Consider the following 117,771-nt stretch of genomic DNA (forward strand, 5'->3'; position numbering starts at 1 on the left):
ATATATCATTAACAAGATCTATCATAAATGAATAAAACTCACTCTGAAAGCAAACTGTTTCTGACATGCTTTTCCAGGCATCATTTTATTATATCATTGAAAATGAATGGGATTGTGTCGCTTTCTCATGCAATGTCACTGGTGGTGAAAACAGAGCTTTAAGAATTAAGATTTGTCTTCACTGGAATTAAGAGGCCTAGCTAAACCATTAAATTACAAGGGAGTGTCTTCATACTTTTCTCCTTGTACTTTATTGTTGCGCTCAATAAAATCACTACAGTATGGAACTCTTAAAGGAATACTTCAAACAAAAATTTAAATAATTTCATTATTTACTCACCCTCATGTCATTCCAAACCCATGTGACTTTCTTTCTTCTATAGAACACAAAAATCGATTGCTGATTTCCATACAATAGCAGTTGATAGTCACCTTAAAGAAAGTCTTCTGAAGGCATATGATCACTTTGTATTATGAGACTGAATCAATCTCAAATCAAATTAAATAATTGGTATACAGAGCCCAGATCAAATATAGCCACACTATACTTTAACATCAATAACATCAAACCTCATCAGTAGAAGAAAGTCATATGGGTTTTCAATGACATGAGGGTGAGTGAATAGTGACATATTTTTCATTTTTGGGTATTAAACTATTAAACGTGAACAATTGTAAACATAACAGTTTATTGATTCCAATATTTTTTTATTAAGATTTAATTTGATATAATACTTGCAGACTTCTATTTGACACTCCTTAGTAGATAAAACCTATGTGATGAACTATCCCAAATGTGCTTATCATATGGGCCAACCTTCTTGCACCCACTCTCATCATTGAAGCTATTCTGGACTTGTTAACACTTAGAAAGGAACACAACACTCTAATTGGTCATTCTGAACTGTTAAAACACTTATTCTTAGCATTGCCACACATTCGCCGGGGCAGTGTGTGTAAGCGTGTGGTGAGTTTGCTATTTCTGAAAGGTGCCCATAAGGTGGTGTCATCACACATCCTACTGCCTGCCACGCCTCCTCTCTCTATAGAGGACACATGGAGAGACTCTGGGAATGAGTAAGACATGCTTCATCATTGCCGCACATTCTCACGTGTTTTTAATTCATTCGTTTCAGAGAAAACTTCTCAGGCATAAATGTTCTCAGACAATTTTCAGGTATCCTATGGTCATGGAAAACCTAGAAATATCAAGAAATTAAAAAATTTGATTTCCAGGCTTGGAAAAGTATGGAAATTAATTTTTAAAAAGTCTATATGAAAGGAACGATGAAAGATTTAAAAAAAGATTTTATTCGAATAAGGTTCTATTTAAGCAATATCACATGAGCAAGAGTTCTGCATTGCAGGTAATCACAGCCGTGCTGATAGATGGACAATACAGCACGATTGTGAGTGTGATGTTGCTTTTTTACAACTGTCCAATGAACAAATAAATAAATAAGTAGGGAAAAACTAAGGACTGTCCCAAAAAAGTGTGTGGAACTACTTTCTTACTAGGGATGGGAATAGTAAGGAATTTAACGATTCCAGTTCCGATTCAGATTCCTCTTAACGATTCCAGTTCCTTATCGGTTCCAGTAATGATTCCAGTTATTCTTTTACTACTTTTGAGGAAGAATTATTTTAAAATGAGAAATGCCATTGATATTGGATTTACTGTCCTCTGCTGTCTGTTGCCAAATGATAAGATCCTTTAGGATTTCTAGAGCAGATATAACAAATCAGAAATACATTTCATACAATTCTTGTAAAAGGTGTGTTTGCTGACTTTTTAGAGACATAAATCCAATCCAATAATTGATCCTAAGCTGTATGTAAAATAAAATAAAAAATAAACAAACAAGAAATGTGATGGCATATTGAATTAATTCATTTTTAATTCATTACAAAACTTGTGTATCTTTAATTAAACATTGTCATATGAACAACTAGTCAGTAACTGCACCGCACAGGTCTAAAGTAACATGACATAATAGTAACAGTTCCAGAAACAGTTTAGACAAGTGTTCTGCTGTCTAACATTGTACTTCAAGCTTGTAAGACTTCTTCAGTTCTTATTTAAGTTCGAGTTGGACATTTATAACTTGCACATCAGTGTACAATACTGGACTAGACCGTAAGTGCCTTATGTTTCACGCTGTAGATTCAACAGGACCGGCTCATAAGAGTCATTCATTCGTGTGTTTTACATTGTAAAGTCAGTAGAGGGCAGCACTGCTGCTGAAATGCGCTGCTAGAAACACCATCAGAGTATTTTAGTACAGTGTTTCATCTGCATTGGCGGAAAATTCACGCAGGGGAATCATCATGCAGATCATACGATTTTGCTATTTTGTAAAGCGTGGAACCGGTTCTGTACAAGAGCCAGTTCTCGGTTCCCAACCCTATTTCTTACGTCACAAGATCTGCCGTTGCTAGTTCGAAAGATGCACACAAGCCTCCGTTACTAATATGAAAACCACACTTTAGAGCTAGTAATGACAGCTTGGGCTGTTTCTAACAAGTTACTGGAAAAGCAAGTATGTGTGTGTGTGTGCGCGTGCGTGTGTGTGTGTGTGTGTGTGTGTGTGTGTTTGTGTGAGAGAGAGAGAGAGACTCTGAGTGTGTGATTACCTTGCAGTGATGAACATGCTGGAGCTGATAGTTTAACTCTATTCCTCAGCTATAGTGTGATAGTAATCCGCTCCAATCATGGAGTGATGCTGCCATATGTGCTACCGGAATTAACCTACGAGTATTTCACTCACGTTCAAATGTTTTGTTGTTTGAGAGAAAACATGGAGGACACCAGTTTCATTCTTGTTTATTTCTTGTGGAACTCTTATTTTGACACCAAAAACACAGAAAGCATTCTCTCCTCTGCCATGCTGAAGGTTTACATCATCTCCCAATTTGGAAACTTTTATCGGGCAGGTGCCCTGAGCATGTTTGATAAATTCATCTGTCGAGACTCTCAGCTGTGATTAGCAGTAATACTGAAGCTGTTAATTAAACTCTATTCCTCATTTGTGGTTAATGTTAATTTATAAATTTACAGTTGTTCATTGTTAGTTCATGTCTAACAATCAACAATAACTGTCATAATGCATTAACTAATTTCATTGTTAACATGTATTAATATATTGAATAAACATTAACCAAGATTAATAAGAGCTGTAAAAGTATTACACATTGTTAGTTCATATTAACTAATGTAGTTAACTAATTTTAACAAATACAACCTTTACAATCTCTTAAATATAAATGATTCTTTCATTTTATCTCATTCTCTCTGGTATACATGGCTCCCGATCCTTTTAATTAAACCCAAATGCCATTTTTGTTTTTCCTCTGAGCTCAAATTCCACATCTGCAATGAAGAACAAAATGTATGGGAAGTATTCTCTGGAATTTGCTAAAAATGGCTTGGTTTCAAGTCTCTGTGCAAGATCTACATTCTTTTAGTATTGTGATAGTATTTATTTTTTGCTCATGTTATGGTACAGTGTCATAGCTGTGAGTGTGATGATGTAAGAGGTTGTAAGGAGTTGTTGTGAGTTTTGGCAGGATAGTCCTCACCCACTACTAGAGTACACTTCTCTATGAATCAGGCCCTTCGGAGTGACACTATGGTAGGTAGGCGGGATCCCTCGCTATTTCTCTTCATCACTCTACCTGCTCCACCAGACACAGATCATCGCCAATGAATCATCTGAAGTCATGCTTGCAACTTTTACTGCCAACTGCCTCTGCATGTCTTCAAGCAATCAAGTTCTAACATGTGCCCCGAGATCTTCTATGCCAAGTACAAAATGAGTAACAGTAAATTTTCCTCAAACTTCCTTAAGTCCTTGGAAACTTATTACAAAAAACAAACTGCCTTTGATATCATTAACTGTACAGGGTAGTTAGCACATACAGCTAAGCACCAATGACCTTGGACAAAAACACCCACAACAATGCATCCCAGTAAGCTTAAATTTGAAGTATTTAATTTCCGTGCCACTAGCAAAACCAAACAGAATCTAAGAAAATAATTATTGCTTTCAAAAAGGTTTTCTGAACACTCCCCCTGTCTTCCATTGGTCGTGCAAAAAGGGCTGTCCCACCCCAAACTCACGCCATTTGTTGAAACAATGTTGCGATGTTGGACTGGTCAGGATGCCCAAACAAACAGATAGTGCCACTGAGCTACCGAATTACACTTTTGGGGGGAATCAGTCTACAAATGGCTTACTTATGGTCTCTCTGAAGGTATGTTAACATCAAAAAAATTAAACACCTTTAAGGAAGCTGATCCTACTTGAACAGGAAATGGCACAAGTGGGGTCTATTTATTCCATTGCAAATAGTGGAAATATTCTGGTATCATCCAGCTAGCCCCTCACCTACGGACAAAGAACATTGTCTAAAACAATAATGCTTCTTTGACTTTTATAGGCTGAACTTTTCAAGCTATCACTTTCACCAACAATATCCACTTTCCCAAAGTGAGCTAGTAATCTATGCATGTGATGTCACAGTGTGGGAATCACTTGTATTTAGTGCTGAATCAGAGGAGACAGTGAGGGAAGCCTCTTCATGTTTGCCTAGTCTAAATGTGGACATCCTCCCCATCAGGCGAGCGGCTGATTCATACTGCTGTTTAATCAGAGCGCCACAGCAAACATTACGCCATTAAAGTGGGTTGCAGTGTATTTGTCAGCGATCATCACAAATCCATCACGAACACTCGCGTGAATACAATTTTAGGTCTGTGATTTTCTTTTAGCAAGTTATGAAATTCCCACGAGGACACTGCTACAGAAAAACATCCATATTTGTTGCCAGCAACAGATGAAAACAAAGATAATTATATATTTTTAAAGGGATAGTTCTTTCAAAAAATAAAAACTCTATAATACTTTACTCACCCTCTTGTTGTTCCAGGTCTGTATTTTTTCTTCTGTGGAACACACAAGGAGATGTAAGGTCAAATGTTAGTGTCAGTCACCAATTCATTTTCATTTAATCCCATACAATGAAAATGAATGGTGACATTCTGACTTTTGTGTTATATGGGTTTGGAACGACATGAGGGTGAGTAAATAACCAAAAGTTCATTTTTGGGTGCACTTTTTTGTGTATCTCCAATACAAGTATCAATAACTATAGAGAATTAATTCAAAGTTTCTGTACATTTATTTAGGTTTTATCATGCATTCAAAACCTTCACAGAACAAAATACATATTTACATGTGATATCAAGCAAAATCTGCTTAAGTCACAAAAGGACAAGCATTTTATATCGATGTGCTCTGTTTTTAACCCCAAAGCTTGCAGTATGACACAATAAAAGCATTTGTATTGTAGAGTAAATATTGAATTCACATACCTTCAAAATCACACATCTCCATTAGCATTATCATCATGAACTACTGCCTGCTGCTGGATTTGTGAACATCTCATTTCATTACCAAGTGATTTGTGTAGTCTGCAAATTACTATTTTTAATCAAGCTATAGTTTAATCAGTCAGGTTAAGAGCTGGTCAGTGGACAGTGGCCAGCAGTTGCCTGGGCCATAAATGATCCACATTGAGAGAAATGCATCAAAAACTGCTTGGCCCTTCACTCGGAGGGCATGTGATCAAAAACCAAAGCAGTGCAAATGTGTGAGAGAAGAGAATATGTCAGTTAACATGGGAGACTTTGTGCACAATCCATAACATTCATGATGGTACATTTCAGTCTTTCAGATAGCCAGTGAGCAAGCAGCACTGCAAACAGGCGCCTTGCAAAAGGTCACACAACTGTCTTTGTGAAATTTCAATCTTTTGAAATAGGAATCAAATTTACAGGATTTGTACGTCTTCTTGGTCATTGATAGGTTAAATTGAAATGACTAGAAAGCTCAGTGCTTTTGCCTTGATTTATAACTGATTTAAAGCAAAGCACTGATGTGTAACATAAAAACACTTCACCTTCAACTGAAGATTTTTGGATCCTTTTCAAAAACTAGATTTTATACTTTCAGCTTTGCTGAAAAACAATACACTTTTGCAAATACAAGATTTTAGACTGTTTATATTTGATAAACACCCTACTATACAATCAATGGAGAACCTTGTAATTTCACAATATAAGTCCAATGCTTACTGCTGAGTAAGAGCCCTCCAATCAGACCTCTCCTGAAAAACTATGTACTTGTCTCAGTGTGCGGCTGACTGGGGCAGCATCATTAACAATATTTCCCATCTCATAAATAAGTGCTCTGACCCTCCAGGGCCCTAAGGGGTCATGGTGAAAAGGGTGTCCTTAGAAGGGCATACCACCAGTGATTTGTCGAGCCACCTGTTCCTCTGTGCTCTCCTCCTTCTCGTTGCTGCGCTCCTTGTTCCAGTCCTTCAGGCCCTCCGGCAGTGAGGTGTCCTCTTCCATGCTCCCCGTTCCCTCCACAAACTCTTCATAAGTAGACTTCTCAGCAAATGGCCTTCGGCCCAGGAGCTCAACCATATCGTTCTTATCCAGCACCTCCTTCTCCAGTAGACGTAGTGCCACCTAGTGGAGAACAGAGAGCAGTTACTGAAAAGACATATTTCAGCCTTGTTTACTTTACATAATTAATTAAAATGATTGAGAAAAAAATGGAAGCTTAAAAAATACTGGAACCGAGTGTTTTTCATGATGTTTGGTTCCTTTAACGGTTCTAAAATACTCTGACCGTGTCTCACAGCTAAGCAAGTATTGTGAACCTGCTGCCTTAAAGGGATAGTTTACCCAAAAATTAAAATTGTCTCATCATTTACTCACCCTCATACCATCCCAGATGTGCTTGACTTTCTTTCTTCAGCTGAACACAATTGAAGATTTTTAGAAGAATATTTCAGCTCTATAGGTCCATACAATTCAAGTGAATGGGTGCCAAATTTCTGAAGCTCCAAAACTCACATAGGTAGCATAAAAGTAATTGTTTGTGTTCAACAGAAGAAAGAACCATCCCTTCAATTGAATGCAATGATAACGAAAGATCGGGCGATGTGAAGTAATACAAAATAAGGCAATAATTTGATAGCACATCTTGCAATTGCATTGTCCTTGCTGGTCGCATGCCACAAGAAACGCACAGTGCAACAGTGTAGTCTGATTTATAATAGAATGATTAGTGGTGCTTTTTATTTTTCGGATTAAAAAATTAGCCTTGTATCTCAGCCTTATCGGTCTGAATCGGTCAAAAACACACTCACTCTCCTGATTGACTGAATCGGTCAGAGGGTTTCTTGACTTACACTGAAGTCATACCATTCGTCATCTCCAACTCAAAATGAACCGAGAACTGTTTCTGTGTTGTGTGTACTGGAGGCTCGTGAGACTTAAAGGGATAGTTCACCCAAAAATAAAAATTCTTTCATCATTTACTCACCCCCATGCCATCCCAGATGTGTGTGACTTTCATTTTTCTGCAGAACACAAAGATTTTTTAGAAGAATATCTCGGCTCTGTTGGTCCATACAATGCAAGTGAATGGTGACCAGACCTTTGAAGCTCCAAAGATCCCATAAAGGCAGCAGAAAAGTAATCCATAAGAATCTATGTCTTCAGAATCGATATGACAGGTGTGGTTGAGAAACAGAACAATATTTAAGTCCTTTTTTACCATAAATCTCCACTTTCACTTTGAAGTGAAATTGGGGTTTTATAGTACAAGTGAAAGTGGAGATTTATGGTAATAAAAGGACTTAAATATTGATCTGTTTCTAACCCAAACCTATCATATTGCTTCTGACTATATGGATTGAACCACTGGAGTTTTATGGATTAATTTTATTTGACCTATATGCGAGTTTTGGGGCTTCAAAGGTCTGGTCACCATTCACTTGCATTGTAAGGATCAACAGAGCTGAGATATTCTTCTAAAAAACTTTGTGTTTAGCCATACACATCTGGGATGGCATGAGGGTGAGTAAATGATGAGAGAATTTTTATTTTTGGGTGAACCATCCCTTTAAATCAGTAACAATGTGTAGTTAAAGATCTGCACATTCGGAGCAGAGTTTTTTTTAAAATATTATTTGTAAATGATACTTGAACTGAAACATAAAAACATCAAAATATATTGCCAATAAAAATTTTTATATAACACATAGTTAGGAATCTATTCCTTATGAGGAATCAGAAACAGAAGCGTTGAACTCCTTACAATTCCCTTCCCTGGTGTTGAACAAATCAATGTATAATGTGTGTAAAACTGCTCTTGTGGGCATGCTGGCTCAAGTTAGTGCAGTCTTCAGCCATTGATCCTGCTTGGTAAATAATTCACTGCCCTGCCATACCTTCTCCACATCAGCCTTCTTCTCAGACAGGAGTTGCTTTGTACGTTCATAAGCTGTGGTGATGAGATTCCGGACCTCTGAGTCAATGAGGCATGCTGTGGCCTCACTGTAAGGCTTCTCTAGAACCATCTCTCCTTGCCGCGGCAGGTCAAATGACACCTGCCCCACCTTTTCATTCATGCCAAACTGCACAATCTGTATACAGAATAGTAACAAATTATTACCATGAGGCAAGAGTTTTCAACAGGGGGTCCATGGCCTTCTTAGCTTCCTAGAAGGTACTGTCGGGATTCCCTGGGTTGGCTGAGAGTCTGGGTGTGGGATCCATAGTTCAAAAAAGGTTGGCAACCCCTGCCTTAAAGTGATCTTACACTAACAAATCATCACAATCGGCAATCAAAGAGTCAGAAATCTATGTTTCTACGCATGTGCAACCAATAATACTTTCCAAACTGGCAACAAATCAGGTCAGAATAATGTGTGACCCACCTGTGCATAGGCACTCTGTGTCACCTTCTTCAAGTCATCCTGAGCCCCAGTGGTAATGCGGCCAAAAAAGATCTCCTCTGAGACACGCCCACCCAGCATCATACACATCCTGTCCAACAGCTGCTCCTTGGTGTATAGATACTGCTCTTTAGGCAAATACTGGGCATAGCCTAATCCCTTCCCACGCGGGATGATGGACACCTGAAATGACCAATGAATGGCTGAGTACACTGAGAGGCAGAAAAAACAGCAATTTACACTGAGCACTAGTGCAGAAAGGTAATAGAATGTATTAAAAGTCAAGATGAGTGAGAGTTTTACTTTAAGCAGGGGGTCAGCATGCTCAAGGAACCAGCCAGCTACAGCGTGACCAGCCTCATGGTAAGCCACCGTCTTTTTCTCCTCTGGCTGCAGCACCTGAGTCTTCTTCTCAAGACCTAGACATGCAGGGAACTTGTAAATATCTATGCTTTCACACTAATATTTTGCATGTGCTAAAATATACTGTATAAATGACACAATTTACTTTGAAAATGTTTAAAACAAAAACCTCAAAGGGATAGTTCACCCAAAAATGAACGAATCAAAAGTGATTGCTTCCATGGAAAACAAAAGGAGATGTTAAGGCGCAGTCACATTTACCTTCACACAGAGAAATTCCGCGGGCGAAATACATTGCTCTCAATGGGAATCCTCACGAAAGTGAATTTGCCGTGATGGACTTCCAGTGGCGGAGAATTTCCCCTCGCAGATTTCGCATGGAGTTCAAGTTTGGTGAACTTCGACAGGCGAATTCGACGCACTGACCAATAGGAAGTTGCTTGGTTTGGCAGTGACCTCTGTGTGGGCTATGCTTCATACACAGCTACACTGAATATTCACAATGGACAAGGATAACATTTTGCAGTGAGTTTCTTTTTAACTTCAATCTCCCAGAGTATAAAGTGCAGCATTAAAAAGAGGCTGTTTGACAATTAGTTTTTTGCTGGTTTCACAAGCGCTTAACATCCGTCCACGCCTTCTTCATCCACGCAATTTCACCGTGCAAAGGTAATTGTGACCGCACCTTTATGCAGAATGTTAGACTAAGTCGCCATTCACTTTCATTGCATTTTTTTCCATACAATGGCAGTGAATGGTGACTTACATCTCCTTTTGTGTTCCATGGAACCAGCCCTTTAAGTGAGATTTTGAAATGACATATTCTTCAATTACCTCCAATTACTCTTTCGATAGCTTGCTCAAAATGTTTTTGGTTGATGGCATCAGAAAGGTGGCGGGCTGCAATTAGCGCAGCCTCGTTGCACACGTTAGCAATGTCCGCACCTGTTAGTGAAAAATCAGTAAGTAGTGACATTCAGTTTACATCTCGTTTACCACTTTTTAAGCCTTAGTTCATAAAAAAAGGCTTTGCTTGCCTGTAAAACCAGGTGTTAAGGCAGCCATTTTCCTTGCCAGAGCTTCTTTGTCCAAATCTTCATCCAGCTTCAGTGGTCTCAAATGTACTTTAAATATAGAGGCTCTACCTTTGATATCTGGTGGCCCTGAAATTGTTGAGCATTGTACAACAAAATACTTAATAAAAGGGATTCTTTTTGTTTGAGGGTAATGTTTTCCTCCTAATGAGGAAAAATGGCTTTTAATACATTTTTAGAGTAATTAAAGGACAAACATGTGAAATCTATAATAAACTACTGAAACATTTTCAAATCCAAAATGATAAAATGTATGATATAGAACACTTACCAATGTATATCTGTCTATCAAACCGACCGGGCCTCATCAAAGCTGGATCTAGAATGTCTGGTCTGTTGGTGCCTGCTAGCACCACAACATTAGTAGCAGTGTTAAATCCTACAAGGGAGGAAAAAAATGACACTATAAGTTGCATATCTAATTACACCACATCAGTTTCAATGATCTGTTATTAACTAACATAACAAACATTGCTATGATTCTAACACAAAGGTCTAGACTGTTTGGTTTGGAACCAATAAAAATGCTCACAGAAAACATTCCAGTATTATAACCCTAAGAAAATACAACATACAAGAACTTTTTAAATTAAAGTGTCACTTTATCATGTATACTTTGTAAGATACAAACCATCCATCTCGACTAGTAACTGGTTGAGTGTGTTCTCTTGTTCACTCTGCCCACCAAAGTTGCCCCTGCCTCTCTTTCGCCCTACTGCATCAATCTCATCTATGAAGAGAATGCATGGGGCATTCTTCCGGGCTAAAACAAAGAGATCCCGAACCTACCAAAAAAGGGAGCATTTTAGTCAGACTGTGATGTAAAGATTATTTAGCTACCATTATGCTGCCGACAGTGTACCTACCCTGGCTGGCCCGACCCCGACAAACATCTCTAAGAATTCTGAACCATTGACAGTGATGAAGGGGACATTGGCCTCCCCTGCAGTGGCCTTGGCTAGTAAAGTCTTTCCTGTGCCTGGGGGTCCTGTCAGAATAGCCCCCTAAAAAACCAAAAATATTTTGTTTAAGTTCGAGTTAACATTCACTACTGCTATTTTCACACATTACCAGCCAGCTTATGCAATTTTATGCAAGAGCAGTAAAGCCATGTAATACCTTTGGAATCTTGGCACCCAAATCCTGGTACTGCTTTGGGTTCTTAAGAAAGTTAACAAACTCCATGATCTCCAACTTCGCCTCCTCACAGCCTGCCACATCCTTGAACTTGACGTCAATCTCATCTCGTAGCACTTTGGCGGTGGTTTCACTGACACTGAAGAGTCCACCCATGCCCCTCCCTGGTCTCCCTGCCCCAGCTGGCCCTCTTCTCAGCATGAACAGCAAGAACCCAATGATCAGTACGGTGGGAAACATGCTAAGGAGGAACGACCTGATAATGAAAGGAGAAATTGGACAGCATTTAAAACTCTGGTTCAAATTTAATCTATGATACCTAAACCAAAATTAAAGGTGAAGTGGGTAATTTCTGCACCACATTTGGAGAAAATAGCCGTGTTACGATTGTGCGCTCTGCTTTTCCTATGTCATTCATTCTACACTAGGTTACCGGGAAGCCCTTTAGCATGAACAGAAAGAAATACACTCACCTTGAGTTGTTTCTGAAGAAAAGAAAAGCCATACTGTTCCCTACTCTTCAACCAAATCCTTCGCCAAAACCGGCTTTTTTTATTTCTTCATCGCAAGCTATTTGTTTTCAAATGTGATTGTCACTGCGTCTGCACGATTATTAGGTAAACTGATTTGTAACGTGTGCAGGAGCTCAAGACCTCCCAGAACTCGCATCGTGTATGCCCGGCCTAAGTCGGGCTGCTCAGGATATTCAAAAACGGAGCAATGTTTTGAAAGTGCAACAGAGCCAGCAAGTGTTTACAATCAACCTACGAATATATTACTTATACTTGTCTCTGCATATTAAAATGGGAGAAGAGTAAGTATTTTAACATAGGAAAAAATAACACACTTCACTTTTAAACTAGATGTATAATTGCAATTTTAACTCCATATCTCACCCATCACTCTCTGTGGCATAGACAACTGGCAGTCTATTCTCTCCTTCAATACCAAGTTCTAACTGGGCAGTCTCCAGGTTCCGCTCAAATGTGTCCACGCTGCCAATGTTGAACCACACATATTGCTGTTTGAAGAGAAGATTTTACATTACATTCATGAATCTATGCAAGATCTAAGTTTCCAGTTCACCGTGTGTCTTTATTGTGTGCAGCCTTTAGAAAGAAGATAAATATATCCATGATCCCGTTTATACCTGGTATTAAGATGCATTTTGGGTGATGCTAAATACAGGTGTAAACGGAATCCAAACGTTTTGTGATCAGATCACACATATGGAGATAGTCAAAAATGCATGTGACCACATCGCATTTCAGGTGTAAACACTAATCCGTCCTAATGTGTCCCATCCTAATTGCAGCGAAGCTCCACCTCTCACCTGTAAATCAACCACTATGCTAATTTAAGAGTTTAAACTTTGCCATTTACATGCTGCCTTAAAAGGAAGTAACTGTCCGATCTGAAAATCTGAAAAAGCGAATACATATAATAGCACAAGAACTGCACTGATCTTCTTCAGAGTGTCTGATATCAACATGCAGAGACACAGATGACTAGCATACACACCTGAAGCTCATGTTAATACAGGTACTCCATTAAAACAACAGATAATTCTGCTCGAAATGTTGCATTTGTGCTTAATTTAATTTTAATTTTATGAGAGAAACATCACCAGTTTTATTCATGCTTTCTTTTATGTGGTTTATTATCATGCAGTAACACACTGACATAGTGATTGATGTATGCCATCATGAAATCAGAGAACCTCTCCTCGAAATCCAAACACAATGGTCACAGATGCAGCATTTGAGATTTACGGTAATACCAGGTGGAAACAGCGATGCGTCTCGCCTGACCACATGTGATCGGAAATGTATCTAAATACCAGGTGTAAACGGGGTCCATATGTCAGGATGACTGTTTGTGCTGGTTAATGTTATATAATTATATGGTTTACAGAAACTCACTTAGCACTTTACTAGGAACACCTGTACACCTAATTATTCATGCGATTATCTAATCAGCCAATTGTTTGGCAGCAGTACAATGCATAAAATTATGCACATACGGGTCAGGAGCTTCAGTTAATGTTCACATCAACCATCAGAGTGGGGGAAAATGTGATCTCAGTGATTTTGACTGTGGCATGATTGTTGGTGCCAGATGGGCTGGTATGAGTATTTCTGTAACTGCTGATCTTCTGGTATTTTCACGCACAACAGTCTCTACTGTTTACTCAGAATGGTGCCAAAAACAAATAACATCCAGTGAGCGGCAGTTCTACGGATGGAAATGCCTTGTTGATGAGAAAGATCAACGGAGAATGGCCATACTGGTTGGAGCTGACAGAAAGGATACGGTAACTCAGATAACCGCTCTGTACAATTGTAGTGAGCAGAATAGCATCTCAGAATGCATAACATGTCGAACCTTGAGGCTGATGAGCTACAACAGCAGAAGACCATGTTGGGCACTTTATTAGGACCATAGTGTTCCTAATAAAATGCTCAGTGCGTGTATATTACCAATATCTGGATTATATGATCATTGCTGTCTAATGACTGCATAATGAGAATAAACACGACACAAGAACTCACCCCGCCAACTGGAGTTTTACCAGGAGTAAAGATGACTTTTACATATCGCTTGTTTACAACCTCCAATCTATCAACCTACAAAAGATATAAAATATGACTTAATGGGTCAAAGTTTAAGTGCTGCTGATAAAAAAAATAAATCAAACAACATTGATTAATTGCTGATCTGAAAACTGATTAAATATTGATTTTTTTTCCCCAACTAAATACATACCACTCCTTTAGTTAGGTAACCATTTACAAAGTCTTTCCAGGTCACCTCTCTTCCTCCATCTCGGAAGAAGAAATAATATGTGACAGCTGTCCAGAAGGCCGCTCCAAACAGGAAATACATACGAAACTCTTTATCATCCCATGGAACATCACCCTGCATGAGATTGACAGAGAAACAGTGATTCAGAAGCACATAAAATAATTTGGATAAGTGTTCAAATGAGGCACATTTTTATGATGTTAATATCTAGACCTCACACTCTTTGAATTGTTGTTATTAAAGGCGTCTTTACACAGCCGAGTTGAGGCTGCTCTGTGCCTGCTCAAAATTCTGTGTAAAGACGCAAAGCCATATAAAAGCCAGACTAAATTATGCCTGCTCTGACCCACCTCAGCCCCGATTATCAAAGGCAGTTCTGATGCTGCTTTGGTTCTGTGTAAATGAAATGCAGCATCAGAGCAGCCTTAAACTTCTTTGTTGTCATGATGGAGCATATATTTCATAATTTTGTTTTATATTTAAAAGTGTAACTTCATATTTCTATATTCTTACTTTTATATTTAAAATATTAAAGCTGAAGTATGTAACATTTTCAGTGTTAAAATACTTTCTTCTATCCCAGCTTAATATGCAAAGACAACTTTAAAGCTTAAGTATGTAATTTCTGCGAAACTAGCACCACCAAATGGAATTGCAAAAATAAACTGTTTTCAAAACCGCTTTTTACCCCCAACTCACACCACTGTTTGAGTAACATTGTTGGGGTGGGTCTAAGCGGGTCTCTCAAAACAAGCAGAGCAATTTTCATAGCGCAACCGAAACAGTGTTTACAGTTTTCGAGAAAATGAACCTATGAATGGCTTACTTATGGCTGTCTCTGCATATTACGCTCCATATTTAACATTATGTGCAATACACAGCTTAGTCTATTTATATTTATCCAACATATACTACCTCTTCAGCCATTACATTCCCTTGCACTATCTGTATATAACAGATTTGTATTTGTACATACGTGTGTATATATATATATATATATATATATATATATATATATATATAATTTATTTTTTTTGTCTTATTGTGTATTTCTATATGTACTTATATTTTCTATTAGCTTTTTATTTTTATTCTATTTTTTTATTATCTCTGTCTTGTTTTTGTATTGTTGTGCACTGGATGCTTCTGTCACCAAGACAAATTCTTTGTATGTGTAAGCATACTTGGCAGTAAAGCTCATTCTGATTCTGAAAAAATTACATGCAATTAAGAAGGAAAGGTAATCAGATAAGCCAAATTGGTTTTTAAGCTCTCTTTTTGAAACTATTTAAAGGGATAGTTCACCCAAAAATGAAATTTCTCCCATTATTTACTTTTATTTACCCTCATGTCATTCCAGATTCGTATGACCTTTTTCTTTTGTGGAACACTATAGGACATGTTAGGTAGAATGTTCAATTGCAGTTACATTTTCACTTTCAATGTATGGAAAAAATGCAATCAAAGCGAACGGTGACTGAGGCTAGCATTCAAAGCGTCTAAGCGTGTCACTCTAAACAAACAGAGGAATTTTCAAAGCACCACAGAGATACAGTGCTTACAGTTTTTGAAAAAATTAACCTGTGAATGGCTTACTTTTAGTTGTAGCTGTTTATTAAGCTGGGATTGGAGAAGATTAACAGAAAAAGTTATACAGTATTTTGAAGTAGTAATTAAAGTAAATATCATACACATGTTCAGTAAAAACAGTAGTAACCACCCTGAGAGCACATGTACATCAGCCAAACTTCTATTTGATCTGTGTGTTTACATCTGGAAGATGTATTTTTAAGATTGTTTGCCCATCTGCAATACCTCTATAAGACGTTTGCTCTCAGATGTCAATAAAACATTCAGCAGATGTCTTTGAGATGTTTATGATTTAGAAAGTTTATAAATATGATCTTTTTAAGATGCTTAGAATGTGATGTTTTCCTGATGAAAAGATCTAAAACAAGACATCTCGGAGACGTATGTGTGCTTACTGGGCAACCTCAATAATAATTAAGAATCAATAATAATCTATAGTACTTAGAATAATTAGAGTTTAACCTTTTGGAGACGGCTGTACCAGGTGGATTCATCCTTCCTCCCCCCTCTTTTTCCTCCTCCACCACCACCACCAGTGGACTTCTGAGCATTGGTTGGTTTGGCCTCTGAGATAAAACAGATACAGAAAACAGCCTGATTTGCATCCCATGTAAAATGGAACCATGTATAAGGCCAATGCTGAATAAAACATGGCTCAGCTAAGTGATTAATGAACTTATGAGAGACATTACCTTTGACTTCTGCGTTGGATGGCTTAGGCTCACTGTTTTTTGGAACACCATTCTTGCTATTTGGGAAGTATTTTTCAAATCCTTCAATACAAGCATTTATGGAATTAGCAGAAGAGCCAAGGAATGACTAGAACAACAAACTAAAAAGGATATTTGAATTTCTGTGATTTTCACACCTTTGGGAGGTTTGGAGCTTAATCTTCTGTAGGCGCCCAAGACCTGGGAGAGCAAAGATCTTCTGTCTAGGACAATTTGTCCAACTCCCTGAACCTTCAAAAGCAAATAAATAAAGCTGATCAAAAGAGCTAATCAGTACAGCTGAAAAAACAGACATGATAAAGTGTCTGAGCTGTTCAGATGGCTGTTACATCATTGGTCGATTTTAGACAAGAAGGAATTATGCAACTCCTGATTTCAAGAGATTCTAAGTAAACAAAGTAGTGAAGTGCCAGTAAGGACCCAAATGGTCTTTATCCCAAGAATAACAATTATAACTGTATTTGTATATAGGGTATGCGTCAACAAGGCAGAGTAAGCAGCCTTAAGACACATTAACTTAGTTTCTTATCGTTAGCAAACATAATTATTCAACAAAAGTGAAACATTAGACAAGCCATTTCGATCCAGCAACAGCACATTATCTTTTAAACGCTGTCTTTGTTTGTATTTGACTGTGTAACAGGTTTAATGTGAAGCACTGTATCATAACAAGAGCTAACCGCGTTACCCAATGCAATGTCACACAAGCCGAACCTTGTTTACTACCAAACTCCCCTGTTTATCACAATGTAATATACACCAGAGAAAGTCAAACAGAAGACACACGTGATCAGACGTATTTTTGATTAATTTTGGTTTGATGACGAGGGTAACGCGTTCATGACCGATGCAGGATCCAGAGAACTGCGACTAAAAAGCTGCACATTTACCGCTTGCACACGGTTTGTTGATCTGACATTTGGCAGCAGAGCGCGGAGAAGGTTCCTGCAGCTTCTTGACAGATGCAGATATCGGTGTGCCATTATGGCACTGTGCGCATGTGATGTGGATCAATACAGAAAACAAAGCATCGGATGAAAACTTTTGACAACATGAACTTGAAATGTACTGCGTTTCATTCTAGACAATCCGCTTCCGGTGCACGCTGGTGACGCGCGCGCTGTTAAAGGAATAGTTCACCCGAAAATGAAAATTCTCTCATAATTTACTCACCCTCATGCCATCTCAGATGTGTATGACTTTATTTATTCGGCTGAACACAAATAAAGATTTTTAGAAAAATATCTTAGCTCTGTAGGTCCTTCCAATGCAAGTGAATTGTGACCAGAACTTTGAATCTCCAAAAAGCACATAAAGTCTGCATAAAAGTAATCCACATGACTCCAGTGGTTTAATCCATGTCTTCTAAAGTGATAAGATATGTGTGGCTGAGAAACAGAACAATATTTAAGTCCTTTTTAGTATGAATCTCCACCTATGACCAGCCCTGACCAGTAGGTGGCGATTTGCAAGAAGAATGTGAATCACCAAAAAACAAAAGAAGAAGAATGTGGAAGTGGCTGAAATATTGATCTGTTTCTCACCCACACTTATCATATTGCTTCAGATGATATGGATTTAATGACTGGAGTTTTATGGATTATACTTCTATGCTGGCTTAATGTGATTTTGGATATTTAGATTTCTGGCCACCATTTATTTCTAAAAATCTTATTTTGTGTTCTGCAGAAGAAAGTAAAACACATCTGCAATGGCATGAGGGTACATAAATGATGAGACCATTTTCATTTTTGGGTATAACTATCCCTCTAACCCTCTGTGGTGTGGTGTTGCCCTCTGTTGTTTCTCTGTGACAGGCTGGCAGCATATTATTTTTTGTCATTTCGTCGCTATTCAGTGAGAACTACAACATTTGCATTATTGAAATTAAAAGGGCAGTTTTTGAAATAACTAATAATGTGCTGTTTTCCAGCCACATAACCTTTGAACTCTCTCTTTTCCTCGTTGTCTACTGTACATGTGAGACACATGTACACATTTTTTTTTAAATATTGCACTACCAAAAAGGGTTTCTGTACATTTCTTCAACATATTTTTGCTCCATCTCATTATTGATAAATAGTTGTTTACAAATCAACTTCACCTAACATAGATTTACAGCAAACTGGGGGGAAAACAATAATATTAATGCACTTACTCATTAGTTATTTTAAGAGATAGTTGCAATTATTAGTCAGTAAGTTGCCAATGATATGATTGCAGTGACTTATTAAATGTTTAAAGGAATATAACTGTATTTATGCGTATAGCACAATTTTGATTCATGCCTTTAGGTGTTGCTGAGCTCATGTAGTGTGTTCATTCTTTTTAAAAATGTACCAAATTGTTGATTTGGCCACTCCTAATGTTTCTGCTATCTCTATGATGGATATGTTTTTTCAGCCTAATGATGGCCATCTTTACTTGCATTGACAGCTCTTTGGACCTCATATTGAGTGTTTACAGCAGCAGCTTCCAAATGCAAATTCCATCTTTTAACTGCTTTATTTTTAATGAAATAACCTGAGAACAGTCCACACCTGGCCATGAACCTTCTTAGTCGATTGTCTAATTATTTTTGAGCCCCTGAAAATGTGGGGTCTATGTATAAATCAAAAAAAATGCTGTAATTCCTTAACCATTTTCACAATTTAGATGTATATCCCTTCAGATTAAAGCTGACGGACATATTGATTGCTTCATTTCAAATCCATTGAGGTGGCGTGCAGAGCCAAAATTATGAAAAGTGTCTCACTGTCCAAAAACTAATGGATGGCACTGTATATTTCTTCTCTTCAGAAATAAATAAACATAGTTAGGCTATGTTTAGTAGAAAGGGTTCAGAATAAGTTCTTCCATATAATAACAGTGAGTATATGCTAGGCTTTTATTTCAATATCTCAAATGGGAACAATACTTTAATCAGAAAATAAATGGATGTTTCTTTAATTGTTTAATAAAAAATGTTTAAACAATCACATAAATAAACAAATAACTTGACAAATAATATTTATTCTAACCATTATGGAACACAGTGTATTTCAAATGAAATTTGTTTACATAAAAAAAAAAAAAAGTTGCCAGCTTTGTACCACTGTAAATGGTCAACATACTTGTTTTTCTTAAATAACAAGAACATATAGGGCTGCTGTAATGGCTTTGTATTTATTTTTTATTTTATTTTATTTTATTTTTTTTAATATTAGTGATATAACTTACCAGTTAAAAAGTGATGAAAATGTGAAGAAAGAAAGAAGTACAGGCAGTATGAATGCTACAAAGTAAAGTAAATAAATGATGAAAATAAGACAAAAAGGCTTGATATAGTCATGAAATCAAGCTTATTAGACTCCAAATGGGCAAAAAATGTCTAAAAATGTGACCAAAACATTTGTACCAAAAGTGAATAATGTAGGGAATGGTTTGCAGCATTAGCATATCCCTAAGGTACTATTACCGAAAGATGGATACTTTTTCCTTAAAATAATAATTTTTTTGTTTTTGTTTTGTTTTTTTTTTTGTTTTTTTGTTTCTAATCCATTTATGATCTGTAAAGATTGTGTGGTCAATCTTAAACATTGCCCTAGTATTTTGTCAGAAAGGCCTTTGCAGGGTCATAGCAAAGGAAAGAGCGAGACACAGACAATAATATATACTGTAGCATGAAGCAACATGTTTCCCTGTGACCCTGATTTGCCACTGCATCTTGTCCAACTGGAATGATCACATTCTTCCTACAATGTTAGGTTGTCCCCTTTTCAGGGGCTCTATGATGATCATTAAAAAATATGTTTTCTTAATTTGCCTCCTAGCATACAGTATAGGCTGATGATAATTTGTTTATAATTAACAATGAATATGTACAAGAATACAAATTAACTTAAAACAGTCAGTTACTTTTCTCTCTAACATAAACATGCAACTGGTTGGGTAGATTGAAATATGAACAAGAAAGTTGCTGCTGACTTATAAAATATTCTACTATTCTACTATTATGAAATCTTCTACTATTAAAATATTAATAGTAGAATAGTAGAGATTGTCAGGTGGGTAATGAACAAGGAGCTCTAAAAGACGGGTACTGACAAGAAAGATGAATATTTTGCAAGCATTTCATGCATGCCCTAATCCCACCAGCCCATATGTATCTCTGTTTTTTACAGTGTCAGTAACACACATTAAAAGTTCCAGCTCCTATAAATTCACAAACAGCACCTAAATACATAGATGTACATAGATATTATTTAAATCAAACAAATCAGGCTATTGTAAATGAGGCACAAAATTCTGTCTGCATTCTTATCCTGGGCCTCTTCAACATAGAGATGGATTTGGAGAATATGGTCTCTTCCTGAGGCTGCAGATTGAGCTAATGTTAAAATGCACTCATCCCAAAGCTGACGCTGCTACGAGGGTAAGCCAGTCATGAATGGGACTGCTGATTGGCACAACTGCACACAGCTACTCACTACTTCATGCTTATTGTTGTATCAGGGCCAAGCAAAATGATACACAGAGATGACAAGACTTCCACTTCCCAAAAACACTGAAGAGTTTCTACAGAGATTCTTCAGGATTTGTCTAGGCAGGTATACTGTCTTTGATATCTCTGTGTATACATTTACTTACATGACATGAATTGCATAGAGTTTCACAACAACTGGAGATAATGTCTTGACCCATCATCTGTGAAATACAAGCAACAAGTAATATTCACCTAAATATAAATTCATGCTTTACAGAGAACGGTGGCCTCTGGGATTACATGATCCCAGACGAGTAGTCACTATGTCCCAATGACACTTCTTGCTCCCCTTAGGAAATATTAGCAAGACTAAACAATTTTCTCTTCTGCCAATCCCCATTTTGAATCCTGCTTTGAATCGACACTATTAAATCGTAAACTGTCGTAAAATTCATGGTCTACATAGTTGTAGTATTACTCCCAAAGAGATAACTATCAAGGTGAATGATCATGTTTTTTGCCATCAATAGGTGATCTCGCAGAAGCAGACTTTTGACTATCAGTATGTCTGGTCCATATTCAAGCTTGTTTTGACTAAGGACTGCCCAGTTAAGGAGCTGTCTGACCAATATATAAAGCATTTGTACAGATAACAATTATGAATTTAGATTTAGTCAAACAATTGTGCAGGCTTTGTGATCATAATTTCTTCCCAGCCAAAAGTAACACATAGCCTACCAATTATTTCAGAATAACTCTGAAAACAAGTGAAACACAATATAAAGGTATTTCATTTATTTGCTACTATGTGGCTAAATCTAAACTCTGAATATCTTTTAAAAATGTGATGCCACAAACCTTAGCAAAACTTTGGAAAATCCAGCAACTAGTTCTTTCTCTGAAGTGCTTATTGTAACAACTGGGTACCTTGTAAACACGACTTTGTTTTTTTCCACTGAAAAAAAAACAAAAACAAAAAACAGCCAATCAGACTGGAACGTGCAAAGCTCTTTCCATTTTTGTGTTCAATATGCATGAGATGGTCTGTGGGTATCAGGCACAGACTAATCAGCAGGTGGATGGACTATGAGAGAAGTCAGTTGGCAAGCACCTGAAAGGACAACCAAAGATATCATTTTGTTTGACAACAGTAATAAAAGGGCTAAGTCTTATAGTGAAACATTTAAAGGCTAATAATACCTCAATTAAGAGTTATGTTGGGATAAACTTGTAAACTCTGTCTGTTCAGGAAGCTTCTGATATATATTGGACAAACTTGTGGCATTTTTGCATCATACTCATAGTCACATGAAGTTTTGACAGCTGCATTAAAGGAATGTTCCGGGTTCAGTACAAGTTAAGCTCATTCGAAAGCATTTATGGCATAATGTTGATTATCACAAAAATTTATTTTGACTTGTTCCTCCTTTTCTTTAAAAAAAAGTAAAAATCGAGGTTACAGTGAGCCACTTACAATGGAAGTGAATGGGGGCCAGTTTTTGTTTTTATGTTAAAATACCTACTTTTTCAAAAGTATAACCACAAGACATAAAGGACATATGTTTAAAAATAATTTTTAATAGTGATAGTGTGATAAAATCTCTTACTAACCTCATTACTAATGATGATGTAATGTCAACAAACCCTAAAACCCTAAAAAGGCTGTAAAAATGACCATTTAAACAACTTTACGGCTCAAATAATACACAAGTTTTAAAAGAAGAGCATTTATAGGCCACATTCACTTCCATTGTAAGTGCCCCCCTGACAGAAGCCTGGCCCCCCATGTGCAAATTGTTTTCCTACTTAGAAATATAAATTAAAATTATTTGATATCATGAGAAAAAGGCACCACCGACAGCAGTAAAAGGCAAAAAAAAAAAAAAAAAAGAATAGAATAGAAAAAGATATTTGATGTAATAATTACGGGACATGTCCGGCATCTGTGAGAATTTTCAAAAAGTTTAATGACATAAGTTAAATTTAAATGTATATATATATATATATATATATTTATGTTTAGCAGGGAAATAAATTTACAGTGCAAATTATGGTTACTCCAGGGATGCTTGTGCATCAGCATTAGATGCTGGAAATGTCCCACCCCTTACTGAAACGGAAAATATGATTGGTTAACAAATATTCAATCGCATCTAAAATGAAGGTTCTGATTGGTGGATCAGCTTAGTCAGACTTTCTGTCTTGCCAGTGGCATCAGTTGTGCTCCCTCCTCCCGCAGCTCCATACGCATTTAGAGAGAAACTCTGTACACTTAAAAAAAAAACAACAACACACAATTCACTCAATGGTGCTGCAGCATCGTGTTAGTAGATTGAAAATATTCCATGTCAAAAGCCTACTCATTGTTCTGGCGGCCATACCTATCATCACTTATATTAGGTAGGCACAGGGGTGGACTGGGACTAAAAAGTAGCCCTGGACTTTCTGGCCCAGAGCGGTCCACCAAACCCGGCCCGCAACGCACCACACCATAACAAACCGGCTCATTAATTTCATTTTCTGGCTCAATTTCAAATTTTTGTGTTGAAAAAAAGAAAAAGAAAAGACAATTAAATTGACTGTTAGTGCAAAAATTGTCATAACTTTAAAACATATAAAACCACTAATGTGATGAGTGGATTTTTTAGAGAAAGCACTAAAATAAGCACTTTATAGCTCAGAAAAATAACATGTCTGAAATTGTTTCCCAACATACGGATGTTATTTTAAAAATGTACATGAAAGTACAAGGGAAAGTTTGTATTTTAGGTGCTGTGACAAGTCAGCATTTCTTCAGAGTTTTTAAAGATTTTAATCAACTTTCAACTTTTTTCTAGAAGTGCAAATAAACTATTGTCTTAGTTAATATGAGGAAAAAATGAAGTATAATAATAATATATTATGTATGTATATATAGCTATACAAGATCATAAAATGTTGTTTCAAATAGTTAGATGAAGAAAGTCTCACACAGCAGGACACTGATGACAATGCTTAAAATTTCATGCCAATTACACACTATGTGCACCAATTACACATTTACTATGTGTAAACGATTATATATATGTATATATATATATATATATATATATATATATATATATATATATATATATATATATATATAAATCAATGAAAATACAGTTGGCCAGAATATGTACATATATCAATATTAACAAATATAAATATATGTAAAACAAAACATACCTCTTAAAGTGTAGATCTTTGCAGATAATTGCAGATTAATTGCTCATATTTTCACTCTGTGACAATTTGTTGCATCTTTATATCTGCAGTGTTTTAATTCCTTCCCCAGATTATTCTTGAGAAAAAGTGAAAAGCCCTTTGCTTTGACAGGCACTGTTTCTGCTATCCTTTAAACAAAGTCAGCCTCAAAGACTCAAATAGCCACAAAGTAATATTTTTCATGACTTATTTTCTGCATTTGTATCAGGCGTGAACATCATTCAGCAAGCCACACTTCAGTTCCCTGCGGTATGAATAAATTATGCAAATGACTATGTACTGGTTACAGCTTTACTGTTTGCAGATTTGATATATGCTGCTGTTATTGTATTTGTTCTAACTTGCAGTTATTTTTTCATTTTGTAATTATTCAGAGCTCATCTTATTCTTAATATGTTGTCTTTCGTTGTCACCATTATTGTGATTTGTATGTCAAATAATCAGGTCCATGCAGGGTAAATGTGCATATATAGATATGTGTAATGATGTGTAAATGTTTTCAAAGTAAAAATCATTTCATCTTTTCAAAATAAAAGCCATATTACCTTTACATTATAGAGTATTTAGGATGTTCACTCTGAAATGGGATCCGCATGGGCATGATGGATTCCAGGGCGGCTGACAATATAGCCTGCAGGATGGGCCGGTTACATTACTTGCGCAGCAATGGGCAGGCCCAAATTACCCAGCGGCCCTCTGGGAAAACACACAGTGCTCCCGATGGCCAGTCCGCCCCTGGGTGGGCATATGCAAAATCTTAAGAAAAATAGGTGGGCATACAGCGTATGCCTGCGTCTGCTCTTGACCAGTGGTTCTCAACCTGGCCAAGTCCCCCCACTGTCCAAGACAATATTTGAAGGCCCCCTCACCCAAAACTAGACGTGTCTGATTAAAATGATTAATCATGGATAATTTTTGATTCTAGAAGTATCAGAAGGAGACTGTTTATAATTTGTAGGCATACATCTTAAAGTATATATTTAGCATTTTAATTAAGATGTATTATTTTAATATTTCTTATTTTAAATTAATTTTAAGTCATCTTGAGGCCCCCTTGGAAGTGTGCTGAGGCCCCCTAGTGGGTCCCGGCCCCCTGGTTGAGAACCACTGCCCTAGACTACACTACTAATGATTATAAGCCTAGATCAAAACATCAATCTTCTAAATTTACCAAAAAGTATGCATCATTTACGAATAAATGACTGGAAAGGGATCAAATATGTATTCTTCTGAAGGTGTCCTTAACATAAAAGATTTGTGAGCTCTTGTGTAATCGCAATGAGAATGCTTGCACAAAGGCATTCCTTACTTAATTGTGACTAATCTGACTGGCCCGCAATGGAAATGCACTTCACTTCAAAGTTTAAAGTAGAATTCATGGATGCGTTGCTTTAAAGATAGCATTTACACTAGAATATTCCTGGAGTGTCCCCAGGTGGGCTATTCAGGGGGCTTATTATTAAAATAATGCTCACACAAAAATTGTTCCCATATAGGAAGTTTCAATAACAGGGGTCAAGGATGATACAAAAACTGAATATAAATGAACATTCAATGGAGAGAGGATAACTGCAGCCCCCTACACTTTGGTAGGTCTCTTCTACCTTGTGTCTATATTTAAGCAGAATTTTTATATGACAAAGGTGGCTAAAATGTTTATTTACAACACATGACTAGCCCATATCTTTTCAGCCTGAGTGATAAGTGCTGCCTCGCAAATTCATTTTACTGCCACAGACGGTGAGTTGTATAAAGTTGTTTACAGCAGCTACAGGGGCAGCAATTGATACGATTAAGATTAAGATACGGTTAAACTGTTTATCCAATAGAATAAAAAACAAACCAAACAATCAATCACAGTCTGGATTTGCATTGTGAGTATTTGCATGATTTACCATAAGCATAATAACCAATATCCCCCTATTGGGAGCTTGAGGCACAGCATGCAGTTATAAGATGCTAAACTGATGAGTGGCGAGTCGCTATGTGAGTGGGAGTGGCCCATCATGAGATACTTATTACTGAGACAATAGTACCCAGAGGCAGGTAATGTGTACCAGTGTCGAAAAGATTGGAGGAATTACTCATTTTATATCAGTTCCGGCTGTTTTTTCTCTCTTGAAGAGAGATATACTACTATGCGAAGTTAGAAGTTGTTCTTTTGACGAGTGAACTCCTGAAGTTGAGAACATTGGACATACTTTGTGCGACGAGGAGGATATATAGCAGTCTGCTGTATTTACAAGAAATGGATTCCAGTGGCATTGATGATAAACAAGGTAACTGGTGAATAACAATGGGTTGCAGTTGAAATAAAATTGTAGAGCAACGCTTGTGCGCTACACAAGTCATTCGACAAACATCTGACAGGTTATTTTTGAGCAGTTCAGTAAACCGGCACGCGCTCTTGAGTTCCAGCCACGCGCAACAACTTGTTGTTCCATTGCCAATGCCAAACATGATTCTCCACGCACAGATCCATGTAACATGTTATTTAACAACGTTGCAAACAAAAAATGGTGGGGAAAAAATACGAAGTAATGCAAGATAACCTTATAGTTGTCATATCATGTTCTGAGATAGTTAAATACATTATATTGATTTATTTTCAAATAATTGCAGTGGATGCATTTAGCAAGCAAAGCGCATATTTGTTTTTCGGTCTGCTATTTCATTTTGGATGGTTATGATAAGATATGAATGGCTGGTGTAGTGTAAATTGAGAGGACGTAATATGTTTGCCACGCCCTCAGCAACTTTGTATTGCCATTTGGTGTATTTGTCCATCTCACTACAGTGCTCCAATTTCGCAGCAATGCATCCTACTCTTTGTTTTGAGGATGGGCCACAGGAGAGGTGTCAGTAGCCTGGAGCAACATTCCGTTGACTGTCTCGCATAACATATCCCTTTCATTACTCTAGTTCCTCTGCCTGAACCTTCTGTCAAATTATGGGGTTTACTTTATCTTCAAATCAATGCTTGGCACTTTTCAGTGTTTTAAAGCAGATCATCTTAGAACAAACACTGTGACAAAACATTCTTAAAGAGAGAAGAGAACACATTTTTTAGGTACCCTGCTGGAAAAAAATAAAATAAAACAACAACAACAAAAAACAGCTAAAACCAGCCTAAAACCAAACCTAGCCTTAGCTTGTCACCCAAGCTTGTCAGGTGACTGGTTTTAGAGGGGGTTTGGGCCCTTTTTAGCTGCTCAGGTTGGGAGACCAGTTTAAACAAGCTAATAACATATTTGACCTCCAACCAACTTGTTTACCAATTTGTGCACAGGGCTTTCCACAAAGATGTTACAGTGAATGTGACCCACACGTGGGTTCTCAAAAAGCCCAAAAGCATTTAAGACTGCAGTATCTCCCGTCTCACTATTTTCCAGACTGTTGTCCCTCAGTGCATTACTACATTACATTTACATTTATTCATTTGGAAGACGCTTTTATCCAAAGCGATTTACAAAAGAGGAAAATATAAGCGAAATCATCTTAGGAGGCAGTGGTATGAAAAGTGCTGTATTACAAAGTATCACTAGCATCATAATAGTATTCAATACAGAATAAAGTGCAACAGAATTTTTTTTTTTTTTTTTTAATGACTGGTTAAGTGCTCATGGAAAAGATATGGTTTTTAGTCGTTTTTTGAAGACAGAGTGAGTCAGCTTCACGGATGGAGTTGGGAAGGTCGTTCCACCAACGTGGTACGATGAAGCTGAAAGTCCAGGAAAGTGTTTTGGTGCCTCTTTGTGTTGGTACAACAAGGCGACGTTCCTTAGCCAACCGCAGACTTCTAGTGGGCGCGTAGCTCTGCATAAATGATTTTAGGTATGCTGGAGCAGACCCAGTGACTGTTCTGTATGCCAGCATCAGAGCCTTGAATTTGATACGTGCATCAACCGGCAGCCAGTGGAGAGAGACAAGGAGTGGTGTAACGTGCTCTCTTTGGTTCATTAAAGACCAGACGTGCTGCTGCATTCTGGATCATTTGGAGGGGTCTAGTTGCACATGCAGGGAGGCCTGCAATGAGTGTTACAGTAGTCCAGTCTAGTTATGACAAGTGACTGGACAAGCAGTTGTGTGGCATGTTCAGAGAGGAAGGGTCTTATCTTCCTGATATTATAGAGTGTAAATCTACATGATCTTGCGGTCTTTGAGATGTGGTCTGTGAAATTTATTCTGTTGTCGATGGTTACCCCTAGATTTCTGACCAATTTGGAAGGCGTTACTGTAGTTGCATCCAGCTGCACGGTGTTGTTGTGTACATTATGTTCTTTAAAGGGATCTTAAAGTGATAGTTCACCCCAAAAATAAAAATTCCCTCGTTATTTACTCACCCTCATGCCATCCTAGATGTGTATGACTTTCTTCTGCAGAACACAAAGAGTTTTAGAAGAATATCTTAGCTCTGTAGGTGCATTCAGTGCAAGGAAATGGTGGTCAGAACTTTGAAAGTCTAAAAAGCATAAAAAGGCACCATAAAAGTAATCCATATCCCATCCAGTGGTTTAATCCTTGTCTTCAGAAGTGATATGATAGGGGTGAGAAACAGACCAATATTTAAGTCCTTTTTTACTATAAATCATTACTTTCACATTCTTGTTTTGTTTTTGGCAATTTGCATTCTTTGTGCATATCGCCACCTACTGGGCAGGAAAGAGAATTTAGGGTAAAAAGAGACTTAAATATTGATCTGTGTCTCACCCACACCTATCATATCACTTCAGATGACATAGATTAAACCACTGGAGCTGTATGGATTACTTTTTATGCTGTGCTTTTTGGAGCTTCAAAGTCCTGGCCACTGTTCACTTGCAATGAATGGAAAAACAGAGCTGAGATATTCTTCTAGAAATCTTCGTTTGTGTTCAGCAGAAGAAAAAAAGTCTTACACATCTGGGATGGCATGAGGCCGAGTAAATGAAATGAGAATTTAAATTTTTGGTTGAACTATCCCTTTAAATCAGTTTTTGTCTGTATACTAGCAGAGAGTTACTGTAACCTTAAATGTATGTGCTGACATTCAGAACAGACAGACTATGTGCAGAGCAGATTAAAGCCTTTGCTTTAGATTTAAGACACTTTTATCCAAAGTTTTTGTGTTTCCTGGGATTCAAACCCATGACCTTGACAATGTTTCCTTCCAGTTGAACTACTGAAACATTATGATGCTAAACTAATGGCAGAGAGAGTATGAGGAATGGTCTCAGATTTTTATGGAGTAGCTCTACCTTTATTTCAAATATATGCTAATATTTGAGTTAAACACCAGTCTGCATATAGACAACAGATTAAAGAGGTTGTGTAACTCTCAGGGAAAACAGTCAGGAAAAATCACAAGGGACCACGAGATATTGAAAATACAAAATACAACATTATCTGCATTTTATTTTACACCAAGTCTTAACATAATTTCACGGTTTGAGAATATGGGAATATGAGAAATCTAGAAATCGGCAGTAGATTGTCGAATGATGCCACTAGATGACGCCATTGTTTCTCCTGAAAAATACATTCAAAACCCAACAGAGGTATTTTACCTGCATTTTGTAGTATTCGCGATTGGCACTTTTAAGGTTTAGTTATCGTTTTAGCGATATTTTTATTTAAATATACATACTTAACGCGTGGCTTGGAGTTCATCAACCAATAAAGACACTTATTCGGATCGGACGGACGGTCTCACCACAGTATGTCTCTAGAGATGAACTTTGGATAGTACACGCCCCTAATCCGCAGATAAGTGAGTAAGCGACACTCCAAGTCACTGGGATATGTTTTCGACTCTTTTTCGGAAGCTGTTTTCATTTCTGTGTGGAAAATTCACAAGATGCTGTGTGTACGGAGACAATCTGTAAGGACCAAGTCCCAAGATTTATTATACAGTACACGGATCAAGGCAGTCGCACAGGACAACATGAGACTTCTAGGTAAGACGATGAATAGCATAATAAACAGGGATTGTCGCATCTCTTATGGATGTGGCATATAAACATGTCACCTTCCGGTTTTGCCTTTGCTGTTGTAGTCTTTTGGTTATTTTATGATATACACCGTTCATGGAAATTGACCAGTTTATCTTACAGGAAATATCTTAGAATGTCTTGGTTCTGTTTCAATAACTCTTGTCTAAACAGATTGCATTTGTAGATAGGCAGTTCATTATCTCAAAGCCTTTTTCATAAAAAAAAAAAAAAACAAAAAACAAAAAAAAAAACAAGACCAAGTCACACCTGTTGATTCACGCGCGTGTGTAAATTACTCATAAATACAGGTCACACCTCTGTAAATAATGCAGTTTTGCTGTTGATCCCTTAGCTAGCCCTGGTGTGGTGTCAAGTGTCCATAGTTTTTCAAGTAATTTAGTCTTTTTTGTGGTTACATAAAAGTTCTAAGCTTTATTATTATTTTCGGTTGTCCACTCATGAAAGGGAGGGTTCTTTCGTTATTTGGGACCACAAGAGGGACAATACAGTCCCTTTGTTTGTTCTGCTTTCATACAAAAACAAGGATGTGGTGATGTGGCAAATGACCCACAAATATGGCTTTCAAAAGGTTTAATAAAGACTACATGATCAGTCTTGCTCGCATCATTTACCTCCCCATAGGTTTGGAAGGAGATCCGGAGCTGAAGTTCTTGCTGGATGGTGGGGACCTTTTGAAAGTCCGTTCGGGCTCATGGAAAAAGATGCGCTACTACAAGTTGCAGGAGGACTGCAAGACCATTTGGCATGAATCCAAAAAGACCTTGAAGTCCAAACAGACCTGTGAGTATCGCTCCAGGCACCCATCCCAAAAAGATGCCCTCAGGGTGTGTCAACATCTACCCTTGTTTTGCATGTGTATGGTGGTGTATTTCCCAACCCTGTCCTAGCTTGACCAGCATTGTGTTTTGTTTGCGAGGATGAGCATCTGTATGTGTGAGTGGTGATGAATGTCATTCACAGAAGTTCTATACCACTTCCCTTCTCTAATCCTTTTTTTTTTTCCTGCTTCATCAGGGTAAAATAATGTTGTGCAATGTGTATTGCATAAAATGTGCTGACAGATCTATTGTCTTAGCCTTATCTTTACAATGCAATTCTCTTGCATCGTTTGATATTAAAGCGATTTATCCATAATGGTTACCTCATTTATATATCAGACATTTAGATTTATGACAGAGTAGCGTGGTCTGGGTTGAGGCCAGTATTCATTGGCTGAATAATGAATACGAATGTTAAATCTGCAGTTCTTTATAGATATATTTATGTTTTATTTAAGTTATATTGTCATATTGCAACTGGTGCAGTAAAATAACAATCTGTAAAATAATGAAATAACAACCTGAGCTTACAACGCTGTTATTATGCATGACCTCTTCTACATAGAATTTCCATATGCATATTGCCACCCAGACACACAATACTTCTGCACTGAACTGAAGGCCCTACTACAAAATAGGGTAAAAGACTTGTTTTAAGAGAATGTATCCTTTTTTTTTTGTGTGTGTGTGTGTGTGTGTGTAAAAAAATGTTTTCCTGACTTATGTGTATTTCATCTATTACCATCCTTTCCTTTTTATAGTTTATATTTAACCCCATTTCAATTAGTTAAATCAATATGAAGTTATTACAGTTGAAGTCAGAAGTTTACATACACTTAGGTTGAAGTCATTAAACCTAATTTTTTAACCACTCCACAGATTTCATATCAGCAAACTATAGTTTTGGCAAGTTGTTTAGGACATCTACTTTGTGCATGACATGAGTAATTTTTCAAAAGAACTATCAAAAGAAATCAGCCAAGACCTCAGAAAAAACATTGTGGACCTCCACAAGTCTGGTTCATCCTTGGGAGCAATTTCCAAACGCCTGAAGGTACCATTTTCATCACTACTACGCATGTATAAACACCATGGGACAATGCAGCCATCATACCGCTCAGGAAGGAGATGCATTCTGTCTCCTAGAGATGAATGTAGTTTGGTGCGAAAAGTTCAAATCAATCCCAGAATAACAGCAAAGGACCTTGTGAAGATGCTGGAGGAAACAGGTTGACAAATATCTATATCCACAGTAAAACGAGTCCTATATCGACATAACCTGAAAGGCTGTTCAGCAAGGAAGAAGCCACTGCTCCAAAATCACCATAAAAAAAACAAAAAAAACAGACTACAGTTTGCAAGTGCACATAGGGACAAAGGTCTTTTTGGAGAAATATCCTCTCGATGTCCTCTCGAAAAATGTAACTGTTTGGCCATAATGACCATCGTTATGTTTAGAGGAAGAAGGGTGAGGCTTGCAAGCTGAAGTACACCATCCCAACCGTGAAGCATGGGGTTGGCAGCATCATGTTGTGGGGATGCTTTGCTGCAGGAGGGACTCGTGCACTTCACAAAATAGATGGAATCATGAGGAAGGAAAATTATGTGGCTATACTGAAGCAACATCTCAAGAAATCAGCCAGGAAGTTAAAGCTCGGTTGCAAATGGGTCTTCCAAATGGACAGTGACCCCAAGCATACCTCCAAAGTTGTGGCAAAATGGCTTAAGGACAACAAAGGTATTGGAGTGGCCATCACAAAGCCCTGACCTCAATCCGATAGAAAATTTGTGGGCAGAACTGAAAAAGCATGTGCAAGCAAGGAGGCCTACAAACCTGACTCAGTTACACCAGTTCTGTCTGGAGGAATGGGCCAAAATTCCAGCAACTTATTGTGAGAAGCTTGTGGAAGGCTACCCAAAACATTTGACCCAAGTTAAACAGTTTAAAGGCAATGCTACCAAATACTAACAAAGTGTATGTAAATTTCTGACTCACTGGGAATGTGATAAAAGAAATAAAAGCTGAAATAAATTATTCTCTCTACTATTATTCTGACATTTCACATTCTTAAAATAAAGTAGTGATCCTAACTGATCTAAGACAGGGAATGTTTTCTACAATTAAATATCAGTTTAAATGTATTTGGCTAAGGTGTATGTAAACTTCTGACTTCAACTATACTTCTGAATGAAGATTGAGTGCTGTAATTGGATTCATTCTCATGTTGTTCCAAACCCATATGATTTTCTCTCGTCGATGGAACACAAAAGGAGACAGAATGTTAGTCTCAGTCACCATTAGGGTTGGGAACCGAGAACTGGTTGTTGTTTAGAACCGGTTCCATAAAAATAATAATAAAGGAATCGTTTGATTATCACAACTTTTGGTTTCGTTAGTGGTTTTTGCATGTGCAACTTTCCGCCAGGCAGGCCAAACACTGTACTAAAATACTCTGACAGTGTTTCCTGCAGCACATTTCAGCGACAGCACTACTCACTACTGAATCTACAGCATTGCAGCACGTTCAGTGTATTCTGATTCCTGAATGAATGACTCTTATGAGCTGGTTCTTTTGAATCTGCAGCATGAAACTTACAGCACGCACAGTGTTGCCTGATTCCTGAACTAAGGACACTTATTAGCTGGTTCGTTTGAACATACAGCGCTAAATATCCAGCACTTACAGTGTAGTCTGATTGCCGAACAAATTACTCTTAAGAGCTGGCTCTTTTTAGTGAATCAAAAACACTTATACATCAGTCAGAGCAGTTACAGAATTAATCTTGTACTGATGCGCAAGTTATTAATGTCCAACTCAAAATGAAGTAAGAACTGCTGAAGTCTCACAAGCATAAATTACAATATTAGGCTACATATCACTACATCCAGTGTCTTAACAGTCTCTAGAACCGTTACTGTGTTTATTTAATGTTGTACTTTAGACCTGTGAGATTTCAATCAGGTAGTGCAGTTACTAACTGGTTGTTTACATGACAATGTGTAGTTAAAAGGTGAAGTATGTAATTTCTGTGCTACTAGTGGCACCAAACAGAATTAGAAAAATAAAGTATGTTTTCAAACAAGCTTTGCCAACACCCCTTAGACTCATCGCGCCTTTTCGCACTCTCTGATTCCCTTTGAACAAACAGGCCATACTAAATAAAAGGTGATAAATGTTTAACGTATTAAACAAGACCACTATAACAGAAATTGGGACGTCTGATAACATTACTGGAATGAACAACAGCTGGGTGTGCAGGGGATCCAGCACATGAGGTTGGATGGTTCTTCTGGTAAATAGTAAGCGTAACGATTAGTGATCCACCGAAATGTATTTTTTACCGAAACCAAAATACAAGTTTTCATTTAGCCGAAAACCGAAAATAAAGTTTGGGTAATTACTGATTGATAATTGTGGCAATGTGTTTAAATTAATTTAGACAATGAATTTTGCTTCTGAGCTTATCAATGAGAAAATTACTAAAAAAATACAGTACAACAATGAAAAATTGATTTTATTTCTGAACACTGTGCACTTCATAACAGTTTTAATTATTTAGGCCTCAAATATCAAATAAAACTCAATACATATAAAATAGATATATTTAGGCCTACCTATTTAAAAAAATATTTAATTTAATAAAATGAATTTGACCTTCTATTTATGTTCTATGAATGTCTTTCCACTGCCTTGTGAAAAAAGAATACATCGATAATAGCCTATTTGAAGGCCTTACAAAGCAAAACAAAAAACTCTGTTGGGTAAACTCATAAGTATCACTGGCCTTTTAGGTAGCCTAATAACTCAATGTCTACTTCTTCAGGAAAAGTGGCAGGTTCTTCTTCAGAAACAGTAACTTCTCTGCTTTCTCACAGGAGAGGCGGTTCCTTTTCTCACCAATGACATGAGATGCTGCACTAAACAGTCTCTCACTGTCTACGCTTCTGTTGGGGGCAGACAAATATCTGTGTGCCATCTGTGCCAAGTGTGGGAAGCGGCCTTGATTTGCGCTTCAATACGAGAGAGCGCTATCACTTCTGGGGATGGGGGGTTCCGCAATATAACAATTAAATTATTACGCGGTCGCACTCGGAGTCAGTCTTGTATTTGGGTTGCTCTCTTTTATGATCTCGTCGAACTTGTCATACAGCGTTGGTGGTGTGTGCACCTCATCAGTTGTACGGGCCTTTTTGAACATCGGAAAAGTCTCTGTATTGTGTGCACCGTATCCATTTTCCTCAACCGGCAGTCCACTGAGTCCCATATCTTTGGTCTCCATCAAATCAATTTCAGTTTTGATCATTTTGCGTGCCCGCTGCTTTATACCAAATAATGATCTTTGTATCGCGGATCAAGTACAGTAGCGATGCAGCACAAGGGTTCGGATTCCATCTGATTAAATCGCCTGCTGACAGCCTCCAATAGTGTATGTTTCACCGGGGAGATTTTTCTTTGCCATTGTTGTTTTGGTGAACTCGGTATGCTGTTCAGAGTGTTGTGTTCTTAGGTGATAAATCAAACTGGTCGCACTAATGTTCGTCGGCAATGAACTGCCTCTCGATATTTCAGCCGAACAAATTTTATATATTGCTGCTTTAGCATCCTTTTTGGTCACGGTGAGGCACATCCACACTGCAGACATGTGTCCCCCACCCCCACCCAAACTAGGACCAAGGACCAAACTGGCCAAAATGTGTTATGTGTACCTTCTCTCTGTCAGTCTCTGTTGAGGACATTGCAGCGGTACGGACAGGCCGGCATACGGAGGGTCTGAGAAAATACACAGAGGAGGCAGTGGAGGACCGAGCATTCTCAATCTTGTTTAAGGGTCGACACAAAAGGCTGGACCTGATCGCCAGATCTGAGGAAGAGGCCAAGAAGTGGGTCAGTGGTTTAGAGAAGGTCATCTCAAACATGAACAACCTCAGTCCACAAAAGAAGACAGAACAGTATCCTTTTCAAACTCCTGCAGTCAGAATTCAAACACAATTCTTTCAAAATGTTTTCTGTATTGTCCTTACATCAGAGCTCTAGCTGGATCTACAGTTGTATGCATAAAGCAGATACAAACTATGACCAAAAAATGAGTCTGAAAGAGCTGAAGAGCTTTTTACAAGACATCAACATTGAGGTGGATGATGACTATGCTGAGATGCTCTTTGAGGTAATATCTATGTCAAGCCTGAATGCTACCGAGTTTACTTGTCTTTAAATTACTTTTCACATTGCCACATCTCACAAGGTAACACTTTAAAGCTGAAGTGTGTACTTTTTCGATGTTAAAGTACTTTCTCCTTTCCCAGCATATTATGCAAGTATGCCTTTTGTTGGTTGATTTCCCTTAAAAGTGTAAACACTGTGTTTGTTTGAGCATCCAGCCAGCCCGAAACAGCAACATTAGGTCAACCAATGGTGTGTAATCATTATTTTTACATTTCTGTATGTAATGCTAGTGGTTCAGAAATTACACACTTCAGCTTTAAATTAGCACAGGTAATATACAATGAAATTATGAATGCCACTTTTTGGTATCTTTCAGAAATGTGATGCATCAAAGTCTGGATTCCTGGAGGGAAAGCAGATTGAGCATTTCTATAAAATCTTGACACAAAGAGAGGAGATTGATGTTATCTATGGAGAGTATGCAAAGACAGACGGTCTCATGAGTGCTGATGATCTGCTGAACTTCCTGAGGAATGAGCAGATAGAGGATGCATCTCAGAGTGATGCTCTTCAACTTATTGAGAAATATGAGCTAGATGAAAATGGTAAAAAATATCTCAAGCAACCTCAAATTAGTTTCTGAGTAGTCTCAGAGGAGTTGGAAAAATAACATCAAGGAAACAAATACAGTAGCCCTAAAAAAAGTTTGTGAAAACTTTAATCACACTTAAAAATGTCTGAATGTCATTGCATTTGATAACAAAGTAGTAAAACAAGTGTCATGTGCAAGCAAATGATTCTGGAGCTTTTCACAGAACTAACTTTTCTGAGCCATTTTGCTTTTGCAATTAGTTTAAAGGAATAGTTCACCCAAAAATGAAACTTCTCTCATTATTTACCTGCCCTCATGAAATCCCAGATGTGTATGACTTTCTGCTGAACACAAAGATTTTTAGAAAAATATCTCCGCTCTGTTGGTCATTTCAATGCAAGTGAATGACCAGAAATCTGAAGCTCCAAAAATCAGATAAAAGCAGCATAAAAGGAAGACTCCAGTGGTTTAATCTATGTCTTCAAAAGTGATCTGATAGGTGTGGGTAAGAAACAGATCAATATTTAAGTATTTTTTGCAATAAATCTCCACTTGCACTTTCAGATGTGAAAGTGTAACTAAACAGGTGCCACATGTGACTTTCAGATGTGAAAGTAAAATTTGTTGGAAAAAAGGACTTAAATATTGATCTGTTTCTTACCCACACCTATCATATTGCTTTTGAAAATATGGATTACATTTATGCTGCCTTTATATGCTTTTGGACCTTCAGATTTCCAGTCACCATTCATTTGCACTTTATGGACCTACAGAGCTAAACTATTCTTCTAAAAATCTTCATTTGTGTTCAGCAGAAGAAAGAAAGTCACAGGAAGGTCACACATCTGGGATGACATGAGGTTGAGTAAACGATGATAGATTTTTAATTTTTGGGTGAACTATTCTTTTAAACAATAACATTTTGCAATTACTTTTAAGTGATTTTAAAGGATATATGAAGTCAAGCGCCCTCAAGGTCATGCAGGTGTAGCAGAGTAACCACAGGTGTAGTTCATCACATTAACTATGGACATGATCCGTTAGTTTTGACAACCACTACTTTTTGTCATTATATCGTTATTTTTATAATTTCAAACCTAAGAAACCTGTTTTTATGAAATCTTTTTTATTATAGTTTTTGTGCTATATTTCTTTAAAATAAACAACACTCTGATATTTTGTCTTCTAATGCAAAGGCATTTGGGCTTTTGGGGCTGTTATCTGTAACTATGAGTATGTCCTTGTAATTATATGTCTGTATTTTGGACTTCTGTAGCCAAACGAAAACAGCAAATGACAAAAGATGGCTTCCTATTGTACTTGCACCAGCCGGAGGGCCTGATCTTTAACCCGGCTCATAAAAGTGTTTACCAGGACATGAACCAGCCTCTCAACCATTACTTCATCTCCTCCTCTCACAACACATACCTGCTGGAGGACCAGCTTAAAGGACCCAGCAGCACTGAGGCTTACATAAAGTAATCATTCTATAATTTCATACAATCTTGTAACAAACAATAGAATTCAATATTAGTTTCAAATTTAATTACATCTAAAGTATTCAGAAAACCATTAAAGTATTGTCATTTGCTTATGGTAAATATGAACTGTCAGCAGCTTGATACAAAGACCAAATGCACTCTATGTATCATTCGCAAGGAAAGGTTCTGAATTAAATGTAATTTTGACAGAGCCACAGTGCTTACACATTTTGGGGAAATCAGCCTTTATATGGCTTACTTATAGCTGCATATTATGCTGGGATTGGAAAAAACATTTACATATTTAACAAAAAATAAAACAAGATTTTTTTTTCAAGCAAATAGCATTGTAAGAGTTGCACAATTCAGCTTTAAGCATGAATTTAAGGCTTAGTTTCAGGATACCAATTACAGTGTCCCTGTACAGAGCGTTTGTCAAGGGCTGCCACTGTGTTGAGCTGGACTGTTGGGATGGATCTGATGGGGAGCCGGTCATTTACCATGGTTACACTCTCACCTCAAAGATCCTTTTCAAAGATGTGATTCAAGCCATTAAGGACTATGCCTTTAAGGTACAAAAATTAAACGGATAGTTCACCCAAAAATGAAAATTCTGTCATCATTTACTCTCCCTCATGTTGTTCCAAACCTGTATGTCTTTATCTTTTGTGGAATGAATAATGCCTCAGTCACCATTCACTTATTGTATGGAAAAAAGGTGCAATGGAAGTGAATGGTGACTGAGACTTAGACACCGCCTAACATCTTTTGTGTTCCACGGAGGAAAGAAAGTTATACAGGTTTTGACAAAATGAGGGTGAGTAAATGATGACAGAATTGTAATTGTTGGGTGAACCGTCCCTTTAATAATATATAGGATTCAGATAGCTGTCATTTATTTCACTGTTAAAGATATACAATGATCAGCAACAACATTAAAACCACCTGCCTAATATCGTGTAGGTCCCCCTCGTGCCGCCAAAACAGCTCTGACCCTGAAGGTGTCCTGTGGTATCTGGCACCAAGACGTTAGCAGCAGATCCTTTAAGTCCTGTAAGTTGCGAGGTGGAGCCGCCATGGATCGGACTTGTTGGTCAAGCACATCCCATAGATGCTCAATCGGATTGAGATCCGGGGAATTTTGAGGCCAATTCAACACCTTGAATGGTGGAAAGTTCAACACCAGAAACCATTCCTGAACAATTTTTGCAGTGTGGCAGGGCGCATTATCCTGCTGAAAGAGGCCACTGCCATTAGGGAATACCGTTGCCATGAAGGGGTGTACGTGGTCTGCAACAATCTTTAGGTAGTTTGTATATGTCAAAGTAACATCCACATGGATTCCAGGACCCAAGGTTTCCCAGCAGAACATTGTTCAGAGCATCACACTGCCTCTGCCGGCCTGCCTTCTTCCCATAGTGCATCCTGCTGCCATCTCTTCCCCAAGTAAATGACGCACACGCACACGGCCGTCCACATGATCTAAAAGAAAACGTGATTCATCAGACCAGGTCACCTTCTTCCATTGCTCCATGGTCCAGCTCTGATGCTCATGTGCCCATTGTAGGCGTTTTCGGTGGTGGACCTGGGTCAGCATGGGCACTCTGACCCTTACTCCCCCACCAGCACTCAGGTCTTCTGATCAACTTCTATTGAGGGTTCCTCGTTGCCGCTATAGATCTAAGTGTGACCGTCCCTTTTCTGTGATGGGTTCTAATCTATGGAATAGTCTCCCTTTCCATGTGAGGTCAGCTTCATCATTAGCCATTTTTAAATCTTCTTTAAAAACATATTTTTATTCTGTAGATTTTGAATAGATAATTGAATAGTTTGAAATGGATAAATACATGTGCCCATGATCCTGTCGCTGGTTCACCGGTTGTCCTTCCTTGGACCACTTTTGGTAGGTGCTAACCACTGCATACCGAGAACACCCCACAAGACCTGCTGTTTTGGAGATGCTCTGACCCAGTCGTCTAGCACAATTTGGCCCTTGTCACAGTCACTCAGATCCTCACACTTGCCCATATTTCCTGCTTCCAACACATGAAATTCAAGAAGTGACTGTTCACTTGCTGCCTACTATATATCACGCACCTTGATGGATGCCATTGTAATGAGATAATCAATGTTATTCACTTCACCTGTCAGTGGTTTTAATGTTGTGGCTGATCAGTATGTATAGTGAGGGATAATATTTGTTTTAGGACTTGTAGAGCTTGTTCTTCTGGTCTTCTGTCCATGTGTATCTGACAGTTAACAATTTAATGGTTCCCTTCATCAGACGTCTGAGTACCCTGTGATTCTGTCTTTGGAGAACCACTGCAGTTTGGAGCAGCAGAAGACTATGGCTCGGCACATGATCTCCATTCTAGGTAGCGCTCTGGTCACCAAACTACTTGGAGATAAGATGCCCAAATGCTTCCCTTCCCCTGAGGTTAGTCACTGCACTGTCCTCATTCATTCACCCTTATGTTGTTCAAACCCGTATGACTAACTTTGTTCCATGGAACATGTTGGCCTCAGTCATCATTCACTTTCATTGTTAGATCTAATATTAACATTCTGCCTAACATCTCCAGAAGAAATTCAGAAAGGTTTGGAGCAATATGAAAATGGTTGAATGATGGCAGAATTTTTATTTTTGGGTGAACTATCCCTTTAAAGGGACAATAATCCATCATTCATTGTATCCATACGTCATGTGATACAAAAGATAATTTCCAGACATATTTTGAAATGGCAAGACTAAAAAAAATAAAGGATGTCTGTTTGGAGCAAATGGGGGGAAAAAAGTCTAAAATAGGGCTGAACGAATTGGACAAAAAAAAAAAAAAAACTAATTGCATTTATTTATGTTTTTTTTTCTCCCCAATTTGGAATGCCCAATTCCCAATGCGCTCTAAGTCCTTGTGGTGGCATAGTGACTCGCCTCAATCCGGGTGGCGGAGGATGAATCTCAGTTGCCTCCGCGTCTGAGACATGTGTTTGCTTTTTATCAAAACTAAATAATGTTTTGCCCATGCTCTGCTGCTGATGGAAATACTGCTCTAGAAAGGGTGTTTTCACTTGAGTCCACTTAAAAAGAACCAAAATAAATAAATAAAACGGTAAAACTCACAAAAACATCATCTTTGCATTCACATTGCACCTGTCTTCTGTGTAGCTTTTTTTTTGTCCAGTTTGTGAAAGGGTGTCATCCTACTTTTCATCATTGTTTTTTAGAACAGAGTCAACTTGAATATTATATTATTGCAATATATGATATTGAATAATAATAATAACAATAAGAATAATTATTATTAGTATTATAAAATGCAAATATAATTATTAACTTATTTTATTTATAGTAATAATATAAATAAAAGTTAAAGTATTACAGAAATATATTATTATTGTATAATAATATATAAATATAATAGTAATGTATTTCTGTAATAATTTCTTAATTTGCACGTGGCATTCCTATGCAGTCTGGTTAAACCTCAAGCTTTTATTTTGACAGAAACCTGTATTTATGTGGAATTACACAAATGTGCAATAAAAGTGAATTTGGAGTGCTGTAAATATAATGCGCTCAGTGCACATTAGCATGCTGAACAAAACTCAGGGTACATCTGTCATGCAGTGCACCAGAACTATTCTGAAACCACTGAAAACACTGTATAATGAGCCTCATGCTTGTTCAGAGTATGTGTAATACACACTGACCCAGTTTACATGCACTTAGAAAAGATTACACACTACAGACAGAACAGAGCTGTGCACATAAGCACAGCTCAGCGGGCAGCATGTTCAGACTGTTTGTTTAATTAAATTGCAGCCTTCTTGTTTGATAATCGCACTAGGTCATATCGCAATTTTTTTTCTTTTTTTTTCTCATATTCAGTCCTAGTCTAAAATGAATAATACCTCATTGCACACACTGTTTTTTTGTGCTATTTTATTGTGACAATTTTTATTGCAAATTGAGTATTAACATTTGTTTAGAGATGTTTGAAAGATCAAAGTGTTTTATCCAATTGCTCTGGATTTAGACAGTGAGACCCTGGAGGGGAATTGTCCTGAACTGTCTGAGCAGGGGATTGCTTTCAAGTTGGAATTCTGTGTGGAATGTGTGGAATGCATGCATCTGGTCTCTATATTAAATCACCTCCGTATCTCAAATTCTCTTTCAGCTTTTCAGAATTTTACAAAAGTAATTTCTTCAAGAGCACAACACTGATGTCTTCAGCTCATAAATTTTACACAAACATCACAAACTGTATAAGATATTAGGAAATGGCAAAGTCGGAGTTCTGTTATGGTGCTTTCATTGTGACCTGATTGAAACGATAATGCATTGAATTGCTTTGATGACTATAGCGCTGCTTTGCCTGCAGGGGATGGGTGATTATCATAGCTTACATAACATTTGTTTTCCATTCCCTTCAGTCAAGGTGTGGCCTGCCTTGGTCACAGTCAACAAAAGAGCCACTACTTTTCTCTAGGGTATCATTTACAAAAAGGGATTTCTAAAACTACTGTGTTAGAAACAGCTTGCTTTCCAACTGCTCTTACTACTGTAAATATACAATTAATTCAATAAACTGTGCACTGTATGTGCATTTTTATTTTGCAAGTGATACCGAGTCAGAAAACAGCCTGCTACATGTCATGTTTGCTGTTAACTGTTAAATGAGGAAGCAACAAAAACAGAAAAAACACAATAGTTGCTAATTTATACAAGGGCTCAACAATGAGGATTTTCTCGGCAGGCCTGGTTGGACCAGTAGTTCAAAGTTATGCTTCCCCTACCAAAATTTTCACACCACAAAAAAAAAAAAAAAAAAAAAGATATATATAAACATATTACATTTAACTGTTTCAAAATATATTATATTTTTAATTTAATGTTACATTTTCTTTACCAAAATAAGAAACAATTTACAAAAAAATAAAAGATTAAGGTTTTTAATCTGCAATAATAGCTGGAAAATTTGCGGCTTTAATTTAACACCAAAGACATCAATGATTATTTTTATTTTTTTTATCTTTCCGATCACCAACCCAACACTTGTCAATAGATAAAGCAGAATAGATTAAATCAATCACGCAGTGCCATCTACAGACTGACCACTTTATAAATGAATTGAGAGCCCCATTAACATCAACTCCATGTGAAGAGCAACGTCATCCTCCTTCATTGAACAGAATATATTTCCTTCAGACTTTCCTTACTTTTGAGATCCTTCAATAATTGGATTTCATTGATATTAAGCTAAATGTCACTTTCTTCACACCTGTCGCCTTAACCACACTAACGTGATACTGAAAGCTGATTGGCTTGAATGCTGACCATAAAACCTTAAACCTTAACGTTGTAGTAACTGTAAAAAAGTATGTTTTAATGTTAGCTGAGTAGTAGTGCAATGGCTCAGCCGAATTTAAAGATGCTCCTTTAGCTTTAATTTAATGGCGGTATTTCTTTTAGGAACTGAAAGGCCGGTTCATAGTCAAAGGGAAGAGACTAGACAAACTTGAGGACACATTTTCAGATGAGCCCAAAGCAGCAGGTGATGAGAGTGTAACAGAGGAAGAAGATGATGAAGGTGATGAAGACGAGAAGGAAAAGAACTCTAAAGTAAGATGAGTGCTGCTTACACTCTGCATAATCTTACTTGCTGTGGAAATATTTGTATAAAAGATAATTCGTAGCTGCAAACAAATAACTTGCAACCACACCCTCTACATAGAAGTCGCTGAAGCTGGCAAAGGAGCTGTCTGATATCGTGATCTACTGCAAAAGTGTCAAATTCCATGGGTTTCAGGATTCCCGAGACAAGCAGTCCTTTTATGAGATGGCCTCTTTTAAAGAGGGACAAGCTGTGAATCTGGCAGAGGAATCAGGTGTGATGTCATGACTCTTGCCCAGCTGCACAGATTGATTTACATAGCAAAATGCACAGTCGGTCACAGATGATGGAATCTGCTTCTAACACAGAGAACTTTGAACATGAAAACACACATTTGACAACAAATAAAGCCACTTAGTCATAAAAATGTTAGGAAAGACAAGCAAACAAGCATGTTCCAGCAATGATCAATTTCTATTTTCTCTGTTACAGCAAATGAGTATATCCGCCACAATACGGACAAACTGAGCAGAATTTACCCAGGTGGACTGAGGACAGACTCCTCAAACTTTAACCCAGTGCCTCTGTGGAACGCAGGCTGTCAGATAGGTAAATCTGACTTTGACTTTGTTTTTCAGTTAGGAAAATGATTTTAATGTCCACCAAACAGAGGAACACACATGTACAGTGGCTGCAAAAAAGTATTTGGACTCACACTTAATGTATTAAATGTCATTGCATTAGATAAAAAAATACTGAAGCATGTTTAATTGATTTAACCTCCTGAGACCCTGCGTCTTCCTGCGTGGACATTACATTTTGGCTTCGCTATAGGCTATGCATAATTTTTATTTTATTTTAAACTGACTGGTCTCAGTAAAGGAAACATCCAGGCTGTCATTAAAGGGTTCAACTTTTGATGCATCAAACAATGTGACAAAACAACATGCCACTGATCTTTGGGAGAAACGTCAACATCTAGTAAGAAACCTCATTATGTTTTTACAATAAAACCTGTTTTAGTCAAAAGGGTACAGCCTCTAGTTTCATCCATAAATATGCCATTTTAAAAATGTTATCGCAAAACAACATGATGTTAAACCTAATAACCACGTATGTGTACTATAAGCTCATTTTCCTTAAAATATCCTATATTCACTGTGATTTATCCAAAAGCTGGTAAATGTTGCTTTCAGAGGCTGTATACAGAGTAAATAGGAAGAAAATGAGGTGCATTTCAAACTGTCCTGAGACCAGTGCAGACAGACAGCACACTGGAGGTTAAGTAATTCCCTAATTAGGGAGCAAGGGAGCATCCTATAAATTTCCTATGCAACCAAGTGCATTTACTCCTAAAATCCGGTCAAAAGTTCAGTTTCAGGCTGCAGATGATGTTTGGACCACTCAACATGTTTGGCAGACATGAGACAATAATAATCAGTGCATAGATTCAGAATTTGTCATGTAAATTTTTATTTTAACATGGTTGGTAGTGATTGGATGATGCCATTATTTTAAATCAGAATTATTTATGCTAATTTTGAATATAATGTCTGTAACAGCTCAAAAACATGAATAACCACTCCTGGAAACACAAACAATTTGATTAAAAAAAATCTGACTTTCTATAGCAAATCTGACTTTCTGTAGCTTGGTATTCTTTAAAATATCACAACTTGGTCCCACTGTCAACATATGTGGACATTAATTTTTAGGAAAACTATTTGCTCTAGAATTATTTTTTTATTGCATGTTTATTAGGGGCTACTAGTTACAAATCAAAAAGAGGAATGGAAAATGCACACAGCAGTCATGCTCTGGTCTCAGGAGGTTAATAAAAATGTTTAAAGACCAGAAGTATTTGGACACTTATTGGTTGTCAAACTAAGTGAGACATGTTTGCAAAAAGGGCTCTGAGAAGTGAAGTTACATCTGAGAAGAGATCTAGCATCATTTATTTGTGGATGAGACTGACATTCAGACATTTTTAAGTGTGACTTAAAGGGTTTGTTCACTCAAAAATGGGAATTCTGCCATAATTTACTCAACACATTATTTTTTTCTGTGGAACACAAAAGATGTTGGCATCAGTCACCATTCACTTTTATTGCATCTTTTTTCCATACATTGAAAGTGAATGGTGACTGAAGCTAACATTCTGCCTACCATCTACTTTTGTGTTCCACCAAAGAAGGTAAGTCATACAGGTTTGGAACAACATGAGGGTGAGTAAATGATGAATTTATTTTTGAGTTAACTTCCCCTTAAGTATCCAAATATTTTTTGGGGCCTCTTCTCTGAAATCTGATTGTTACAACTGTATTTATTATTTCCCTTCAACTTGTTCCAGTGGCCCTTAACTTCCAGACTCCCTGCTTAGAGATGGATCTGAATCAGGGGCTCTTTCTCCAAAATGGGCAGAGCGGTTACATTCTAAAGCCTTCTTACCTACGAGACAGAGCGACTGAGTTTGACCCCATTTCTCTCACCAAGGGTCCATGGCTAAAACAAAAGACACTTCATGTGATGGCAAGTAGATTTGCAACACTTTTTTTATTTTAGCATTTGGACTATATTTAATGATACCAGTTAGTCCCCACCTTTTCATCTGATTGGACAGCGGCATTCCAAGAGTGGTGATGTTTAGTATAACAGCATTGGGACACCTCAGTTTATATTACTCCGCCTGTCTGCATTAGTGCGTTCCAAACAGGATTTCAGTATGTGCGTTGCTCTGCGACATGCGAGGTTGGATCCTGTTTTGGCTTCATTTGGAAATATTTTCGTCTCCAGAGCAGAAATAGACCAAATAACTGCTAATATTGTGTCTAAAATGCAAGTTTTTTAAAGGCTATTAATGTTTGCCTAATAGGTGATCTCAGCCCAGCAGTTGCCCAAACTAAATGAAAAGAAGTCCTCTATTGTGGATCCTCTAGTGCAAGTGCAGATCTATGGTGTGCCAGCTGATACGACTGTGAAAGAGACACCATACATTGAGAATAATGGTATGACAACCCCTGTAAATCTGCTCTACCAGCACCCTCTTTAACACCACAGTCAGCATGTACAAAAATGCAGCATCACCCAATGTTGTCTAATCTGTGCTCTTTGTCCTCTCTCAAGGGTTCAACCCCATGTGGAATGAAAGTTTCCAGTTTGATGTGTTTGTGCCAGATCTAGCCCTGGTCCGCTTTTTGGTTGAGGATTATGACTTCACATCAGACAATGAATTTATTGGCCAGTACACTCTTCCCTTCAACAGCCTAAAGAATGGTTTGTGTGCTAATGACTTTCTAAATCATTCAAACTGGTATCATGTAATATATCAATCTTTAAAAAGGGCTAAAAAATTACAGTGCTTGCAAGGCAGCAGATAATTCATCCAAAGCAGTGATGTGCTATCTATTGTTTTATTTATTTTTGAAAACGTAAGATTAAGAAAGAAATTTAAGATTAAAGTTTTAAAAACCCCATTGACCTTCATTGTTATAATGTTCATCATTAAAAATGTAACCATTAATGTCATTGTAATATTTGCATACTGAATTGCGATTGGTTGTCTTCCTTGCATATATTTAACCCTTTACTGTTCACAGTGACATTTGATTCTTGTGTGCCTCCTATTGAAAACAAGACACAAACTCAGAGCTGCTTTTTCCCACAGAGCCAAAGTGTAAAACTCAATGCAAATCTAGTTTGTCATCTTTATTTTTAATTTGAAGGGACAAATTCCTTAATTAAATGCCTAAGAAAGAGAAGAATATGTATAGTATTTATGTATGCATGTGAAATAGTATTATTGTAAATCTGCTTTAACCCCTTAAACTCTGAGGTCCAAAAGGAGGCCGATATGCCGAAAGGTTTACGTTAAAACTTTCAAGTCCTCTTGTCAGGCATATGAGGTATCATTTGAAAGCTTATAATCTGGACTTTTTAGAAATCACTTCTGCATCTATGTTACATAAAACAACAAAATAAGGCCTCAAAAATTTTGTGTCACGAATTAGCGCCCCCTTGAGGTAATGGGGTAGAAATATTTATATGCAAATAAAAGTTTTTCACTAAGCACTTAAATGGACAAGTCATATATAAAATGAAAGCTCTCATTCTCAGGAATATGCATGTACAGTTTATTTTGTTGCTGTAATACCACAGTTCAAAATATTTTCAAAAGAATCACAAAGTGAATTTCTTTAAGTCATCACATACAAACATCTCTTTTATGCTCCGATAACTGCTACTGTAAGCCCCAAGTAGCCAAAAATGTTATATCTGCTTCAGTGGTGGTTCTGGCCCTCCTAGTTTTCTTGATGCAAAATCATCAATGAATGCGTCATATCTGCCCAGCAATCACATGGTTGATACTAATTATTGCAAGACCACTAAGAAGATCCAGTGTCATGGTGTAGCCTACCTATAGGCCAACTGTTTATCATGTTTATCTTATGTTTGTTCATAATGTAAGAATACATTATGAACATCCATAATCCTAACCATATAGAGCCTTTAAGGCTGAGTAGCCTGTCGGGGCACCTTTCACCCATTGTGATCTTGCAAGCTGTGCGGGGGTCAGGGTGGCACGATTTGGGACACCTATCTCCCATCGTGATCTTGCGAGCTCTGTGTGGGGGCGGGGTTGCTCAATTTGGGGCACCTTTCTCCCATCGCAATCTCGCAAGCCTTTCTCCCATCGCGAATTTGTGAGCTCTGTGCGGGGGTGGCCTGGCAGGTACCCTGTCGTGCCACTCCAGAGAATGTTGCCACCCTAGTTGCCTGCCTATATCGCCTATGCCAGGATCGGCTACTGATCTGCTTTTACCTTAGGCAGTGTTGTAAAAAATTTGGCATTTTTTTTATTGTCTGTGAGCTTGTTTGTCAGAATAATCCAATGTTATATTTTAGATGTCCAGAACAAAATATGCCATCTAGCAGGAAAAGCATGCTAACAAATCATCGAAAATATATGTTATCGACTATTGATTATAACATGTTTTATAACACCCCAAAGGGGATGATCTCAGCTTTCTAATAACACCTAGATTGATCTTCTAGTCCACTCAGAGGCTAAGATATTCAATGAAATAATGAGGGTGGTGCATGAGCACATCTTTGAGGGCCACCTACATTTCAGATCTGTATATTGTGATGGAATGTGATAGAGAAAAATGTATCTAGTGGAATAAAATTAGACTTTTCAAAATGAGGTAGAGTGAACAGAACCAGAATTACATGTTTACAAAGTTAGGACAACAAAAGATTATTTTTATTTTATTTCTGTTTATCATAAGATTATAAACAGATACAATATTATTTCATTTGTTTTTTATTTCATTTGGGGGGTTCTCTGAAAAATGAGACCAATTATTTGCAATTAGTCCACAGTATATGTGAATGGTGAGCTTTTAAATTTGAGCGTGAAAAATGACAGACGGCAGCCAAAAATGCACCAGAGTTTAAAGGAATAGTTCACCCAAAAATGAAAATTCTTTCATCATTTACCCTCATGCTGTCCCATATGTGTATGAATTTCTTCTGCAGAACACAAAAAAAGATTTTTATCTCAGCTCTGTAGGTTCATACAATGCAAGTGAATGGTGACCAACACTTTGAAGCTCCAAAAAGCACATAAAGGCAGCATAAAAGTAATCCATATGACTCCAGTGGTTTAATTCATGCCTTCTGAAGCAATCTAATCAATTTTGGGTGAGAACAGACCAAAATATAACTCCTATTTCACTGTACACCTTGCTATTGCAGTCTCTAGGCACGATCATGATTTCAAGCTTGATTACACTTCCTAGTGCTCGACACATGCACAGAGCACTAGATGATTGCCAAGGAGACTGCTGATGTCAAGATTTATAATAAAAAAAAGGAGTTATATTTTGGTCTGTTCTCACCCAAAATCTATTAGATCACTTCGGAAGACAGGGATTGAACCACTGGAGTCGTATGGATAACTTCTATGTTGCCTTTGTGTACTTTTTGGAGCTTCAAATTTTGGTCATTATTCACTTGCATTGAATGGACTTACAAAGCTGAGATATTGTTCTAAAAATCTTTGTGTTCTGCAGAAGAAATTCATGCATATCTGGGATGGCAAGAGGGTGAATATATGAGAGTTTTCATTTTTGTGTGAACTATTCCTTTAACAGTATCAATACTATTAGTTGTTGCTCATGCCAGTGGCAGTCAGATTAGACTTTTACATATTACAAGTTGGTTGTATTTCTGTTCAGTGCTAATGAGGTTTAATCATTGATTGTTTTTGTTTTACCACAGGATATCGCCATGTCCCACTGCTCACCAAGAACGGAGACCTCCTGTCCTCAGCTAGGCTTTTCGTTCACATCTTGGTTGTGGATGCTGAATAATCCAAACATCACAGAGTTTATACTGTATTCAACAATGCCAGCATCCCAAAGGTTAAATGGTTTAACTAGCCAGCAACAAATACAAAGGCAGCTCTTAAGAGTGGGATTCTAATGGGCAAACAATAGAAATAGTGGGAATACAGCAACTATACAACAGTTGATTTCACATTTCAAATCATTATTTTTTTTCTTTTTTACCATTTTTATAAAATACATTATAACATTTCAGTATGCCGAGTGAACACATTACAAATATGTATGCTGAACATTGTTCAGGAGTGTCAGCTTTCAGTCAGTTTCAAAGAGCTCTGTTTTTAGATATCAGCAAAGGAACAATTTGATGGTGGAATTGAAATGTGTTCCATCCTCTGGGTAGTATCTGTAGATGCTAGAGATTGTATTTTAAATGTGTTTTTCATTTAATTTAGCTGTCTTTATGCTTGTCTTTTATGTAGTTATATTAACATATCTGACTTCTGTTCTATTAAATAAGTTACTTTAACTGTCATGTATATATTTGGAACATTTGATACACTCTGTCGGACTGCATGCAAACTGAGTGATTCTACTGAAACACATTGCCAACTGTATACTGCCATGTAAAGGACAATAAATGTAAGTTATTCAAAACTTTTCTATTGGAGTGCTTCTACTTATTCTATAATTGCTTCAACCAGAGCAAAACAGTGTTACTATGAATGCAAACTTTAATACAGTGAAAAAGACACTCTGTTAGCATAACATAAATATATATAAATAAGTAAACATTTCCAACATTCTATTAAATGTCCATGTACTAAAATAAAATATTTGATGCCATGCGTGTACCTTCATTTACTATTACTATTATTTTGAATGGCCATGGAAAATGAAGCAATGTGATAATTTTACCTGGTCACAAAAAGTAGTCAGTTAATTTACCTGATGAACTTTCACCTTTTGCTGACCCTTTATGCTTCACAGAGCTAATGTGTGCCTCTAAATCACTTGCACCTTTATTAGCAACTGACACATAAGTGCCAGCTTTACATGTCATACATTCTGCTTCCCACAGATCTCGACCTGGACGAAAGCATGGGAATTTTTTTGCAAATCTTCCGTAAATTTGCACTTTCGTTTGGGCATTGTTTCCACTCAGCTGTCATTTGCTGCTACTGTCAAACTGTTTGATGCCAAACACAACAGCGCTTCGCGTGTTCACGGAGAGATTGACAGGCAGGAATTTGGCCAATAGTTGCTGCAGTCCTCTTATAATTGACCAAATGGTGTGCCAGAAGACGGGACTTACTAAAAGGAGCAATGCAAATATGCGCGCACACACAATGAAGTATTAGACCAGATGCACATTATAATGCAACAAGCCGAATCCCGGACATTTTCGCAAATTTAGAAATCCCGGCCGGATGCTTTTTTAAGGTCCGAAAAAGAGGACATGTCCGGGAAAAAGAGGACGTATGGTCACCCTACGTCAAATAATGCCAACTGGTCAGAAACATCGGTCAAAGCACTATATTAGAAACCATTAATGAGTTACTGATAACACAAACAGGAGGCTCTATTTGTGTGGACTTCCAATCCAAGGAAAGGAACATAACAAGAAAGAAATTTTGGGGGAATGGCACCAAGTTATCTTATTAACTGCAGCTGTTTTAACAATTGGATTGTAAATGAAAAGAGACAAATATTTACAGGCATATCACTGCACACACATGAATGAATGAAATGGTTGTAAAAGTTTTTTGGTATCCGAATTTATAAAAGTATACTGATGTAAGAAAGATGTTTGGGAGTTTCTTATAAAGGTGTCAAACTTTGTTATAATTATTGCACCCAAATAAGGTTATCATAATTATTTACCTATTTCTCAAATATAAAACTTACCTAAAATCTCCCTATCGCTCAGGAAATGGGTAGTTGACATAAAATACTTTGTTGACATGTCCTGGTGTGACACTATACTCCATTTAAAACTATATCAAACATATTTTGCTCCCTTTTTTAACTCATAGAGACTACATAGAATGTTCTGTACTTTCTCACAATGCACGACCATTTTAAATGTTGTCAAAAATGTAATTAAACATTTTGGGAAATACCTGATGACCAGTTACCAGACCTAAGACATACAGTTTCTCTTATACATTCATTAAATATTTTACGTAAAATCATGTTGATAAAAAAGGTGAAATTAACCCTTGTGTTGCGTTCGTTTGTGCTAACACCTTTTCAGTTCCCCTTCAAAAATGACCAGCCCACTAAGGTTGTTAATAAATCTCATATTTCATATATTATCCCAATATATTGCTTTAGATCTTTTTGACAACTTTAGTAATTATATAAGTTTAATAGTTCTATTATTATTATTATTATTATTAAATACATATTTTCACTATACTGGGCTAGTGGTGGTCACTCCCCTCAGAATGTTTTTTTTTAAATAATAATTATGTAATAAATGAATAACCACTTGCTTGATCTAAACAAAGCAGGTGTCATTTTAAAGCTTAGAATCTGGACTTTACAATTCATAAATCTGTTCCTACCAATTCTTAAATAATACTTTAATTTTCTTACAAATTAGTAAGAACAGTTGGTAAACTCTTAAAAAAAGATGATATAGCCATGTTATATTTTGTTGGAAAGGTCTCAAAAATGCAATGAGCAGATTTGTTTCACTCAGAGGCCAAACTGCAGTAAGTATTATTGTATGAAAGTCCCACTGACATGCATAAATACAATAAACAGGAGTGTCTTTTTGTCACGTTTTTCCTTAATAATACCTGAAACATACATATGACATAGAAAATAACATATTGCAACTTACAACAGACTATCCCGATTCAAACAAGCCCAAACACAACTTTATAAGTAGATCTTGAAATATTCCTTATAGAGTGTATATAAAAAGACAATACACAAAAGGGCCCTCAAAACAAGTTGTATTTGTGTGTGTGTGTACATGTCTGAGGATTTTGTGTGTGCAAACACATATAAACATATGTGCTCATCTAAAGGACTGGGATGCTCCTGAACACTTAATATTTCTGTAATTTGTAGTCTAATCCATTCATTTCCAATGGCCAGTCATTTCAGAACAGGAACACCACAGGTGTAACAAAGTGAAATAAAACTAGAATAACAGAATATTTTATGAAAATTATCTAAAAAAAAAAAAAAAATGGTGTTCAGATGCCCTGTGTGAACAAAGTCATGGAATTTTATTCTAACTGGTAAAATTAACTAAAATTTTCATAAAGTATATCTGTTTGCTTTGACCGGAACACATATAAGGGTTAAAGAAAACTTAGTACATAGCAGCAAATCAAATAAAAGTCATTTTCTTTTTTAAAAAGGTGCTTTAATATAACACGTCAGAGTCCGGAAGAAAACTTGCGATAACCATGAATGAATTCAACTTGAAATATAATCCAAACATTAGCACTGTACAGCCTCTCCGAACTGATTTCAAACCCGAGTAAATCCAATTACTTTAAAGTTTCTATATGGCTTACTGCAAAAATATTAAAAAAAGAAAATAAGGCAAATTCTCAAATAGACAATGTGTATTGAAACAAAGAACCAGACAGTTTAGAAGTGAAAACACATGGAGATCAAATGGAAAATACCACAACCGTGACCAAAACCAACAGTGTTTCAACTGTCAGATCACCTGCAGTCAAATGTGTCATAAAACAATGAAATGTGAAACGCATTGTGTTTAAAAAATCCAAGCATATTTTCCAACACTAGAAATCAAGTACTTCGAAGCCAAATATCTGGGTTGCTTTAAGGTGTAAACTTCAGCAAATAGTCAATAGAAGGAGAGGCTCTGCAGCACTCAAACAAGCAGAAAACAGCAGCTGCGGGATAACATACGAATACATATATCTCAAATACTGACAGAAGACCATAAAGTTAAGAATGAATTGCTCTCTGTTGCCTGCTGTGGAGCAGGATAAAGAGAGATGGAGAGAGGTAGACGATGAAAGACTGAAAAAAGTGGACAAAAGAAAAATAAATGACAACTCGTAGTGAAATTAACTATGAAGTGGCGGACTCTGGGCAGTGAGAGGCTATTGCCTGCTCAGCAGCAGATCGGGAAATGCAGGTGCTGCTCCTCTCATCTTAGGCACTGTGGTGATGGAGAGTCTGCACAGCTTGCACACTACTTCAACAACAATCAGACCCACAATCACAAGGGACAGCTCTACATAAGGGCAATGCTGCAAGCACAATATCAGTTTTGTGGGTCTCACCAAAAATCAACCCATTTTGATGAAGGCCATACAAACTCAAAGGAATAGAACATTGTCATCATTCACTCGCTCATTCATGTTGTTCCAAAACCTGGATGACGTTCTTTCCTACATGGAATGCAAAAGTAGATGTTAGGCAGAATGTATGTATCAGTAACTATTCATTTTCATTGCATCTTGTTTGCATACAATGAAAGCAAATGGTGACTGAGGCTAACATTCTGCCTAACATCATCTTTTTGTGTTCCACAGAAAAACGGAAGTCATGCAAGTTTGGAACAACACGAGGGTGAGTAAATGATGACTTTGTTTTTTTTCTCTTTTTTTCTCTTTTTTTTTTGTGACATTTTTGGGTGAACTATCCCTTTAAACTTGTCGATTCTGAGCCATGTTAGTTCCGTAGTGCCGTGGATTATGCTCTAGCACAAGCTGCACAGTCTCTTGTCCCTGGGCTGGTACTGTTTGTACCCTACAGGGAGGTCTTTTGTAGTGTAGTGTACAGTGGTAGCAGCAGCAGGGTATGGTCTAAAACAAGCTGAAACTAATTAAAAATAAGATCAGTCTTATAAAGATGTTGGACCTGTACCAATTTTCAATACTACACAAATCAAACAATGAGAAAAAAAAAAATAATAAAAGGGATACATTTGCAATTGTGCATCCTGACGCCTATAAAAGGACACTTCCCTTTAGGAATACTACAAAAGGGGGAACAACTGCAGTGTCTATGCTATTTCACCAAAGGCATTCAGACCAAGTTTAAAGAAATACTAATGACTAAAATTCTATCTTGTAGAGTCACTTGGCAACTTCTCTGGATTAATTTTGAAATGTCTAAATATTTGTCTGCACATCAATTAAAAGTACCAATATTTGCTGTATAATTTAACAGTCAATTCAGTTGGGCCTGTTTGCTGAGAACAAAAACAATAACTAATAATGATTGGCACAATACAATCTTCCACTTAAGATTGTTTACTACTAGTCTGTATAGCAAGAGAGGCCATAGTGTACAAGAAGAGTAACCTATCAAGTGCAAATGCATTCCTTTGCTCTTAGAAAACAAAAAGTAAACATATACAAGTCTAGATAATCGATCTATATAATGGCACAAGCTAAAGCAAAATGAAAAGGGAAAAAAAGCACAACAAGAATAAAGATGGAGACATTTACCCAGCTTTACATAATTAAAAATCTCTGGCCTCTTTTAACAGTGCTTTTATAAAAAGAGTCTGACCAGCCTCTATTTTAAAGCATATCATTCTTGTAAAGATTAGGTTCTCTGGAAATAAGTTGTGTACAAAATGTTAGTTTTCCCCCTGTAAAAATGACATTCAAAAAAGGCACTTTGTTGGGTTGGAGAGGAAACCCCACAGTCCTTTAACCCTACATATTTCTACCTGCATAGCAACACCTCAAAGAATGGTTCTGACTAGAATATTTTCATTTGAAAAAGGGAATAAAGGTAATATTTCTTTTTGGTTTCTCATAAGCACTTTTCAAAAGAGAAATATTTCAGAGTCCTTTAAAATGTTAAAAATGTCTGTTTATTTCACTGTGTGTCCTGGTGGTGTCATTCTCCTGTACTGTGAGGTGAGGACTGGTGGTAGCTGCAGGATGGAGGAGACGAGCTGCTCCTCTGATCTCCACCGGAGGACTCCAATGGCCCCTCATCAGGTGGTGCAGCTCAGCCTGCTACCTGCCCCTAAGGTTCTGCAGCACTCCATACACGTCTTCCTCTTTGCTCAGTCCCTCAAAGAAAGGCAGCAGGTCCAGGAGCTCTGTGTCATTCATGTCATCAAACCATGACTGCACCGGCACCTGCACAATACACACACACACAGTTATCCAAGGCTCCAAACATTGACTAGTATGACCTAGGGAATCAATGAATCAAAAAAGTGAGATTACGATTACGGCAGTCGCGATTAACTAAGCATTCCATTAAGTCTTGTGTTTCGTGAAATGTTTTTTATTTGCAACATGTTTTTGCTTCGGTTTAGTATTCTAACTTAACCCATACATGTCCGTAAAGCAATAAAACCGCAATGGCGAATCAAATGCTTAAATTAACCTCCTGAGACCCCCGCGTGACTGCTGATTGCATTTTTCATTTCCCTTTTTGATTTGTAACTAGTAGCACCTAATAAACAAGAAAAAAAAAAAAAAAACATTCTAGAGCAAATAGTTTTCATAAAAATGTATGTCCACATATGTGAACAGCGAGATTACATTGTGAAATTTTAAATAACACTAGTTTGAAATGCACCTTATTTTCATCCTCCATTTTCAACTCCATATAAAGCCTCTGAAAGCAACATTTTTCAGCTTTTGAATGAACCCATTTATTCTCAATGTGAAAATGCACAGTAAATATATAGGAATACATTTACTAAATACTAATGTTAATGAATAGAATCATATTGCACAGTGATAACAAAATAAAATAACAAAATGTATATTAAAATGAAGCGAAATGACCACAGATGTGTTAGAGTTGAAAGTTATTTAAAATAACTAACATGTTTTTTCTACTTTTGAGGAAATGCAGTGCCAGTTTCCACATATGTGGACATCATGTTTATCAGGGCACTGACGTGTGAAAAATGAATGGATTTTTTAAAAGCGGCATATCAAACGAAACTAAAGACTCTACTTTTTACAACCAAACAGGTTTCAAAGAAAAAAAACGTAAAGCTTTCTTACCAAAGGCACATTTGTTAGCGCTGTGTCCGTAGGAAATGCTTCAAGGAAATCGACGGCATGCTGTTGAGTCACATTACTCGGTGCGGCATAATATTAACCCTTAAATGTCTGTCTAGAATCTTGAGTCTTGTGAACAGTATTCAGTCATTTTTAATTATTTAAATTATGCATTGTGTATAGCATAGCCAAAATACAACGTCCACGCATGGATGCAGGGTCGCACGAGGTTAAGGCCTTTTCACACCAAACTTGAAGTCTCGCTCCACATAACTGTATATTAAACATCAAATATGTGCTGATTGGCTGTGGTTTTGTTACACTGCGCAGCTTTTTTGCTTTCAGTGTGGGCAGTAAAATGACTGTTTGCTGGAAACTGTCTGGTTAGAACAAGTGTAATGGCATCATAAATTGTTTCTACAATTGAAGAAGTACTTCATTAGAGGTAGAATTACCAAAGAGTAACCAACATTGTATTAGAGTTGCATTGGCAATCAAAACTCACAGCATTTTCAGGATGGAAAATGTAGGAAGCAGGGGAGTTGTCCACAATGATTACATTCCTGAGCTCTCTCCCTAGCCGACTAAGGTCTTTGACATAGTTCCCTCTGTGGAAAACACAGGATTCCCGGAAGAGTCGTGCCCGAAACACACCCCACTGGTCCAGAAGGTCAGCCACTGGGTCAGCATACTGAAGCACAAACAGATAGAAAAGACATTTAGTCTTAAATCTGTCTTAATCCAGAGTCTGGACTGTGGAATCTTCCAGCTGCTCCCTGCAACAAATATGAATATAAAACACCAAAACATAGAACAGGCAAGCTGCTAGGGCAATGTAACACTAGTTCCATTTCTATGCAATTGACAACGTCTACAAAAAGGACTAAGGAAACCTACAAAACACTATTAAATCATAGTCAGAAATGTGCCTCTTAAGCAAATGAGCCATTATGTCCTTGATATAACTGAGACAAAAGCAACCAAGACACGTGATCTAAACTACTGAAGGCTGCAAACATTCTCAACAGCTAATGTGTCATTAACAGGTATGAGAAAAAACATGTCAGGGACATCAGCTACAGATACAAATGAAACTTCACAGCGTACCATAAAAGCTGCCAAACTAAAACAATATAAGGTAGCAGCAACTGCAACTATAGGGCATGGCTACTGGTACATGGCACGCATTCTGTAAGAGCCACGGTTGTCATAGGGACACTTACCCATGCATTAGCAGCTAAAACAAATGCAGGCCACACAGAGACAGAGAGGGGGTCAGATATTAGAAGAGCAGCATATGAATCAACACCCACCCAACACACCTTAAATCATCCAGCAGCACATAAAGAGCTCTGGCAGATATATTTTCAGTATCATCACAGTATGAGGTGGCGCTGCTTTTGTGTATGGAGTTAAGAGGGGCTGGCTGAATGTAGTGGTGTACTTGTATTTTTTGACATATCCCGATTATTTGTTGACATTAAATGAGTGTGGTGCCTAGGTGAGGACAAACCTTTGCTAGACTGGCCGTGAAAAGCACACATTCAAACAGCTCGCCCATTTTCTGCAGGAACTCATCCACATGAGGTCTTTTGAGCACATACACCTACAAAAGGAGATAATGTGATACACAGAACAATTCAAGTTACATGAGCCAGAACTGTAGGCAGACAAAACAACGAGAAGCTATGCAAGGTATAAAGTACAGTCTGCCAGTCATCACAAAATCAACAACAACATGCTGATCACAGTCCCGAAGCAAAGTGGACACATAATTCATTTCTTATTTTGTAATAAACGATTGACTGTACACTATTCTGCTTATTGCGTAGCAAGATCTCAAATATATCAAATAACTGGACATGAAATATTGATTTAAGAGAGTGTGGAGTGATTTGAGGGACATGAATCCAGTGCAGCTATATAGGAAATCGGTTGACTGGGATGATGGTCTATTATAAAGTTTAGGGGGCATTCTAGAAAAAGATCTGAATGCAGAATATTCAGATTGGTCATAATGAAGTATATAAATCATTCTTATCACTGATGTTATCACTGACTTATCACATTCTTATCATTCTCTTGATCTTTTGAACCTTGAAAGACAGAAGGACAAAGCACTGAGGAACATAAATCAAGCACAACTTACAGTACATATCAGCTCCTTGAAGACAGACAGCTGCCACCTAGTGCAAGTAATCATGAATAGGCCAACCAGGACAGACAGCCTATCCTGGATTACTTGAACAAGGTAACAGCCAATTAGTTGTGCTGTTTTTTCGCCACTCCATCTAGTAAAGTTCAAATGTCCAGTATACACTTACATGAAAGACTTATAACGGTTTTATAATGACTATAAAGCACTCCAGGGCATTTATAATGACTACTTTACAACTTCAAACAATTCAACATTTTTATTATCAAATGTAATTCATCAAATATGAATCATGTTTTATTCATAGTTTTCATCAGTACTGTACCTGATGCACTGTGCCGTCTATCTCCACTGGGACAATGAAATCAGCATTGCTAATGGGCTGCGAGAAAGAAAAAAATGTATCAAGAAGTTATAACTCAGCCCCAACTAGGAGATAACATATCTCAAAACATTACACAATGAAAAACCCACAGCAGATCCGCATGATGTCAGCGATCAGAGGGTTATCAATGTGTGATAAAGTTTGTTTACTTATAAGTTGCATTCATGCAATAAAACAGCAGAGGGCGTCTGTGTTCTTGTCATACAAAACCTCTTGCTACTAAAATTACTAGTCAAGCCTGAGGGATCAGGGGCACAGCAACTATTATGCCTGTTTTACACCGCACACCGAAACAGGACAAAAGCAGTGGATATTTTTTTCCAAAAGAGTGTATTTACATCATAAGCGGGAGTTTCGGCGCCAAGTCTATTTTTGCTGTGCTGCTCAAGCTGAATTAAAGTGAAAGTGCATTATTGATGGATATCATGAAGATGAGTTGACCAAAAAAAAATTATATTGCCCAGATTAAGCATATATTTGTAGTCTAGTGTGTTTTTATTTTAATAACATCTCATAGGGAATGACACAAACACAAATGTAATTATTTTAATTATTTAGCTTAAGCAGACATTCAGTTTTATAATTTAAAACTAGTTTACTACAAGTCATAGCCTTAAACAAACAAAATAAAACTGTCCTTTTTTATACTATTACACTGAGAGCAGGTCTAAAGGGTTGACTGTAATACCTATATACAGCCGAGTGTGTTACCAAATGTAAACAAATGCATGCGACAGCACGTGTAGTCGGTAAATTCAAAACTAACCTCAGTTTGTACTGAAAGACACTTGTATTAAACTGCTCTGTTGCCCTCAACTTTTAATAAGGATTACTTTACAAAGGAAAAAACATGGGATGCTGTATCTGGCTGTTGGTAGTGAAGAAGAGTTAACACATTGGAAGTGCGTCCTTTTTTTGAGGAAAGTATTTAACACTTAAAAGTTTTGGCTGGTGCTTGAACAAAGAGATATCGCTATTCAATGGTTGTGCATAATTACCTTTTCTAACTATATTTTTAAGTGTGATCGAGCCAAACCGAGTGACCAAACCGTCCTCTGTTGTGCAAAACAACATTCAGGCTCATCGTCCTCCCTCTCCACTAAATAGTGATGTTTAAAAATGAGCAGAGCTTATTGTGTTGGCTGTCACTACATGAAATAATTCTACAAGACTGCATTAGATTACACCAGCATCATGTCAATACGATTTCATGATGATCATGCTTGTAACACTTACCAATAATTCACTCCTGAAAGCCATTTTATAACTTTATTTTCTGTTTAGAGCGCAGCAGTTTCTGCAGCAGAAATGCTGCAGGTGTAAAAGCACACACGTTGTTTGCTGCAAAATTGTCGTGACGCACTGCTTCGGCGTGCAATGTAAAACAGCCGTTAGGAATGGAAATCGCATTTTCATATCAACAGCCATCCAGTAATTACTTGAATTTAAGTCTCATGAGTTTTAAGTACACATAACACAGCAACAGTTCTTGGTTCACGTCAGACATGATGAAATAAATGACTTGTGGTTCAATCAGTTTATCATTCACTAAAAAAAAAACGGCTGATAAAAGTAATTTGCTATGTTCTGCGGTTTAGATTCAAAAGAACCGACTCATAAAGGGGTGGTCACACTACACATCATGCTCCCTTCGCTCCCAATCAAATGCATCCAAACACAGGAGACTTTAAAATACATTTTGCACTACGCTGCAGAAGAAAAGTTCAAGTGTCTCTGAAAAAAAGTTCAAAGAACTCTGACCTGCAAATCTGGATGACGAGAAGACATGTGACCAATAAAAGATAGAAACGTCACACACTGACATCTTGGCTAAATTACATATTTAGTCATTTATATCATTACATAGTTCAAAGCTGCATGTTTATATTGTTCCTGGAAAGTGAGTAGACAGAATATTCTAAAATTTTGAATATAATATTTTTGCTAACTGACTTATTTACTAAAACCAGTAGTGCATGACATCATATCCCAATTCACAAGGTAAAGTTACTCCATGATTTGCATCCTAAATTTCTCTATTAAAACTGTTTATGTTCATACAGTGCTCCCCTCCATCGGAAACCAAGAAAAACAGTCTGCAACTGTGACACCCTCAGCCAAAACAGAGTTGTTTAGAGTCAGCTAATGTGTTGCTGGCTTTAATGTTTCAGTTAAGGAGCCAATAGTCCTTATTAACAGCAGTGGCATATTTGATTTTTGATGTGAATGAAAACGAGGCAGTGAGGGATAGTCTTACAGTCTCTTCAAGAGCATCCACTGTATAAAGCTATCACAAAAAGCTCCTAGATCAAATCTCATTTTCCACAACTCATGTTTTCTGGAGGTTTTTGTCAACTTAAAGTTCTTGTAAAGATGTTTTTTTTTTTTTTTCAAGGTTTTATCAGCGGAATGATCCAAAACATTTTAAACAGAAATGAAAATTGAAGACAAGCTGATTATAACTTAAGACACAATTTTGACCGAAACAGAGAACTGAGTGGAATTAGGAGAACCCAAGATGAATTTAATTTGATCAACCCCAGCTATTCTCACTTCTTCTGAAAACATCCAAACCCTCCCTTGCACCAAACTAAAGCAAACTACATTATCAAGAGCTTGAAATGCTTAATATTAATCAGTGTTGCTGTTCTACTCCTATACTATCAGGAGAGATAAATGTGCCCTGACTAAGCAGTCACTTAGCATCACAAGAAGCACTGCCTACATGCATATATAGGCCTGATGTAAATAGGTCACAGTGGGTCAAAGTCACTAAGGCAGTTACAGATAGAAGTGACAATTTCATAACATCTCAATAAGGACAAATCTGTAGCTTATTCCCGGTTGCTTACGTTTGGCAATTACCAGAGGAGGATCTGTGGTCATTTAATTACCTTAAACGAGCTGTGCACCAGAGTCTCATCCAGGTCTATTACCACACACTTCTTTCCATAGTCGTTTATGTTAACCTCTGGGAGGAGGTACTTCTCTGGAGGCTGAGGAAATGCAAAACAGAGAGGATTAATGTGATGAACAGAGACAGAGAGAGCAGTTTTACCGTAATGTGCAAGAAATTAGGCACAGGAGATTAAGCTGCAATGTGTTAAGAGGGAGACCGTTATAAAGCCAAATGAGCAGAGAGATGGTGAAAAGCAGCAGTTACCAACAATCTACACATTTCCTCCGGAAATTTAAAAGATAGCTTCTGCCATTTTTGGAAGCGTGTTTCCTGTGCTGTTGCACAGAATCATGCTGTAACAACCCAGCTCTTCCTCACAGATTCATCCAACAGGAAGTGGAAAGGATTATGGCCGTGCATGTGGATTAAAGGTTTTTCACACATTAATCAAGAGATGCTGAATGAGTAAAATTAGGGTACTTTTACACTTGGTTAGATTGCTTGGACCAAACCTTATTTCATTTCCTCCCCCTGCCACTGCTGGTCTCTGTTCACATCATATTTTTGGGGTCTGAACCACAGTCCGATTATGTCATCAACGTGAGTTCAAGCGGCAGCTGTTTACTACTGTAACTAGGCAACAACTCAAGAAGACATCAGCTTTGCTGTTTTATTAAATTATTCATTTTGGATTTACCACCAAAACTTTACATTCACAAAATTATGTTTGTCTGCAACGAATGCATTGAATGTGCAATGATGTGAAGAATATTAGGGTTTGTCTGCTGCGAACCTACAGATGCGTTGCAAGAGTTGTGAGGAATGTGAGCTGCTCTCTGAAGGTGATTTATTTGGACACAAGCTGGTATGAGAAATTACGATCGGGAATAACTGCAAAGACGCGAATTACACGTTACCGATAGCGATCCACTTCGCGCTTTGGTACGTTTTTTGCGTTCATATTAACAGCAAACCGCATTGGAGTTCACATGAATCGTACCCCAGACCACCTTTTCAAGCGGATTCAGGTGCGGTTCCCGGTTGCACACCTGAGTTCGTAAAACAGCACTCACACCACCCAAACGAATTGAACTTTGATGTCATTCGAACTCAGGGACGCACCAAAAGTACTAGTGTGAAAGCACCCTTAATCTGGCGTCACACTAGCAGACTCTAAATAACTCTATTTGACTGGAAGTCGTCACACTTGGCAACTGTTGTTTGCTGATCTTGCTCTCCTCAGTCAGAGGGCCTTCCATACTCACCAATTACGAATGAAGGACAGGTGTCACACTAAACAACTGTCTTAGGCTTTTCTCAACACTTCACTGTTACACCCCATTTTCTCAGCCAATCAACTTGAAGCTCGCCAAAATAAGAGCAAGACAAGAGCATAAACAATAATCACGAAGAACAATTAGTGTTTCGCGGCAGCAGTTGCAATTTGTGCCTTATCATTTGTGGTTACATACGATGTATGTCTCCACACTGAAGTCGTTGTGAAAAAGGCTCATCAGCGCCTATTCTTCCTGAGACAGCTGAGGAAGTTTGGAATGAACCGCCACATCCACACACAGTTCTACACCTGCACTGTAGAGAGCAACCTAACTGGCTGCATCTCCGCCTGGTACGGCAATAGCACCGCCCACAAACGCAAAGCACTGCAAAGGGTGGTGCGAACTGCCAAACACATCATCGGAGGTGAGCTTCCCTCCCTCCAAGAAATATATACAAGGCAGTGTGTGAAAAAAGCTCAGAGGATCATCAGAGACTCCCGCCACCCGAGCCAAGTGCTGTTCTCACTGCTACCATCAGGCAGGTGGTATCGCAGCATCAGGACCCGCACCAGCCGACTTCATGACAGCTTCTTCCCCCAGGCAATCAGACTTCTGAACTCTTGATCTCCCACGATCAAAATACATCAGCACCGCACTTTATTACCCTTACTCTTATATCTCACACCGGACTGTCATAAATTATATTATTATTATATTATATTCTCTCTTAACAACTGACTATCAACCGACAGCCTGAATGTCAATACAGTACAATACTGTACATTCTATATATACTCTTTTATATATTTTTGTTTTTTATTGTTATTGAATAATGTGTATCAATATAGTGCATATTGTATACTGTACAGTGTATGTTATTATTTGTATATTGTTGAGTGTAATTATGTGTATATCAGATGTTTAAATTGGGCTGTGTTAATTTGATGTTATTGTAATCGGTCTCATCACTGTCACGACTGCTATGTTGATCGAAACTGCACCCAAGAATTTCACACACCATTGCACTTGTGTATATGGCTGTGTGACAAAGTGATTTGATTTTGATTTTGATTTTTTTTTTTGTATGACCAAGCGAAGTCATATAAACGAGTGGGAAAGTTGGAATTCTAGATGATACCCCAGTTGCTGAGTCGGGACATTGGAAAGAGCGCGTCGACATGAAAGATGATGGGAATCCCAGGAGATCAGCAGTTACAGAAATACTCAAACCAGCCCATCTGGCACCAAAAATTATGCCATGGTCGAAATCACTGAGATCACATTTTTTCCCCATTCTGAAGGTTGATGTGAACATAAACTGAAGCTTCTGACCCGTATCTGCATGATATTATGCATTGCACTGCTCCCACACAATTGGCTGATTAAATAATCGCATGAATAAGTAGGTGTACAGGTGTTCAGAGAGTGTAGATGACAGTCAACTAATGACTCACCCTTCACGGTTTAAGCAAATTAATTAATAATTTGTTAGATACCATTTATTAATGAATTATATAAGTGAAGTATAAGTTATGTGGGTTTATTCACCGGTACAACAGATAAAGAGCTTTTGCCGTCATTCATTGTGTATTTGCTTAAGATTGGCTTGTTCCGTATTTTTAAAGCTCAGAGGTACGATCTTCCCAGGTCCACTTGAAGAAAACATCATTGGTCCTGTGTAACCATCCCACCAACTGCCAGCAATAATTTCAAACAAGCAGAAGAACAAAAGGAGTTTGTGAAGTGATTATCTCAGCAGGGAGTTCCGACGGTCAAGGGATTCACGACCTCCCACTGGCAGATGCAAATGCATACTCCCGTCTCCCTCCACCTGGCCAGTTATTATATAAATGAAGCTCACAACTGAAAATCAATGGAAAATTCAGCTAGTGTGGCACTGGCTTTAGAGAGTGACTTTAGCATTGACAGCCTGTATGAAATCCCGTAATTTCATAAACTGTCAGTGAATGGGCCCCTCCGTTCATCCGACTCTCTAATCCTCACTGCACTGTCTCAGTTCAAGCAGAGGCAATCTTGTTATAGAGGGAGGCAGTATGCTGTCGAGTCTATCTAAATCCCTGTCTTTTTAATGGGATGACTCAAGCTTAGGAATGACTACTGGAGCGCAATCATGATCCTGGTCTGAACTGCTGAATGAACGCAGAAAGACAGCCAAAACACTTACGGTTTATCTGCAGGTAAATTCCTGTTCCGTACACAAACAACAATGGGGGTTACAGCAAAACCTTTATCCGCCGGTATTTAAAAATAAAAAACAACCTCTACAATCAGAGACAGGCTTAGGGACCTGATTGACCTAAAATCATTAAAGGATTGATTATGAGATCTGAAAAAGCCTAGCGGTGAGATTAACAACAGAATAGACAAGCTAAACCCTCATCAGTTAAAGATTTGCAGGCAATGCCCTAACCTATTCATAAATCTTTCTAAAAAGAACAGTAACAAAACAGTAATAAATAGAATATAGCTCTTGCATTATCAAACCAGAACAAGTCATAATTGTTTAACACATGTTCTTATCGTATTACATAATCTCTCAATAGTTAAATCACAAGGGGTGGGTACAGCTAACATGTGTTGCTAAATGTCTTAACCCTTACTGTGTGAAAAAAAACATGGGGCTTTCCAGACGTCTCAGAAGAATAATACACAGTGCATGCAAGCATCCGAGAGGGATCTGCCAAGTGCATCACTCAGTACGTTAACATGCGCAGCTATAATCGAGCTAAAGCAGGTTTTTGTGTAATCAAGCTACAGTCTTAATCTGTCTTTTCAAGAATGCATGAAACAATCCTTAATCAAATTTTTTTTAATGTTTTTTTCGCCATTTCTTGTTTTTCATCTGTCCATGTATTTAAGAATGTTCAGCAACTTCAGCTGCAACTACATGAAGGTGATCTTCTCATACGTCCAAAATGTTTTGTTCTTTGCATTCGCCATGATACCTCTACCTCGCTTATTTTGCATTCAACTTCTGTGATAAATACACGTTGTGCATCAACTGATTTTTTGAGAACACAAACCCAGTTGTGGTCGGATTAACTTATGTATGTAGGGCCCTATGATTTCCGCATTTCGACGGAATCACAGAATCCATTGATAAAAACGGAATTAACTATAAAACACGGAATGTCACAGAATTTGACATATTTGGGATGAAATTAATGTACAAATGCACAATTAATTCAATTAAAATCATGATATGTCCTAGTGTGATGATTAAACCACAAAAGGCTGAGATTTAATTCAACAAATGGCGTATATGGTCTGCATAAGCTTCAAGAGTAAGTGAATGTGAGAAGCCACTGCTTATATACTAACCGCAAGATTAAAGCTGCACTATGTAAGATTTTTTGGTTTAAAATGAACAAATTGCCATTATTGATTGAGTACATAAACAAAGTTCAAAACAATGTCCTTACCTAACCCCGATTCACTACGGTTAGCCTATAAAAATTATTTGTACTTTGAGCTGTTGGGTTCGATTTGGTGCGAAATCGCTGGCTTATGGCGTTCATCATTGTGTCATTACGTCATGTCCGCACACAGGAAAGTAGTACCGGCTGTCTCATGTTCCGGTTGGAGAAACTAACTATGCTGTAACTCAGTTCAGTAACAATCACACAGTTCAGGACAGCATCATTGCAGTCTAGATGGATGTTTATCTGTTATCGATTTGGTGAAGTTGTTTACCTGCTATAATGCTTGGATATGTTTTCTGGTAGGGTTGTTGAAGCTTAGATTGCTTGTCATGCTTGTATGAATCAAACAATACTCGTGTGTTAACCAATCGCAATGTATCTACGTTGTCCAGTAAAGTTAATGTGACATGTTTAATATGTATGACTTCTGAAATTAACTTCTTGTAATTGTTATATTGTATATTTAAGCATATTATTTTTACATTTAATAAAGTATATTTTATCCCCATCAGTATTGAATCCTCATTTTATGTTTTTAGTTCACGGTGTTATTGTGTGCATTGCATAGACATGCTATTGTAGTAACTAGGGCTGGACAATATAGTAAAAAAATAATAAAGTCTTCTATTGATCTCGTATCAGCCATATCACAAGTTTAACCACTTAAATTTAAAATTGTAGTACAATTCAAACATTAATAGTAGATAAAACACTTGAATAATCATATTAAGAGCTATTGGTGGTGGCTGAGGAGAGTCCCCTGTTCTTTATTTAAAAGTGCTTTGAGTGTAGTGTCAAAAAAGCGATTTAAGTGTAAAATTCATTCAATTACGTAAATAAGAGTGTTGTTTATCTTCATCAAAGCAAGTAATATTTCCATTTCAAATGTTTAATCGTATAACGTAATATCAACATGAATAGCATGTTATGACTCCGGCTCCAGTCATGATCACGCACAGTCGATGTCCAGGTGGCTCAAATTGGGAGATTCATCTGCCAGAAAAGAAGTGCCAAAACACGACTGATGTAACGTATTCTTCCGCAAATTGCTTGCAATTTTAAGTTTCAACCACAGATGTCGCTAGAGGGCACAAAGTTACGTAGTGCAGCTTTAATATCACGTGTGCTCCATGTGTGTATTAATGACAGAGCATATCATTTCGTTCGATGTGAAGCGCAGCACATATAGACTATATATATTTAGATAATTAAATCATAGCCTTTTGCAGTTTAATAAGCACATTAGCCCATTTAGCTTTCCGGAGGTGAGAAGTGAAGCCATCAAAAACATCCGGTTTTCCACCAAAATAAAAGATTCATTTAACTAGACATGTGAAATTATAAAATGCAACAGAAATATTTTCTGTTTAGTAAAATGTAATATTCAATGTAGTTGTAGTAGCAATAATCATGATGATAATAATAATAATATTTCAATAATAATTACATTATATTTAAGCAATATCATCACTGCTTTCATTAATACTGTGATGCTCTACTGTGCAGCACTGTATTTTACAATAATAATAATAATATTAATAATAAACAAAAAACAAAACTCAAATTTTGGGTTTTAGATTGTGCTGTGAAGATCAGTAGACACTCTTAATTTAATAAAAAAATAATGCAATGGTATGTTAAAAAGTAACTGTTCTGTTTTCATTTTATTAAAATTCTATGAATTAATCTGATTAGACAGTTTTTTAATGATAAAATGTCATTAAACTTTAAAACCTGGAATTCAGAGAAAATAAAAGGGAAAACACAGAATTTGGGAAAAAATAAAACGGAATGCATGCTGGACAAAATAGAGCTACAATCGCATTACCTAGGTAATTTGGTCCGACCCCGTAAAATTCGTACTGGTACAATTTCAGATGGACAAAAGCATTTACATGACATTTTAAAAAGACTAATTCTGTTTTAGTTCGACTGAAATCAAATTTTTCAAGTGCATGTGAACGTACTGACTGTCCAAAGAGCTGCTTCAAAAGATATGAGTGTACAGTACAATGAAGGGATGTTCCATGTGGCATGCGAGAGCACACAAACAGAGGGAGCGAAGAGGAGTCATACATACACCGGGGATAGGGATGACCTCAACCTGGTCACACTGGGACATAAGTGATGAAGACAAAGAGGAAACAAACAGAATAAATGAGGTGCTGAACACAAGGCAAATGGACATTAATTCAGACAAATGTGATACAGTCTACACAAAGAAAGAGTGTGTTGTGATGAATTACATTCAAAGGAATACTTCGTCCAGAAATGACAATTCTGTAATTTACTGAGCCTCACTTTGTTCCAAACCCATATGACCTACTTTATTCCATGAGACACAAAGGGTGATGTTAGGCAGAATGACAATCTCAGTCACTATTCACTTTCATTCTATGGAAAAAAGATGCAATAAAAGTGAATGGTGACTGAGATTGTCATTCCGCCTAACATCTCTTTTTGTGTTTAACGGAAGTCAGTCAGTCATACAGGTTTGAAACAACATAAGAGTAAATGATGACAGAAATTTCATTTTTGGGTGAACTATCCCTTCAGAGAGCTTGATTTCAACTAGATGCTAAAGCAGTGGTAGCAAACAGAGACCAAAGACTCTTGATCAATAAACAGCTGATCCTGCTGTAATCGCTTTCCTGATAGAAGATGAGTGCTGTTAGGGGACATGTTTGGGGATGTCTCACCTTTGGTGGAGCTCCGTTTTCCTCCACAGGTGGGGGAAGAGGGCTGCTGTTGTTGTTGGGGGTGGTGGGTGGCTCGGCATCGTAACTCCTCAGACAGCAGAACAATGAGCTGAAGATGCTGCGAGTCCTCTTCTTCTTCAGACTGCAGTTGGACAGCGAAACTAAAAAGAGAACAGAGAACATGTCAAACAAGGTAGATGAAGTGACCGAGTGAAAATTCCCCCTTTATCTAATTCACATTTGACAGTTCCTACTCTTTCATACCTTGTTACAAAAGTAATGGAGGAATATTCCAGTTCAATACAAGTTAATTTAAGCTGACAGCATTTGTGGCATAATGTTGATTACCACAAATAATAATTTTGACTCATCCCTACTTTTCTTTAAAAAAAAGAAAAAAAATTGAGGTTACAGCGAGGCACTTACAATGGAAGTGAATGGGGCTAATTCCATGGGTTTCCATCGCAAGTTAAAACTCAGGTATTATTTGAGCTGTAAGGTTGTTAAAATCATAGTTTTTAAGAGTCGTTCACCACGATTACAGAGTTTGCAGTGTTAAATCATCATGGCAATGAAGTTGTAAAATTGGATTTAACTTTACACAAAAAAGGTTAGTAAGCAATTTTATCACACTAAAAAAAAAAAATTTTAAAGGAGGGACAAGTCAAATTTTTTGTGGTAATCAATATTATGCCACAAATGCTTTCAATTGAGCGTAACTTGCATTAAACCTCCAGGCATATTCCTACTGTGCATTATACAGGGTTCTCAGTTCTCACATGTTTTGATCAATTAATTTCCATGACTTTTCTAGTTATTCACAATTAGGGATTTTTAAAAATCATTTTAAAAAGATTGCACTCACAGAGAGCCAATTTAATATTTTAAAGCTTATTGTAACTAGAAGAACAGATAGTCGCTATAGAAACTTCAATGATTATTCCAGGTTTGGGGATCTCATTTTAAAATAATACATTTCCAGTAGTGGTCGACTGATATGGGTTTTTTAATGGCCAATGCCGATATCCAGAGAGCAGGGTGGCCGATAGGCCAATACAATGCCGATTTATCACACAATTTAATACAGTAAATAACAAACAAAAAATTGCTTAAAAAATAATAAACTCTTATTTAGCACTATATTTACTCTAATTTACACAATTTGTAAAAAATCTTCTAAAAAAATATTGTATTTTAAATGGTAGATAGCAGTTTCTTCAGATTTCTGTTTAGTCATCAAATTTTAGTCATTTATTTGTACATAAAGAAATTGTTAATATATTAGGAAGAAGGAAATAACAGTACACACAGTAGTCCAGCAACCATGGATAACATGTCCATGTTATCAATCGCATTTACTCAAAAAACACTGAATCAAACCAATTGCACTTACAGTGCATAGTGAATAAGACATTTACTCATACCAGTACTGTCAGATTTTACTGCTGATTTGAAATATGTTCCGTTTTGGAGATTTCGGTATTTCCCCATTCAAGTAGATTGGAGTTTCTTGCATAGAAAGACTTTGGTTGCACTCATGCGCTCGTGTGGATCCAGCAAGCAGCAGCAATCTCCTGACAGTTTAAACAGCCTGGATTGCCTGCTTGGATTGTAACCACTGACCATCATGATTTGTGAATCAGAGGAACTTTTGATCCTGATCCTGAAGTTTTTGATTCTGGCTGATAGAATATGCGCTTCAGAGGAAGATATTAGATGAGCACTCAACGGAAAGAAAATGCTGGATTTTTGTGAGGTTCGTGAATTACATCCGTTTAAACGTGATATCTGCATATTTGCAAATGGTATATAATAGAAGTTTTATTGATATTTGCATTTTCATCATTAGAAAATAAAGTTAAAAGTGACAGGGAACTGCTGAGGAAAGGCTGATAGAATACGTGCTTTAGAGGAAAATAAATGAGCACTCCACAGGATGCTGGATCTGCTGAAGTTGTGTGAGGTTGGTTTATTACATCTGTTTAAAGGAGATATGTGCATATTAGCAGACAGTATATATGATATTAGTTTTATTGATATTTGCATTTTCATCATTAGAAAATAAAGTTAAAAGTGACAGGGAACTGCTGAGGAAAGGCTGATAGAATACGTGCTTTAGAGGAAAATAAATGAGCACTCCACAGGATGCTGGATCTGCTGAAGTTGTGTGAGGTTGGTTTATTACATCTGTTTAAACGAGATATGTGCATATTAGCAGACAGTATATATGATATTAGTTTTATTGATATTTGCCTTTTTATCATTAGACAAGACTGTAAAAAAGTTACAGGGAACTGTTGAGAGAGATGGAGAATGAAACATATGAGCACTTTACGGGTGTTTTCACACCTAGTTTGTTTGTGCACTCCAAGTGCTCTCAGAGCAGTACAACGTGTATTTGTGAACAACCCAAGTGGTCTCAGACCCCCCTAAAAGGTCCTAAAAGTGAACCATACTGAGACGACCTCGTGGGTCATTTTGTGGTTTGATTGATTTGTGCGATGTGAAAGCGAAGAGGTACCAGTCCGCTTTGCATTTTATGACATAAGTACCTCGTGGCTTGCCATACATGGCTGCATTACATCATATTCCAGTCACAATTTACTGTCCACATATGGGAATTTTAAGCGAATATAGATATACCATGATTACCATGAGGTGTTTTTGTGTCTCATATTCCATTCTTGTATTATTTGAGCACCAAAAATGAACGGACCGACCGCATTCAGAGCAGAGCAGCGCGTTAAGATGAACCGCTTTAAAATGCTCTGTTCGCGTCAAACTCCCACGAAAATACAAGTGAGGGTTTTTATAGTTTCACTTTAATTTTATTTACACACAGTGTAAATGACACACAGGAGGAGACTCTTGCTTGTTCCATTACTCTCGAGATGATAGGTAAAGAAATATATTTTCAAATGCAAATAGAATTTCAAATGTTTTCCTTCATGCGAAATAAGGGCTTGCAGGTTTTATCGGAGAGCCTTAACATAACATGAGAGTGAAGAATTTAGGACAGAAATACAGTATACATTATTACTATTGCATAATGTAATATAATTGGTGGTGTTGTAATAATGTAATACATAGATTTACATAAGTAATATTTTATATCACTGTGCAATAATTTTAAATTAAAAACTCAATATTTTTAAAGCCTTAAATGTAATCATATAGCCCCATTTGATTATATGATTGCAAGTTAAATATAAATAATTTACTACTTAAGGTGTAGGCCTAACTGTCATAAGCATATGTACACCTTTTTTTGGGGGGGGGGGGTGATTTTCTCCCCAATTTGGAATGCAAAATTCCCAATGCGCTGTAAGTCCTTGTGGTGGCAAAGTGACTCGCCTCAATCTGGGTGGCAGAGGACGAATCTCAGTTGCCTCCACGTCTGAGACAATCCATGCATCTTATCACATGGCTTGTTGAGCGCGTTACCACAGAGACATAGCGCGTGTGAAAGCTTCACACTATTCTCCGCGGCGTCAACGCACAACTCACCACGCGCCCCACCGAGAGCAAGAACCACATTCTAGTGACCATGAGGAGGTTACCCCATGTGACTCTACCCTCCCTAGCAACCGGGCCAATTTGGTTGCTTAGGAGACCTGGCTGGAGTCACTCAACACGTCCTGGATTTGAACTCGCGACTCCAGGGGTGGTAGTCAGCGTCTTTACTCGCTGAGCTACCCAGGCTCCCCCAGCATATGTACACCTTAAGAAGTATGACAATTTGTATGACAATTGCTTATAATAATTGCAATTATTTATGCAAAATTACTGTCAGCCAAATTTCATAATCATGACAGCCCTAGCTGCAATGGGGTCTGAGTTCTTAAGGAGCTATTGTGTGAACAACAAGGGGTCTGAGACCACAATAATGTGAAGAGGACCAAAAAAGAAACCAAAAAAGAAACTGGGTCCTCTTTTAAGTCCACTTACATTGTGAACACCAAAAGCACTGAGGTCATTTGTGCCTGGTTCCCTTTAACAGAACTGGGTTGGGTTCACTTAAAACGTACCATATGTGAAACCACCCTAACATTACGAGCTCAAACGCATCTGCCGCTGCTTTGATATGCGGACTGTTTAAATAACACTGTGTTGCACACCAATCTATTATTGTAGTAGCACGATGCACGTAACAACAAAACGAACCGTGACTGGTCGCTTACATGTCTCAATCACTTTGCAGGTGATTTTCTGCACCCTCAAGAAAAAAAAAAATCAGCCAAACAGGAAAATGTATCGGCCTATGCTGAAGTCAGAATATCGATATTGCTGCGATATATCGGTTGACCACTAATTTCCAGGTTTTCAATGACTATGGAAACCCTGATTATAATGTTTTGATGCCTAAATCCACTTGAAGCATGCTAAATGTTGTACTGGAATTTTAGCGTAAACTGGCTGTTGAAAATCTGTGCAAAAGAGACAAAAAAATAAATAAATAAATAAATTACAAACACATTATACATTGGTAATCTGCTGTAACATAAAAATAATTACCAGTTATCTGTATCAGTTTTTAATAGTGTTGCGTCCCTTTAATTGACATACTTTTATAGCATAGTAATAAACTGTAAACTGTAGAAGTTAAATAAGGAATGCTGTAGGTGTGTTGTAATGGTTACAATCCAGCTTCAGTCAGTGAAGCTGGAATGAACTTCTAAATAACATGAGGCTCGCTAGACAAATTTCTTATTAAAATTTCTTATATTTGGTAATAAGGTTCTATAAGACTCATTACAACACTCGGTGGTAGTGGTAATGTCCAAACGCCCTTTCGGGAAATGCCTTTCTCCAAATTCAGGACGTAAATGTCAAAATGGCATGTTTAATTAAAGGTCTGAACTATCTGAACTATTATGATTTATTATGGCCAGGCTACATAACGATCTGGGGTACTCTAAACCTGCACTGCACATAATGACGGAACATCGAAGCCCCACGCAGTTCTCCTCTCCTCATTCACACAGACACTAATAATAATGTTCCTCATTCACACAGACACTAATTATAATCTGTCTTCATTCCAGTGCCACGGCAAAGGCTCTTAACGTTAACACTGAGGTCAACAGCAAGAGAAGGCCCTTTAAAAATAGTGACAAGAAGGGAAAAATAATGAAACTAGACCCCACTCACTTACAGACCACACCCTTTCCTCTTTAGGCTCCTAAACCCTAGTCCCTATACTCATTGGCTGCCGTCTCTTGCTCCATTTTAAGGGACAGAGTCTATTTTCCCTCGTTCCTGAAGCTTCAGTGACAAGTACGGAGGCGAGTAGGAGTGGGGGAATGTTTGAGGGAGAGAGGGAAGAGAGGAGAGGAGGGGCACTAGAAGATGAGGCGGCGCTTACAAAACAAACAACCTATGAGAGCCCTGCATTCCTCTCCCACCCCTCTAATGTTCCTCATGTAGTCCACAGTTGAACATCTCATGCCTTGCACTTCAAATAATAAGAAACTATGGGTGCAACATTTTTCAAAAACATTTAGAATAAAATCTAATGCTTTATTACACAGCTTTATGGAATACTTGAGTCTAACTGGTCAATCATTGCATTCAGCTGACTGATAAACTATCTAATTGACTGCTGTCCCAAGCAGCCAATTTTCTATATATTTCCAATGTCGCTTTCTTCCCACATAAATCTTGGGATGTGTACAGTCAGGCAGTAATAATTAGGGGTGGGTAGAAATATAGATTTTCTGATGCATCGCAATCTTCATTTGAATGATCTCGATAGCGATTCTTAAATCCCAAGATCGAGCTTTTATTCTATGCGCAACCACTCCACTACAATGGGAGGAAATCACTTACCTAATTTCGCTATAATGTATATTGGCAACTGGCTGGTAAACGTTTACATTTCACTCACCAGTAATTGTGTAGTATAGTGGTGAAGTATTCAGCAGCGAGATCCTTTCACTGCGTGTTGAGAGTAAAAGTTGTTCTGTGCAATGTGTGTCCAAAGACGAGATCCACGAGACCCGTTTGTCATTTAATAATGTCTCTTTTAACACCCTTTCTGTTCTCTTCAGTCAGTTGTTGATAAAAAACAACAAAAAATGAACATTTAATTCTAATCAACATGGCACAGATGAGATAAAGCCATTCGAATCCTTTCTCGTTAACATGCGATCATCTACAGACGTTCTTTAAAGAAATGCCGGTTCTGTTAGAGACAATACCACTTTTAGCACATTTTCAACAAATCAATGTAAATACGTGTAAATAGTACAAATTATGCAATTAAACAATAAATATGTAACAAATAATATCTGAAATATAATATCTTATTTATTGACTGAATACATGGATTTGTTCATTTTTAAAAAGCCGAAATGTGACCAAAATAACGAAAAATTTATCAAATATAATTATTAAAATTAATTAATACATTTTCGTAATGTACCTAGTTAGAATGTCCCCTGTACTTAACAGCATTAGCTGGGAGAGAATTTCTTTCATATATAAGCAAAAGGGACATTATAACTGAAACACCCATATGAATCGATATTAGGGATGGTATGAGTACTCAGACGTGGCAGCAATGAATGATCGTGAAAACAATGATCAATGGTGATCATGTATGATGTGACTTCTCATTTAACTCGAAATTCAGTGACACTTACCTGACAACTAAACACAAACATGTCAAAGAGGGAGCTTATTTTTAATATTGAGATTGATTACGTTGTGATTTTGAGGAGTTCATTGATTGTCATTTTATTATCATTTAATGTAAGAACTTTGACTATATCGGTAATGGATATTATTAAATAAAAGTGAATGTTTGTCACTGACTGTAATCCTCCATGCCCTGGGTGCCTACACACCTGCATCTCGACGAAATGGGAGTTGAAGATTTCCGCATGAGTTTCCAAGTTAGAAGTCCGACAATGTGTCATTCCTTTGCACTTTCCCCAGTTGAAAGGTGGAAATTCAGACTCTGAGTTGAATGGAACGCTTCATGAATCATCACAGCAACAACAATACAGAGCATCGCGGATTTCCACACAGGAGCGAACACTTGGGGAAACACACACCCACCAGGCGTGTGGCAGTGGACTCAACGTGCTGCGAGTGTTTCAAACAGCTAGACAGAGCACAGGTAAATATAACAGAATGCAGCGTCTTCAAAACTGAACTTCAACTTAATACGCATATTAAAAACGCGATGGTTATGGCATCTCCTGTTAAGCCAAAAGCGATTTGAAAATAGACGGTTCAGACAGTCACTCAAAAAAACTGGTGCGTGCTTACTAAGATTACTACAGTACCCTGAAGGAAGAACAGACAGATGCGCGTTGTGCACATTCTTTCATTGAGTTGGGCTGCGAATCTTCACATAATGACACAATATGATGCATTATATTTTGATTATGCAATCTTTTGTACATTTGTAACAGATTATTTTATAACAGCCTATAATAATGAATAGACGATACACTGGAACAACAAGATGCAATGCAGCAGCCAAAGACGTTTGTCAGACATGTTGTTATATATACAGCTATGTACATGTCATTGCCCCTCGAGTACTCGACGAGTAATGCCCATCCCTAATCGATACTGAATCAAAAGCTTATGAATCTAATTGAATCAAATCGGGAAATCTGTATCAATATCCAGCCACAGTAATAATTGCAAATAAATCGGGTCTTTTACTTGGAAAAACACTAAGGCTTTGTATAGTTATGATGTAGATAGCAGCTTAAATGTTTCCCCATTATCTAACATCATATGGAGTTTTGGGTTCCTAGCCAGTTCCCACAGTCACCTTTGCTTGCTCACTGGGGGCCTTAAGACAAATCATTTTTAAAGCATGATTTTTTATTTACACAGTAGAACTTTAACGGAGTACAGCAGCTTGGCTTCGGTCAAGAATATGGGGGAGATGAGGTGTCAGGAACCATGTTCAGCATCATGGTTTGGGGTTTATAAAAAACTTGGCATCCATATTCAACACTGATCTTGATGACAAGGTCTACTAGAGTAGCCTGTCAAAATGAGAGTCCCTTTGCAATGCCAAAATAGAGAACTGCACACAAAACAAGACTTAATCCATTTATGTTTACGGGTATGCTGATCTTTGCTTGTGTCTTTTTCCATCTGTTTATGGACAAATATAAGCACCCAAAATTAAAACAAAAGCAACCAATTTGCAGTAAGTTGTAATATAATCTATTTCCATGGGAATTTCTGTGCATCATATCAATTTGACTGTTTAGCATTCAGTTTAGCAACACATCATTTAATATGTCCAGACACTCTTGGTCAGATTGGCCTCATCTTATTCAAGGGTTTATGACATAAGGAATAAAAGTTTCCTTGATCTTTTTGACATGTAAGAGTTCATTTTACAGAACTCAAAACGTCCTCAGTACAAAGAAAGCATTTATTTAAAGCTGCAAAAACAGCTCGTTTGGATTTTCCCTACTTTGCGATGTCACATGGATGAATACATCAGCACAAGTTTTTAAATCATCGCACCCAGAAAGGTGAACAGGAGAGAACAAGACAGACTGGTCTACTATTCCTGCACACAGGACACATTTTTGTGCCCATCTGGAGTATTTTTAAAGCTTTTTTCCATAAACATGCAAATAGAAGAACTGTCATGACTGTTATCATGCATATCACGCTGCTTTTAAAGGGGTCATGATTGATCTGCTCTCTCTGTTTGCCATCTCACTGCTCAACGCAACTGGGCGGGCTACGAAAGTGATGATATGTGTGTGCATCATCTTTCACAGTGCATTGGATTATGTTTGTGTGTCACATTTAACCGTGGATTGTTTTGTGTGTGTTCAGCACATTCAGCGTGAATTTTTGTGTGTTCGGCTCACTTCAGCCTATATTATATGTGCTTTTGGCACATATCAGTGCAGATTGCGTGTGAACCAGTCACAATATGAGTCAAGCTTTTCAAAGGAACAGTGACTGAAACATGTGGCAATTAAAAACACTACTGGACCAGAGACTATTTAAAAGAGATGGGCCAATACTATTAAAATGAATAGAAGAAACTGAAACACCCAACGGTCAACGGATGTAGAAAGGAAATCCTGCCTAAAAGTTAAAAGAGCCAATCACCTTTTAAATACAGACCTCACCTGTCAATCAAATTGAGAACATGCATGCGCATTAGCTATACAAGCCAAAGATAAGTTGTTTTAGCCTAATCTGAGGGAAAGAAGCACAGTTTATGATTCCAGTATTGTCAGATTTTACTGCTGATTTGAAATATGTTCTTTGATCGTAATCTTGACCAACCGTTTAGGAGATTTCGGTGTTTCCCCATTCAAGCAGATAGGAGCTGCACTTTCATGACTGGAAATTCCTTCCTAAGAGCATTCCAAAGATGGCAGCCAGTGGACTGACTTGGTAGAAAGACTCTGATTGGACCCAACCACAATATCGTAAATAAACAATTCCATTAATGAATGTTTCATATGTCATGACTGTTTGATATTTAAAGTTTATGGTGCTGCTGTGCTTGAGTAAATAGTTTGATATATTCGCAAGGTACTGGGGGTGTGTTGTGTGTAAACCCTGAAATTTAGTTTTTCTTTATGTGGAGCTGGTTCATTCCCTTCTGACTGAGTTTAAAATATACAGTATATGGTTATACACTGTTAGCCAATCAGAACAGTGGGTGTTTACTTTAAAGTTTAAAGGAGACACTGAGGCCTAAACAGAGCGTTTCAGACATAGGGCCAGAGACAGGGTTGGAAATTATCATATATGTTGTTTTGGTGAAAAATAATATTTAATGTTATAAGTGGAATAAATAATAATAATAAAATAAATAAAAATATTTTTTTATTGAGTATGTCATGACCCCTTTAAAACACAGTGAAGTAAAGAGACTTTCACATTGTGGACAGAATGGAAAGAAAGAACCCTGACAGGCAACGGGCCCGAGAGATTTATCATTTTGGTGGATTATCAGATACAATCTGAGCTCAAGTCACAAGCTACAGCTCAAGTTTTAGCTGCCTTTAAAAATCTTCTGCTACTATTAATCCAATTAATCCAAACTGGCTTAATATTACTTATTGAAATGCTGCATCTTGGAAAGGCATTAGTCACTTTTCCACAATCGGGACACTGCGAGCCAGGGCTACCAACTGGCCAGCCAGGGCCAATAGCCTCGGACTTGAGCTGCAAGACCAAAATCGATTTGCGTTCCCACCATCGGACCAACTGCCCCACAGCGTTGCCTTAAAACCTGCCCTTAATACACCACAATGGTGCCAACATCACTCACCCCGCCCATTTCATAAGCAAGAGGGAAGCTCAAGCTGAGGTCTCATGTTATCTAGTTATCTTGAATATTGAGTTTATAGTTGTGCTCAAAAGTTTGCATAACCTGGCAGAAATTGTGAAATTTTGGCATTGATTTTGAAAATATGACTGATCATGAAAAAAAGAGTTTGTTAGCTCTCACGTGGATGCACTGAGCATTCTAGATACTGAGCTATGGGGAGCAGAAAAGAACTGTCAAAAGACCTGCGTAACAAGGTAATGGAAATTTATAAAGATGGAAAAGGATATAAAAATATATCCAAAGCCTAGAAAATGCCAGTCAGTACTGTTCAATCACTTATTAAGAAGTGGACCAAGAAAGATACCAAGCCAAGGTCAGGTAGACCAAGAAAGATTTCAGCCACAACTGCCAGAAGAATTGTTTGGGATACGAAGAAAAACCCACAGGTAACCTCATGAGAAATACAGGCTGTTCTGGAAAAAGACGGTGTGGTTGTTTCAAGGAGCACAATACAACGATACTTGACCAAAAATGAGCTGCATGGTCGAGTTGCCAGATAGAAACCAATGCCACAAAAAAGCCCGGTTACAATATGCCAGACAACACCTTAACATGCCTCACAGCTTCTGGCACACTGTAATTTGGAGTGACGAGACCAAAATAGAGCTTTATGGTCACAACCATAAGCGCTATGTTTGGAGAGGGGTCAACAAGTATTGTGCTCCTTGAAACAACCACACCGTCCTTTTCCAGAGCAACCTGTATTTCTCCAGAGGTTACCTGTGGGTTTTTCTTTGTATCCCTAACAATTCTTCTGGCAGTTGTGGCTGAAATCTTTCTTGGTCTACCTGACCTTGGCTTGGTATCAAGAGATCCCCGAATTTTCTTCTTAATAAGTGATTAAACAGTACTGACTGGCATTTTCAAGGCTTTGGATATCTTTTTATATCCTTTTCCATCTTTTATAAAGTTCCATTACCTTGTTACGCAGGTCTTTTGACAGTTCTTTTCTGCTCCCCATGGCTCAGTATCTAGCCTGCTCAGTGCATCCACGTGAGAGCTAACAAACTCATTGACTATTTATACACAGACCCTAATTGCAATTTATAAAGAAATTAACCTTTAATTGACATTTAAACCTGTGTGTGTCACCTTGTGTGTCTGTAACAAGGCCAAACATTCAAGGATATGTAAACTTTTGATCAGGGCCATTTGGGTGATTTCTGTTATCATTATGATTTAAAAAAGAGCCAAACAACTATGTGATAATAAATGGCTTCATATGATCACTATCCTTAAATAAAAGACAGTTTTTTTGCATGATCAGTCATATTTTCAAAATCAATGCCAAAATTTCACAATTTCTGCCAGGGTATGCAAACTTTTGAGCACATCTGTATATAATTTGTAAACATTAGCTAGCTAGTAAGATAAGTTAGCGTTGACAACTCACCGACTGTAACTGACATGGTGTCCCGAGTGGTCTCCCACTAACAGCGGGACGATGTCCCAGCACACAGTCCATGATCTCAAAACATTTGTTAACCTGGCAAGTTCGGCGAAACTCTTCCTTTGACGTGGTCCCCGCCTCAATCCCCAGCTGGCCTTGTTTAGCCCAAAGGTAACTGGCGGGCCAAAGGCCACTGGCATAATGAAGCCCTGGAAGTGACAGTGGGAACGCAACTGGCCCTGGCATGCACTAGCACGGCCTCATTTGGCCCGACAGTGGAAACGTGACTACTGAAGAAGGAACCCTGGACTAGTGATGGATGAGATCAGGATAAGCTCTAGTAGTTGTGGGGCACAAAGGCATTTAAAATGTTGCCTAATAGGCCATCAACAGCAAAATGACCATTTTAGAGGGTTTAGGACTAACTTTATTCTGTGCTTTTCTGAGAGGGCAGCGGTTTAAAAGGATAGTTCGCCCAAAAATGAAAATTCTCTCATCATTCACTCACCCTCATGCCATCCCAGATGTGTATGACTTTCTTCTACAGAACACAAACATTTTTATAAGAATATCTTAGCTCTGTAGGTCCCTACAATGCAAGTGAATGGTGACCAAAACTTTGAAGCTCCTAAAAGCACATAAAGGCAGCATAAATGTAATCAATGTGACTCCAGTGTTTCAATCCCTTTCTTCTGAAGTGATCCAATAGGTTCTGGGGGAGAACTGACCAAAATAAAACTCCTTTTTCACAATTAATCTTGACATCAGCAGTCTCCTAAACAATCATGATTTCAAGCCCGATTACACTTTCTACCACCATCTAACGCTCTGGGCATGCGTCATCAGTCTTATAGATTACTTTTATGCTGCCTTCATGTGCCTCTTCAAGCTTCAGGTTTTTTTTTCACCATTCACTTAAAATGTATAGACCTACAGAGCCAACATACTCTTCTGAAAATCTTTGTTTGTGTTCAGCAGAAGAAAAAAATCATACACATCTGGGATGGCATGGGGTGAGTAAATGATGAGTTTTCATTTTTGGTTGAACTATTTCTTTTAACCTTCTCAACTCAGCCACCCTGAGGTCAAAGTTTAAGCCCTGGAAGTGCTCCATCCAAATACATGCTGTCACTGAGCCGGACATCCTCAACCGAGTAGCCAGAGGCCATTCTGGAAAAACTGCATCATAATTGTATATTTCTGCAGCAGGGATATGCACTCTGAGCCACCATTGCTGGATGTAACATTAAGTTAAATGCCTCACAAAAAAAAAAAAAAAAAAAAAAAAAAAAATGTGTGCAGAAAATAATTAATCAACCACATGATAATGTAAAGCCACATTTGACCTGACTGCTTAGTAAAGAATGTAAGCAACTTAATACCACACCAACCTAACTACTGCTGCTGCTGCTGCTGCTGACTTGACTGAAAGTAGTAGAACAAATCAAAATCCACTGCAATTTCTAATGGTTGACCGATATGGGGTTTTTTTTGTGGCCGATGCCGATATCCAGAGTGCAGGGTGGCCGATATATCACACAATTTAATATAGTAAATAACAAATATAAAATTGCTAAAAAAATTAAACTCTTATTTAGCACTATATTTACTCAATTTCACACAAAATGAAATAAATATTGTATTTTAAATGGTAGATAGCAGTTTCTTCAGATTTCTGTTTAGTCATCAAATTTTTGCACTTTATTTGCACGAAGAAATGATTAATATATTAGGAAGAAAGAAATAACAGTACACACAGTAGTCCAGCAACCATGGATAGCACGTCCATGTTAGCAATCGTATTTTCTAAAAAAATACTGAATCAAACCAGTTGTACATACAGTGCACAGTGAATAAGACATTTACTCATAGCACACGTGAAGTGCTTTTACTTTGAAGTTGCACCAGAGACTATTTAGCAGAGATGGGCCATTTCTATTAAAATGAATGGGAGAAATTTGAACGCCCAACTGCAGCCAATGGTCAACGGATGTAGATAGGAAGTCCCGCCTTACAGGTAAAAGAGCCAGTTACCTTTTAGATACAGACATCGCCTGTCAATCAACTCGAGAATGCGCATGCGCATTAGCTACAAAAGTTGGGAAAATTTAGTTTTTTAGAATAATCTGAGGTAAAGAAGCACCATTTATGATACCAGTGTTGTCAAATTTTACTGCTGATTTGAATATGTTCTTTGATCGTAATCTTGACCAACTGTTTTGGAGATTTCGGTCTTTCCCCATTCAAGTAGATAGGAGTTGCACTGTCATGACTGGAAATAGCCTCCCAAGAGCGTTCCAAACATGGCCGACAGTGGACTGACTTGCTAGAAAGACTTTGGTTGCACTCACGTGCTCATGCAGATACAGCGAGCAGCAGCAATCTCCTGAAAGTTTAAACAGCCTGGATCACCTGCTTGGATTGTAACCACTGACCATCATGATTTGTGAATCAGAGGAACTTTTGATCCTGAAATTTTGATTCTGGCTGATAGAATACGCGTTTCAGATGAAGATATTAGATGAGCGCTCGACAGAAAGAAAATGCTGGATTTTCATGAGGTTCGTGAATTACATCTGTTTAAACGAGATATCTGCATATTTGCAAATGGTATATAATAGAAGTTTTATTGATATTTGCCTTTTTATCATTAGAAAATAAAGTTAAAAGTGACAGGGAACTGCTGAGGTGAGACTGTTAGAATACATGCTTTGGAGGAAAATAAATGAGCGCTCCACATGATGCTGGATATGCTGAAGTTGTGTGAGGTTGGTTTATTGCATCTGTTTAAACGAGATATGTGCATATTAGCAGACAGTAAATATGATATTAGTTTTATTGATATTTGCAATTTTATCATTAGACAAGGCAGTTAAAAGTTACAGGGAACTGTTGAGGAGAGAGATAGAGAATGAAACAGGCGAGCACTTTAACATTATGAGCTCTACGTTTCCGTACTCTGATATACGAACCGTTTAAATTACACTGTGTTGCACACCGGTCTATTATTGTAGTAACACGATGGCACATAACAAAAAAATGAACTGTGACTGGGCGTTTACAAGTCTCAGTGGCTTCACATGCAAGCAGGCGATTTCCGGCGCCCTCAAGAAAGAAAGAAAAAAATCGGCCAAACGGAAAAATTTATCGGCCGATGCCGATAATGTTAGAATATCGGCGGATCAATCGGCCTCGACGATATATTTTTTTTAGGGCAGTGGTAGCTCAGCGGTTAAGGCTCTGGGTTACTGATCAGAAGGTCGGGGGTTCAAGCCCCAGCACTGCCAAGATGCCACTGTTGGGCCCTTGAGCAAAAGCCCTTAACCCTATCTGCTCCAGGGGCGCCGTATCATGGCTGACCCTGCACTCTGACCCCAGCCTAGCTGGGATATGTGAAAAAGAAGAATTTCACCATATATGTGCAAATGTATAATGTGTGATAAATAAAGAAAATTATTATTAAATTATTATTATATCGGTCGACCACTAGCTATTTCACCCCCACTGCTTCTAAAAGCTATCCAAAAAGAGCAAAAATTAAATGGGTACATTTTAAAGAATTGTGATTATGTCTTGTTCAGAGCACTGCTGCAATTCTGACAGAAAAAGAAACATATTTATGTTGGTCTCCGTCCGAATTCTGAGTGACACAAGCACTAAAGAAGCCCAAACTTTCAGCCTCTACTAGTTCACATTCCGAATTTAAGACGGTTGCGTTTTCAAAAAAATACGCACTCTCAAAGTCTCTCTTGCATTTACAAAAGACACACGGTGATATAAAAGCATAAAACAAACGACAAACCCGTCCTTATCCTTACTTTTGTTGATACAATTCCAGAAATGTTTCTCGTCCGCAGGCTCGCAGCCCGCTCGTTTAAAATGGTGGGTAAAGCTCAGGCTAACAATACGCGCTACAGCGAGCAACTTCAACACCAAAAACACCTCTCACCTTTCTCAGCATTTGACGACAGTATCTCCTCCTCCTTGGGGTTCGTAACCTGCGTTATTATGGACGTGTTGTCCATGGAAACGAAATGTTAGCTCCTTTTCCCAGCGAGTTTTGGCCGTGTCCGTGTTTGAGATTGTGCTAACAGCTAGTCAAGTCGAGTTAATGGCAGATCTCCAGGCAGACTGCTGTCGATCGGGCTAGCGTGGGTGAACGGACTGCACCCGAACACTAATCTTTGCGTTTTGTTGCATTAAAATACGCGTCGCGGATGCACATTTGATCAATTAGCCCACAGTGATGCGCATAACAAAAATAAATTTCGCCTGCGCCGAACGGCTAACAAGTAAATGGAGTCTGGATTGCTCAAATCAGATAGCTTTAGCGAGCTGACCATGAAACCTGCAAATGTGGCCTTAATAAATAGCCCTCGCAATGTCTCAACGCTTGCGTTTAAACTCCCGAAGCTAGCAAGGAGAAACCCGACATCGGCACGCTTAACCGACCGTTAAAAATAGCCTCTTCATTTTTTCCCCGTGTTTTCTGATCTCTGCTTGCAATATGGAGACGGCGAGTGTTTGATATTCACGAGATCGAGATGAGGAACAGCAAGAGGAGGTATTTTCTGGGAACCCCCTCCCTCGTATTAAAAATGAAAGCACGGCAGAGACACACGCAGTACACCAATGACAGGAGTCCGCACGAAGCTGACTGAGTCATCAGCAGTTTAGGCAAATGACTGTTGGAGTTGCGGTATTTAAACGAGTGACAAGTCCAAATAAAATGCTCTTTTGGTTTAGTTAATCGTTTCCACTTTTGCCTCGTCGTAGGCCTATTGAAAAGAAAGCAACGCAAAAACACCCTAGTGTGAGGGGTAAACCTTTTATGTATTTGCAGATTAATGGATAAAGCTCACAATACTGATTCTTCATGAACTGCTTTGCTGTTGTTGAATCTGTAAAACAGTGGATTGATCTGCTTCCATAGCCTATAGATGCGAATAAATTGTGTTATTTTCTTTGAAGACTTTGGGCATCACACTGTAAAATCCCGTAAAAGGCTAATTTGCCAGTGTGTGTCTTGAGTAGCCTTTCACAAGGGTTTCAAACACAAAATATGTTACATGGTTAAAGGAATATTCTGGGTTTAATACAAGATAAGGTCAATCGAAAGCATTTGTGGCATACTGTTGATTTCCACAATAAACAGGCTAATTTCAACTCATCCGACCTTTTCTTTAAAAAAGCACAAATTGAGGCTTCAGTGAGGCACTTACAATGGAAGTGAATGGGGCCCAATTTTAGAGGGTTTAAAGGCAGAAATGTGAAGCTGATAATTTTACATTAATTAGTCTGTTAAAACTCATGTATTATTTGAGCTGTAAAGTCATTTAAATCGTTGTTTTTACGGTCGTTTTAGGATTCGTGGCGTTAATCCTTGCTATACCTTTACATAGAAAAGGTTAGTAAGCGATTTTATCACACTAAAATCACGTTAACAGGCATATTGTTTATGTCTTGTGACTATACTTTTGAAACAGTGAGTATTTTAACATTTACTGGCTGGCCCCATTCACTTCCATTGTAAATGCTTTACTAACCCAGATTTTTCCTTTAAAAAAAAAAAAAAAAAAAAAAAAAAAAAGGGAGGGACAAGTTAAAATGATTTTTTGTGGTGATCAATGTTATGTCACAAATGCTGTCGATTGAGCTTAACTTTTATTGAGCCCGGAATATTCCTTTAAGGGATTTCCATAGCATGTCTCCATCTGCTGTTCAAATATTTTGTTGCACTTTCATTAAATTTCGCTGACATCTTATTTCATTGCTTCGTTTTTTCTTACAGAATTTCTTACTGTTACTCGTTTCATGTTAAAACAAATAAACTAGCAACTATCAAAACAAAATTTCTAGAAATTTAAATTGTGACATCAAAAAGACTTAAAAAAAAAAAAACTCTGAGTAAACATTTTTTAAATAATATTTAAGTGTACATTGATAAACTTGTAGGATACACACACGTTTGTTATTTTATGGGAGCTTTCCTATTGTTTTGATACTGTGCTAATTATATATCCCTAAACCCTAGACCTAAATGTAACCCTCACTCAAACCTTTTAGCCTTTTTAGATTTTCATTAAAGACATTATTTAGTATGTTTATTAAGACCAGCTGGTCCCCATGTGGGTGATCTCAGGTTTAACCATCCTTGTTGTGTTGACATTTGGTCCACAGAATGTTCGCAATACCTGACCAACACACACACACTGCAGCTATCGATCCCAGACTTTTTTCAGCTGCATATTCATTCAAAGAAGGCTATTTATATTTATGAGTGGTCCATTATACCTTATCTGTATCAAATTGTAGGGCTGTATCAATAATTTAATCAGAGCAAATTGCAAAACATTGTAAATACTGGCAACTCTGTAAAATAAATAAATCAATAAATACATCTTAAAAAGAAAGTGTTCATGCTGCCTTAACATTTTAAGTTGTGTCAACTTAAAGAGGGAAAGTTGTTTAAACAGAACAAAAAGTTGATCAATATAACATGTTAAATGAGCTTCATGTCTTTTTAAGTAAACTTGACTTTATTAGTTCAGTCAACTCAATTCCAATCCAATTCAATTTGAATTTTGAAGATCAATACTTTTATTATCATTTATTATTACTGAGAACCAGTGAGAAAGTAAAGGCTATCCCATCGTCAGAGGTAAAATAAACTGACAATTGATGGTAACTGGATTAGTTGATGATCAGAGACGAATATGTGATCTCTTAATTTTATTCCGACTTCAAGGCGACACACATGGGTCTCAACTCTTTACACACAAATCACAATAATGGTGTCAATAATCAAACACATCATTGAGTAAAAAGATTCGTTTTGAAATATTACTACATGACAAATAACTGAAAGTGACAACAAACACAAAAACCAACAGCATAAATAAAAGCTGCTAAAAGTTAAAAAAAAAATAAAGAAGTAAAAGGCGGTGAAACTACAATTTGCATAATTTATTCATACTGTAGTGCGTGTTGTGAATCCGAATATGTGAGCATGATGTGCGTAGTTCTCTTGACTTGTATTTTTTTTTATTTCAGCTGAATAGTTTTCAAGTTCAATATCTTATCACAAGTTCATCCAAGAAAAACTTGGATAATTGAGTTATCTCAGCAAGATCAATCCAGGGCGGGACTTCTAACTCTACGTTTTAAGTTATGATAACTAAAAGTCAAAATATTTTTTTTATTTTTTTTTTTACAATGAACCTGCAGTTGTTACCTTAAGGAGCTATTTCTACCTGATCTAACCCTTGAAATGAGTTTTGTTGGTGTAACCTAATGTGTTCAAGTTGATTCAGTGATGTTAAATAATATTTTTGGCTTGCACAAAACCAGTTAATTAGGTTAACATTTTCTTCAATAGAATCGCAATTTTAATGTTGTATGTTTGTAGACTGTGATGAATCAATGGATTGACATTTGATTATCTACTAATGTAATTCATTCCATTAATAAAAATAACTGAGTTCTGTGTGAAAGAACCAAGAATGAAAAAGACATATTTTGAGGTAGTAAATGATGATTCGCTGATTTCATTCAGAGAACATTAAAAATGTTTGATAGTTGCTTCAGAGATGCTTTAAAACAAGAAAGTAACCAAATATTAAGATTAGGGGGATGAAATGTAAAAACACCCATATTGATCTGAATCCTGAATCCTGAAGGGCACATATCCCTATTTGTTTACTGTCAATCACCTGCCTTCTTGTTTTAGGTTCTTTTAATGCAGTGTACAATTAGAATACATACAATGTTAAAGTTATGCTAAAGGATGGTTCACCCCACTCGACTTCTTGGACACAGTTCTGTCTACATCATGCCCCTGACCACAAACTACGAAACCATTTATTTTACCGGACATTCTATAACAATAAAATACACCTGTACCATTTAGCGCTGGATCTTGAATTTGTGCGCGTCTTTGATGGACAGTGCTGGTGCCACCCCTTCTGCTGTTCCAGTCCGTATTATAAATACACTCTACACCCCCTCCCGCCACATCCACACCAGCGACTGTTGCCTCTCACCGAGTGCACCATCGGCACTGAGGAAACGGGACGGATGTATTGAGAGAAGAAGCCCATACTCACCCCCCTTTTCTTTTCTTTTCTTTTCTTTTTTCTTTCAATTTTGTGGGGGTTAACATCTGTCTTCAAACATCTAAACGGCTGTGAAAGGCAGATACAAGGTTAGTACTGAGCAAGTGCACCTTGTTTTGAATTAATGTACTTAATGTGCACTGTGTTGTAAACAGACATCCACGGACCACTTCTGAGGCGATGTGTGGGCGCTTAGAGCTGAGCAGCATCATTTACATTTAAAAAGAGATTAGATGTGCGTCTACATTACTTAATACTAATGACTACATTTAATTTAGGCGTTTTCTTAGGTGATTAAATGGTTTAATGAAACTAAGTGATTGCACAGTGCGTTTATATGGGAGTTCACCCCGTGGTCTTTCATATTCCTGAAGGATCTCCTGATGTGTGGGAGATCGCATTGCGCTGCAGCTGCCGCACTGTACCATGAGCAACTGCTCGGGCTAAAATAGGAAGAGGTTGTAAGGCGCAGCTGACTGTGCTGTTTTCTGAGGAGCCGTGAAAAGAGGCACTCCCATTTAAGTCACTGTCTTCTCAGTATTAGATTTGGGTGTCAGCCCTGTTGGAATGTTCGTTTTGTTTTGCTTGTCTTTTGTTTTGACATATTTCTCTTGTTATTATATTGATTGCTGAGACTGAGCCTGCACGCGATGTTAACGAAAATAATATGATCATGGTTATATGTGAACTTACCAAGTAAACTTCTGGGCTATGAAAAAGTGAAATAAAATAAATCCTTGGAAAAAGCGTGCATTTTCAGTGGCTAAATAGCCTAAATGCCCTGTTAAGACCATTTTAAAACATTAAAAAAAAATTACAATGTTGTATTTATATATTTATAATATATTATTGTATGCTTCTCTTTACACTATTTTGAAGCATTAAAAAAGATCACTCTTCACAGGTTATAATTGCATTTTGCAAACCAGTTCTGCAAGTATAGGCTAAAACAAGTAGTTCTGCGTGTCAAACCCTGAAAAAAAAACTGGTCATATCTCTTAATTAAAGTCTCTGAAGAACATAGCAGTTGTAGTGATCAACGTCATATATATATATATATATATATATATATATATATATATATATATATATATATATATATATATATATATATGAAACTTCCTTATATAAAAATCTAACCTTATTATATTCCACCTCACCAAAAGTGTATCGACTTTGTAACGTCATTAATATTAATATCAACGTCTCAAAATTCCTCTGTGATTGGACAGATTTTGTTTGTCCTCAGATATCATTGGATGAAATTTTACCCCGTCTACTGTCAGAATCAGCTGCTGTTTTATAGAAATAACTGTATAACCGTCGTGTTTTCTTTGCCTACATTTGTAGGGCTAAGATTTAGCTCTAAACGCAAATATATATAATCAAAACCCGAAAGTATTATTATACCGGACATTCGACCCTGTTGTAGAGTTGTTGAAAAGACAGAAGGTTCCATGGATATCTGAGGAGTTTAAGTGTGACTGACGTTTGAACTGTAACGGCCCTGACAGCAGATCTTTAGTTTATCCACATTTTACATGACTAAAAATAGACTGAAAACAGTCAATTGATTGAGAGTAGGCCGTTGGCTCTGACTTTCTTAGTGGATAGTTGAAGGAATATTAAGCTCAATCGACAGAAAAAATAAAAATAATCTGGGTTACAGTGAAAGTGAATGGTGGCCAATGCGTAAACTTTAAAATAATCACTATTTCAAAAATAAAGCAATAAGATATAAACAATATGCCTGTTAACATGATTTTAGTGTGATAAAATTGCTTACTAATTATTTTTGTGTAAAGTTATATCCAATTTACAACTTTGTTGCCATGATGATGCAATGTAAACAAACCCTAAAATCTTATAAAACCCTCAGGGACTGGCCCCATTCACTTCCATTGTAAGTGCCTCACTGTAACTTCAATTTTGCTTTTTTTTTTTTTTTTAAAGAAAAGGAAGGATGAGTCTAAATTAATTTTTGTGGGAATCAACATTATGCCACAAATGCTGTCGACTGACCTTAACTTTTATTGAACCTGGAATTTTCCTTTAAATTTGTGATGTCTGTACATTTTTGTTTTATTTGTCTGATCATCTACTGATGGGTCACGTGGATCATTTGATTATGAATGTAACAAGCTTGTAATGTTAAGGGTCTGAATGCTATTCATATTTTTTTTATTTTTTAATTTTTTTATTTTTTTTTTCCAGGTTAACTATGGGGATCAAGGCAGCCCTTCCCAGGTATGAGCTGTACTGCTACACTGTTGTCCTCTTTCTCGCACTCTTATGGGCAGGCAGTTGGATCTTTGAGGCCTCCAGTGGTAAATTTTATTTTTTACCCCTTGCCTTATTATTATTATTTTTTTTTCATCACATTAATCAAATATTTCAGAATAAAGTTCGTGTCCATCAGGAATGTCCTAGAACACCATCCAAAAGTGCCATCCACACAGAGTAAAGGTGCAATTGTTCTTGTCCTAACTGTGAACTGGAGCACTTTACACTATGCAAGTATAAATTGTTTTGTGTGGGCAAACTGTTTTGCTGATCGACTTTCGTGCTGGTACTGGAGCAAGCCAGCCATGTCCTGATTTGTCCTTTTTAAAGATCAGATATCGATCATGTCTGTATATTTTTTGGAATATAAACAGAAGCACAGACTGGCCGTCATTTTTAATGTTCCAGTCTTAGATTGACTTTTTTCAACTCCCAGTGACTCTCAAATAATTTATGCAAAAGGTATATTATATTTTTAATTCTTATACACCCCCCCCCCCCCCCCCATAACAGCACATGTAAAACAAGGGTAAGATGTCTGCAGAGATGGCATATGTAATACATACTGTAATGTTACAAAAAAAAAAGTCTGACTCCTTTTTTATATCAAATAGAAAAAAAACATGATCATGTGGGCAAGTTTTATCATTACATCTTTGGAAATACCAATTTACACTGATCCTGAAACCTTTTCCCTTTTTTATCTAGGGAATGTAAGCAGACGGGCATTTCGGGAGAGTGTGAAACCAGGATGGCACTACTTTGGCAGAAAAATGGCAAGTATATTACAACCATACATTTACATCACTAAAATGCAGATATCCCTATTATCCAAACACAACCATATTAGTGCTTTCCATTACTGATATCCTCTGTTTCTACAGGATGCATCAGATTTCGAATGGGTTATGTGGTTTACTACTTTTCGCAATCACATCTTGTTTGCCCTCTCTGGTCATGTGATCTTTGCTAAAATCTGCTCGATGGTGTCACCAAGGGTATGTCATTGCATTATGTAAAGGGATTTAAGAGTGAAAATATATGTTGTGATATTTTTAATGAATGTTCGTGGGTGTTGCATGAATTGATGTTCCAACAGTAATAAAATAAATGCCTTTTGATATTTAGTGCATCTGTGAAATGATCTAATCCAAATGTTGTATGAAATGTTACATGCGTTCTTGTTTTTTGTCTGCTGAAAATGAAGATTGGTATAGATGGATACAAGGTAACTGAAAGTTCTTGTGACTAATTTGCTTTGATACTATTTGATAGATTAATACAGCTGCTACTACAACAGCTAATACTCATCTATACTATTCTTTCTAACTCAACTCCTGTTTCCACATCTCTGTAAATATCTAATGTTTAAAAGCCCTTCCTTTATTTATTATTGTTGCATGTGCCAGTTGGATGATAGAAATTTGTCTTTTCACATAAAATACTGCTTTTCTTCCTAACCCACAGCACAGATCATTGATCTATATGATGTATGGATCTCTAGCTGTCCTGATTACTATGGGATGGACGTACATCTCTCTCATCCTGTCTCACTGCATCGTCCTCTACAGCGTGGCACTCATCAAGAGGAAGTGGCTCTGCTTTGTTGCTGGTCTTACCAGCCTGGCAACTTTCAAGATGGAGCCCTTTAACAGTTGGCAGGTGAGAAAACTCATAGATGTTACTCATAGATACATATATGTATACTGTAATATGGTAATAACAGTATACAAACTACTGTTACAATCAACACATAAAGTATATATGCCTGTTATAAAACGTTTCCCCTATAGTCTTACCAAAAAATAAAGTTAAACCCAACAAATTGACCAAATCCAACATTATATTACACATCTCTCCCTATATATTTATTTGACCCACTTTATATTAGGTGTCTTCAACTACTATGTAACATATATTACTAAGTATTTGATACAATGTATCAGTAGATGCTAGTGACCACAGTTATAGGTGGGGCAGATTTTGCTCCTTTTTTTTTCTTTTTCTTTTTCTTTTTTAATATTATTTAACTCATTCAATCCATTATTTAAACAAAAATGCGCTGACACAATATATGGGATACTTGTAATATTCCACCACAAGGCGGCTCTCTTAGAACATAATGTTGATACTAATATTCTAAATAAGAATGCTTTATCTATCAAAATCTAAATCAGATGTTATTTTATAATGTTAAGTGTTGTTGAAGAACCCCAGGGAGGAGAGGGAGAGAAAAAGAACTATCTAAATTCCATTTACATGTTTCCACATTTCTAAAAAACGAAATGCTTTATAATGATATTAATGTTTTAAATCACAGTAAATTTAAAACAGAAAGTTTCAAGAGCCAAGGCTTTTTGACATACAATTTGTTGTCATACAAAATATACAGTGTCTTATCACCTACCCTTTTCTTTTGATTGCCAAACAATTTTTTTTATGTCTGGCTTGTCAGGACCAAGTTGTTTGATGGCAAATTTGTCTTGAACTTGCAACTGAAATGACACGCTGTTACATACGTTCATCGATAGCGCTCACCATGTTCGCAGTCTGTTATTCTGCTGGCATGCACTAATACTAACGTTACCTTTGGTTTGGCACTACATATGGGCAGATTAATTTCTGCCCCAGTGCATCTCAATAGCCAATTTTCCACTGTTGGGCCAGTACGAGCCAGGGCTATCAACTGGCCAGCGGGGGACAATAGCCTTGGACCTGGAGCCACGAGCCCAAAATTGATCTGCGTTCCCACCATCGAGCCAATAGCCCTACAGTTTTGCCCTGAAACCCTCCCTTAATGTACCACCCTGGTGACCACGTCACACACCCCGGCAGGCCAAAGGCCATTGGAGGTACGAGGAGGTACGATGAAGCCCCGGAAGTGACAGTGGGAATGCAAATTGCCCTGGCACGCACTAGCACACCCTTATTTGGCCCAATAGTGGAAACATGGCTAATGAGGGCTCATTGCAGTACCATATCTGACCACAAATTTCCATTGGAAAAACTGAGGGGCACTGTGGAGTTCGGGAGGGCAGCAGACTCTCTGTCCTACAAGCTTGTATATCTATGTCAAACATTGTGTAAAGCCCAGTTCACACCGCTGGCAGCATTGTCGCTTGGTGTCACTAGTGGGCGTTCCTACAGCTGCTGTAATGTTATTGGTGGACAGCACAACTGGCCATAGTAGATTTTGAAATGCTGATTACAGATGATACTGCTGATAAAACAAAGATGTTATTCTATTTTGACAAGGAATCAGTTCTCTTGCCTCTAAAAATGAACATTCTCCAGGGGAGAGCATTTTATATAATCTGCAGCAGTGCTAAATGCACCATATTATTAAACAAGATGAACATTATATCAATATACAAATCAAACTTAAATGACTCGGTTTTCCACGCATAATTTTATTAGCCCATATTCATGCATGTGGTTACAGACAAATGATATAGAACAGTAAAATTGCTCACAGAAACTTTTAACTTCTCCTCCATCTTGCCTGCATTTGTCTCCATTATCTTCACTCACAGCAGACAGGTGATGTGAGCTCCATTGTCTTCATTCTCATTGATAGTCGCTTGGGAATGTTGCTCGTCATTTGCATAAAGTTGAAGTTTTCTCAACTTGTCTTGTTGCTTGAAACTTCAATCTCTGTTGCCAACGGTTGTAGCAGCTCATGTCACCGGAAGTCGCTGTGCTCTCATTGAAAATTAATCTGGTTGTGTCACTATGTATGCCGGTGGTGGTGTGAACGGTGCTTAACGGAGCTTTCAGCTACTTTACGACTTAAAAATAGGATAAAAACTTTTACTAGGCCTGCTTTTAAATACGTATGTCATCATTTTGAAAACATTTACAGGCAAAAAAAAATTACATTGATAGCAGTTTATAGTATAGCTCTATGTTTTTGTAATGATGAGTCAACGGAGTTGAGATCCATGTTCAGCTTTAATAATAATAAACGTAGTAATACAGACAGGCATGGGTTCAATCACCAGCAACAGTAATATTCAAGGTCATCCAGAGAGGTGGTCAATAAACAGGAAAGAGGTTAGGGCAGGCGGCAGACAATCACAGGTTATATCCAGAAAATCAAGACAGTAATAGTAGGCAGGCAGCAATGGGTGAAAACAGGATAAACAGTCCAGGATCAAACACAGGAAATGCAATAAACTCAGGGAACACTCAGAAATGTCAGCCAGGGCAAAACAAGTCTTCGCAATGAGAGAGAGTGAGAGTGAGTCTTAAATAGCTGAATTAATGAGAAACAGGTGAGCAGGTAATCAGTGCTAGGTACGGGGATTATGGAAAATGGAGTCCATTTGACTGGAGCCATGGAAGACTCTGAGGGCGGAGCCGTGGTAGGCGGAGCTGTAGGAGGCTCAAAGGGTGCAGCCATGGAATGCTGAGCCGTGGAAGGCAGAGCCGTAGGAGGCTCGAGGGGCGAAGCCATGAAAGGCGGAGCCGTGGCAGGCTCGAGGGGCGAAACTGTAGTAGGCGAAGCCGTGGCAGTCTCGAGGGGTGAAGCCATAGAAGGTGGAGCCGTGGCAGGCTCGAGGGGCAAAGCCGTAGAAGGCGGAGCCATGGCAGGCTCAAGGGGCGAAGCCGTAGAAGGCAGAGCCGTGGCAGGCTCGAGGGGTGAAGCCGTAGAAGGTGAAGCCGTGGCAGGCTCGAGGGGCGAAGCCGTAGAGGGCGGAGCCGTGGCAGGCTCAAGGTGCGAAGCCGTAGAAGGCGGAGCCGTGGTAGGCTCGAGACTAAGAGTCCAGGATGACTGGGAAATGACCTCAGTGGTCGCGAACATGAGCAGAGTCTCGGGAGTGACCCCTGTGGTCGTGGGCATGGACAGAGACTCGGGAATGACCTCTGTGGTCATGGGCATGGACAGAGACTCGGGAACGACCTCCATGGTCATGGTTATGGACAGAGACTCGGGAACAACCTCCATGGTCGTGAGCATGGACAGAGACTCGGGAACGACTTCTGTGATCGTGATCATGGGCAGAGACTTGGAGACAACCTCTGTGGTCGCGAACATAGGCAGAGACTTGGAAACGACCTCTGTGGTCGTGAACATAGGCTGAGACTTGGAAATGACCTCTGTGGTCGTGAACATAGGCTGAGACTCGGAGACGACCTCTGTGGTCGTGAACATGGGCTGAGACTTGGAAACGACCTCTGTGGTCATGAACATAGGCTGAGACTCAGAGATAACCTCTGTGGTCATGAACATGGGCAGAGAAACGGAAGCCTTTCTCCTCCTCCTCCTCCTCCTCCGGGAGGCCGAAGTTGGCGGTGCAGGCTCTGGGACAGATGAGGCTGGCAACTCAGGCTCTGGGATGGACGAGGCTGGCAATGCAGGCTCTGGTATGGATGAGGCTGGCAACGCTGGCTCTGGGATGGACGAGGCTGGCAACGCTGGCTTTGGGAAGGACGAAGCTTCCAGCTAATTGGCCGTGGCAGGCATGGGCATTGACTCGTTGGCTGTGGCAGGCGTGGCCATTGGCTCGTTGGCCGTGGCAAGCATGGGCATTGGCTCGTTGGCCATGGCAGGCATGGGCGTCGGCTCAGTGACCGTGGCAGGCAAGGGCACTGATTTGTGGGAAAGGGTTTTTGTGGCCCTACGCACCGATATAAGTAGCGGATAATTCAACTTGGAGACAAGGGCCATGAAGGACCTCAAGACTGGGGCCGCGGAAGGCAAGGATATGTCATGGCATGGAACCAACTCAGACTTGCCTGGAACATAGTGTGGAGCAGGCTGAGGTGTGGCTGTGACATGGCATGGAGCAGGCTGAAGCGTGGCTGTGATTTGGCATGGAGTAGACTCAGGCTTGGCTGTGACATGGCTTGGAGCAGGCTGAGGCATTGCTGAGACATGGCATGGAGCAGGCAGAAGCGTGGCTGTGATTTGGCATGGAGCAGACTCAGGCTTGGCTGTAACATGGCTTGGAGCAGGCTGAGGCGTTGCTGAGACATGGCATGGAGCAGGCTGAGGCGTGGCTGTGACATGGCATGGAGCAGGCTGAGGCGTGACTGTGATATGGCATGGAGCAGACTCAGGCTTGGCTGTGACATGGCGTGGAGCATTATCTTGATGAACAGAAAGCAGTTGATCTCCGGTGTCTTTGCCTCCTACTGGATGTTCAAAAGCAGCATGAAATCGTTGGAGGAAGTAACTGAAAGAAGGGAATGTTGTTCTGTCACCGTTCCACACCGCTGTAATTCAGTCTAACGCCTTACCGGTAAGCAGCGAACAAACAAATGAAATGTGGCTCTCATCAGTGGGGTATAGTGTGGGTTGTTGATTAAGAAACCGAGAACATTGGAACAGAAATCCCTTACCTTTAGTTGGTGACCCATTTAATTTCTCAGGAAAGGCAAGGTGTGGGTTAGTGGTGAATGTGCTAGGTGAGGCCGGGTAAGCCGCTGGATTAGATGAAGAGGCTGAAGGGTTTGGTGTTGGTAAACGGAGGCTTTGCAAGGTCTTAACAAGCTCCTCTGTTAATGATGTCAGCCAGTCAAGTTGTTGGTGGTGTACGGCCAATACATCCGCTTGCGCTGAGACCTTGGTGGTGAGCTGCAGAAAAGCCGCTGGATCGGTTTGTGGCGAAGTCTTCTGTAATGATGAGTCAACAGAGTTGAGATCCATGCGCAGCTTTAATAATAATAAACATAGTAATACAGACAGGCATGGGTTCAATCACCAGCAAAAGTAATATCAGTTTTCAAGGGGATGGATATTTAGGTGGAGCTCTGCCCTACCTGCCCATATAGATGAGCCGCACCTGCAATGTACTTATTATGTACATACGTGTTGTTGCAGTGTACTTACATTTAAAGTGCCTGCATGTAATAACATCTGTAGTAACACTGTTAACCTTACCCCTAAACCCTAACCCCTAACCCTACCCCTACTTCTAAACCTAATTATTCCCCAACCTCAGTAGTAGAAAGCATGAATCTTGATAGAATTTTTCACAACAACATGTAGTTACACAATAAATACATTGTTTTGTATGTATTTTAATGTTAGTACATAATAGTTAAAGACACCTAATATAAAGTGAGACCCAAGTGTCCATGAAAGCATGTGAAAAATACAGATAGCTTTGTAATTTCGATGTTCTGATTATCTCTCTGTGTTTTAATGCAGGAAGGCATTGTAACAGGCTCCTTTGATCTGCAAGACGTCCTGTTCTATGGAGGTTGTGGGTTCTCCATTATGCGCTGTATGAGCTTTGCCTTAGAGAATTGTGAGAAGAAAGACGGCAACTACAGTTTCATGGATCTGATCAAGTACAACTTCTACCTCCCCTTCTTCTTCTTTGGACCTGTCATGACCTTTGATCGATTCCATGAGCAGGTGAGTCTTGTATATCCAGAAGTTAATTATTCTAAAGAAAACATTTTAATTACTCAAGCAAATTTTAAAGGCCCAGTCTTCTGAATCTTGGTTCTTGATTGTGCCACTCTGGTTAAGTAAATGCACTGATCCCTTTGATATTCTTAGGCTAACAACTCTAACTTGACTCGTAAGGAGAGAGAGATGTGGAACATCACCATTCATGCTTTGGTTCACCTTGGTGCTATTTTGGTGGTGGATGTCTTCTTCCATTTCTTGTACATTTTGACCATCCCAAGCGATTTGAAGCTTGTGAAGCAACTGTCTGATTGGTCTTTGGGTCAGTTTTATCAAATTCATTATTGTTAGTAAATAGTTGGAGATGAAGGGTGGAAGCTAAGAAATAGCTTATTATTTTAAATAAAGTTAGTTTTGAACTATTTAAGTTCAAGTGCTATTTTGTGCCATTTCATTTTTGTTTCACTATCACAACAATACTACTTGTATTGCATTTCAGCTGGGTTGGCATACTCCAATCTGGTGTATGACTGGGTGAAAGCAGCCGTTATGTTTGGTGTCATTAACACGGTATCCAGACTGGACCATCTGGACCCTCCCCAGCCCCCTAAATGCATCACAATGCTCTATGTCTTCGCTGAAACGTAAGTATTCCTTTGAACAGAAGAGAAGTGTGAGAAAATAAAGAGAGTATGTTTTTGGTAGAAGTTGACATATGGTGCAAGCAGATAATTAAACATGAGTTTCTTCTGAAATTGACTATTTCAGGCACTTTGACAGAGGAATCAATGACTGGCTGTGCAAGTGAGCAAATAATATGTTCATCTGTATTGTTTTAACATATATTTCCATATGAGTTGGTCAAAAATCCTTGAGTGTATATACAGAATCAATTATCCTATTCTTTGTTAAAGATATGTCTATGACTATATTGGAGAAAACCATGATGCTATCTTCAAGGAGCTTGTTGCAACCATTTGCACCTTTGCTGTCACAACCCTGTGGCTTGGACCCTGTGAACTGGTCTACATTTGGTCTTTCTTTAACTGCTTTGGCCTAAATTTTGAACTGTGGGTGGCCAAGTTCTTCTCACTCCCACCATTCTCCACCATTGAGGTAAGATTCCAGAGACGCATCCACTGAGTTTAATTCAGTGTCTTGAATTTGAGCATTTGGCTTTCAATAGTATCATCCCTCTACCAAGTAATTCTCTTTGAATGACTTTTGAATATTATATAATCCTTGAATAGCCTGCATCCCACAGATATGTTTCACACGCTACATGGTTAAGTGTTGAAGTACAGCCATAATGTAATTTGAATATTTTTCCAGCGGGGTCTTATGTCTGAGGCAATGTCACGCCGAATCAGAGGCTTGTTCAACGCTGTTAACTTCTGGCAAATTGTCCTGTACAATGTCCTGGCATTGAACAGTCTGGATTTTGCTCAGCTGGTTGCTAAGAGACTGCTTTTTAAAGGTAAGTTGTTTGTTTTAATGTGCAGTATAATGATAATGAAAACTGAAAAAAATTTAACTAGAATATTGTGTAGAATGTATTAAACATTCAATACATAGGTATGTAAATTACTTGTATATCATGTGCTGTTTTTATATGTCTGATATATATATATATATATATATATATATATATATATATATATATATATATATATATATATATATATATATATATAGCCTACATCAAAAATGTTGCTAAATATAAAGTTGTATCAGCACAACAACTCCAGAGGAATGCAAAAACATAGCTTGTACATGGAGAATAATAGCTCCCTTGTGATTCCCTCAGGCTTCCCCCTGTCCACTCTCTCAGTACTGTTTGTGACTTACTGTGGCGTGCAGCTGATAAAGGAGAGAGAGCGAAAGCAGGCTTTGCTGGATGATCCGGAACCAGTGGCACCTCCAGAGCTGGGCAAACAGAAGGCAGAGTAAAGGACAAGGAGGTCATTGAATCCGATCCAGCTCTTGAGGTCCCTCTTGTTAATTCTGCCACTGAGCTTCCATGCCAGACTGACGCAGTCCAATCACTATGGTCACTGCTTTGCACAAGTCTGTTTTAAAAAACAAGACATTTTTAACTGTGAATAGTTCTGAAGTGCACTTGCTGTAGCCAAATGCAACCTTTCCTCTGACATAAACTTGCAAATATACAGACAAATCAACAAGTGCATTTTTTATTTGTATTTTAAATGGAAATGGATATTTAAAGGATGGGCTTGCCAAATATTTTATGAATAAATAATATATTGAAAAATAAATAATATTGAAAAATAAAGAGAAAATGTGAAATGTTTGGTATTTGGTTTGGTGTCGATTTTTATATTCTTCAGTTTATAACCTTTATTTTATGACACAAAAGTTAGGCCTACGGAACATTCCATAAAGACATATTTTTGGTTTTATTTTCCATTTTGTCCCTGTTTAAATTCAAATGCATGTTTATAAGTTACCACATGCCACTATTTTAAGTGCAAAGAGCTTAGTCACTTGTCCACATTTAACCATGCTTACCTCCTTGTCAAGATTAACAGCCACATTTTTTAAATGTTGCTCATGTCACACTCCATTAGATAATATGGTGTGGACACATTCCCCTATTAGGCTTTGTCCTACATTAAGCTTTGAGAGGCACACTGGAGATTTGGGTTGATTAAAAGGCCTAAAATATACACTGTGGAAAAATTACATACAGTATCTCCTAGTTTTCTGTCCTCCTGTGGATTTTTCGTCATTTACATGGGATTATGAGCACAAATTAGTCTTTTCCTTATATTTACACACCTTGAAGGATTATTATAACTTTAAATTGGAACTGTCTATAACAGTGTTTCTCAACTGGTGGATCACAACCCAAAAGTGGGTCGCAGGTCTGTTCGGATAGTGTCGCTGATGGCAGGAAAAGAACAATGCCACAGTTATCTCTTCATTGAAAATGTTTCACCTCCCCCCATTTCCTCTGAAATCTACGCCCCTGATCTCATATTCAGTGCTTTATACACACTAAATATGCTTCTCGTCTGCAATAGGATAATTTTCATGTGAGGGTTGCGCAAGCCATGACAAAACCAGCTGCTCTGACTAACCTACTGTATCTTTGGAGCGCGTGCACGTTAACCGGCTTCCCTTGATATCGCGACGCAGACCACAAAACTGATGCGACTCATCTGAATTTAAGTGACAATTTTCTAGTTTAAAGCACTATGGAGGAAGTCAAACCTCTCAAACAGCTAAAGTCCTGACATTATACACAGCACTGAGGAAGAAAAGAGCAAAAGTGTGTTATGCGCCAAAATAAAGTTTTTTCAAATCACATCATCACTCTTACTAAAATGTATCACGATTTCACAATAGTAACAGTAACTGATATTTTGACAAAAATTGTAATAGTTTCATATTAAATAAAGACTTATGGACAAATTATGGACAGTGTTTTTCTCATGTGTAATATATGTTATATTTAAATGACGTTTGATATTAGGAAATAAACTAGCCCTAGAGGATTATGACAACCCTTATTGCAATTCCATTTGGTGCCACTTTGGTGCCAGTTGTGGTAAGAGCCCATGGGATCGAGCAGCTCCACTAGAGGTCCTCACTAGAGAGAGTTAATAAAAGGACAGTATACTGTCCTCCGTAACCCCACAAACTAAGACATTTCTGCTTCTTTTTGTTGCTTTTGAATGTTCTGACATGGGACTGGTCTTTTTCTTACATCCTTTCCAATTTGTTGACATTCCTGTGCAACCCTGTTGTGGTGCTCTACTGTTCTTTTTCATAGGTTCTACAACTTGATAGTTTCTTTGAGCAACATGACAGCTGTTGACATGCTCCGTCTGGTGGGGTGGGGGTGGTAGTGGGGGTGGGGGGTTACAGCTTGAATTTCAGGCCCTCTTAAATTTAGTGAGGTTCGTTTGTGCATTTCTATATATAGATGGATAGACATTTGCTGATATCTTGTGACAGCTGAGGAAAGGGGCCACACCAAACCAACACACCATGGAATCATCCTCCACCACATCTCTTTTAGAGTAACGCTGTTAATACAATCAGTCCAATTTTGCAGTAGAAGACCAGGACCCCCCTCCCTCTTACTGAAATATCACGTCAAACCATAACAAGATGGCCTCCATGTCTGTGGACCCAGTGACAGAGCCTCGGATGTATCAGCAAACGCTACTACAAGATGGGCTGTGTGATCTTCTGGAGACTAACAAGTTTGTGGACTGTATTCTGAAGATCAAAGACAGAGAGTTTCCTTGTCATCGGCTGGTGCTAGCTGCCAGCAGCCCTTACTTCAAAGCCATGTTCCTCTCAGATCTGGAGGAGAGCAAAAAACAGGAGATTGTTCTAAAAGACATAGAGCCTGGAGTCATGGGAATGATCCTGAGATACATATACACCTCGGACATCAATCTTACTGAGCAGAATGTCCAAGACATTTTCATGGCAGCCAACATGTACCAGATACCTTCAATCTTCAGTGTGTGTGTGTCCTATCTGCAACAGAAACTGGTTCTCAGTAACTGTCTGGCCATCTTCAGACTGGGGCTGTTACTGGACTGTCCACGCTTGGCTATGGAGGCGCGAGACTTCATCTGCGAACGGTATCAACTCATCATCCGGGACCAGGACTTCCATCAACTCGGCCCCAGTGAGTTGGCTGCTATCATCACATGTGACTCCCTGAATGTTGAGCGAGAAGAGCTGGTGTTTGAGTCTTTAATGGACTGGGTTCAGTATGACACGGTGGAAAGGCTAAAGGACTTGCCAAAACTTCTCCACTGTGTACGCTTCCGTCTTATGCCAACAAGTTACTTTAATGAGAAAGTAGAGGGTCATCGATTAATCAAGATGAACCAGGAGCTCAAGAAGGAGCTCCAGCTTATCAAGGATGCACAGAGAGGACTGCTACATAGGGTCAAGAGGTCATCGCATGGGAAGGAAGGAGCAACGGCATATTGTGATGATGAGGATGAAGAGGGTTTGCTGCCAGGGATCCTAAACGACAACCCACGTTTTGGGATGTTTCAAACAGACCTTATATTAATGATTAGCAATGCAGGAACGGTAGCCTACGAGCCTGTCTCAAATGAGTGCTATATGGCATCATCATCCACAGAGATCCCAAAGAATCACTGCAGTATTGTCACAAAGGAGAATCAGATCTTTGTTGCTGGAGGTCTCCTGTACAGTGAGGAAAATAAAGATGTGCCTTTGAGTTCATACTTTCTGCAGGTAAACATATGTTTATGTTCTTTTTAGTGTCTTACTAATGCTGCTAAGTATGTCTGTATTACAAATCAATGACTCACAGCACAATGGATCTGAATCCAAAAATACGTTTGTGCGAATCCCCACAAACTGAGCAGCTGAGTCATGTTTTCAATATGCTAACATGACAAACTTTCCACATTCATTTCAATGAAGCCTTTGAAAACTGCTTGAATTTGATATTATGCTGAAGGGAACCAAGCAAACAACTCTTGTTGAATTTATGTGAACTGTACTTTATCCCGCAGTTTGATCCTATGAGTTCAGAATGGTTGGGGATGCCTTCACTACCGAACCCTCGCTGCCTGTTTGGCCTGGCAGAGGCTGAGAACTCCATCTATGTGGTTGGAGGAAAAGAACTGAAGGAGGGAGAACATGCACTTGATTCTGTTATGATCTACGACAGACAGTGAGTACATTCACGAGATGTGACAAAGAAAATGTGTTCACAGTCAATAGGATGCTGTAATTGACATGGATGAAGTTAATGCTGATTTGCTTTCATTGATAATTCCCTATTTATTTACACAGGTCATTCAAATGGGGAGAGTCTGACCCTCTTCCGTATGCAGTTTATGGACATGGAACCATCTCACACAAAGGGCTGGTCTATACGATAGGTGGAAAAACTGAGAGCAAGTGGGTGAATAAGATTTCAAGGGATAGTTCACCCCAAAATGAAAATTCTGTCATTATTTAATCACCTCATGTTGTTCCAAACCCATATGATTTTCTTTCTTCTGTGGAACACAAAGTTGATAACTGATTCTTCACACTATTCCACATAATGTAAGTAAATTAGGACTGTCAAGCTCCAAAATGACAAAATAAAAACAAAAAGCAAAACAATAAAAGTATCATAAAAATGGTTGGTAAATGACGTGACACACATTTCTTTTGTCCAGATCTATCAAATAATAATTCAGAAATTACATATGCAATGCACACAAAACAATTACTTGAATACACCTCTACTTTGATGAACATGTTTTCAATTACTATGTTCAAAGTCATTTTGTTATTTTTTCTGGGGCATAAAGTAAAAATGTTATGTGGTGTAACCGCCTGGAGACAGTAAAAAAAGAAACAAAGTCTCATTAAAAGCTTATATTCTTAAAAAAAGAAATAGTGCAGTTAATGTGGATAGTGCAGAATAATATTTTATTATGATTTCTTAAAAAAAAAAAAAAAGCAGTGAAACAATTTTAAAACATGATTAATATTTGAAAAACCTTTTTCCACCAAATTAAAGTCATAACCAACATGAAGGTAGCCATTTTGTTAAAAAAAAAAGAAAAAAAAAAAGCTATTTATGCTACCATTAAATATTAATCTTTTTTTCTTTATTTTTTTTATGAAAAGGCACATTTTGTTCTGGTCATTTGGTATAACCCTGAGAAAATTGTTTTATATTATTTAAAAAAAAATCATGATATTCGTAAAAAGAAAAAAAAAACTTTTTTTAAATGAATGATTTTAAATTTAAATGAATAAAGTAATTAAATCAATTTTTGGTCAAATATGCTATAAATGTTTTTTTTAAAAAATTGTGAAACCAACATGTACTCAAAGAGTTATATGAACTTAAAAAAACATTATATAGGAATTTATATGAACTTGACGAATGTGTTTTAAACTAGATTACCAATTAAACAATTTCTCATTTGTATCACCTCGGACAGTCTTATTCGTCAATGACCCCTATATGACTAGTGTGATACATTCCAAGTTTTCTGAAGTCATAATAGATGTGCTAGAGGAATAGACCAAAATTTACCAAGAGTGGCCAGGATATTCATGAACAATTTGCCTTTTGTGTTCCACAGAAAAAAGAAAGTCATACAGGTTTGGAACAATATGAGGTTGAGTAAATAATGACAGAATGTTCATTTTTTAGGTATACTATTGCTTTAAAGGACTTTCTTAGAGGCTAATTCTTGCCTAATATACAAACTCATGTTGTTACATTTTGACGTCAAATGTTTCAAATGAAATGTTTTGATATAGGAAGTGCCTAAGGAGAGTGTGTGTCTATGACCCCACCAAGTTTGAATGGAAGGATCTGGCACCTATGAAAACAGCCCGCTCACTGTTTGGCACTGCTGTTCACAAAGACAAAATCTATGTAGTGACTGGAGTCACTGATAACGGTCTTACTAGCAGTGTGGAGGTCTATGACATTGCCCTCAACTCGTGAGTGAAACATTTATTTATCACATTCAGTGTATATACATACATAAGACATTTGAATATATAAGGGAAATTGGTATTTTGTTTGTCTTCTGCTTAGCTGGTCAGAGTTTGTAGAGTTCCCTCAGGAGAGGAGCTCTCTTAACCTGACCGAACTGGGTGGCTGCTTGTATGCTGTGGGGGGTTTTGCCATGATGCCCAATGAGACCACAGACAAAATGGAGCCCACTGAGATGAATGACATATGGAGGTGAGTTTTTTAATTAAAGGGATAGTTCATTCAAAAATGAAAATTCTGTCGTCATTTACTCACCTTCATGTTGTTCCAAACCTGTCTGAGGTTACTTGATAACTCAGATTGGTTCAATTAGATTTATTGAGCTTAGGAAACCTAGTCATACATTTGAGAATAAAGTTATGTCCAACTGTCTCAGTGAACAAATCGACATTGAAAAACTAATGATTTGCTTGACAGGTTTGATGAGGAGCAGAACTGTTGGAATGGGATCCTGAGAGAGATTTGTTATGCTGCAGGGGCCACAGTGCTTGGAGTGCGTCTGAACACATTGCGACTCACAAAGATGTGATCTACAGCTGTCATCTATAGACAAAATATATCAGATGTACTACAAGAGCAACACTGCAAAACAATGAACACTGTCCTCCTCTTTATGAATGAGCTAAAAGTATCTCCAAATTCCATTGTATCTTTACTAATGAATTTTACAGACATAGCTTGCTTAATGTTGATATAGTTAGTTTGTGAAAGATCTGAAGGTAATATGTGTTGTAAATGTTGCAAGTTATTATGAAACTGAGTTGGTCTGTCTACAGCAAATCCTCTAAAAAAAAGATGCTGCTGTTTCCAAGAACACTCAGCAGATGGAAACAAAGACAAGACCATTCGTTTTTCATAGGATTGCTTTGTTAGTCATTTTTGGTAATTAACTGCAGGATCATTTGACCTAATTTAAATATCCATGTACATTGATGTCTATCATTCTATTATATGTTATATTTCATATCACTATAAGTTAATATTTTAAAATTATGACCAAGTACAATGTGAAAATTAGTTAAATAAAAGGAAACAATAAAAAAAAAAAAACTTAATATAGACAGATACCAAACTAAAAGGAAAACACTTACATCATACATTTTCAATTGTTAAATGTCAGTACACACATACATTTTCCAAAGCCACCTGAACATAACGAAGAAATAAAAAGAAATTATTAATTGTGGAATAATTATCTGTCATACTGCAACTATAAGGAATCTCATAAGGTTGTCCACAAGTACACTATTCACAGCACAGGCAATGCAGATCCATACAATTAAAATCTGAAGACAAATTTGTTTTCGTGTTAAGTTTCAGCTCAGTCAGTCATAACACTTTGAAAATAAGTAATACTTTGTATATGTATAGTGTTAAAAATACCTTTTGTGCTGCTGTTGCAATTTCTTGAATTTCATGATGGAGTCCTGGGTGGAGAATCAAAGACTATTTTTTTATCACGATCAGGAAAGACATAAAAATAAATTGCGGATGGAAAACAAGCAGTAGCCTAAAGTCGACCTTATTGACAGCAGCACCATCTTTGATTTTTGACGAGAATGACAACAAGGCTGTGAGGGATAGACGTACAGTCTCTTCAATGGGCTGTACTGCAATTTATGCGTTTTTGGATGGCTCCGTGGACAAACCATTGAAAAAATATCTTCCCAAGAACATTCAGTAGACATAAAACTCCAGAAAGCATGAGTTGTGGAAAATCAGATGTGATCTAGAATCTTTATGCAGTGAATGCTATTGAAGTGACAGTACGTCTATCCCTCACAGCCTCATTTTCATTCCCATTGAAAATCAAAGATGGTGCTACTGTGAATAAGGTCTGTTGCAAGCACAAACACACACTCACACCTCTGGACCCGATAGATCTGATACCTCTCTTGTTTTGAAAAATTTTGCTTAGAACAAAATATTCTAGAACAAAATATCAACAAATGGTGGATGGCACCGCAGATGGCCACCTCCAATGTCCTGCGTTTAGTAATTTTTTTTCCTATCAGTTTTACCAGGGACGAACTGCTGAACATTCGGCAGCACATACCAGACAATCTTTTCACCCCAAAAGTTTTCGACTATTCGGAAGTTTTGCTGGACATTTTAGTCGGAGGCACAGCTGTGTTGTTTAAGCGCGCTTTGAGACACAGGCGAGGGAAGCGAGCTTTTGAACAGCACTGCCAAGTATTAATCTAGCAAATCTCCGCTCTCTCCCTAACAAAACGGATGAACTACATCTCCTCACCCGTTCAAACTCTGCTGCCTTGTGCTTCAAAGACACCTGGCTGATTGAAGCCATTCCAGACAGCGCGTTACATCTGCTGGGCTTTCAGCTCTTCAGAGCGGATCGCATTGCGGAGTTAATGGGGAAAACGAGAGGCGGTGGAACATGCTTTTACATCAATGAAAGTTGGTGTACAGATGTAACAACGTTAATGAAGATGTGCTGTCCTAATTTGGAAGCACGCTTTATCAACTGTAGCCTTTCTTCTCGCCGTGGGTGTTTTCCTCGTTTATTCTGGTGAGTGTTTATATTTCTCCACATGCGTGAGTGAATGCAGCGCTGCAACAGCTGGCTGATCAGATCACAGACACGGAGCAACAACACCCAGACTCACTTATTATTATTCTCTGCGATTTCAACAAAGCCATTCTCACCCGTGAACTGCCAAAATACAGACAGCACATTACATGCCCCACAAGGGACAGAAATATACTGGACCCACTTGTCTCAAATCCTGTGCTGACCAGCTGGCCCCCATCTTCACACAGATCTTCAACAGATCACTGGAGCAGTGTGAAGTTCCCTGCTGCTTCAAATGCTCCACTATCATCCCTGTCCCAAATAAACCCAAGATCAAAGGACTTAATGACTACAGACCCGTCGCTCTGACGTCTGTGGTCATGAAGTCATTTGAGAGACTGGTGTTGGCCCAGCTGAAGGACATCACTGGACCCTTTCTAGATCCCCTTCAATTTGCTTACAGAGCAAACAGGTCTGTGGACGATGCAGTCAACATGGGATTGCACCATATCCTGCAACATCTGGACAGACCAGGGACATATGCAAGGATCCTTTTTGTGGACTTCAGTTCAGCTTTCAACACCATCATCCAAGTTTTCCTATGGAATAAATTAACCCAGCTCTCTGCTCCCATGTCTATCTGTCAGTGGATCACCAGTTTTCTGATGGACAGGCAGCAGCTAGTGAGACTGGGGAAATTCACTTCCAGCACATGTACGATCAGTACTGGTGCCCTTTAGGGATATGTGCTCTCCCCACTTCTCTTCTCCCTGTATACCAATGACTGCACCGCCAAGGGGCCCTCTGTCAAGCTCCTGAAGTTTGCAGATGACACTACTGTCATCGGCCTCATCCAAGATGATGATGAGTCTGCATACAGAAGGGAGGTTGAACAGCTGACTCACTGGTGCAGTCATAATAACCTGGAGCTCAACATGCTCAAAACAGTGGAGATGATAGTGGACTTTAGAAGGAACATCCTAACATTGACCCCGCTCACCATTCTAAACAGCACTGTGGCAGCAGTGGAGTCATTCAGGTTCCTGGGCACTACCATCTCACAGGACCTGAAGTGGGAGACCCACATTGACTCCATTGTGAGAAAGGCCCAGCAGAGGTTGTACATCCTTCGCAAGTTGAGGAAGTTCAACCTGCCACAGGTGCTGCTGATACAGTTCTACTCAGCAGTCATTGAGTCTGTCCTCTACACTTATAACTGTCTGGTTTGGTTCAGCTATGAAATCGGACATCAGAAGACTACAAAGGACTGCTGAGTGGATTAATTGTTGCCCCTTGTCCTCCCTTCAAGAACTGTTCACTTACAGAGTGAGGAAAAGGGCTGGTAAAATCACTCTGGACCCCAATCACCCAGCCCATTACCTTTTTGAACTGTTGCCTTCTGGCTGGCACTACAGAGCTCTGGGTACCAGAACCGTCAGGCACAAAAACAGATTTTTCCAGGGGTCACGTGACGCCATGCGAGAAGCAGACGTGTGAGCGACTAGCTCTGCGCACTTTGCTAGTTTTTAATTATTTTCATGTTATAATCTGGTGAGATTCGATACACCCAGTTACATATTTGCTCTTTGAGGTAAACATGGCAAAGAAGTCAAAATCCTCAGACTCTAGAGACATTAAAAGACACTTATGTGCTCTAGCTAAAACCTCTGGCGGCCCTGAGAGCCGGGGACTCGAGTTGGAAGGCACGTCGGGAGAAGAAATTCAGCGTCAACTGTCCAACATCTCGGTGATGCTGACGAAGGTTGTTGCTGACTTGGAGGATCTCGCTGTAATACGTTGATCGATTATGGCGATGGAAATAAAATTCTCTGAGTTGGTCACAAGAGTGGCAGATGTTGAGAAATGGATCGATTATCTGGAGTCATCGGAGAGGGAACTATCCGCTAATCTGCCCGCGTCCAAAACAGACTTGGAACACATTTTGGAAAAACTGGAATATCTTGAAAATATGAGCCGAAGGAACAATATACGGATTGTTGGAATTCCTGAGCATGAAGAGGGCAGAGATATGGTGAAATTCCTGGACGAGCTCTTCCCAAGTCTGCTCGACATAACAGGCCATAAACTGGAAATCGAGCGAGCTCACAGAGTCCCTGCTCGTGGATCTGCTGAGGGAGAAAGGCCCCGATCAATCCTGGCCAAATTTCTGAGATCATCCGATAAAGATCTTGTGTTGCACCAGGCAAGGAGCAAAGGAAAGCTTTCTTGGAAGAATCACAATATTTTCTTGTTCCTGGATTTTGCGAATTTGACAAGAGAGAAACACGATCGATTCAAGGAACGTAAGAAACTTTTACATCAATGGAAGTTCGCTTTTGCATTGATGTTTCCGGCCAAACTGAGAATAGAAACTAAGGATGGTCACAAAGTATTTACATGTCCAAAACAGGCACTCTCCTTCATAAATACATTGGCGTGAGTAAGCCATTTGATGTTTCTTATATTAGTGGTTTGACGCGCTGAACATATACTCGATTGTCTGAGGAAGCTGGGTGCCATTTTTTGTTTCTTTTTGTGTTGGTTCCACCTAGTGGCTGGAGTTTGTTTTGTGGAATGACACTTCCTTCAAGAAACTTTTGCATTGACAGAAGATCGTTTTTACACTGAAGTTCCCGGCCAGATTGAGAATGGTCACCATGGATAACCGCAAAATATCCACATGCTCACATAAAGGACATCTTTTTTAAAGTTGATGGGCTGAGTAAGTCATGGTGTATTTTTAATTTTTTTTGTGCAATCTCAGAGTGAGTTTGGCTCTTGATCATCCGATGCCTGTATTGGATGCCTGTTTTGTTTCTTTTTGTGCTGGTTCCGCCTAGCGGCTGGAGTTTGACTTGTGGAATAACACTGCTTCGGGACAGTTGTGGGTGAATCTGTTCGTTCTTTGTGCTTATGCCTCCTGTTGGCTGGAGTTTGTTTTTGTGGAATATCTTTAAGGGACATTAGAATGATTACGTCATCTGCCGTACTCATAAACAGCTGGCTCACTGAACAATTGTTTGTCTGTCCGAGGAAACTGAACAGCTTTATATCAGCTGGAGTTTGTTTTGTGGAGGAACACACCTTCGAGACAGTTCTGTGAATGAATCTACATGTTCTTTGTGTTTATTCTGCCTGTTAGCTGGGGTCCGTTTTACAAAGTATTTTCTGATATGTAATTTTGCCTCACAAAATTTGTATAGAAGCACCGGACTTGAGCAATCTATTGGCAAAGTTGTCGCGGGGACTCTCATGGTGTACTTGGACCTTTTGAATTTAGAGGGATTGACTGCGATTGGCGCTGTCGTGCGTGGGGTTAATGCGCACATTTTTCTTTTTTCTGTTTGTTTTGTTCAGGGGGAAGTTCGGGGTTTTATTGTTGCACTAATGGGGAATGTGGTCTGTATAATCTTGTTTTTGACACACAATGTTTATTTTTTTAAATTATATCAATATGTCAAATGTTAATATGAGTAGGTTATCCCTCTCCACATGGAATGTGAATGGGTTGGGGCACCCCATAAAAAGAAGGAAGGTTATTTATTTTCTTAAACATAAGAAATATGATATAGTGTTTCTTCAAGAAACGCATCTTTCCCCGCAGGAAGCTGAAAAATTTGGGAAGATATGGGTGGACATGTTTTCTTTAGTGCTGGCTCAAGTAAAAGCAGGGGAGTCATTATACTGATAAATAAACATCTACAATTCAAATGTCTTAAACAGAGTAAAGATCAATTAGGAAGAGTCATTATTGTTTTAGGAGAAATTCAGGGGCAAAGGTTGATTTTGGCTAATATTTACACACCTAACGCTGATGATCAGGGCTTTTTTATAGATCTTAAGGGGATGTTGCAAGCTGCTGGCACCCCTCATGATATAATATTGGGAGGAGACTTTAATCTTTTGATGTAATCAGTCCTTGATCACAAAGTGTGTAAGCCCCCTAGAGCAACATTGACGCTTCACAGGATGTGTAAAAATCTTGGTCTTACAGATATTTGGAGACTTCTGAACCCATCTGGTAAGGACTATACATTTTTTTCATCAGTCCACAAGATTTATTCTAGAATAGATTTTTTTTTATATCTAAGTCCCTCATTTCATCTGATTGCTCAATTGGAAATATCTTAGTCTCAGATCACGCCCTGGTGAGTTTAGAGGTGTTGCCACATACTGAGAAAAAGAAATCATATAGCTGGCACTTTAACATATCCCTTTTGCAAAATACTGATTTCCAAAAAATGTTAAAGACTGAAATCAATGTTTATATGGAGACCAACTGGTCCTCAGTATCTTCTGTGGGCATGGCTTGGGAGGCACTTAAAGCGGTTCTTAGGGGTCAGATCATACAATATGCTTCATTTAAAAATCCAAAGCCCAAGAACTCCTGGAGTTGGAAGAGAACATTAAAAGTGCCGAAGCAGAGCTGAAGCGCAGAATGTCATCTGATGGCCTCAGAGAATTGACTCGATTAAAATACAGATATAATGCAATTTTGTCGCGGAAAGTGGAGTTTTTGTTGTTTAGAGCAAGACAGTCGTACTTTGAGTCAGTGTACAAAGCCGGGAAGTTTTGGCTAGATATATAAAGGAGAGAGAGTCTTTTTCTACTATTCCCTCAGTGAAATCTGCTGGGGGTGAAATTTTTACTTCGGCCATTGATATTAATAATGTTTTTAAAGAATTCTTGATCTCTATAGTTCCACGTCTTCGTCTACTGATGAAGATATTCTAAAATTTGTGGAACCATTAGAACTCTCTAAATTGACGACTGAGCAAAAAAATGATCTTGATTCTGAGATAATCTTGGAGGAACTTGAAGAGGTAATTAAGGCCTTACGTACAGGCAAGGCTCCGGTACCAGATGGTTTTGCCGCTGATTTTTTTAGATCTTATGCTACAGAATTGGCTCCACTTTTGTTAGAATTTTATACTGAATCATTAAAGAATGGAAAGCTTCTACCAACCATGACACAAGCCCGGATCAGTCTGATTCTTAAGAAGGACAAAGATCCAAGTGAGTGTAAAAGTTACTGTCCAATTTCCCGAATTCAGCTAGATGTAAAAATTTTGTCAAAAATTTTGGCTAACCGGTTAATAAAGTTATGACATCTCTTATACATATAGATCAGGTGGGGTTTATTCGGGGCTGCAGCTCTTCTGATAACATTAGGCGTTTCATCAATATCATGTGGTCAGTAGCGAATGATCAGTCTCCAGTCACTGCCATCTCACTTGATGCCGAAAAGGCGATTGATATAGTAGAATGGGACTATCTTTATTTTTTTTATTTTTCCCCTTTTTCTCCAAATTTGGAATGCCCAATTCCCAATGTGCTTTTTAAGTCCTCATGGTCGCGTAGTGATTCGCCTCAGTCCGGGTGGCGGAGGACAAATCCCAGTTGCCTCAGCATCTGAGATTGTCAATCTGCGCATTTTATCACATGGCTTGTTGAGTGCGTTGCCACGGAGACATAGAGCGTGTGGAGGCTTCACGCCATCCACTGCAGCAACCACGCACAACTCACCACGCATCCCACCGAGAACGAACCACATTATAGCGATCACGAGGAGGTTACCCCATGTGACTCTACCCTCCCTAGCAACCAGGCCAATTTGGTTGCTTAGGAGACCTGGCTGGAGTCACTCAGCATGCCCTGGGATTCGAACTAGTGAACTAGCAAACTCCAGGGGTGGGATTATCTTTTTAAAATTTTGGAAATGTATGGGTTCAGGAGTACATTTATTGGTTGGATTAAGTTACTTTATAGACACCCGGTAGCAGCGGTACAAACAAATGGATTAATTTCAGATTATTTTACTCTGAATAGGGGCACTCGGCAGGGTTGCCCTCTTTCCCCATTATTGTTCTGTCTTGCCCTGAAACCATTAGCAGCCTTGATAAGAAAGGAGGATGATTTTCCATGAGTGATGGCGGGAAGTGTGGCGCATAAGCTTCTGCTTTACGCAGATGATGTTTTATTATTTGTCTCTGACCCCACTAGATCTATGCCTTGCCTCCACAGAATTATTAATTCCTTCACCAAGCTCTCAGGACACAAAGTCAGTTGGTCTAAATCTGAAGCTTTGGCTCTGACAGCATATTGCCCGGTAACGGCTTTTCAGCCAGGCACCTTCCAGTGGCCCAAACAGGGCATTAAGTATTTGGGTATTTTATTCCCAGCAAATCTGTCTGATTTAGTTAGAGTTAATTTTGACCCATTAAAAAAAGGTTTTCGAGCGATGTGGACAGGTGGGCTTCATTATATTTATCGATGATTGGGAAGGTTAATGTTATTAAAATGAATTGTATTCCAAAATTCAACTACCTGCTACAGTCACTCCCTTTAGATGTCCCCCTCTCTTATTTCAAGCAATTTGATAGCATAGCGAAGTCCTTTATTTGGAATGGTAAGCGTCCCAGATTACATTTCAACAAACTACATAGGCCGATTGACAAAGGTGGGCTAGGCCTACCCAAGATTTTGTTTTATTATTATGCATTTGGTCTCAGGCATTTGGCTCATTGGTCTCTTCCACCTGAAAGAGCCCCTCCCTGGTTTTCTACTGAACAGGAAGTCCTTGCCCCTATTTTGCCACTGCAAAGCCCTTCTATCAAACTAACAGAAATTAAGTCACACCCCATTTTTTCACATTTGCACATGATTTGGACAAGAGTGGCTGGAGTATTTGATTTGGACATTTATTTAAATGTTGCCTCAAGCATATGGCTGAACCCCAAATTATGTATCAACAATTCCCCTTTCTGCTGGTCAGAGTGGATTGTGAGGAGGATTACTACACTCTGCGACCTGTTTGAGGGTGGAGTGTTGAGATCTTTTGAGAATTTGGGACATCATTTTGGGATTCCCAGATCTCAGTTTTATAAGTATTTACAGCTGCGCCACATGCTCTGTACTGTTTATGGGAGTAGCACACACCCCCCTAAGGCAACAGGTGCTTTGGGAGAGGTGATTGCTGCTTTTGGAAAAGCTCCAATTTGGTACTGGAGTGTTGAGTGTGAACTAAGATTCTGAAAAATGTCAAGTCTGTATCTTGAGATGCAAAGGTTTGCCTTATGCAATTTAAGATTTTACATAGATTTTATTGGACCCCCTCTAGATTACAGGTGCATCTCAATAAATTAGAATGTCGTGGAAAAGTTCATTTATTTCAGTAATTCAACTCAAATTGTGAAACTTGTGTATTAAATAAATTCAATGCACACAGACTGAAGTAGTTTAAGTCTTTGGTTCTTTTAATTGTGATGATTTTGGCTCACATTTAACAAAAACCCACCAATTCACTATCTCAAAAAATTAGAATACATCATAAGACCAATAAAAAAAACATTTTTAGTGAATTGTTGGCCTTCTGGAAAGTATGTTCATGTACTGTATATGTACTCAATACTTTGTAGGGGCTCCTTTTGCTTTAATTACTGCCTCAATTCAGCGTGGCATGGAGGTGATCAGTTTGTGGCACCGCTGAGGTGGTATGGAAGCCCAGGTTTCTTTGACAGTGGCCTTCAGCTCATCTGCATTTTTTGGTCTCTTGTTTCTCATTTTCCTCTTGACAATACCCCATAGATTCTCTATGGGGTTCAGGTCTGGTGAGTTTGCTGGCCAGTCAAGCACACCAACACCATGGTCATTTAACCAACTTTTGGTGCTTTTGGCAGTGTGGGCAGGTGCCAAATCTTGCTGGAAAATGAAATCAGCATCTTTAAAAAGCTGGTCAGCAGAAGGAAGCATGAAGTGCTCCAAAATTTCTTGGTAAACGGGCGCAGTGACTTTGGTTTTCAAAAAACACAATGGACCAACACCAGCAGATGACATTGCACCCCAAATCATCACAGACTGTGGAAACTTAACACTGGACTTCAAGCAACTTGGGCTATGAGCTTCTCCACCCTTCCTCCAGACTCTAGGACCTTGGTTTCCAAATGAAATACAAAACTTGCTCTCATCTGAAAGGAGGACTTTGGACCACTGGGCAACAGTCCAGTTCTTCTTCTCCTTATCCCAGGTAAGACGCCTCTGACGTTGTCTGTGGTTCAGGAGTGGCTTAACAAGAGGAATACGACAACTGTAGCCAAATTCCTT

The 117,771-nt window shown here is 38.2% G+C and overlaps 5 protein-coding genes across 11 annotated transcripts; 3 read left to right on the plus strand and 2 right to left on the minus strand.

The window, feature by feature from the left end:
• Nucleotides 1-5,162: 5,162 nt before the first annotated feature.
• On the minus strand, nt 5,163-17,640 carry LOC127442573 (AFG3-like protein 2). Its single transcript, XM_051700709.1, has 17 exons — nt 17,428-17,640; nt 16,675-16,768; nt 16,499-16,579; nt 16,269-16,372; nt 14,178-14,330; nt 13,964-14,038; nt 12,308-12,432; nt 11,394-11,667; nt 11,141-11,278; nt 10,906-11,059; nt 10,546-10,653; nt 10,218-10,343; nt 10,015-10,125; nt 9,121-9,236; nt 8,800-9,000; nt 8,311-8,505; nt 5,163-6,538 (listed from the first exon to the last, which is right to left on the minus strand). The coding sequence occupies exons 1-17, from the start codon at nt 17,518-17,520 to the stop codon at nt 6,296-6,298; spliced, it is 2,391 nt and encodes a 796-aa protein (XP_051556669.1). The 5' UTR covers nt 17,521-17,640; the 3' UTR covers nt 5,163-6,295.
• Nucleotides 17,641-26,293: 8,653 nt separating this feature from the next.
• LOC127441925 (1-phosphatidylinositol 4,5-bisphosphate phosphodiesterase delta-1-like) lies at nt 26,294-50,916 on the plus strand. 4 transcript variants are annotated; one of them, XM_051699504.1, is made up of 15 exons: nt 26,294-26,527; nt 30,863-31,021; nt 35,782-36,010; nt 36,096-36,225; nt 36,601-36,829; nt 38,093-38,294; nt 38,725-38,869; nt 40,582-40,734; nt 43,771-43,920; nt 44,036-44,186; nt 44,405-44,521; nt 46,263-46,441; nt 46,785-46,917; nt 47,036-47,185; nt 50,195-50,916. In XM_051699504.1, the coding sequence occupies exons 1-15, from the start codon at nt 26,497-26,499 to the stop codon at nt 50,284-50,286; spliced, it is 2,250 nt and encodes a 749-aa protein (XP_051555464.1). In that variant the 5' UTR covers nt 26,294-26,496; the 3' UTR covers nt 50,287-50,916. The 4 variants fall into 4 exon arrangements, with proteins under 4 accessions (XP_051555464.1, XP_051555463.1, XP_051555459.1 ...); XM_051699503.1 differs by having other exon boundaries at nt 26,295-26,527; nt 44,033-44,186; XM_051699499.1 differs by lacking the exon at nt 26,294-26,527 and adding an exon at nt 30,013-30,184 and having other exon boundaries at nt 44,033-44,186.
• A 2,009-nt stretch (nt 50,917-52,925) lies between these two features.
• ctdsplb (CTD (carboxy-terminal domain, RNA polymerase II, polypeptide A) small phosphatase-like b) lies at nt 52,926-86,440 on the minus strand. Of its 3 annotated transcripts, none has more exons than XM_051699518.1 (8): nt 81,842-82,347; nt 70,104-70,264; nt 69,485-69,517; nt 62,680-62,781; nt 59,726-59,782; nt 58,759-58,851; nt 57,751-57,936; nt 52,926-56,363 (listed from the first exon to the last, which is right to left on the minus strand). In XM_051699518.1, exons 1-8 carry the CDS (start codon nt 81,855-81,857, stop codon nt 56,238-56,240), a joined length of 774 nt encoding a protein of 257 aa, XP_051555478.1. In that variant the 5' UTR covers nt 81,858-82,347; the 3' UTR covers nt 52,926-56,237. The 3 variants fall into 3 exon arrangements, with proteins under 3 accessions (XP_051555478.1, XP_051555476.1, XP_051555477.1); XM_051699516.1 differs by lacking the exon at nt 81,842-82,347 and adding an exon at nt 85,788-86,440 and having other exon boundaries at nt 52,927-56,363; XM_051699517.1 differs by lacking the exons at nt 69,485-69,517; nt 81,842-82,347 and adding an exon at nt 85,788-86,439 and having other exon boundaries at nt 52,928-56,363.
• A 3,408-nt stretch (nt 86,441-89,848) lies between these two features.
• On the plus strand, nt 89,849-101,910 carry hhatla (hedgehog acyltransferase like, a). 2 transcript variants are annotated; one of them, XM_051699508.1, is made up of 13 exons: nt 89,849-90,041; nt 92,167-92,279; nt 92,944-93,011; nt 93,120-93,233; nt 93,443-93,463; nt 93,703-93,897; nt 99,392-99,601; nt 99,749-99,920; nt 100,098-100,242; nt 100,367-100,402; nt 100,513-100,714; nt 100,931-101,075; nt 101,406-101,910. In XM_051699508.1, exons 2-13 carry the CDS (start codon nt 92,174-92,176, stop codon nt 101,546-101,548), a joined length of 1,557 nt encoding a protein of 518 aa, XP_051555468.1. In that variant the 5' UTR covers nt 89,849-90,041; nt 92,167-92,173; the 3' UTR covers nt 101,549-101,910. The 2 variants fall into 2 exon arrangements, with proteins under 2 accessions (XP_051555468.1, XP_051555469.1); XM_051699509.1 differs by lacking the exon at nt 93,443-93,463.
• A 1,708-nt stretch (nt 101,911-103,618) lies between these two features.
• Nucleotides 103,619-108,327, plus strand: LOC127441927 (kelch-like protein 40a). The gene is made up of 6 exons (XM_051699506.1): nt 103,619-104,851; nt 105,136-105,296; nt 105,419-105,526; nt 106,895-107,080; nt 107,178-107,327; nt 107,553-108,327. The coding sequence occupies exons 1-6, from the start codon at nt 103,736-103,738 to the stop codon at nt 107,662-107,664; spliced, it is 1,833 nt and encodes a 610-aa protein (XP_051555466.1). The 5' UTR covers nt 103,619-103,735; the 3' UTR covers nt 107,665-108,327.
• Nucleotides 108,328-117,771: the final 9,444 nt, after the last annotated feature.

Source organism: Myxocyprinus asiaticus, chromosome 6, assembly GCF_019703515.2.
Source record: "Myxocyprinus asiaticus isolate MX2 ecotype Aquarium Trade chromosome 6, UBuf_Myxa_2, whole genome shotgun sequence".
NCBI classification, from domain to species: Eukaryota; Metazoa; Chordata; class Actinopteri; order Cypriniformes; family Catostomidae; genus Myxocyprinus; species Myxocyprinus asiaticus.

Excerpts from the sequence above, each read along its gene's own strand:
- LOC127442573 (XM_051700709.1), bottom strand. The coding sequence starts at position 17,520 with ATGGCACACCGATATCTGCATCTGTCAAGAAGCTGCAGGAACCTTCTC. Across the intron at positions 12,433-13,963 it reads GTAAAACTCCAGTTGGCGGG|CAATATGTGTGGTTCAACAT; the intron begins GTGAGTTCTTGT and ends CTCTTCAAACAG. Across the intron at positions 10,654-10,905 it reads GTTACTAGTCGAGATGGATG|GATTTAACACTGCTACTAAT; the intron begins GTTTGTATCTTA and ends CCTCCCTTGTAG.
- LOC127441925 (XM_051699499.1), top strand. The coding sequence starts at position 30,085 with ATGCTGTGTGTACGGAGACAATCTGTAAGGACCAAGTCCCAAGATTTA. Across the intron at positions 38,295-38,724 it reads AGCACTGAGGCTTACATAAA|AGCGTTTGTCAAGGGCTGCC; the intron begins GTAATCATTCTA and ends GTCCCTGTACAG. Across the intron at positions 44,187-44,404 it reads GAATCTGGCAGAGGAATCAG|CAAATGAGTATATCCGCCAC; the intron begins GTGTGATGTCAT and ends TCTCTGTTACAG.
- ctdsplb (XM_051699516.1), bottom strand. The coding sequence starts at position 85,863 with ATGGACAACACGTCCATAATAACGCAGGTTACGAACCCCAAGGAGGAG. Across the intron at positions 59,783-62,679 it reads TGGTGCACAGCTCGTTTAAG|CCCATTAGCAATGCTGATTT; the intron begins GTAATTAAATGA and ends TCTTTCTCGCAG. Across the intron at positions 56,364-57,750 it reads TTTTCCATCCTGAAAATGCT|GTGCCGGTGCAGTCATGGTT; the intron begins GTGAGTTTTGAT and ends TGTATTGTGCAG.
- hhatla (XM_051699508.1), top strand. The coding sequence starts at position 92,174 with ATGGGGATCAAGGCAGCCCTTCCCAGGTATGAGCTGTACTGCTACACT. Across the intron at positions 93,234-93,442 it reads GCTCGATGGTGTCACCAAGG|ATTGGTATAGATGGATACAA; the intron begins GTATGTCATTGC and ends CTGAAAATGAAG. Across the intron at positions 101,076-101,405 it reads TAAGAGACTGCTTTTTAAAG|GCTTCCCCCTGTCCACTCTC; the intron begins GTAAGTTGTTTG and ends TGATTCCCTCAG.
- LOC127441927 (XM_051699506.1), top strand. The coding sequence starts at position 103,736 with ATGGCCTCCATGTCTGTGGACCCAGTGACAGAGCCTCGGATGTATCAG. Across the intron at positions 105,527-106,894 it reads GGTGGAAAAACTGAGAGCAA|GAAGTGCCTAAGGAGAGTGT; the intron begins GTGGGTGAATAA and ends GTTTTGATATAG. Across the intron at positions 107,328-107,552 it reads GAGATGAATGACATATGGAG|GTTTGATGAGGAGCAGAACT; the intron begins GTGAGTTTTTTA and ends TTTGCTTGACAG.